The sequence below is a fragment of the Leucopleurus acutus genome (assembly GCF_964270905.1).
Source record: "Leucopleurus acutus genome assembly, chromosome: 18".
In the NCBI taxonomy this organism is placed as follows: domain Eukaryota; kingdom Metazoa; phylum Chordata; class Mammalia; order Artiodactyla; family Delphinidae; genus Leucopleurus; species Leucopleurus acutus.
In genome coordinates, this window is record NC_139160.1 from 15,124,481 (window position 1) to 15,268,659 (window position 144,179).

The 144,179-nt window shown below is 43.7% G+C and overlaps 1 protein-coding gene across 1 annotated transcript; it reads right to left on the reverse strand.

Annotated features, from left to right (window-relative positions):
* Nucleotides 1-17,600: 17,600 nt before the first annotated feature.
* FOXO1 (forkhead box O1) lies at nt 17,601-110,266 on the reverse strand. The gene is made up of 3 exons (XM_082859550.1): nt 109,508-110,266; nt 21,816-23,171; nt 17,601-21,343 (listed from the first exon to the last, which is right to left on the reverse strand). Exons 1-2 carry the CDS (start codon nt 110,159-110,161, stop codon nt 21,834-21,836), a joined length of 1,992 nt encoding a protein of 663 aa, XP_082715676.1. The 5' UTR covers nt 110,162-110,266; the 3' UTR covers nt 17,601-21,343; nt 21,816-21,833.
* Between the last annotated feature and the right edge of the window lie 33,913 nt (nt 110,267-144,179).

The window sequence follows — 144,179 nt, forward strand, 5'->3', positions numbered from 1 at the left end:
TCTTCATCAGGGAAATGGGAATAAAAACACCTTCCTCTCAAGGTCGACGCAGGGGATAAAATGAGACAATGCAGGGAACGCTTTTAGCGCCATGCCTGACGCGTAAGACATGTTAACCAAAAGCAGCTGCTGTGATGGTTCCTAACGCCCAGACTTGCGGAAGATGAAACTGGAGGTGGACCTTGCAGCCTGTTTCACTGGCAAAAAATAAAAATAAAAAAATAAAGCGCCTGGTCTGCTGGACGAGCTGGCAGGGCACATGTCTGATGAACAGATTTTTCCAGGCATGATTCGGTAAATGGCAAAGATGCTTGAAAGAGCTTCAAAGGTCGGCGCCGGCCTCTCGGGGCCCACACAGCCTGTTGACCTCCGGAGGGAGCCTGGTGTGACGGAAAGAGCGTGGACTGGGGCGTCTGCATCCTTGGCCGAGCTGCTTCACCTCGGCCTCCTCCCTTGAAAGTGAAGCTGGGAACATCTACCTCGTGAAGGAGGTTAAAAGAAGGAAGGGTGGGAGCTCACGCTGCCCGGGACTAGACTCTGTACAGGGAGTTCACGGTCACTGTTATTTATTGAAGCCTCACAACCACCCGGAAAAGAACGCATCGTTATCTCATTTTATCAGGGAGGAAAGAAAGGCCCGGCTGGGAGAAGGCACGGGCCCAAGGTTACATACCTGTGTGTGGAGGCGCCGGGACTCGACACTGAGTCTGAGAACAGATCCCAACCCTCCAACCACTCCCGCCTACCGCCTGCCACTCAGCTTCCCGCTCTGGACACAGAAAGGCCCGGGACCGCACTCGTGCCGGGACGCGGTGTTTTTAGGTCTACACGAATCCCCGTGATTTCGTGACCCCTTATCACAGTGACACGAAGGAAGGGGTGGCAGAGGCCTGCCTAATCTCCCTCCCTAGTTCTGCTACCAACTCTCCATGAAGGAGTTAGTTCTAGCGTCTACAGTGGGCCCAAGTCAAAACACTAGGTTCCCGGAAGGTAAAGGGATATGTATTTGGCATCCAGAGGTCAGCTCCTGGAAGGAGACAGATGGTAATTCATCTCTTCAGAAAATTAATCAATGGAAGGGCTGCTGTCAACAGAGCCTCCGGAACTGAATATGCAGAGAGCGTAAGGTTTACTCTTCTCAGTACGTGCTGTCCCATTGCTTGAACTCTTCAAAGCTGCAGCTCTAGTCTCAAGACCCCAGGGTTAACCTAAGTCCAAAAGTCCTGCAGTACCTGATCTACCTCACAGCTGCTAAGCTTTATAGCTGTCGTCAGACCGTTCAAACACAAGCAGAGCCAAACATCCTCCCAGCCAGCACGGCCCTGCTCCAGAGAGCCATGTGTTATGGTTTCCATCACGCCCAGCCATAAAGTCCCACTTGAGCTTGTCATCCCTGGGAGCCAAGTGACTGCTGGCACCTACCTGGGTGACCCCTGCCTCTTCCCTTGAGACACGGCTTCTCAGCAGAATGGCCACAGTCACTGGCTACGATGAGTCACAAGTTCCCCAAATCTCCTGACACCGTGGGGAGCAAAAGGAAAGGGACAGCAAACAGGCCCCGCGGGGGGCTGTCTAGCCATGACATAAGAATCCAGCACATTTCTTCAGAGGAACATTCATGCCCAAATCCACCCCCACTTTGCGGGGGAAGGTGTAGGGGGAAGCTCCAGAGACAGCATTTCCACTGGGAGTGAGAGGAACTAGGCCAAGCCCCACACATCCCCTCCAGACATTCAGCGTACCCACAGAACCTTCCTGACACCCCTAGACCCAGTGACTCTGTCAGGCCAACGAGCTGACTCCCAGAACGTGAAAGAGCCTGACAAGGAGATGATTCTCTCTCTGAGCAGGCAAGGTTCCACGTCACAGCAGCAATCCCTGGTACTATGAGAGTCACAGAGCAGACAGTAGCCAAGGACAAAGACCTGGGGCCAGACCTGCTTCCCAAGTGACCCAGCGTTCACGGAGCAGACCCCCCTGTGCAACGGGAATCTCACCCGCCTCTCTGCACACACTGGCCTCCTGGTCATTCCCCCACTGCGGCCTCAACCTCCACAAAGGCCTTTAAAATACACCATCTGTTCCCTCATCACACCTTTAGCTGCTCTCAGGGCAATGGGGACAGGTTCAGACTGTGTCCCTGATCCCTTCAGCGGGTGAAGTCGCCCCACGCTCGGCCCAGGAGTGTTCTCAACAGCCTCGGCCTGGCTCTGGCCCTCCACCTACTGCCATGAGGGGCCTGGCTCCTGGCCCTCCACCTACTGCCATGAGGGGCCTGGCCTCCGCCATTCCTCTTCGAGGCTGTTGACCTCCAGCCAAAGCTACCCGCTCACTCTTTTCCTGCCCTCTCCCGCCCTGTGCTTTGGCCCAGACTTTTAAAACACCATCCACCTTAGAAGCCTCACCTGCCCAGCCCAAACATGCATATCGAAATTCTCCCAGCCTTTAAGGCCCAGTCAAACACTCCCTGCCCAGGAAGGCAGCCTGATTCCCCATCCACGTCCTCCACCCAGGTCCATACCTCCCACCTGACGGCAGGTAATTCCATCCCTCCACCCCAGGGGGGATGAACTGTTTCTCCTTAAACGTTGGCCCTCTAATTTACTATTCATCAGTGGATCTTCCTACAATAATTACTATGACGATATTCTTTTTTTTTTTTTTTTTTTTTGCGGTACGCGGGCCTCTCACTGCTGTGGCCTCTCCCACTGCGGGAGCACAGGCTCCGGACGCGCAGGCTCAGCGGCCATGGCTCACGGGCCCAGCCGCTCCGCGGCATGTGGAATCTTCCCAGACCGGGGCACGAACCCGTGTCCCCTGCATCGGCAGGTGGACTCCCAACCACTGCGCCACCAGGGAAGCCCCACTGTGACGATATTCTATCAGTAATCTTTATTTCCCTCACTCCTTCCACATTTATTCACTAGGATTTTTCTGTAAAGAAGAGTTGTCCCTCCTCCTCACATATTTATTTATTTCAGTCACTTATATTGTACTTATCAGTATTAACTCAAGGATGCTTACTTTATGTAAAATTAATATTAAATATAATTGTGCTATATATGACATTATGGAATATATGATTATATTAAATTACAGTCATTATAAATTATTTATAATGTATTGTCTATAAATTATATTAAATTATATTAAATATAAATGCTATCGTGATTTATTTTGTTGCTCAAATTGTTCTAGCTTTGGTCAGGGCGAGCTCGTCTGGATTGCTATAATTTGCTTTACTAGATTATAAGCTCTTTGAAGGTAAGAATCATGTCTTACTGGTCTTTCTGTTCCCACAGTCCCAAACGCAACATCATGAATATAGTTGATTCTCAATAATAATACTTAATATTTATATACATTTCAGTTTTTCAAAGGTTTTCAGGTCAATTATCTTGATTCTTACATTGTTAGAAGAACGTATAAATGAATAAGGACCAGACTAATTTATGAATGATTTTTGTGTATATCCCAAAAAGTTACCTAAATTGAACTCACTTAGGAGCTCAGCTTTTATCTGTCTTTCCTTGTTTGAGTCTAGAGTCCGCTGTTAGGCAAAACACTTGATTATTTTAGCTGTGTCCAGCTGTGTCCACTTCTGACTCAGACCAACTCTGTATAGGGCTCTTATGAGTAGATCTTAGGTTGTTTTTGCTCGCATGTTTGTGTTTCAAATCAAGCTGAATTTCCCCTGCCTCTCTGCTCATCTGGACGATGCTAATCTGCTATGGTACACGGGTAGAGAGTACTGAGATACCCGTCTGAAGCGGACAGCATGCCCAGCCATCACACCCTCTTAATATTGTTCTCGATTGTTGGGCAAAAGCTTCTGGAGTATTATACCCAGCCGTGAACATCTGGCCTCATTTTGTAAGACGGCAACTCAGATCCATGTGGACAGCCTTACGTGGAGCATGTTCGTTGCTATCTTCTTGCTAAACTGGCTTGAAATATGCTGCCTCATGGTTGACTTGAAGTGGCTTCAGACGAAAAACATGTTTCCTAGTTATCAAAAGTAACAGGTCTAAAGAAGAATAAGGTGGCATTCTCAGTCTCATTGACCATATCAGAGGAACAGTCATGAAACACTAATGATTCTTTTATTCAAGAAGAGCCAGGAGGTCTTTTGCTCAACCTGCTGACTCTAATCTTCATTCCCCCTGGGCTCACTTCCACCATTTCATGGCTGGGCCTAAAGAAAAGTAATGGGTGACTAGTGAGTACAGGTAACGTGCCCACATGATGTTCATCTACACCAAGACACTTTTGAAAGGGAAAGAGGATACTATTAATAATCACAACTGGGTGACAATCGTAAGTTGAGGCTATCTTGGAGGCACTGGGGTGTATCCTCATTCTATGTAAAACAGAATCCCACCCTTAAAGCAATGGAGACTGGTAAACTTTTACTAAACATATCTGTATCTTCAGGAAAGCCAACAGCAATCCTCAGTGAAGTTTTCAGGGAGAACAGATTGTCTTATAATGGAGTTAAATGTGCAAAGGGATAGAAACTGCTGGGTATGTGGAGGATATTTTTGTGGAAGGGACTCAAAGGCAAGGAAACAGAAGGAGGCACAAGCAGCTGAACACACAAGACATAATCCTGTTCCTCAGATCAAGAAAGAGAATGCAAACCTCTCTGCCTATGAACCAGCTGAAGGGTACATCCCAGCAGAACGGACTGCTATGCAGCATAAACTCATTAGTCTTTCAAACCTTAAACACTTTCTTCTTTCAAGTCAAACCCAATTTTAAGTATTCTGTTTAATAATTTCCTTCAAACATCTAGTCACTTAGATCATTTCCTCTTAAAAGACACGAAGCTATAAAGAAGGAAAAATGGGGGCTCTCACCAGGGAAGGTGTGTTCTCTGGAATGTTTTTCTATATTCATTTGGGAGCAGTTACAGACCTCACCACCTACCCAAGCTGTCTCCAGTTGGTCTCTAGTAGGAAACACCTCTTTGGCAGCAAGTCATGACCCAGTATTATTTTTTCCCATTCTACCAAGGAGGAAATGGAGCCTTTGTAAGGGGCAAATGATGTGTTTAAATTTCTGGCTTGAATCAGTAAGCAGCCAGATTTGGGATTACTCATGCTGTAGCCACGGCCCTTCTCTTTCAACTTTAATGGGAATAGTCAACATCCTATTATGTGACTGTTTGTCCCGAGTTCATATTTTTTCACACAGGGAAAGGCATTTAATGATATAAATCTTTTCAAACCTATAAAGTTAAAGGAGGAGGAAAGTCTTCCACATATCCATAGTGGAGACAGTGGCCTGGAAGATCAGAGATCATTAGATAAGTCTGCTATCTTATGGTAGAAGCCATGAGGATCTATGAGTAATAATTTCCAACTCAGAATATCTGATGAGTGAAATGCATTGAGTGCTTAGGTTAGAACCTGTCCCCAAGCTGCTCAGCATGTAGTGATTATTATTGCTGTTGTTGTAACTATCAATAAGCAACAACTTCAGCCTAATGCCTTGCAGAAAATTTAAATCTAGTGATACAAAGCAGATTAATAACTCTAGAAACACTGGCATTCCCAGAACTACTCAAGATAAAGTCCACATGACATCCATATCATTACTTCAGGGAAGTCTCTTCATTGAAAGTTTCAGCTAGTGAATTTAGAAGAAATGATGGAATATCACCATTTTATGACCCTAATGAAATAATCACAATAACAACGATCGTCAATGGCTGCTAACATCATACAAAAGAGAGAGAGTCAAACACCATATACTTCCAGCCCTATGTATTCACAGAATACTATGAAGTATTCTTGACAAAAATTGAGCCTAAATATGATCACGCCTTTAGATCTATTAGTTTTCAGGACACACAGGGGATGAGAAATATAATAAACGACCCCATGAAGATGCAATCTGTAAAATCTAAGCCGTGGGACACTCTACAAGTGACCCAGTTTCTTCAACAGAGTGCAAAAAAAGTGTGTGTGGGGGGAGATATATATAGCTTAAGAGAGATTCTTAGAAACATATAAAAATAGCAATATATAAATGTTATTTGCATTCCAATGTAAATGTCAAAAACTGTAAGGAAAAATTAGAAAATAATTGAGAAAATTTGAACATCATGCTGACTAGATACTTAATAATATTAAGAACTTTTTTATTCTTTATGTGTAATAATGGTACTGTGGTTATGTTTTTGTTATTGTTTTAGTTCTTGATCCCATGTATACAACGAAGTGATTACAAGAAAACATAAGAGAATACAGGGGACTTCCCTGGTGGCGCAGTGGTTAAGAATCCGCCTGCTAATGCAGGGGACATGGATTCGAGCCCTGGCCTGGGAAGATCCCACACGCCGCGGAGCAACTAAGCCCGTGCGCCACAACTACTGAGCCTGCGCTCTTGAGTCCGCGAGCCACAACTACTGAGCCCGCATGCCACAACTACTGAAGCCCGTGTGCCTAGAGCCCAAGCTCTGCAACAAGAGAAGCCACCGCAATGCGAAGCCCGTGCACCGCAATGAAGAGTAGCCCCCGCTCACTGCAACTAGAGAAAGCTCACACGCAGCAACGAAGACCCAACAACGAAGACCCAGTGCAGCCATAAGTAAATAAATAAATTTATTCAAAAAAAGAAAAAAGAGAATACAGAAGTAGGTAAAGATTTCTTGGTGAACACACAGAAAGCACAAACCATAAAAGAGAAATGAATATAAACTGAACTTAAAAGTACTATTCATCAGGGCTTCCCTGGTGGCGCAGTGGTTGAGAGTCCGCCTGCCGATGCAGGGGACGCGGGTTCATGTCCCGGTCTGGGAAGATCCCACATGCTGCGGAGCGACTGGGCCCGTGAGCCATGGCCGCTGAGCCTGCGCATCTGGAGCCTGTGCTCCGCAACGGGAGAGGCCACAACAGTGACAGGCCCGCGTACCGCAAAAAGAAAAAAAAAAAAAAAAAGTACTATTCATCAAAAAACACTATCAAAAAAATAGGTAGCAGATTGGGAGAAAATACATGCAACACGTATATCTGGATGGATAGATAGATACATAGATAGAACACCTATATCTTTTATTTTAATAAGGTGTCTTTAAACAGTCACACACAAAACAAGGTTATGTATTGATTGGTTGAAACACCTATATCTTGTATCCACAACACATAAAGACCTCCTATAACTCAAAAATAAAAAGACAAACAACCCAATTAAAAAATGGGCAAAATACTTGAATGGACACCTCACAAAAGAAGACACACAAATGGCCAATAAGCACATGAAAAAAGTTTCACCATCACTAATCATCAGGGATAGGAAAATTAAAATCGTAATGAGATACCACTACACACACTAGCATAGCTAAAATTAACAAGATGAAAAATACTATATTTTGGAAAGGATGTGGAACAATCAGAACTCTTCATATGTTGCTGGTGAGAATGTACAATGGAGACAGTCACTCTGGAAAACCATTTGGCATTTCTTACAAAGGAAAATAGAGAATCTGAGAGAGAATACATATACACACTTTGCCACACACCTGAAACTAACACAATATTGTAAATCAACTATACTGGAATAAAAAGAGAAAGAAAAAAACCCAAAACAACAACAAAAAAAGGAAAATATACCTATGACCCTGCAATTCCATTTCTAGATATTTACTCAACAGAAATGAAAATGTATGTCCACGAAAAAAGCCCTGTACAAGAACATTTACAGCAGCTTTGTTCATGCTCGTCAAAAACTGGAAACAGTCCAGATGTCCATGAACAGAAGAACGGATCAACCAACTGGCGTATCTATACAATGAGACACTCCTCAAAAGTAGAAGGGCTCAAGCCACTGATGCAAGCAACAACCTGCTTGAATCTCAAAGTAACACACTGAGTGCCAGAAGCCAGGAGCAGAGAAGTACAGGATATGAGCCCATGTATATGAAATTCTAGAATAGGCAAAAAATAACCGGTAGCAACAGAAATCAGATCAACGGTTGCTTCTTCATGCAGGGCACTGACCGGGAAGGGGCACGAAGGGATGGGGTGATAAAAACATGCTGCTCCTTGATCTGCAGCTGTCCAACTGACTGAGTGGTACACAAGTTCTAAGGATCTGAATGTATGTAAATTATGTGGCCAAAAAATTTTTTTTAACTTAAAAGAATTCTTATCTATATAATTATATATCTATTTTTAACCAAGTGAAATTATATGATATATGGGGTTTTCTTCAAAATAAGCCAGATGCAAGGGTGAGTATACATGGAACAAGTTTGGCCAGGAGTTGATAACTATTCAACCTGGGTGATGAGTCTGTGGAGATTCCTGATACTTTGTATTCTTCCTACTTTTGTTTATGTTTGGAATTTTCCATAATAAAGAGTGAGTGAGAGAAAGAGAAGGGAAGGGGTGAGGGGATGAGGGAGAGAGATGGAGGGAGGGAACGAAGGAGGAAGGGTCCAACCATGAGATCTACCTCAAAGCACTGAGGATGGAGCCAAGCAGGACCCTGTGGGGCTCCTGGGCGTGAAGAAAGCCTTTCTGTGTCCCCCGTTTCTTGTTTGTAGGGAATAGACTCCAGCTTCCATGACCTTCCCTGAGGTCCAGAGGGCAGGTTCAAACAATTGCTAATCAGGGAAGGGAGAGGATGCAGGGACAAGGGAGGGGCAGTCAAGAAACAATAGTGCAGCCTTGGGGCAGGGTCCTGGTTCCGCCTCAAGGGATACACATAAAACTATATCTTTGAGCTCTTCTACAGAACTAAAACCCCCAAGAAATGGAAGATGCTAGCGTTCTTCATTCCACAGAAGATCACAATTTGATAACCTTGAGAAGCTCATCAGGACACCACCTGAAGCCAGATTAAAGGACTGCAGACCCTGCACCCTGACCCTTATCGGCCACCCTGACCTTGAACCATTGCTATAAAACTCCTCACCAAATCCTCCCAGGTCGGGACACACAGTTTTGAGGGGCATGGGCCCGCTGTGCCCCGCTTTGCCTGACAAAGCAATAAAGCTATTCTTTTCTACTTCACCCAAAACTCTTTCTCCGAAATTCAATTCAGCACCGGTGCTCGGAGGCCAAGTTTCTGGCATCGAGGACACCTCCAGACATCAACTTGGCTCAATCATAGACATGCCTGTGATGACCCTGAACTGGTCAAGTTGAATTGGATATGGTTCTTTTTGCAAGAGAGACTTATGTCCTACTTTGGAGGAGATTTTACAAACAAAATAGAAAAAATCCAGGCAACCACAGAGGCGGAGACTTCCAGCGATCTGGAACTGTTCCCTCGTCTGGGGCAGAGCTCAGCCTGAGGACCCCACCCAAATGAAGTGTCAAGGTGTTATCATCACGGGGGGGGGGGGGGGGGGGGGGGGGGGGGCGGCACGGACCCTGCCCCAGGGCCGTGGCTGCTGTTCCTCACCAGGGTTTGGAAGAGAGGCTCTCCACCCTGGAGCACTCTGCCCTGGAGCTGCGCAGGCTTGGCCCAGGGGCAAGGCAGTGTCGGCCCAGCCTGGCTCTCCAGCTCGGTATTGTAAGCTCATCTCAGCCGGGACATCTGGGTCCGGCTTACATTCCTTCGAAAATCTTGCAAGATGAGCTATTTCTCTCCTGCAGCTATTAAAAAATAAAATTAAATTGTTTTTTAAAGAAAGCTTCATTCCCAATGGAAAACAGACCCTACACAGACTGGGTTATTTTCCTCAGACCTGGATGCGCTTAGCGCTGCCCTCTGGTCAGTAGGGATCAAACTGGCTGTGTTTCCAGGTCTGCCTCTTGGCTGAAGCTACTTCAGTGCCACTCCACGGTGTTACTCAGGGATGGATCCTGGTGCTGGCGAGAGGCCAGACCGGGCCTGGATTTGTTAGCACCTCGAGGACGGAAGGCCAGTCTCCTCAACGAGCTTACTCAGTATGCCCTGCAGGTTAGGCAGGTAAAAGCCTCTGATGGATGCTGGAAATTTTAGAGTTTCAGAACCAGATATCAGGCCAGTACTCTACCTGACCCCAGTAGCCTATTTTTAAAGAACACTTCATGACGTCTTTCTGGTAAACCTCACTACACATCTGAAGAGGGCAGGAAACGGAAAGCCTCATGAAGGCAGGGGGCGGGTCTGTCCTGTGCACCACACGGGGCATCCCAGCACAGAGGGCCAGGTACACAGGTTCTCAGGAGACATTTAACTGCTGAATGAATGAATGAATGAACGAACGAATAGCAGTTAATGTCGCAGTATCTCCAGAGACTGGTGGTGGTTCTCAAATTTCAGTGTTCACAAAAATCACCTGCAATGATTAAAATGCAGATTTCTCAGCCATCATACCCCCCCTTCCCCCCATCCCAGATTCCTGAATCCATAGGTCTGAGGAGCAGCCCAGGAATCTGCATTTTTACAAATCTTCCCAAATTATTCTGTTGCCCGCAATTAGTAGTTTACACTTAGAGAAACACTGTGTCTTACTTCAGCAAGTTTCCTCGGGGTCTCTAGACATCTTCCCTAGTCTGTGATCCATACAGAGTGGGTTTCCTCTGGTCATTTTAATTCAAAGGGAGGCTGAGGAACTAACTTCAGCAGATGCTAGGTATGGCCCATGCAAAATGCTACTAAGATCACAAAACCTTTGGAAGAAACAAACCTTTCCTAATAATCCACCCACTTTCCTTAATTATAGTTTTTCTTCCATAAGTCTTAGAACTGCCCTGGAAAATAACATTGGCTCATTTCTCAGAGAAGCACTCAATTCCAACACTTTTTTTGTGCTGGTCACTGACCAGCCCTACAGCTTTCAAACACTGTGTATTTGGAACATTCCCTCTCTGGAATCTAGAAGGTGGCAGGAGGCCTTTCCCTTCCCCACGTGGGCAGGCTCTCTGCAGTGGAAGCCGGCAGCTCCCTTCCCAGGTGGGGACATTTGAGACAGAGTCAGGCTTCATCTCAAGACGATTAGGTCAAAACAGCATCTTTGGGATCCAAAGCTGATACAAACTTCTTTTTGCTGTCAAGAATATTAAGAAAGTCTAATCCCAGAGGGAGTATTATTGTCCATAATAAAGGCTGAATTTTCATTCATTCAAGTGATATCAGTTTCTCTGACACTCAGATCCAGCAGGGGGGACGATGGCTGGGTTTTGAGCCAACTCTTGGAGCAAAGTAAGGTAACTCAGACTCCAAAAGTATTACACAACTGAATGCCCAAGCCTGGAAACATTCCGAAGCCTTTTTTTAGTTACCCAGAAATGACAAAGGAAATTATTTACTCCAGGAAGGTTTGCAGATTGGTGTGGCTAAGGGATCCAAGAATGCATTTTTTTTACATCTTCCTCCCTATTCCTACTCCTGCCAGTAACCAAGTGACAACAGAATTATTGCTAGCCATCTATTTTTTTAATCATGTGATTTTCTTACAGAAGACAAGGACAATTGCTGTTTCCAAAGAAAGGCACATGATAGTTACATGAGATTCCATACAGCTGTTAAATGCCTCCAGCCAGTCCAATCCAGGCTTTTGAAAATTATTCATGCTTTTAATGCAATATCAATCAAGACAAAGAAAAAAAGGAGTCAAAAGGGAACTGGAACATTAAAGATAATACTAATCTAAAATACAGCCCATAGGGCTCTAACAACTGTTGAGATCTCATAAGACACTTTCTTAAGAATAAATGAAATTTTCTATTCAGAGTGTGTTTTATCACAACTTCACACGTACTTCTAAACAGAATTGCCTGACTTCAGGAAATGTCTCCTTTTTACCAAGTCATTGTTTTGGTACATGTGGTGAATTGAGGTAGGAAAAACTGTTATCTTGTAAAGGAGAATGATTACGTTCCTTTCAGAATAACACTGTATTTCAAAAAATATTTGAATATTTCAAATTAATTTCAAAATATTATTTTATAATCAGAATGCAAAACCCACCTATTTTGTCTAATTCCTTTCTGTAGGGGAAAAGTGGAGACAATCCAATGACACAACACCAAGGCAAAAATTACAAATGACAGTGTCTTTCTCCGGCCAGGTTCTGTGAAAACAAGTCAGCAACTATCTCAGGGTGACCAGCTGTGCCTTTTTTTTTTTTTTTTTTTTTTTTTTAAGTGGAGAGCCTAGGACTGTTCCAGGATTGACACAACCTAGCCATTTCTATAGACGTACAACCCTCCGGAGGGTAAGCAGATAAACTGGCATTTCAGTCTTGTTATTGGCAATTTTGGAGGTGGGAACTAAGCAAAGGGGACTGACCCTGGTCCCTGAGCCCGGAGAAGAGGTATACGGAAAGGGAGGATTCAGCAGCCTGCGGGGATGGCTGGCTGGAAGGAAAGCCTATGATCCCATTTCATCATTGGTCACATCCCCTCTCTTGCCTCTGAACTTTCCTTGGTTGAAGAAAGTGAATAGCAGCTCCGGACTTGTCCAAATACCTTGGGCTTCTTGGTCTGCTTTTAACTTGCTGGAATGTAGGCGGACGCAGGCTGGCTCACCCCAGAGGAGTGCCTCTGGCTGTGTCCAGTGGCAAGCACTGACCAGTTGCTTTAGTCTCACTGGGAGCCTGCTGATGACCCCAGTCAGTCAGGCTGGGCTCTGAATTTCTCAGCAGGATGGCTAGAGGGCTGCCTAGGGAGGACTATTGAGGATTATGACGATGGAGCCAGAGCTAAACAAAGACACGTGCCTGCATTTGGAAAAGGAGTCCTGAGAACCATCTAGCCCACCTATGCAAGGAACGGCTGTGATATGAGGGCCTTGAAGGGCAGGAGGAGGCTTTGAGCTGGACCTTGTTGACAAGGAAAGGAGGACAAAGGCATTCCAGACAAAATCTTCCAGCATGTGGAACAGCTGGAAGCATAAAAGGGAATGGTTGTCGGGTGTGACTGGTACATTGGGTGGAAGAGATGAGAATGCGGAAGAAGGTAGGGAAAGACCCTGCACGCCTTAGATTAACCTATGCTATTCAGACACCGGGCTAACAATCCTTTAGAAGAAAAACCCTCCAGCCAGAGACCGCTTCTTCCAGGGGGACTCTTGGTATGTCCACTGTGAAGTGAAGGTTCTAGGAAGTAATTAACTAGAAAACAGTCATTTGCTGATGGGTCGAACATATAATTAACCACCCAAACACTTGACAAGAACAGCTAATAATAATCGTGCTGGGCACAATTAGCCCAAGCCTGTCTTGGCCAAGCCAGAATGTCTGGTCACCACTATTTTGTGAGCCCTTTCTATGTGCCAGGCACTGTGATAGGGACTTAACTCGGGTCATTTGTTTCCCTCAGTAACTCCGGTTGAGCAGCTGTGATTATTTCCATCTGGCAAACCATCATGAGTCCCCAAAGCAGAACTGGCATCCTTTTGTATTCCTTTCCCAGCTCCAGAACCTTCCCCTTCCACCCTCCTGTTTCAAAAACTTCTGTTGGGGAATTCCCTGTCCGTCCAGTGGTTAGGACTCCGCACTTTCACTACCGAGGGCCCGGGTTCGATCCCTGGTCGGAAAACTAAGATCCCGAAAGCCATGCGGCATGGCAAACAACAATAATAAATAATAATAATAAATTTTAAAAATTAAAAACCTCTGTCGATGCTTAGGGCATTCAGCTACTCCCCCGTGTACCTTTCCTAGCCACTGACATCTACCTGCCACTTGGTTCCTCCCCCAGATTAAAGGCTTGGGCACTTGAAGTTGAGACTTCCTCTCCACCCCGGCCCTGCAGTCTCTTTTGTTGGCTCTGAAGTCTAATTTGCACGCCCCATGCAATCTTCAGGCCTCCTCTTCCCCGACCTCTTCCACTCTAGGGCCCCATCCTCACTGCCTGTCAGTCACCGACTGGCGTAACCACACCCTGGACCTTGAGACAACTTCCTGTTCTCTCCCTCTCTCACTGCCATTCCACCTGTTCTCCCGTGTCATCCAAACCGCGAGTCCTTTAATGCCTTCGTTACACCCGTCAGTGGTGCACTGGTCAATGTTTAACCTGCTCCGTGGAGGCAGCACGGAGCTGCATATATAACATATGCCTGCGCATATGTGTATGTTTATTATGAATTTACTGATATAAAGAATATGCAACACACACTCTATAAATAACAAAATACACAACAGCCTTTACTGTAAACTCTATCAGGCCAATTGATTTTTGGCAAACTCTTTCATCTGTAGCCAACATATGGCAGTGAAGGCAATTCAGCCAGGATTTGACAGAGGGACTTGCATCCCAATCCACTAACTCTTTTCTTAATAAATTTGTTTTCTCAATAAATTTAACTGACATGGGGCTTCCCTGGCGGTCCAGTGGTAAGACTCCGCACTCTCACTGCCGAGGGCCCAGGTTCGATCTCTGGTCGGGGAACTAAGATCCCACGAGCTGCGCAGCACGGCCCCCCGCCAAAAAAAAAAAAACAACTGATATGATTTATTGTTAAGCCATTTCCCACCCTCGTTCAAACTATATTTATTAAACTGAAACTCTGCTCAGCTTCAGCACCAGCAGTGGGAGCATCCCCATCCTAAGATACAACCAGGGCAAATATTTACTTCCAGAGCAGACAAGAGCCACGTGTAGTTCACGAGGACATGATGAGTTTTGAGTATTTACTGCCTTTGTTTTTAAATGTAACTTCGTAAGTTTGTCTAAGTTAATTGCAAATAATGGTGCTCTCTGAAATCGGCTCACAGAATTCCTGCACACTTAAGCATCAGCTCCTGTGCAATGGGCGATCGGGCCCCAGCACACCACGAGGCCCCCTCGACCTCAGCCTGGCCCTCTCCTCTCCTCATTCCCTATCTTACAGGTTAGCCTATAAGGGCACATGGAGCTGACGTCCTCCACAGCCTCTGGGTGAACATGAGTAGGGTGAGGTCGAGGTCAAATAGTCTACAAATGTCTCTCAATTTTCTTAATATAGGTCCACTTGTTCTTGGGAAACAAGTATCTCGACTAGTTTGTATTGGGCACATAATGGGTTTACAACTTACTAAGTGCTTCTAGAGTTACCAAGGAGAGGTTATGGACTCTCCTGAGTTTGGGTCTGGTAAAATGTCTACCCACTCCCCTGTGTAAGACACGGAGGCCTGCAAATGGGGATGCGGAAGAACCACGGAAATGAGCCAAGCAGCTCTTCCACTTGCCCTGCGGGGAAATGCTGGCTGTCCAGAAGCCCCACTAAGGAAACGAATCTCCAAGGCCTACCATTACCTATGCTGACACCAACTCCTCAGCTGAGGCTTTTCCCCTGACAGGGGACGTCATCTGCAGACATTACCTCACCCTCCAATCCTCACATCACACCGGTGAGGCACGTAGAAAGTATCCTCAACTTACCTCATCTGTGGGGAAATCACTGCCCACGCATCAGGGAAGCTCACTGCTCTGCAAACCCTCCGAGTGTCCCTGCCACCAGCACAGACTAAGCAGTGGGCATCTCTGGTTTGTTCTCGAACCAGTTTGCAACCAAAGTGCAAAGCGGACCGTCCTGTAACCCAATTCACCAGAGAGAGAAATCTGTGTTAAAATGGCCCACTGTGAGCTCTGTTCTAAGCAGCTAAGATCACCTCACTGGAGCAGCAATTTTAGTAACGTTACAATCCCCAGAGTGGGTTTAGAGAAACTCCAGCAAGTGGGTTACCATCTTAGGCAATTTTAAGTTTTATGGGAACTCTGAAAGTTGCTTGTCGGGGATTGGAGCTCGTGGAAGGAAATGTAAAGAATGACTAACAAGCCCCCCAAAAGTTGCCCTCTTTCTTCCTGGAGGATGTAAATCTCTACTTTCCACCAGTGGCTGCCAGTGCAAACAAGACTTTCACTTTTCGAAGACATGAACGTGATAAAAGTACTAATGGCAAGAAGTTTCAACTTTGCCTTTGAGTTCATGGGCAGTAGGGTTGAAAACAGTATCCTGCTACCAGTCAAGCAGAGAAAAGATGGCCTAAGAAAGTTGGCCTCCATCTCCTTTTCTCCTTAACAGGTGAATGCCTTCTCAAGTGTGCAGCTTCTCCCTCTCACAGCCATGTTGGCGAAGCCTGGGCTCCGCATAGAAAGCCTCCTCTCCCAGCCACCTGCAAAACTCGAAGTTCTCTCTTGAACTTCTAGATGCCCATGCCACTCTGCAGCTTCCTCTGGTCAAAGGATCCAAAGGCCTGCCCTTCACCTGCAGCTCGTACCTCGGCTGTCTCCATCTCACATCCAGATTACCCACCACCACCCAGGATTACCTGCCTTCCTCATTCTTTTGTTTGTTTGTTTTTGCGGTACGCGGGCCTCTCACTGCTGCGGCCTCTCCCGCTGCGGAGAACAGGCTCCGGACGCGCAGGCTCAGCGGCCATGGCTCACGGGCCCAGCCGCTCCGCGGCATGTGGGATCGTCCCGGACCGGGGCACGAACCCGTGTCCCCTGCATCGGCAGGCGGACTCTCAACCACTGCGCCACCAGGGAAGCCCCTTCCTCATTCTTTCATGCCAACACAGACCTCCCTTTCCATTCCACACTAACTTCACTCATTTTCCAGTTACTTAAACTGGAAAACAGCCTAGAGACCATGTATCCATGTGATCACCAGGCTAATTTTCTACACGAAATAATAAATGAGAATAAGGAAACCTAACATGAACACACTGTCATTTTAGAGGTCACGGCCCAGCCTGGCTGCAGGCTCATGACCCATGAGGAACACTTAACAGATGATACAAGGTTCAATGTCTACACGACAGTGACTACTGCCAAGACTGCCACTTAGTGCAATACGTCTCTAGGCACAGCCTGCCACCTACCTAACCACACCAACGGGTGTAAGTTTAACCAGCACCATCACTGTTACAGTAGGTCAGCTCCAACGTGGAGAACGACAGCCAAGGCAGAGTCCTTCAGTGTGGCAGGTCCACAGGTCAAGAGACAATCCGTCCGTCTCTGGTCACAGCAGGGGCCTAGATACTGTCCGAGGAAGGAAGTCTCTCCCTCCATGTTAACCATAGAGCTCCAACCATGGGATCTGCCGCTTCCCACTGTGTTGCTTCCTCTTATCAACTTGTCTTAATGAATGACATCAGGTGCATGATTTTATGTATATGTACAGAGGGTTTTGAAAGGAGCCTGCTGGTTTGAGTTCTGGTGGTACAATCAAGGCGTTTCTCTGCATTTGGACTAGATCACTTTTCAGTGATCTATGCACAAGACCCAGGTCTGGCGGTAGATGCTCTTATCTGTTCCACACTCCGGACTTCTGACTAGCGTTGTCTTGTAAAGCAAGGGTTCCATTGCTGAAAGGAAGTAAGGAAAACACGAAAACTCTGAAAGCTGGACTGATCTTCCAGTGTCTACACAGACAAACATCAGAATGACCTATTTCCTTTTTCCTACTCCAACTCATTTGGATGTCCCCTTGCCTAGCAAAAGAGTCAGAAGCATGGAGAGACGGGACTTAATCCTGGTTTTAATCCTGGATTTAGTAACATCATTAATCTAATCCCAGCTCATTCCTCGGGCACTTTCTGAAAAAAAAAGCAAAGAAAGAAACCTCAACCTGCAGCCACTGAGTGGAGGGCACAACGCCCCTTTCATGTGGCCTTGGAAAGCCACTGCTCCCACCACACCACCCATCCCTGCTCGCTGACCTCCTAGCCAGGGCCCTCCCCAGCCTGCCCTTCAGGTGTTTCTACCTTCAGCCCCACCTACTCCAACACGAGATCTCATATGCCTGGTCATTTCTGTGCCAGATGTAGTGTCAGGCGCTCCACGGATGAAGTGCTTCAGGGTGGTTTGCTACCAGGGAGTCTACTTGCTCTTCAGTTCTTGGGGATGATAGTTTGGTCCCAGAGGGACTGTTTCCACCACCCCCCAAAGAAATACCAGATTTGAATAAACCGTGGCACTGTGGCTGACAAGGTTTGAACTCACGTGAGAGCAAAACATGAAAAAGCGGAAAAACAAACAAAACCCCATAAACCTAATAAAGAGCTTATTCTGCACAACTAGAAAAGAATGACACCAAACCATTTAAACATAGTTTATGTACATTTATGGCTTTATACAGTAACAGCAAAGATTGTTCTTGTGTCTGTAAGTACATCAGCATCATCAGGCACTTCTCAGAGAGTATGGGAACGGGAACGTGGAACCTGGTACTAAACTCGAGTAGCGAAATGTGGGCGGGAGTGACTGCGTCCCGACGGGATGGACGTGGCCGCACCTGGCCATGCTGCCAGGCTGTCAGCCCCCCGCCCCCGTCAGGGAGGAGGCCAAGAGTAATGCTAGGCTGTTCTGTTTGCATAAACCACACTGCAACTTTTACTGAATGGTTACTCCCAAACTAAAACCACAAGAGAAACTTCTTGTTTAAAAGTCAGTTATAAATTAAGAACTCTTAGGAGCTGAATGTAAGAATTTCCAGTTGGGGGTCGGGGAATGGTGGGTGGGAGGGGAGGACTGATAACATATATCCAGCAGCTGAATGGGTCCGAATTGTATATTTGGAGGTAACTGTTTCCATTTTAAGTGTCTCTTCTCCTCTTTTGGGGATGATGTTTCACTGATTTACTGCTCACTGGGGTACAACATTTGCTAATTAATTTAGACTTTGTCAGTTTGTCAAAGCAGAACTTTCCAAGTAACACATCTATGACCTAAATATATTCCATACGTCTATATTACGGAAACAATACTTTATATTTAAAATATCTGAATAGCTCTATAATACAATATGCTTTTAATAACAGTACAAACCAGAGGAAATAAATCAAACAAGGCTGCATAGGTGATATCATTTGCACATTTCACAAAGCAATCATGTACAATAACTGATATACTCATTACTCCAGAAAGTCAGTATTCTTACAGAAAAAGAATTACTAGAGGTCACATAATGTTTGTTTTCAAAACAGACAAGGTGCCTTTCACTGGACTTCACTGTACCCCGGAGAGCTACCCAGGATTCCTGTTAGAATTTCAACACAAAGAAAAATTTGAAGAAAAAAAAAAAAAGATATTTACACAGACTCAAGAGGAAGCAACATCTTTTTAAAAGTCACTCTACGAAGTAGTAAGATTTTAACAGTGATTTGTAGCTACGGTTGCCTCTTCAATGAACAAGGCGGTGGGGAGTCTCACCGTGTGATGCCTGGGAGGCGGGGAGTGGTGGCAGGTGGACCCAGAGGGGAACACGAGTACTCTGGCTCCAGCGAGCTCTAGCACATGTGCAGGAGGCACTGCTCAGAAGAACTAGGGTTTCTATGACCAGACTTATTTTGGAGTGGCCAACAATGAAGATGGCTAGAGAGGCGGCTGTTTTAATGAATTTTCAGAAGCACAGAAGTCACTGTGGGAGCTTACAGGAGAGCCTGTCTCCTGGAGGAGAGCGCCATGAGAACACCTGTGTTCTTGTTAAACACGGAGGAAAAACCAAGCCAACAGAGACGCAACTCACAGGCAAGACACAGCAAGTGTGAAGTGGGCTGGGTTCACAGAAATCAGAGCCTTCTCAAGAAGGCCAGAGGAACGTTTTTGTGCACCTGTTCCTTTTACTGTGCGGATTCTCAGCGTTCCACATGACGTGAACACACCGGTGGATTCAATGGCACGCAAAGCCAATTAACTTGGTCTATCAGTACAGGTAATTGGAAAATATCAATATTACGACATAATGATCACAATTATAATTGGCGTTGCTAAAGGCAGAAGAAACACTCCAATTCTTAACTTACGCTAAGGCTTTTTAAAATAAACTCAAATATACCACTTACAGCTGGTTTGTTGGTTTTCAAATTCATTGCCCCGATTTTTAAGCAAGTTCTATTCCATTTGGTAGCCACCTGCACTCATGAACACAAAACATTCTAAAAATCACTTGAGTGCCACTTAAAAATTCCCCGCTTCGACTTGGCCTTCCACAGGGTGCCAAGTAGCCCAAGGACAGAGGGAAAGAGGGATGAAGCATGAGTGTGGACCTGATTCTTCAAGGCAGAGCTACAGAACCAACCTCCACCTGGACCAGGAAGAGCACAGTAGTACGAGGGAAAACTTTTGCTGAAGCTCAACTCAAAACGGTTAAGTTGCTCAAAACCCCCAGCTTGAGAAAGGAGCACTGTTTTAGAGGTGGATCTCCCCTTCTGATCTACAAATATTACGAGGCCCCCCGCCAGGAGTATTTGCAACAAAGAGCATACAGGCATCCATCAGCAGAGTCAATGCTGTGTGGTATGCTTAATTCACAGGATAGTAGAAGCGGATGGAATCTTTTAAAAACGCATACGTAAAAACATATCAAGTTCTCCTAAACGTGAAACACAAAATGTTCATAACTATACATCACTCTCCTGCCAAGATAGGGACAGAAATGTTGAGTGTGCAAGTACTAATTACAATGATTGAAAGATTAGTCAGAAACATCACCAAGTAGCATCCCAAAGTGTACAAACCAGTTAAGCACGTATAAAATTAGTACTAATCCAGTTAGAAATACAAAATGAAAATTACGGATGCTGCTTCAAATATCTGGGATTCCACAAATTTACAAGCAGACTATGTAACAAAGTAGACTCTAGTTTTAAGAAAACATTACAGTTCAATATCTATTCCAAAAATGATCTCAAGTCCCAACAAAAACATCAAAAATCATTCATCTGGAAATTAGAACCATTTAAGTGTTTGTACAAATTTGCAAATAACAAAATAAACAAACAAAACAAACCAAAAAAATAGAAAAGACTTGTACAAGGCTGGCGTTTAACCTATTTTCTATTCTTTTTTTTTTTTCCAAAAGAGTTCTGATAAGTCCATTAATTCAGCAGACGGACAACAGGCTACTGGTTCTCCTGTGAGTTATGTGGCAACGTGAACAGGTCCAGAGCCGTTCCATGGAGGTGTAGAATGGAGAGCTTGGTTCTTTGTCATTCATCAGTTCAGCAGAACACAGGTCGTACAAACAAAAGTTTAACTTATCAAGGACATGAGACCATCACAGTATTACAAAAAGAGTAGAAACTTTCCTTGGACCAAATGAATATTTAAAAAAACAAAAATGCACACAAATACAATTCTGTAGCTACGGCTTATATACAAAACTTGAAAGCACACCAGGATCCAAAAGTCTTTTCTGCAATTATACGGTGTAGTGAGTTTGGCACTTCATTGTAATGAAATTTCCAATGGCACAGTCCTTATCTACAGCAGCACGTAACCTGCAAACATCGGGCAAACATCCTGTACAGGAAAAGTGTCTTCGCTGCCAAGTCTGACGAAAGGAAAAAAGAAACACTTTTTTTCTTTTTTTTTTTTTAATCAAGAAAACGAAAAGGTAGGGTGAAGGACATCTTTGGACTGCTTCTCTCAGTTCCTGCTGTCAGACAATCTGAAGTACTTTTAAGTGTAGCCTAGGAAAGAAAACACACACACACACACTCATTGAATATACAGCCAAATTAAAATCAATTCAACTCAACATATCAGGGTGACAGACATACTTGCAGGGGGGGGCTGGACTTTCTCAAACAGCTCTGAAATCATTCGGTGGGAGAAAATTCCACTTTAAAAAACCCTTCAGCAATTGATTTGTATCAAATGTATTCACTTATTGAAGAGTTGCTAAAAAGATGCAGCCATCTAGTCTGTCGAAAGAAACTCTCTAAAGCAGTTAGAGGAAAAGCTTCCTTATGTTTAAGCTCCAAAGGAAAATTTATAAGCTGCAAAAGGGGTGGAGAATGAATGATAAAAGGTGCCTCTCGGCAAGGGGCGGCCAGCTGCCATCCAAAACTCCCCGACCATGGAAGATACAAGGCAAGGTACTGGGTTCCTCTCTTCTAAGTCCTGTTTTCAGAAGGTCTTTTGATATCGGGGTGCTCTTACCTGCTCACTCGCTCGCTCTCAGCCTGACACCCAGCTGTGTGTCGTCGTCTTGACACTGTGTGGGAAGCTTTGGTTGGGCAACACATTGTCAAAGTTAAAATCCAACGTATCTCCATCCATGAGGTCGTTCCGGATGATGGACTCCATGTCACAGTCCAAGCGCTCGATAAACATGCCGTCCAAGTCACTTGGGAGCTTCTCCTGGTGGAGAATGCCCATCCTGCCGTAGCCGTTGCAGCTGCTCACGGAGGAGTAGCCCCCCAGGGCATTCATCTGCATGGGGTGGGGCAGAGGCACTTGTAAAGCTGTCTTCACTGGGGCCAAGCGGCTCAGACCCGAGGTGTGGGGCATGGTGTTCACCGCGTGGGGCAAGGCACGCCCGTTAACCGCAGACGTCGACTGAGCGTGTCCAGGGTGGCTGTGGGAGCTGGGGTTCATCATTTTGTTATGAGATGCCTGGCTGCCATAGGCTGGCATGACCGAATTAGGGCCCATCAACACATTCTGGCCAAGGACTCGGCTGCTGGGTTGAGCCACCCCAGGATCAACTGGTGTCATAATGTCATTATGGGGAGGAGAGTCGGAAGTAAGTAACTCCTTCAAGAGTCCCGGTGCACAGTTATACTGACTCATGCCTCCGTAACTCGACTTGCTGTCCTGAAGCGTTTGCATAGGCATCTGGGGCAAAGGGCTCATGCTGGACTGGCCGTACGTGTATTTTTGGTAGTTCGGGCTGGGTGAATTCAGACTGGTGTTTGGCGGCGCAAACGAGTAGCATGGTGTCTGCTGCATCATGGTGCCCGGCGAGGACTGGGTTGAAACAGTTAATGACGTTGGTGATGAGAGAAGGTTGAGATTATCCAAAAGGTTTTCCATGTTCTCAGGACTGCTTATCTCAGACAGACTGGGCAGGGTAGAAGCCATCTTTGCGGCAGACGGTGGGTACACCATGGAATGCACATCCCCGTCTCCAAGATCATCCTGTTCGGTCATAATGGGAGAAAGCCTCCCACTAATAGTACTAGCATTCGAGCTAGTTCGAGGGCGAAATGTACTCCAGTTATCAAAGTCATCATTGCTGTGAGAGCCAGGGCTCGCAGGCCACTTAGGAAACTGAGACCCTGGGCTGTCCCCGGCACCCTCCTGGCCAGACTGGAGGGATGCTTTTTTCTTGGCAGCTCGGCCTCGGCTCTTAGCAAATTTACTGTTGTTGTCCATGGAGGCGGCTCTTCTCCTGGGGGATTTCCCACTCTTGCCTCCCTCTGGATTAAGCATCCACCAGGAACTTTTTCCAGTTCCTTCATTCTGCACTCGAATAAACTTGCTGTGTAGGGACAGATTATGACGAATTGAATTCTGTAAAGCAAAACACCACGTTAGAAATACAATACTCCTCCAATGGGAAAACCCGCTATTCGATACAGACACGTATCACATGGAAGACAAGTCAAGTTTTGAAAGAGTTTACGGTATAGATTTCAACCTGTACAGTCACTACGTGAGAGCTCAAATCAGTAAAGGAAAAACAGTATCGTATCTTAAAAACAGTATCTGTGTCTTAATTTAACGACGGGACAAAGTTAAATGAGCATTATTATAAACACCTTCTTTTACATAGCTCTATTTTGCAGGGAAATTACAGGAACTGGTTTTTAAACCACTTGAATTTGCTATGCAAATAGCACTCCACAGCAAAGTGCTATCAAAACCCCTTTCCACTCCATCACGCCTAGAACTACTGCAAATTCTCTTCGGACGGCACATTTGCCACTTACACAAAGTGAGAAGTTTTATATTACGGGGCCCACGTGGTCACGGAAAGGAGAGAAAAGAAGCAGGATATATTCTTAGTCAAGAATTAAAAGCCTGAAAACTAGTAAGACATAGATTCATTTACATCCTTAAAGTCCATTAGGCAGATATAGGTGAATATAAGGACAACTGGGCTGTTGTTGTTTAATTTTAGAAAGTTGAACTGCCAAAAAAAACGAGAGAGAAAGGAAGGAAGGAAGGAAGAAAAGAAAGGAAGAAAGGAAGAAAGGAAGGAAGGAAGGAAGGAAGGAAGGAAGGAAGGAAGGAAGGAAGGAAGGAAGGAAGGAAGGAAGGAAGGAAGGAAGGAAGAAAGAAAGAAAGAAAGAAAGAAAGAAAGAAAGAGAGAGAGAGAGAGAGAGAGAGAAAGAAAGAAAGAAAGAAAGAAAGAAAGAAAGAAAGAAAGAAAGAAAGAAAGAAAGAAAGAAGGAAGGAAGGAAGGAAAGAGAGAGAGAGAGGGAGGGAGGAAGGAAGGAAGAAAGAGGAGAGAAGAGAAGAGAAGAAAGAAAAGAAAAGAAAAGAAAAGAAAAGAAAAGAAAAGAAAAGAAAAGAAAAGAAAAGAAAAAAGAAAAGAAAGTTTAAATTCAAACGTTGTTCACAACCCTCTCCTCCCAGCAATAACCAGTAGCACGCACCACCTAACTCAGCCTCTGACACCCGTCAGAGGTTACACTCTGGCCAAAAAGCCGGTCTGGGAGGGACAGAGTGGTGGAGAGGACAGAGAGCTGATGTCTTTGATCCACTGAGTACGGCTCCACAACTAAATCGCATGCCCCCTAGGACAGTTAGTGAAGAAAATCAACTGTTTTTGGAGCACTTAGGTGGCTCTGCTGCTCACTGGCTATAAACCTTGGGTAACTGCTTGGTCCCCATGTACCTTATAGCCCCTTTGGGGCGGTTCTATGGATTCCACGAGATAAGGTAGGTCAAATGCTCAGTGGTGTGTGCAACATGGTAAGCGGTCACCAAGAAGGTGTTAGATCCCAACTTGGTTGGGGGATGGGGAGGAGGGGCCCAAGGCACCGCCCATTCTGAGCCCATTTCCCCCCTCCTAGTCACTGGGGTGTCGGTAGGAGCTTACGGGTATCACAAGCACAAACCCACCACTCCACTCGGAACACGCTGCAACGGGTGCCAGAGACGGTCGCAAGCTCCAGCAGAAGCCGTGGAGCCAGGCGGTAAACAAGGAAGCCCGAATGCAATTCCCCTACTGGACACACGGCGAGACTGACAGCACCTGGAGAGCCTCTGGGACATGTGGACAAGGAAAGGGGGGCTTCCGAGGAGGAGGGAGCTTCTCTGATAGATTTTTTTGCCCCAGCACAAGACGGGGCACGCAGCAGACTCCGTCATCAGGGCCCTGATCCCAAGTCCAGGGGCGGGGACCTGGGGACCTGGAGCAGGGCTGTGTGTGCTGTGAGCGTGGCCCCCAGACTTCCCTGGCTTCCTCTGCGGACTGAATGCAAGGCTCAGCCGACCGAGCCCCCCGAACCGCTGCGGCCCCCCTCCCTGACCACGGAAGGCTCTGGCTGGATTTGTGGTCGCCCGGGATGCAGCCACGACACCCACACCCTCACGCCGTCGCCGTGGGACGCAGATGCCTGAATGCCAATCACTGCGCCACAACAAAGCCTTGGCACACAGCAGGGTAGGCCGGGACTCAACACAGACTGTGAGTTCACAATTTTCCTCATTAAAAGGAGGCAGAAAACAAAGGGAAAAAATCTCACTTTCTAAAAGGAGATGCAAAAGCCAGAGTGAGGCCGGACAGTCAAGGCTGAGAAATCCACATTTCAAAACGCCCTCTGACCCTCTGTACTACATTCCACCCAAGGATTGCAACACAGCAGCTATGTGATGAGCCCTTCTGCCAGGCCCAGGCGAGTGTGGGTCAGCCCCGGCCCTGAATGGGGACTTCCAGGCTGGACGCTGGGCAGGTGTGTAAGTGGATGGCAGTGAGGGTTTTCTTCTGTGCCAAGATTCTCCTCTTCCTTCTCACCTACAGATCTATCCCCAACTCAAGACCAGCTTTGAGGACTTTGTGGACATACAAGAACCCTCTAAAAGAGGCCCAGCACTGCAATTCCCCAATGTCCTACTTCATCCCCATAAGATTCCCCAAACCCTATGGGAAGGTTTTACTTACGCGCACGCACGCACATACTGTGTGCTCCCAATATTCCATCATGACTATTTTGTTCTTTGAACACAACAGAAACACAGATAAGCGACGATGAAATCTCTGGAGGAAAGGAAGCTTGACTCCTGCCCCTGTCACATTTAGTAACTGATAAAGGGGGGAAGATCTTCCTAGACAGTGGCTTCCTGGCTGTCTGCACTGCCTGGGGGAGGGGGTGGCACAGCTCTATGATTCACATAATTAGATCAGATCATTTGCAACTGCAATTGGGGGAGATTTTTTTTTTTTATCTTATTTTTGCCTGGAAGCCATTCCTTTCTTTTTGTTTTTTGGGGGTTTTTTTGGCTGCGTTGGGTCTTCGTTGCTGCGCACGGGCTTTCTCTAGTTGCGGTGAGCGGGGGCTCCTCTTCATTGCGGTGCACGGGCCTCTCAATGTGGTGGCTTCTCTTGTTGTGGAGCACGGGCTCTAGGTGCGCAGGCTTCAGTAGTTGTGGCTCGTGGGCTCTAGAGTGCAGGCTCAGTAGTTGTGGCACATGGGTTCAGTAGTTGTGGCTCGTGAGCTCTAGAGCGCAGGCTCAGTAGTTGTGGGATGCAGGCTTCAGTAGTTGTGGCACATGGGCTCAGTAGTTGTGGCTCGCGGGCTCTAGAACACAGGCTCAGCAGTTGTGGCACACGGGCTTAGTTGCTCCGCGGCATGTGGGGTCTTCCCGGACCAGGGCTCGAACACGTGTCCCTGGCATTGGCAGGCGGATTCTTAACCACTGCGCCACCAGGGATGTCCCTGGGGGACATTTCTAACAAGACTGCAGAATCTGTCATGATGAAATCTTTAAAAAGTTCAGGAAGCATTCACTAGCTCGGATGGGACATACGCTAACTTACCACTTAGATTTACCAAAAAAAGGGGGGGGGGTGCGGGGAGTGGATGTAGAACAATCCCTTACTTATCAAAACATTATGCTACATATTTTCCTAAGAGGACATTTCAGGTCGCTCTTTGAGCAACAGAGCTGTCTCCTAACTTTGCCAACAATTAAAAATTTTTTTTCCGAACAGGAAAAGGTTTGCTGTGCAGGGCTTGTTACATAAATTCCTGTTTTTCACACAGCCGGCAGGACATTAAAGAAGCTATGATTTCCAATGGGGAATATCGGAGTGGAGGGTGTTGAAGAGGTAAAGCTTGTAAAAATACATGTCGCTATTAATGATGTTATGTCTGCAAATCTCTGCCGGATGCGGTGGACACAGCCGAGGCAGGGAAATTGCGGTTCCCCGTGACCTGTGCGGAGAGCCACACGCGGACAGCAGTGCTCTGAGCTGTTCAGTTCTTCGACCACGAATAAATATCACGTGAGGAGAGAGACAGGGTGAGAGGACAGGAGACTCGTGCACTGCAAACCACATACCTAAATCCTGAGGTTCTGCATGAGACCATCAGAGAAAAAGACCACTCAACAACCTTCCCCTCCACTAGCTGTAGTCTCCACAGTCCAGGCTTGCCACTCGCTGGTGCCCGGCTGGCTCTCCTCTGCACAAGCCCCTCGGCCGCCTGGCCCTTGACTCTCCCTCGCCTTCTGCGTGCCTGGCCACCCCGAGCAGGGCAGCGAGTTCTTGGGAAGCCTGACCCAATGGAAGTCCGTGGATCGTGTTGGGGGAAGGGGCAGCCTGCACCCGATGTGCCCTGGCTTGCTCAACCTGCTCTGCCAGCTGTTTCAAATGCTCGGGTGTTCATTTTGTTCACTCTACAGACCAGATTCCAAGCTTCTTAAAGGGCAAGGGGCTGGAGTGTGTTTTTATCTCCTAATCTCAAAGCCCCTAACAGATGCTCTACACACACGATACATTCAATGAACGTTTGTTGACTGACATCCCAAAAACATCACAGGGAAGATGTAATGCCTTCCACATCTTTTCTCTATCCATTCGTGCACCAATTCATGCCAAGTAACTTTTATTGGGACTGATTTATGCTGGGTGCAGTGAAGGACGTCAGAAGGAATTAGTCACAGAGTCTGCCCTCCGGGTGTTTTATGATCTACCTGGGAAAGGAACAAGTCCACCTAAATGGCCACTCAGGACAAAAAATGATGTACAAAGGACTGTCCAGGAGCCTCGACTTCTTCCTGCCAAAGGTCACCACCATCCCCAACTTCTGTCTCAGCCCAAGTGTCCTTTCCTTCCGGAAGCATTTCCTGAGAAGCCCATCCCAGCCTGCAGCTAACATAGGACCTGATTTACTCACCACAAGCATGACTCTGCTATGTCTGGCTCCCCACTACCCTGTGAGCTGCATGAGCTCGGGGACCTGGGCTGTCCTCTTGTGTGCTATATCCTCACAGCTCCATCACCAAGTAGACACTCAAGTATCTGTTGAATGGATTAATAGGTCCTACATGTACGGGGTTGTCGTGAAGATTAAATGAGATAACAGATGTCCTTACCTCAATCAATAGGCCCGCTGTTATTATTAAGATAATGGCACCTATAAGATAACATGTCTGTGTTTTAGAGACTCACCCATATTACGAACATTGGTCTCGTTTCTTTGTAATTGTACCTTGTACTGTTCCCACTAAGACGAGGCTTTTACATGTTAGTTACTGGGAAAATAGACCAGTTTTGAGGTCGTAGTTAAGATATTTTCTCTCTGCGCTAGACAGTGTCTGCTGTGGGCAGGTGTTAATGAAGGAATTTAGATACTACAGCTGGTCTGTAAACGCACTTGCCGGGCGCGTTCTCAGAATCCTCAAGGTGGCTGCCGAGCCTTGCGTGCGGGCTCCGCGCTCTGAGTTCAGCTGGCGTGTGACGGGGAAGCAGCGGCAGGTGTTAGAGCAGGGCCACTCCCAAGGCCACAGGCTGGTGTGTCTCCTCGGGGGACTGTTGTGACTGAGCTCTGCGGGCCCACCGCCCTCCTGGCTGCAAGAAGCCACGCTCCAAGGCTGGGCCCCAGAGACGCTGAAGACACAGGGCAGGAACTGCCCCTTCCCTGGACGCCCTTAGCCTGGATGTCTAAAACAATAATCAGACAGCCATCGACGTGCAAGAAGAAATCTTTACACTTTTCACCCACTTTCTCCATTCTTTAGCCATTGAATAAAGATTGTCTGTTCCAGCCTCAAAAAAAATTAAGTAAATAAAAATGAGCAAATGCATTATACAATATAAACAATATGCTGGTACAGTATAAATGAATAAATGTACCATCAAAAAGGGTGTGATTTTTACAAAAACGTTTAGAGAGCACTAGTCTATTACAGTAAACTTCCAGTCTACTAGAAGCCCCAACAAAGAAAACCAAGGGAGCAGACAGAACTAGACCTCCGTCAAGTCTAACGAACTCTTTGGTCCCGCAAGGCCAGGGCTGAAGAAATGGCCTGGGGTCCAGCCCTCGGTTTGCTTCCCTCCTCCCCTGCCCTCCTGAATCCCGCCTTCAGACCTGAGCTCCCACCCGGCTCCATCCAGCCCACCCACGAGTGTACGTGGAGACCACCACCTCTCAGCCACCGCTCTACCCATCACTGCTGCACCCTACTTTCTGCTGGGCATTCTAAGACTACTCTGGTCTTTGTGTTTAACCAAGAATAAAACAAAACCAGCAACTTAAGCTGAATACATCCTGCTCAGGATCCCCTGGCCTTCATACTTTACATGTGGATTTTACCTTACAGTTTACAAACGGCTTTCAATAAATACATCATGTCTCGTTCCACCCTTGCGAGAGCCCTATATAAGGCAGGTATTATTGGCCCCATTTTAAAAATAGGAAAACTGAGGCTCAGAAAATGAATCTCATGCAAAATAACTCTGCATACAACACCACTGCCAGCTGGAGAAACCACTTTTTGGCTTCACCATCATGAAGAAGAATCAAAGGAACATACTTAAGACTGAGGTTACATGTATGCATCTTGAGGGAGCGGAAATAATTCTGTCTATAAACACTAGTTTAGAAAACTCGTGTTCTGCCTCAACGGGTAATAAATTTACAAAATATGGTTTGCTTTTAATTCTAATTGGTTACTCTTTGTGGAAGGAAAGCAGAGCAGCTCAAGTGTGAATTTCAAATGTGAGCACCGCCCAGGGAAAGCCTGTGCAAAGGGGCTGTGAGGACCCACGAGGGAAATGGAAAGGCCCTCAGAGGTCCCACAGCCTAGAACTGCCCGTCGCCCTGGGAGAGGGTGGGTGTGAGCTACAGTCACCAAGCCAAACAAAAAGAGCTCCAAACTAAGGCGCTGGAACACGTGACTAAATGAACTTGTTGTTCTAGAAATTCTAGAAATTCTTTCAAAACGCTAGACACACTAGGTTTTTCCAAAAGCATTTTATCTAATTTCTGTGAACTCTGTCAACGTGCGCTATGGTTTCGTAGGCTCCCAGCATGGACTCACCCCCTCCTCCTGCTTCCTCTGTTTTACACATCCCTTCCTGCAGTTCCAAGAATGAAAACAAACTAAGGAGAAAGCAGGAATAATCTCTGTTCAACAGAGTTCCCGTTAGAGGTGCTAATAAAACAACAACTTCGTAAAATAATGCATTTTGCTTGCAAACAGAAGGAAACATGTGACCTTTTGCCCATGCTTCTTTTTTACAGGTGATGTCGAAAGACGTATGTTACCAACCGACAGCATAAAAATTCAACTTGAGAAAGTGCTGCAGTGGAAGATTTGCTGTGAAGAGCTTGATCTACATGCTTACACGCTAGGCCCTGGCATCCAGCTCTTCTGTAAAGCTGATTTCATTTCCCCGAAACCTGTCCTTCTTGCCTGCACATCAGTGACCCCAAAGGCCACTCTCACCCCCAGTCTGTACTAGGACTCAGGCTTCCCTGGGAACCCCTGTGGACAGAGGACTCAAAGCCTCATAAAACTTGTGAGCTGGAAAACCCTGGGAAGGTCACCCGGCCTAACACCCTCATTTTATATTAGGGAAAATAGAGTTCAGAAAGATTAAAATGCAGGTGAAAGGCTTATGGGTGTTCATTTACAAAAAGCAGAATCACATGGGGCTTTAGTCCTAGAAGAACCAGTGTCAAGGACATGCAATGACCCTCCCCCGACCAAACCAATACTCAGCTACAGATTTCTCCAGCGGCTAGACAGACACACATTTGGCTCGAAGCAGCTCTATCTCTGACTCAAATCATTCCAAAGGAAGGAAAAGATGACTACATTAAATCGGCTTCTACTAAAAAAAGCACATCGGAGACTATGCTCTCATGTAAAACAGAACCAGAAAGACACATGTAAGATCTCATGCGAACCTTCGTGTTTTCAGGAGGCAGTGGGGAGGTGGATCCCAAGGTCAGACTGTGGGACCCCTGAGTCAGCTGGTCTCCCCGGGCCCCAGTCTTGATGTCTGTGACACAATACCAATTGTTACTTGGGATCGTTAGGGGCGGAACGGCATCATCTCCATGGAAAGTGCTCAGCGCATCACCTGGCACAAAGTGAGGGAACAGAGGTTGGCTATTTTGTGATGGGAAGTAAAGAGATGTATAAACAGGAATTTTTTAGCCATCATGAATGGTTACAACCTGATTAAAAAACCATTCATCACAAACTTCCTGTTCAACAGGCAGCCAGCCTTCCTGAGGCTGTTTCCATGTCCTCACAACTGAGCTACAAAACCCTTCTTTGACAGAGAAATTGTTCTCGCCCTTTAAGAGGATTTCAAAGGTAAAAGTCTGGATCTTTTGACTCCCGTGTTCCGTCAGCTGTGGGGGCGACCCCTGTCATAACCTGTGTCCACGAGCTTGTTCAAGGAGCGGGACATACACCAGTCGGCCAGTGAAGAGCTGGTATCCAGGAAGGTAATTACGAGAACAACGCTCTTCCGCGTCTCTTCCCACACAGTGGCCACCCACCGCCGCCTGCTTCACGGACGGCAAACCCTGAAAGAGCCCCCAAGGGGTGGGGGGGATTTAGAGCAGACTGCAGGGCAGAGTGCTGGGTAAAGGGGTGGGTTACAAAGTGAACGGGACCGTGGTATCAGGAAACAAGGCGTGCAGACGGACGCACCCCTGGCCTAGAAGGACGGCCAAGGAGGAAACCTTGTGATGGAGAAACAGACGATGCTCCACAGCTCGCCTGGTCTTTAATAAGCTCTCCTGTTGGCCAAAAGCCTCCATATTTCAGGGTAAATTTTCAGCCAACAATCTCAGACATTTAGGACTTAAGAAAAAATCTTCAGGGATGGAAGAGAAGCTTTACTTAATGATATTAAAAGTATCCCAAGCTTTTGCTTCTCAGAAGGTGGTAATTAAAAAAGAAGCACCATGTTTCCCCATGCTGTGTTCCATAGGAAAACCCTGTATCAGAGAAAGCTACATTTTATGAGAGGAAGGGGTAAGTCCTTAATTTTCAGATGTGAAAACCTATACCATTTCATGCCCTGTGTTTTACACACTATCAGAAACCAGGAACTCCGAAAGACAAAACCCAGAACAACCCAGGTGAGGCTGAAACCTTAGATGCAAGCATCTTCCCTTCTGTTCCAGATCATGAGGCATCTATCTGAATCACTGTCCTTGTACAATCTCCGTGAAAGTTGCTACTGTGGAGCCCTGCTTAGTAAAGTCTGGAAAACAGAAACTACCTCCCACGGCTATACACTTGGGCCTGATGTTGCCATATACTAGCCAGAGAGCTCACTCTCAAGTGAATGTCATCAACCCTGGCTAGGAAGGTCCCCGTAATGGATATACAGAGACTAAATTTCACTTAGCTAAAATTCTTTTAAATGCCTTTTTTAATGAAAAGGATGTGTCGGCTACTAAGGATTTCAAAGCGGAGCTTGTTTCTCCTGGGATTTAGTTCCAGTGCGGCAAGCAGGCATCCCTGGCCACCCTTTAACCCAGTCACTCCTTCCCCAGGGAGGCACAGAGACCGGCGGGCACTGCCAAGCCCACAGCAAGGAGCCACCACTCCCCACCCTGCCCATCAGCTGACCTGAAGGAGCCTATCCTTTGCAAAACTTCTTTTTCATTAACTGCCCAGAATACAGACTCTTTTGTGCTCTTGCCTAATGACTGCCTCAGACACAGAAGGCCCCACCAGCACAGAATATTAAGAGGAAACTCATTTGTTGAAGTGATTCTGCCATTTTCCTAATGAAAATCTTTGTCTATTTTACAGGCCATACCGTTTTTCGAATCTTCAGTGGCTTTAGAAACACACCGCTTTACAATGCAATTAACAACCTTATGTATTTGGCTACCGGAATGAGGAAAAACAAAATAAAAGCCAAAAACAAAGAACACGTTAGGATTTACTCTCTTCTGATGAAGAACCTAAATTAGGCATAAAATGAAACAGAGCATATGTCAATAGTTTGATCCATTTTAAAGTTTTCTAAAGAGAACTAAAGTGAATTTTCAAGTATTTTGTCAGAGTTAGCGATGAGCCCGTTAAACCTGTTCGTGTTAAGTAAATGTTTATTCAAGGTTTGCAACCAAACTGCTTACAAGAGCCACAAAAAGCTTTACGAATGTCAAGGCAATAAGGCTGAAACGTGGACAGATTAGAATCTCTAGGATGAGATCCCACCCATAGGACGTACTATCTATAATTGCTTTTTACCCTAAATATGTTCAGTGTCTGGAAAATCTAGGGAAAGATGAATCCACTGAATGCATAAGCTATTTACCAAAAACTGCTACTCATGGTCAACAGAATTAAAAAGTACAAAGTCTCGGTTTATGTGGGGTGTTTTGGAACCCAAATATGATAAACCCAGATTACAACAACAAATTGCAATAAAATATAACACTCTGAATTACACATTATCTGCAATGTACGGTTTTCTTGGTTATACAGAATCTTGAAACCAGCCCTCTTGCCCATCATTCTGGCTAAGGAACCTAATGCAACAATGATTTGTCAAGTACACACTGTTTTAGGGCTACCCCCAAAAAAATTCTTCAGAGTTTGTCCCAAGTCAAATAGTTACAAATATTCACTGACTGACCCAATATTAGCAAAACCATTTGGGCCCATTTACTTCATGATAAAGCAAAGCGCCCCCCACCGTGGGAGACTGGGCCAGCCAGAGCTGTCCCCAAGCGTCCTGCAGATGTCAGGGATCCACCTCAGTGAACAGACCACAGACACAACAGGTCTGCTGCACAACAGCCCTACTCTCCACACCTTCCTTCCAAACAACAAAGGCTCCGTCAGTACCACCGGGACCCACGCCAGTTCAGGGACTCCAAAAGAACCCCCCCAAAATGTTTCAGAAATGCAGCTTTATTCGGTTACCTAAAAGCCTACATATACATGTCTCTCAAGGCCTTTCAGAATGTGTCCACCTTAAAACCACACCTCCTCACCAGCACAGCCCCTGTCCTGCACACGGGGCCTGCACCTAACTTCTCAAGCAGTATTTGTCCACGGTGCTGTCACGACAACATGGTGCTGTGCTTGTTTGTCACCCATGCTATGAACAGCACTTTCACCTCTGAAAACTGCATCAACTGAACAAGGAAGGAGCCTGAGAACGTCCCCCTCACTCCTGCATAGTCACTGACGCTCCACCAGAAGTAACACATTTATAAAGTGATGCCCACAGGACCTGCAGCCTAAATCAGGTCTCAGGTCAAGCAAGATTAAGGCCAGCTCTGGGAGAATGTGCTTTGCCACGATCACTCCAGGGCTCAGGGGATGCTGGAAGGCTCCAAACTGAGTTTGCCCTGGAACCAGATTTAGACGACCTGGGGACATCTACTATGACTCCTGTGGGTTCCATTATTTTTGAGCTTAGCCCCAGGGTTAGGCTGGTCCACATTCCAGAGCGAGGAGAGGAAGAAAGCCAAGTAGGACAAAAAGGATCCTCAAATCACCTGAGGATCCCCAACTAAGCGATCAGCAAACCGCCCCATCTGGAAAGTTTTCCTTGTATTAAACTTTTTACTCTAATGCTGCAGTTTGAACCCATAACCTCTTTAGAAATATGAACAGCATTGTCAATGCACCGGCTACACACAACACACATTCATTGTTCTGGGTTGAGAAAACAGTGAGAGAGTTTTGTTAAGCTCTATTTTAAATACTAGAGGGAAACTAACAAAGAAAGAATGAATAAAAAACTGTATGAACCATTTCTTAGGATGATTCAAACCCATGGAGAATTAGAACTTCTCACCTGAGCCCACAGTCTGTGATGGTACACGTTAAACTCCTCTTTGCAACTTCACTGCTCACTGTTTTCAGTTTTGTCACTTTGAATTTTGTCCAAAATGGAACTGTGCATAGCAACCATTGTGGCTGGAATCTTGCACATGCTACAAATGTTTTGTATCTCTTCCGAGCTACTGCATTCAAGGATACTCTGAACCACTGCTACAGCTTCCACCACAATATATTAGTATATACATTTGGGGTGCCTTTTCTCCACTTTCTTAAAATGATGCATTTGCCCAAATGGTTCAGTATTAAGGGTCTTCCCAGAAGAGTAAGGGCTTATTTAGATGACGCCCTGTGCCTCACCACCATATAACCCAAAGGAGCACGGTGAAAGCTAAGTGAGAGTGCGTTTGGAAACCACACAGCATATTAAAAATGTGAAAGACAATAACAATTTCAATTTCTAGAAATCCTTGATATTCTAAAACAAAAGCAGGATTTTCTGGAAGAAGTTGTTAACCCTATTACCACAGATACTCAAACAACTACGAGCAGTGAGGTCAGTCTAATTTCAACTCCTCTCGCTTTGTTCTAAACAACAGGTAGTCTCTTCGGTATTAATTTATTTTCTTTCTGTTTTATTACTCGGAAAAGTAACTGAGACAAATTCTGACAACCTAAATAAGGTTGTAAGGAGTATTCAGAATTGTTAGTGGGTGAACAAAGTTTCAAACAATCGTTCTTCACTACAACTCTACCCCCAAAGGTAAGAAGTTTTACATTTTAACCATTTTTAAAGTCCATGATACAACTCTATCAAACAACTGATGAAGACAAGACACCAATATATTGTATAACTGTTTTAATCCTCAAAGTAACTATAAATTAAACTGGAGTAGCATGCAATTTTAGAACAAAATATTTTCTTTTGAAGAGTCTTCAAGGCTGGGTTATTTAGTTTTTTGTTTATTTAAATTATAAAGACACGCGACTGTTCCAAAAGGACCCCAGGGTCAGTCAGGGCTGGAGCAGAACATGTCCCATCAGCACTGCCCCAGCCAGCACCAGAGCACTGTTCTGTTCTTGGGGGATGGAGGGGGGTGGAGGTACCAAGAATCTTGAGTCAGTCATTTTTATTGGGAATACAAACAGAAGATAAACTTTCACCCTAATTTTTATCATGGAAAACTCCATCCAAAAGTAATCAAGAAATCAAGCAAAGCTTAGCTGAAATGGGTCTAACGTAAACTATTTAAATCCAGACAATCTCAGAAATTAATTTATTTCCATTCACGTTTCAATAACATAAATCAGGGTCTTTTAATGGAAAGCAATCAATGTCATTTTCATTCAACAGGTACTTATTGGGCCCCTACTGTATATTGGTACTGTTGAAACAACTAGGTAACCTGAGGCTCTTTTCCTGCCTCCCAGGGTCATATACAGATGGCTGACAACACGAAAATGAAAGGTGGCACATGCTCAAAACAAGAAAGGAAAGACCCTAACCTAGAATTGAGGAAAGGCAAGATTCAGATCGCTGGATAAAAGGGAATTGTCGACGTGAGTGCAGAACACGAATAAAAGGTGATGGGTACACTACATAACGTGTTCTAAAACCCGAGGGCCCTGGATTCAAACCCAAACCTGAGTAATCCTGGGCAAGTGACTTACAATCTAACAGTACTTACCTTACTGAACCACAGTACTGAGTGCTCAGTGTGTACAAAGTGACCAACAAATATTAGTATCAGTACATGCAAAAAAGTTTGTTAAAAGCACTAACAAGACGTGTCTGGAGAAGAAAGAAGGGGTAAGAGTGGCTGGATTTGAGTTCAGACGCAGAAAGAGGGGAAAATAAGGTGGGAGGGGACTTTTAAAAATGAGCTAGGAGCTTGTATTTTATCCGACACGCAACACTCAGGAGAGCGAGAAAAGATCAGAATAAAGTTACGACGTGGAACCTAGAGGAAAGGGCCAACCTGTCTTCCCACGAGACAGCAGGGAAGAATGGAGAGACTGTGTCCTGCTCGGAAAGCAGATATTTTTGATTATCCAAAAATTTAAGTATGTGCGATGTCTGTGTTTTCATGTGCATATAAATGTTTGTTGATAAGCAAAAGCACCTCGGGGAGGTGCTGTCTTCAGTATGGTTCTTCCCCACCCTGAAAGGTGCCCTTTGTTCAAATCACTCCCCCAACAGGAGGCTGCCACAGCTTGTGTGGAGAGGCGGATGACAAGGGTCACCTTGAGGATCTCGCTGAAAATGATGGGGTTTTATATTAAAGCTGCTGCCGGGCTTTTGTCTCATGATTCAAATGCTACTTGGTTGTTTTGAAACTCGTGGTATAATATCTGATTTTTTCATAGTCAGAGGAGGGCAGGAGACTGGGACCAGGACCATTTGTTTTGAAAACAAATTCTAAAATTCGTAAAGTCTGCTGTGTTTTCATACTTTTATCCATCGTTCACAACATTTGGCATACAAATCCCGTTCTTACTTTTAGAAAGGTTTATTTTTGTTTCTTGAGGTCATTGTCTAGGCTCAACCATAACATCTTTCAGGTTGTTTTGAAAGGCTAAAGGGAAATTAAAGGAAATAATGCCCTACAATGTAACCATGGACTGTTCCACATAAACAAGGATAAAGCTACAACAAATCACTCAGTTATTCAGTACCTTAGTAGATGCATATGAGATCCAGGGCCGAGACTGGCCCATGGCTGGACAGCAGTGGTATGAGGATAAACTGAGATGGCATTTTCTCCCCAGTAACCACCCACACACACAACACTCCCTCCAACCACATACACACTTCCATCATCCTGAAAGGCACCACACACGCACACACACAGGAAAGAGGTCTAAATCTTGGGAACTTAATTTTTAACAGCTGACTATCCCATCAGAATTTGATTATAAAAGCATGACTGTGGGTGTAAACCCTACCCTCAGCAGATCCCATCGACCTTTCCTCTTCCACAGCCCAGGAGCCCTGGCCTCTATCTGCTTCCTTTCCTTTCTGCCCCCAAAATAAGTTAGTGCCGTGCAATTTACAACCAGATTTAAGAGTCACAAAGTTACCAGCAAACAAACAATAGCAGGCAGTTCAAACATTTTGTAAAAGGAAGATCTCACAGTCCAATACTTGGTCTGATCACTTTTCTGGAGAAGCGCTGAGGAACACTTGCTGAGAGAAACACCACACCACAGGTTATTAACCTCCCATCCTTTCACAGCGCTTTCTCCCAACCACTGCTCCTACTAGGATCCTTCTGTTCTCCCCACCAAAGCAAACAAAACCACACAAAAGCAGTTCCCTTAATTCAGAGTTTGTATCTTCTGGATAGAAAACACTTTATGTGAACTTTTCATGTACACTCAACTCCTGGAAAAGCTTAGCTTAGGTATGGAAGGAAGGGAGGGAGGAGAATAGAGAAGAGAAGAGAAGAGAAGAGAAGAGAAGAGAAGAGAAGAGAACATCAAGTGCAATGCCCAAGATCAGTTCTGAGAAGCTGCATTTGCTTCCTTAGTTTGAGGTTTCAATGCAAAATAATAAATCATTTCTGCCTGGCTGGAACAATTCACCTCCAAATAAAAGAGTTTTGTTAAGAGGTTCTGCTTCCCCCAAAGCAGAGGGCTGACTGATGAGAGGCATGCAGAACCTGCCCCGCTACCGTAATCAAGCAATCTAATGAGAGCAACAAAAGCAGCAAAGCTGAATATTAAATATTAAACGCGAGCTGGGGGGAGGGGTGTTGACACAGACGGCCTCACTCGGGGAATGTGCCTGGTCCAACACCTGCCAAGAGGAAGCAGTGTGCTGTTCTGGGTCCAAATTTCTTAAGTCCATCCTTGCCAAACAGTGCAGCTGTCACTCAGGCTATAGTTCATGAATCTTTACCTAACAACTCTGACAACCGTTCCTAGAATGCTGATCCTGTTGACTGAGAACCTTCCTGCGTCCCGGTTAAAATCCTACTCCACAAAGGTCCTGCTGAACTGCCGACAATGACATGATGACAGGATTCCCCATGGCCAGCCTCCCACCCCCCCGCCCCAGGGTAGTCTCTATCTCCAACCACTGCCCATGTGGATTCGCCCTCCAGGTCGCCAAAGGTTAGATTTTCCTCTAACCACTGAGGGCTCCTGGAGCACCTCCAAAGTAAATCCAGGACAAGGCGGTACATTATGGCCAAGGAGAGCATCTCCAACATGCACTCCAAAGAATAACGGCTCCCCCTAGGGTGAAAGGAGTTCACTGAGGAAGTATGTTCGGGATATCTGGCCACACCGACTCAAACAGGACTCCCAACTGCAGGATTCTTGGAGCCTCTAATACACTAACTTCATGTTAATGTACAAAAGCAAAGCAAAGCAAAACACAACGCCCTTCACGAACTTAAGATGTTTCGTTCTGTTCTGTGGGTGTGATCCCATGCACCCACCACGTCTCTGACACTTCCTCACAGCCCATACCGTGGAACCAACGTTTAGCAGCACACACTTTGGGAAATGCTGGTCTAATGGCAAGACAGTGGTCAAGAGAGTGAAGACCTAGGTCTGGCTCTATCTTTGTATGTATGACTTTGGACAAATTTTATATCCTGTGTATCTCTGCTTTCTTGCCTATAGAGTGGGAAAAATAACGCTTGTCCTAACTCCGCAGAGGAGTTGTAATGGATACAACCTCTTCAAAAAGCATAAATAGAGTACTGTGCCCTTGTGAGATTTCATGATTACGCCCAGGGTAGAAGGGCAGGCTACCTGAAAGCTGCAGAGCTATCCACACTTCCTACCAAAGAACACACCTGTCCCAGGTACCCTGGAAAGCCCAGGCGCTCTGTGAACCATGAACCATGCCCTCTCACTCTCTGAAGGACGAAGGAGACGCAGACTCTCCAAGCAGGTCAGTTTACTCAGGACGAAGCAGGTCCCGCACAGGCCTCTCGCCCGAGATCTCACAGTAAGAGCCAACATCAGTATCTTCAAAAATACACAAGGCAGAGTTACCAGGGGAGAAGAATGGGCCTACTCTAATTTCATTTCCAAATCTCTCCCACCTCCCTTAATGCTTTTGTGAGAGGAAGGAAGGCAAGCAAGGTACAGGAGGAAGAAGAAAAGGGGAGGAGAGAAGGTAGGAGAAGAGTGTGGTAGGTTGATTTGCTCAGACAGTGGAATGAAAAAACTGACTATGATTCCGGAGACAGCTCCCAGGTCAGGAAAATACTCCAGCTCTGGCCGTGACACCACACACTGTAAGAGCTGTGATGTGAGCAGGGAGACAGTTTTCTAGGGTCATGGAAACAGAGCCTGGAGGAGAGGAACCTGCACACAGGCGCTCCTCATTAGTACAACGTGTAGCAGAACTACTGTAGAACCAGATTGGGGAAAAACAGCAGCTAGGACTGGAAAGTTTACTTATAGACAACATTTGACAATGAATGTCAATTGTCACATCCCCGAAACCTCTAGTGCATGCTATCTGTCGCTAACATAAACGGTGACCTTTATTACCAGTTACATGGGATCTATATGGTCAATCATTTCTTTTACAAGACAACCTCAGTGAATAATAACGATGATGTCTCTCGGTGGTGAAGGTAATGGGGATTTTTAATTTCTAGTTGTACGTTGCCCTTTTTGCTGTTGTTAAAAGAAAGAGCACGTATAACTTTTAAGATCAGAATAAAGCTACTTCCTTGGCGGGGGGACCCAAAAAGGAAAAAAAAATGATGCCTGTTCCTCTTTCATGTGTTCATTCAAAAAACTGATTTCCTACCAAGTGCCAGGACCTGTATCATATAATACACACACACACACACACACACACACACACACATATTTACATAATCAAATAAGATGAAGTTCACAAACTACATCCCGATTTTTTATTTTTTCAGGAAATAGCTCCTTCCTTAATCAGAAGTAGAAAAAACAATAGTTTTATGATAGTTTTACACAAAACCAGTAGAACAGGGTAGCTGAGGACCATGAGCCTGTTGTCGGACAAGCCTGGAGGCTAACCCAGTCCTGGCACTTAGCGAACGTGACCGTGGCTGAGGCACTTCAACTCCCCACGCTTTAACTGCCTCATCTGCAAAATGGGGACAACAGTTGCCACTTTAAAGAGTCTTTATAAGGATTAAAATGAGATAATCACACAAAGCACTTAGGAACACAAAATGTCAAGCAAACGTCTAGCCTCTGACTAAAGGCAAAGCAAACCTCATGTCGCCGCCCTGCACAGATTCAAAGAGAACCAAGTGCTGGTACCTTTTTTAGGCAAAACACATCCCTGGACACTGGGTCTTAATGTTTATCCAACCATTATTAGCAGTAGCAACAAAAGATGCTGCCACTTGAAAATGAAAGTCATCCAGGGCACGATCAAACAAAATAATTTCAGCCAGGAGCTCAAAGACACACCAGTTCAAGACCGCGTCCAAAGCACTTCTGAGCCCTCATCTACACACAGACGTACAAGGGTGATGCAGTTACGGAGAGATGGGCACCAACATTTTAAAACCCAGCAGGAGGGGGTGTCGGAAGAAATAAGAAAAACATACAGAATAAAATCAAATGCTTGGGCACGTCTTTGGAGAATACAGAAGGGAATTCGGGTTTTTCCAGGGCATAAAAAGGTGTCTGGAGTGGACAGAGCACCACTGAAAATCTCAGCTGTGTTTTGTGACTCCTTCCCTCATTGTGGATAAACCCTGAAGAGAAACCGCTTAAAGGCAAAAAAGGTGAACAAAGTGTGAACAAAGTGTGAACAAAGGTGAACAAAGAGTGCAACAGCCTTCACACTTTACTGAAACACATGCCTTCACCTTTGAAAGACAATCATGAGAACTTGCGGAGGGCTGTCTTCATACAGTAGTACAAATTGTGTTTAAATTGGGAAACCAGCTGTTCCTTGATCAGTCATCCTTTTATCATCAACAGAACTTTAATTAGCCCCCATCTGCTTCCTGTTTTATGCCACAAATCTTAACTTTCACCTGTCTGGAACCAAACTGCAATAACTACACCCATAGTAAATAAAAACAATGAACTTCTCATACAACGTGCAATTAATTCTTGTTAAGTTGATACTGGGCTATTCAAAACAGTGCCTGATTCAAATTAACGATTTTCCCATAAATGACAAAGTTCTATACTAAAAATTCGACAGAAACTCTCTCCCACCCACATCTTCTTGCATTTTTTCCATTAAGAAGGTTTTCAAGCTGTCTGGCTTCAATTTCCTGACTTTACGGTTAAGTATGGGGCCACATCAGGTCATGTAATAACAATGGTTAAAACTCAAAAACACCATGCTGACTTTAAAACAGTCGCAGAATGATACCTGCACTGACAACACTCATATAAATGTGAAGGGGCGGGGGGTGACTATATAGGACTTATGGACCCGCCTGTATCAGCCCAGCTGGGGAGGTGGGGCAGGCTTCTCTAAGCAAAGGAGCCCCCAGCAGCCCACCTCTGAATCAGCGACTGCCTCTGGGGAGACAGGAAGGCTTCAAGCAAGATGGGTGACAATCGTTCAAACCGTGTGGTAGCATGTGCGCACCAACTGCACTAGCCTCTGTGCACTTCTAGGTGTTGGGACTATTTCATAAAGCTGTAAGAGAAAGACAAGGGGGGGCAGGGCAGCAGCCAAGAGGGAAGGAGAATCAGCGCCCTAGACCTTCTGACCCCCACCCAGGCGCATGCCCACCTGAGAACTGGGGCAACACTGCACACAGCTTGGAAAAGCTCCCCCAAGTTGTCATGCCGCACCCCCAAGCTCATCCTTCGGGAAGGCTGAGTAGCAGTCCACACGCCTCGAGGGCAGGGACGCCACACTCACTCATCCCGAAACTGCCAGCGCTCACCTACCTAGTCAGGACCTGAGACATGAATATTCCTTGAGTGAGTCAATAGCTATCAGAAGAGGGTTTCTCGCGCTGCTATCTCGTAGCCCAATAACCAAGCACACCCGGTCAATTTCCCTTTCCTGAAGGAGTCTGAAGAGATGGGTGGTTACCACTCCGGACTAATGATCGGCATCTTCTAGGAAGTGTGGTGAAAACTGAAACCCTAAAGCCCTTGGCTCGGAGGCTGGGATTCACAGCACATACGGAGTGTGGCCCAGGGTTCTATATTTTAAAAAGTCATAATACTGAGGGTCACCAGGTTTGGGAACACCTGGACTAGCTTCACATCCAACATTCCTTTCAGTTCTAATATTCTAAGAAAATAACTCAACTGTCTTATTCCATATTGAGTCTGACTCAACAGGAGGAGAGTGAAGTCCCAGAATATTCTTAACAAGTTATCTCATCTGACAGGTAAGTCTGAGAAACACTGTTAGTGGTACTTGGATGGGTCACTAACACCAAATAATATAAGGCAACTTGTTAGTATGATGTTATTTAACAAGTAGTTAAGAAAGGCTGTTTAAAAATATAATTATACGGTTATGGATAAAAGCCAGTTTGTTCTGAGATCAAACTTTAAACCATCATTGTTTTTCAGAAAGAAAAACAGAAGCATCGTTAGGGAATGAGGACGTGTCAGCCTCACCTTTCAATTTCCTGGAATTCTCCTCCCCCGCTTTCCTCTTTAATATATAGTATTTCCTTTGGACACACACACAGCCAACTTCACAATGAAGTCTTTACAAGATCACTGCTCCAGATACCAACAGGCCAGCCAGGGACTCAGTGGGAGGAACACTATTGCAGCTTGACTGCACGCGCTCCCACTGCTCCTGCTTTGGCCAAGAAAGGATAATCATTTCTTATCAAACATTGATATCACCTAAAATTCCTTTACATTTCTGACAAGCCATCTGACTCCAGGGTGGAGGGAGACTTCACATCTGCTCTGGAAATTAACAGTGGAAAGTACTTTCATGGGATCAAAGGTTCTGAACACAGCTGACCATAGGTCAGGTGAGCCTGACCCAGGTTAATGCAGAAGGAAAGGAGAGTGAAACCCCATCCAGCAAAGTGGATCCAGGCAGCCGCCAGTTTTCAAGGGTCAGAAGCAGAATCTAAATGACAAAGATGTCCAGAAAAGTACAAAATTATCCTGGCTAGTATGTCACATAAGGGCTCACGTGGCATCAGACATCTTTGAGGGTGTTTAACTTAGTACATAATTTTAACAAGACCATGTTTGAGACAAGACCAATCCAAAAAGGGGCTACTTCCTTCAGTGTGTGGCCAAGGGAAGTGTGAAGCCCCTCCTTCCGTTCCATGACTGAAGGCCAGTCTTCCATACATGGAGGCATCCACTTCTCCCCTAACGCCAAGGTTACTGTGACATGAAGCTCTTTTAAGAATAAATGTGGGAAAGAACCTCATGCTGAAAACTCTGGACCACAATCCATAAAGCAGTGAAATCAATCTAGAGGGTTGAGGCCAGCATTCTTTTTTATTAACAAAATAGAAAGCTTTTCTATTTTGTAAAACTCTTGTATCACGTTTGTGCACGTGTACACTGAGTCATACTGGAAAATGGATTTCTTACTATGCATCAGGCTGGGGACAAAAATGAGAAAGCCACAGAAACAGAAAGAAATGTATTACTTCCTAGAGGACACGCTTTCCCTCTCTAGGAAAGGCCTAACGACAAAGCCCAATGACACGGAGCACAACTCCATCCCCAGGGTTTCCGGAGATACCCCAAAACCTTCAGGGAGTGCCCACTCTGTGCAGGCAACAGGGGGCCTTCTTCTCAGCGTCCTGTGAGGCAGATGTGACTCACCATCTGGGACAGGGAAGAATACAGGCTGGGAAAGGGTTGTGTACTCTCATGTTGGGCAGTTTTTTTTTTAACCAGGTAACTTCTGGCCAAGTTACTTTCTCGTCAAGAGAAGAAACGTGGTATGCTAAACCTTCACATTTTAGAAGTGTGATTTTAAAGAACTATTACTTAAGTCTCCATCTTTCCTTTGGGTGGGTGCAGAGTCAGCACAACGAAACCATGGCTCGGGCAAGTGAGAAAAATGAATTTAGATTATGTTTACAAGCCAAGGAAAGGAGAAAAGAAGACACGTTGAACAAATCCTCTACTGGAAACATTGCTAAAGTGTTTTTAAACTGAAGATTATACCACCACTTAAGATATTTTTTCTCTACTATTTTGCCCAGCATATTACAAAACTGCATCTAGGACTGAAATAGCAGATTGCCTCAAGAGCAAATGACAATATTTGTACCAGAAATGTTGGCAACCAGCAGCACAGATGGGTTTCTGCACAGCAATCTTCAAAATGGGGCTCCAAGAATAACTCCACCTACTGCACCAATGCTAAATTGCTGAATCCAAAGTCAGAAGGGCTCATTACTGCATATTTTCCCCACCTCCTCCTTCCCAAGTGCACGTGTACCTGCCTGACCTCCTCTGCCTGGGAAGCAGGGCTCAGAACAAAGAAGAAAAAGAGAGAGAGAGAGCAGACTAGAGTGAAAAGGTCCCCAGGCATCAACTGGTAGCCAATGGTCAATTATCCACAAGAGGCAGGAACACAGAAACAATGGAAAAGTCCAGATAAGCCCAACAGTTATTTACATGAGTAGTTTTCATCTTCCCCTTCAAATACAAATTTTAAAGTATTTATCCAAATTTCATCTCCTCTCCAAGGCTGGTACGTACCTTGGTCATTTTTGTTAAAAGAAAGACTCGAGAACTGAGGGGAAAAACTTGTACTAACCGTAGGAATTACTCTCCTGCACGTACAGCACAGCTCAAATCTCCTTCAAGAACTTGAAGAAAACAGCCACCTTTAAACAAAGGAGTTGGCACCTCCACGGCTGCTCTCACCACCGCCTGCCAACTACAACGTGCTGTTCTCCCTCCGTTCCTCTGCAATTTCTACCAAATGGTCTGGAAAAGCAAATTAAACAGAAGTCTTCGCTTAAGGAGACATTAATTATGAAACCCATCCAATTAAAGTGCTGTCTCTGGCATTCACAGTATCCTTTCCCCGTCTTTGAAAATGGCCAGGGGGTTGGCAGTGGAAATGGGTCTTTGCCTCTGTGCTATGTAGGCTGACCTCCAAGCAAACCATAGGGTCCTCCATACAAAAGAGAACAAACATACAAACTTTTTCAGGTTAGGACAGTGCTTTTCAAATTATATAATGCAGAGTACAGAATACTGCATCGTGTTCCACACCCCCACACGTCCTAAGGTACAGGTGGTGTAGGAGGCCTGGAATCTCACAAATTAAACTCAATTAACAAAAGGTTAGGAGTTCAGGCAAACCGAAGTCTACATTTAAATAATTGTTAATTTCATCCTAAAGAAACCAAGAGTGGAGGATTAAGGGAGTGCTACATCTCCCACCTTTCCTCCCCGAATGACTTGTGTGTTCCCAAGACAGGCTCTGGTGGTAATTCCCTGAACTGTACTTCTCAGCATGAAGGTCAGATGTATCTGGAGAAAGGACCTCTACTTTCATTATCACATCTTGATTCAGCTGAAGCTGGATAAGCCAAGTGATGCCATGAGTGAAACAAAGTTGTCTGCCTTCCTTTTCATTTTCCACTGAGTCATCTACAATCCTAGTGAAAAAGAGGGTGTTAATCGCCGCTAGCAGGAGCAAGCAATGTTCACAGAATCCCAAAGTCCAGAAAAAAACACTTCTAAGCTTTGGTATATACCTCTATCCTTATATTTGAGTGAGTGTATCAGGTTTGGAGGGGAATTTATTCCAAGCAGAAAGCCACCTAAAGAAGCCCCCCGCTAAAAAGGAGTCGGGAAGCAATATGCTCGTTTCCCCATTATCCATCGAACCTCCTTACTGGTAGAAGGCACTAGCCTCATTAGAGCAGTCCTCAACCAAACCTTCTCTAGAGAATTCAGACTAAGCAACGAAGGAGCCTTCCTTGGTACAATAAAGGGCAGGTCCTTCACAGTCAACAAGACAGGGATTTAGAAATGACGCTGATGCCAGCAGCCCAAAGGACCGTCAGTCAGGGTAGATCATCACGAAATGACGCCAAGAGTATCCGACACTAAAAGAACCCTGAAACAGTCCCATCTATTCTCATTAATTCTAAACAAGAAGAGACTGGCATGAAATTTACATTTTCTTCCCAATCAAGACCTTCCTCACCAACAACATGGAATTTAAAAAAAAAAAATCACGTAAGCACAGTCAGTATTATTTTTAGAAACAACTTTCATTTCCATTTCAATTTACTTAAAATTCAAAACTTGCTAATAATAGAAAGTATTTCAGTTGTCACTAAAACCGGAAGTTGCTGCAAAATAAAATATGGTATTTCAGAGTCAAACTCAAGAATCCGTGTTGTAAAATATTTGGTCTTTGTTACTCCCTCAGCATTCAATTTGTAAAAAGGAAACATGTTCTAGTCTGGTTAATTAACCAGTAACATAAGTCAAATAATGAACGCTGCTGCTTCCTAAGTAAATCAGAATAGATTAACAGAATCCTTTGAGTTTATTCCGTTTCAGAACACATTTCAAAGCCATCACGGCGACTCTGCCTGGAAGTTAAGAAGGAAGGCATGTGCTTCTGTATGTCAGCAGCAGAGGTGCTCAGGAGTGCCACCGTTCCCGGGTGCTCAGAACAGCGCGGCTGTTCGGATTTGGCAGGAAGAGCCGCCAGACTTCTGGGGCTGATCACCAGGGCATGACTGGACAAGAGCAGAAGCAGCAGGTGTCTGAGGGGTGCCTGGAAACAACAAGGTGAAGACGCAGAGACCAGGAACTTGGAGAGTGACAGAGGTCTTACTCTCTGCCATAATCTGCAAGTCAAGAAGTTTTAGCAAGAGTCTGCAATCTGGTCCTGTGGCAGCCTTCCTATCCCTACTGCTCGTGGCCCCTGCCCAACTCTTCCCAGTAACAGTGGTGTTATTTTACAAGCCTACAGCAAGTCTGAAAATGTAACAGATTCGAAAGCCATCACTTGTCCCAGAATGACTACTCAAGAACAGTGTCAGAGAAGAGGCTCTCTCGGATAAAGAGAAAACCTGTTTTCACAAAACAAGGGATTGGATTAGACTAGTAACATCTAATAACATCTAAGCCAAAGGATGCAAACAAAACACTATGAGAGGAATTTACACCAGAGCATAAATGCCACAAATGGGGAAATCTGCTCCTTGCTGAGACTCCTGGGTCCCTTCTTACATAATAACTCCTGGCTGCTACTGTTGCTGAAAGAGCTTTCTTTCCAAAATGACCATTATCCAAATACCCACCCCTTCCAGAATTAAAGTGACTCAAGTTTGAGAGAAGCATTTGTCTGTCAAGGGTGCAGAATGGAGACAGAGATTGCCTTCAGTCTACATACCTTCATTTAAAAATAATGCTGTTGGGAAAACGGTGCCAGTAGACTTGTTCAACAGAGGGTTGCCACAAACCTTCAACCGGTGAAAACATAGTATCTGTGAAGCTCAGCGTAAAACAAGGCGCACCTGTATCCCAAGTAGGACCCTAACCAGAACTAAAATATAGATACTCAAAACCGGAACTAGGGAAATCTAAAGATGAACCCAAAAGAGCACAAACCCAGAAAATTCAGCAGATAAAGCTGAGTTTTCCATCTCCGCAGCGTAGGTTAATCCCAACAGTCTGAAAGTCTAGATTTGTTACGTTGGCTCAGATTTGCTGTGAATGGAATTGCAATGAGAATGAGGAGACATGCTGAAATGCCAACCCTGTTTAAATAACACACCAAGAACTATATTAATGCCTTCTATGCAGCTTTTTTTTTTTTAAGGAAAATCAAATTACTTTTGAGGAGTGGAGTGGACTTAAATTTAACTAAACATTTTGCCTGGCACGTGGCAGTTCTTCATTTAACGTTCCACTTCACAAGTTGCCCAGAAAAACGCTTTTACTTAATGTCCTCTCCCCTCTTCCTTTTATTCCCTTCTGGTTTTCAAGGTGGTAGGTATTGCTAAAAACACCATGCGTAGGTTCTAGAAGACCTCTGGAGGGCTGCAGCATGACTGATGGGTGCAGGATGAGCAGGGAGGCCAAGAGGACTACAGTCCCAGGCAGAGAGGATGGCCACTCAGGGGGTTCATCAGAAGTCCATCATTTCTGCTCTGCAAACCCACTGAGAATCAAAGAGGCCCTTCTGCCAACAAGTGAGGAGGACGGAGGGGGAGCAACGAGAAATCCAAGAGGGAACGCAGACTTTGGAAGAGGGCAAGCTGGCGGCTGGCTGCTGAGGGATGGCACTGATGGAGACCGTTTCCTAGTAGCTCCCACCTTCCGGACACGGAGCATTATGACTGGGTCAAGCCATGGTCCAGCAGACAGTGGCTCATACGGAGAAGGCAAGCATCACAGAAAGAAGAAATCATCACCAGCACTGAGCTTCGGCCAAACTGGGCGGAACTGCAAACTAGATGGAGGTAAAAGAATTTCGAGCAGCTGAGCCAGAGACAGCCAGGAAGTGGAGGGAGTGATGAAGAGGTCAGTACTGCCAGCCAAAGGCCCGGAACAGGAAGCCTCATCCTTCCCCAGCAGGCCCACAGGTAGGGCACGCAGGATGGCTGCATAGGACAGAGAGCAGAGTGGAGGAGGAGAGAGGAAACCCCCAAAGGGGCGTATAAATGATAAAGTGTAAAACCATTAAAGGACAGTCACTTTATCGTTTTACTACTACTGTTTCCCTGTGATAAGTGTTATATTTGATTGAAAAACTGGATGAAAAAAAAAACGAAGAAAGAGTTTCTTCTCCTTCCTTAGAGGGCAGAAAGAAAGGTACTTCCATCCAACTGTCCCTCCAGTCTCAAGGCCAGTCTGAAGAGATTCAAAGTACATGAGACCCACAAGGGAAGGGGTCTCTAAGATGTCACAGGCTCTCCTCCTGATATTCAGGCCCTGTGTCATCTCCTCCCCTACAGGCACCCAGCTACACTGAGCCCAGGATTCCTCACCCACAGAAACTGTGAAATAAGGGCTGTGTGTTATTTTAAACCCCTAAGTTTGGGAATACTTTGTTAATCAGCAACTGATAACAAAAACATCCTATTTCATTAAAACCTTCAATATAAAAATTGAGGCAGCTGAAACTAGCACCTCCTTAAGTACAAAGCCAATATTCAGCGACTTTTCCCACCTTTGCGTTCAAAGATTCCATTCGGGCCAGGATCATAAAAGAATGACATAGCACAGCCAAGAGTTGACACCATATATTCTTTTCCTGAGGATTTATTTCTAATATGGAAATATATGTATGCGGTACATATTTATTATGTACATACATATTTAATATACGTAATGTATGTATGCGGTACAAAATATATGTATGCGGTACAAAATTCAAAAGATCTGAAAGAAGACCTCACCATTTCAGGTGTCTGCATAAGTGTTACCATAGTAAGTCTACCCTGGAACTCAGGATCTGCCCTCTTTCCTTGCTTGGCTGTTTTCCAGAGCACTTAGCCCCATGACACACTTCTTTCGCTTTACTTATCTAATTACTAGTACCAATTATTGCAGTCTCTCCTGCTGGGGTTGTAAACTCTGCATGGGCATGAATTTTGTGAGTATTGTCTACCGGTGGGTCTCCAGTCCCCAGGATGGTACCTGGCACGTATTAGATATTCAGTACACACTGACCAGGTGAATAATAAAGGGGAACAGTAAGAAAAGTTTCTGCATATCCTTGACATGGCTACTGTCATAGGAATTCATATATGAAACTGAATTTACAATACTTTTCCTCCTGGATTTGTTAACTTTTGATCTCTTCAAGATCTCCAAAAGAAACACGACTTGTACAGAAACATTGAATGCGGCCCTGCTGCATCTCAGACTGAAAACAGCTGAAACTGAAGGCTTTTTCATTCAGTGACTTTTGTGAAATTCTATTGATAAGAGGTTTCAATGCATACTTCACCTTAAGTCAGAATCAACACAGATACATCAAGGTGTGACTGCGTCACCTTCCCAATCACTTTATTGTTTAACCACGTCTTTTACGGAAGAGACTTTAAATTTCCAATTAACAGGAGGCTGTGCACACCGTGGTGTTGCGGGCTGCCGGCTGTTTGTTATTTCCTGGGGGCAGCGCATAACTTAAAACTACAGCAGAGACTATTTGAAATTTTTGGTTGCTGTAGCTCGGTAAATAAGTTAAAACTTTGCAAGTAGATTAAATGAAATAAATCATTAGGCTGAATTCTCACACACTGGCATCTTCACCCATCAACATTCCATAGCTACGTACGCTTCACTCTTCCCAGCTGAGTATATATCATAGTGTGCGATCCCCGTCTCATTTCATCTTCATGCTACTTTCATCTCCGCTTCCAACGGCTCTCAGGTTACTAAGCTACGGACAAACTAATTTAAGAACCTGTGTACCTGCCCTCCATTAAAAAAAAAAAAATTATCAAAACTCAGGACACACGGCCAGTTGCTTCCTGCCCACTGCACAATTTGTTTCGTGAACTAAACCTACAATGCCTTCCCGGGAATTATCTTAAATTTTTAAAAGCAGCAGATCAATTTGTATTTCAAAGATCCAGAACAAAGAACATTCTGTTTTTGAATAGCAGTGAAAGCAGGGAAGAAGCAAGACTAAACCAGAAGAGTGCCCTGATTACTACATTCCTCGGGAACATTTTCTGAATAGCTCCAATTCTACAACTGGAAATGCAGCATCAGGTGACCCCTGCCTTGGATGTAAGCTCCCGAGGGACTAAAGCTCTGACTCTGTCTTTCTGCAGTGCTTAGCACAGTCAGGAAACAAGACTTCTAATAACTGAGAAGAATCCAAGTTACTCCCTCCTTCTTTCCAATTTCAATAGTCGTAATTCCTATTTTCCAATTCCTTGTATTACTTTACTGCTTAACAGGGATGGCAGGCCCCTACTGTCTTGCCATGAAATATTAAAGAAATATACTGGGGGCATTTCTGGGTCTCACATTATTAAACACAATAAAAAGGTACATGGCTTACGATATTACCAATCTAATAAGCAATCATTTCACCACCTACATAGCAGTTATGTTTATAAAACTTAACACTGATAAGATACCAACTATGCCTCAAGAATAGAAGGAGGCATTTTGAATGAGATCATTTAACATCTAAGACTCGGAGAGGTTCTGAACCTTGGATCACACACATAATACAGTCATTAGAAAACAGTTCACTTCCGGGGTCTCAAGCCCCGGTGTACAATCATTCCGAGACGTTACTGTTTTCTACCTAGGTGATATGAAAAAGCTTAGCAAGATAATTATACATGCTGCAAAGAAAATCTATTACCACTGTACAGTGTGCTTTAAAAATATTTCAAGTTCAAATTTGAACTCTGGTAATAAATAATACAAACTAAACTACTGGACATCCCAACCTATAAGCTGGTTCTAACTTACACCACAGGTAAAGAAAAGTGAAGATATAGCTTTCTGTTGTTTGCTATTTTTTCAAACAGCAATTTATTATATAAAGAATCCTCTAGTTTCCAGTAAAATCTACCCCAATATAACAAAAATTCAGGACTCTGGATCCTTCTCTGACATCCTTCTTTGCTCCTTAATTAGATGTTTCATAGACTTTCAAGTGAAACCTAACAATTGGCTCTGAGATCATTTACATTTAGCGAGACATCGTAAGCCGCCCTGTCACCATCATAGAGCACTGCCTAATGAGGTCCTCTTAGACAAAGGCTCACTTGACAACAACCCACAATTAGTTAATACTAAAGTGATCCAAGATTTCCTAATTCCTCTGAATTTGGAAAGGATTTAGGGAACCCTCTTCCCTAAAAATGGGGGGATAAAGAGATAGTATTTCATACAGGGGTGTCTTCTGTTTGAAGGGCCCCCAAGAGAGCTGCACCATTATCAAGTGAGCAGTAATATACATTCAAATACACTCACAAGTTCACCTCCGAGTCCTTGAGCAGTTAATGGACAGCGCACAAAAAGCCCACGCGGTCACCGCTACGCTCTTCTGGAGTTTAAGGAGGCCCGTGAGGGCAGCAGGAGCCAAGCAGAAGGCAAGGCACTCAGCAGAAAGGAGGGTGTCAGCAGTGCAGGGGCAGAAGTGGCCCCGGGTCACAAAGAGCTGGCTGCAGGCAGTGGAAATGGGCTGGTGAGGATCTCCGGGGTGTCAGGATCTAACGCCTTCATTTCGGGGCTGAGGAAACTGAGGCTGTGCTCACAAAGCCAGGAAGCGACAGGAATCAGGCCTGGGTTGCTAGTCCCACCGCTGAGAAGGCAAGATGCGTGGACAATGAATGAAGAGGTTCAAACGGCTTGGTGTGGACCACCTTTCTACGTGTGCACCTCACACTCTCCCCTCCAAGGAAGAGCACAAGAAGAGGGCGGCAAGGGCTTCCCTGATGGTGCAGTGGTTGAGAGTCCGCCTGCCGATGCAGGGGACACGGGTTCGTGCCCCGGTCCGGGAAGATCCCACATGCCGCGGAGCGGCTGGGCCCGTGAGCCATGGCCGCTGAGCCTGCGGGTCCGGAGCCTGTGCTCCAGAGAGCACACAACAGTGAGAGGCCCGCGTACCACAAAAAAAAAAAAGAGGGCGGCAGAAGAGGTGTGCGGCAGGGGGAGGGGCCGTCTGGACCGTACAGTTGGTTACGGGCTTCGATCTTCAGTGGTACCTACGTGAGAGATCTGTAACTGGGTTGTGGTTTTTATACTCTTAAGAAGCCAAGGTCAACTCCTCTCCCCAAATAAAGGAACACTAGCAACTCTGCATTACAAATGGAGAAAACTGAGATGGAGTGATTAAGAGGTTTAATAAATGTCAGACTTTGCTAGAAATGGCAAAAGTGCCCCTTTGGTGCTAAACAGCTATACTTGAGACTTCTGTTCTTTAGGGCCTGGCTCTAAAAATATAAGGTTATATTCTTGAAACAGGCTTTGTAGAAAAGGAAAAAAAACCTCTATTCAATAAGCTTAACCGTTAACTTAGGGCAGTGAGCACCATAAAATCCAGTGCTTCTGCTATTAAATTTGCACAGGAATCACCAGGCATCTTATCAAAATGCAGATTCTGATTCCAGATGCCTAGGGTCAGGCCTGAGATTCTAACAAGCTCCTGGGTGATGCTGATGCCACCAGGCCGGTTTATGGACCGTACTTCAGGCAGCAAGGCCATAAAACAACATGAGGTATGAAAACCACATTTCAAGGCATGTTTATCTCACAACTTGGATCGCTGGCTATAAAACAGTGACATGTGGGTCTTTTTCCTTCTGGTGAGTGACAGGCTCTGCAGAAATGTCAACATAACTTTTTTTTTCTTGGGGGGCGGGTTCCAAGTCCAACAAGTAAACATAAAAGCATTCAGTACACGGCATTGTGATTATTTAATACAACAGAAGTGGCTCCGGGTTTGGGGGGAAAAAATCATAGCCTGTATGTTTGTCAGACAAGAAAGGGAGAGCAAAGGCCGGAGTTAATAGAACCTGATTTAAGTCCTCTTGGGTGGCCAAATGGACCATGTGTTCTTTTGCATGAAAGCTAATCTTCCCCATTTGCACTCAGAATGGGTCCTGTGTTACTTTCCAGGAGTCCTAAGGCTTCTGTTGTGACAACCCACGGGAAAGCCTGGGCTAAGACCGTGGAGCAGGGTTGCTCTAATCCAGGCATACAATCATTTCTCTAACACCTGACACCATTTCCTTCCACGGTCTCACGTGCCTTAGTGGAAATGCAAGCTTTCTGAAGACTATCTTATAGTCTTTGTGGGCTATTCCACATTTGAGGAATCAAATTTTTAAAACCAGCCTTAGGAAGCAATGTGGCTTTGGAGATCTTGGCTCAAAACCCTGACAGTCACTAGTACTTAAGCCTTCTAAGTCTTTTCCTCAACTATAAAATGAGGACAAGAGCCACCGAGGGAGGTTCCCGCGAGCTCAGGTACTCTGAGCTCCCAGCAGCTCGGCAGTCGGCCCAGTGCGGCTCAACGGCAGAAGTATCACCGGTACCATCACGGCCACCTTCTCCAGCTGAGCCGAGCAACCCCAATCCACGCTCTACTAAACATACATGTCACTGGCAGGCTCTGTTCTCAGCGAGCTTACGTTCTCAGCAAGCAACACGTATAGTCACACCGGTTTTTTAAACATCACTGATAATTCCTGATCTCTATGTACTCACCTAAGCACTGCGGTACACAGAGGAGAAAGACTGTCCCCAATGCCATCTCGTCATTAAACCTCCCTGCTTCCCACCACATCCCCTCATCCTCATTCTGTCTGAAGACAGCACAGCACCCCAAAAAGGAGGAAGAGAGCCTGTCCCCTCACCCCATCTCCCCACTATGTGTCCTTCCTGAGCCAACAGCAACTGGTCTCCCCAGCAGCATGTGAGAAAGAATAGACCGCCTTTCCCTGCGAGTTCAGCACTGATCACACAGGAAGGCTACTTACAAAAGCAAAACCCTGGAAGACCACTGTTTACAAATAAGTGCGTGTGATTAATGTTTTAAAGTCCATAGTCTTTCCACATACATTATCTCAATCAATCCCAACAATAACCCTGTGAAGTATTCAGGACTGCTATTTTTATTACCATCATTACAGATAAAGGCTTACAAAGTCTGATAAATGAGACAAGTTCATGGCCACCTCGCCTTTGTACATTCTCTCATTCTCTAAGACAGAGAGATCTCCCCAGGAAGACGGTGGTGAGGACATTCCAGAACCACCTACGTAATTCAGTTACACACATCCTTCTGACGGAGACCACTGGAGCCCATTTTATCAGCCTGAGCTGCGCGCCCGCTCTAAGCTATCAGGATCTGTAAACCACAGCCCACCATCTGTGGGCCCTTAATCATAGCCTAAACAAGGTCTCCTGTGTCGGAATGTAAGTGGCAACGCTGAGTCAAGGTTGAAGCCGAAACCCTACATCTTCCCTCGGTGAGGGAAGGGCCCTGCCCTATGAAGAACCTTCCGTCGAGCTTGGGAAAGTCTCTTCTGCCGAATCAGAGCTGAAAAGAAACAGCCAGCCTCGGCACGTTCACAGGCATCCCGAGCACCGTCTGAGGGCCCGTTCACCAGTGTGAAAGCTGCTCTCTCCCTCCATCTGCCCACACACCCTTTCTCTGGCTGAAAGGGCCTTTTCAAAGGCATCAGAGGTGCTACAAAATCTCCGCTAAGTAATTTAATAATGAGCGTCTGGTACTTCAGTCCCAAACAGAAAGGAATGTGCCCGGGAGCCAGCAGGCAGAGCCACATTCCTCCTGTCACCCTGCTACGGCGGGCGGGCAGGCGGACAGACGGGGCTGGAGCAGCGCTGGGGACACGTATTCTGACAGCACCGCTTTCCCAACATCAAAGGGTCAGGTCGCGTCTTCAATTTGTAACTTGGATTTTTCTCCGTTTCAAATCACAGGCTGACAGAGGTTGAAGACTTGACAGGGTATAAAATCATTGTGTAGTGAGTCAAGAATATGACCAGCAAAAGGAGACAACAGGATCAAAGAGGCCCCCGTTCGGAGAAGGAGACGGAAATCTACCACACAAGTGGCAGAGTATGAAGTAGTGAAGCTGGCTCTTCAAATGGCACAGGGCACAGCGGTGGTGATCCCGCCAAGTACTGTGCACGGAGCAGAGTCACAAACAGGCAAGGGCTGTGGCCTATGGTGATACTTTTCTAGTTTGTCTGGTTTTTTTTGTTTTTAAGGAAGGGCATTCACAAATGATTCCGAGTCATTTCTCCATTTCTTCCCCTAAAAATTCTGGTTGAATTCACAACCATTTCCACTGATACAACATTATTTGCAAGAGGGAACAAAAACAAACTAATGAAATCAGCCAGTCTTGCCCACTAGCACGAAAAAACAAAAATCCTGTAACACCAGAACTTTAAAAGAAAGAGTCAATACTTTCTTGAATGGATTCTTTCAGGAATATTTTTACACAAACGTGGCTCACGTGACCACTAACCACCCAAATTTGAGGAGTGGTTTTTATGGGCTAAGCTGTTCTTGTTTTGCCCTTAAAAATGTCACATCTCTAAACCTGAATATACCCCTGACTCTGTGCTATTCGAAGTGTGGTTTGGAGACCAGCAGCATCGTCTAGGCACTGGTTACAAATGCAGGACCTCAGGCTTCACCCCAGACCTACTGAGTCAGAACCTATGTCTGTATAAGATCCCCGGGTGTGTAAGATTCGTACACATATTGAAGTTTGCTAACCACCATCTCAGAAGATGGTTTCTTATTTAAAAATCATTTAAACCCATTTTAACAGCTCTGCTGAAAACTCTTCCTTATACTGACTTGTAATACGCCCTCCCATAAGCCCATTTACGGATGCTTCCCTGGTAACTAGCATACTCAGGGAAAGAACTCCAATCTTAAGCCTGTTGTGTGAAATACTTTCAAAATAAACTTAAAGTTCTTTTTAACTGTGTGCAATGTTTGAGGGGGAAAAAAAGTCTCTAAATTCACTATAAGCGTTCCATGACACACCGTACTGTCACTATTTCTACCGAGGATCAAAAATGTACACAATAAACAAAAATAAAAGCAGGTACCCACACGATGTCAACAGTATCAACTGAGCAATAAGCATGGCAATGCAAGTGAAGAAGGCACAAAACGTGCCTGCAAGACAGGATTACCTGCCAAACGAGTCCTGCTGGGGAATATTTGCTATACGATTCAGAGTGAGAATGACAACTTTCCTCTCGCTGAAAGAAATGGGATTTTCCCCACACGCCAGACTCTGTCCTCAGCATTTTCAATACAGTATTGAATTTAAGCCGTACCGCAGCCTTGTAAGGTGGGTATGTTTTAGCCTACATTTTATTGATGTTCAACTTACACGTAGCCAAACACTGAAATCTGCTGCGTACAGCTCAGTGAATTTTTACATTTGTACACCCCCGTGTAACCACCCACCACGGTGGTCATGGTCATGGCCAGCACCCCAGCAGGAGGCTCCCGTGCCCCACAAAGTCAGCAGCCCCTTCCCCACAGGTTAACCACTATTCTGACTCCTGGGAGATACACTAGTTTTGCTTGTTTACTGAAATTCATATAAATGAAACTGTGCAGAATGTAGTTCTAGAAGGATCTATCTAGTGTGGATAGGGAAAGGGAATGCCCTGCTGGGGGAACAGAATGAGGGAGGAGAATGCCCTAGAGCATGGAAGGGGGAGCTGCTAGAGGAGTTCATAGGAAAGGAAGTTGGAAAGTAGGTGGGTGGCCTTGAATGCCAATAGAGAGTGTGTGAAGGTGCTTGAAGGGATGAATGATATAATTAATGATATAATTAAAGTGACGTGTCAAGGAATTTGATGTCTCAGCTCACCCAGAGGAGAGTGAAGGAGGAGGAAACTGGAAGCAACAAGCCCAGTGTAGTGATCCAGGTACGAGATGGTAAGGACCACAGGGAAGGGAAGGGAAGGGAGGAGAAACTCCAAAGGGAGCCTGCACTTGCCACTCCACTGTAGGGGCTGCAGCTGATGGGAGGAGTTTTCTCCACAGCTCCAGGACGAGACTACTGAAAGAAGAGTGGTAGGTGCTATTCTAAAAATAAATTAGTCAGGAGGGGAAACCAGTTTTAGAGAGGAAAATAAGTTAAGTTTAAGGCCATTTGGTCACCAGCTGGTTGACAAATGAGACTAAAGCTCAGCAAAAAAAGATGCGAAGATGTCGCGTGGGAGATAAAGAACAAGACAGCAAGAGCTAAACGGTGCCTTTGAATCAAGGCAGCTGAAGCCAGTGAGAAGAGAGGAGACCACCAAGAAACAGCAGGAGGTACAGGACCGTACCTTGGGGGATATTCACAGGAAAGAAGAAAAAAGAGTATGCAAAACAAGGACAGGAATAGGGCAGGAGTAGGATAAAAACCTAAAGATGGTAGAATACGTTTAGCAGCAATTCCTGCAACAGGCACTCAATTTAAAGATCTTTTTCTCATGTATAGCCATTGTAAATGCTGAAATTAGATTCTCCAAGGAAGTGCAAGGTACTTCAGAAGCTTCATTAACTCTTTCTAGCATCTTCAAGGTATTACTTTGCAAATTACTGTCTGGGTATGCTAAACTTAGTAAATTATTGTTTGGGTGAACTAAATAGTAGCCTAGTGCTCTGAAAGAGTTAATGCGGCTTTCAAACTGTCTAATTTACTCCTAAGGTGCTCGTCATATGCGAAACTCTAACTCGATTCACGTATCACCAATGATGATTTAAAGGCAATCCACTAAACTGGGCATTCACATTTCTGTCCAAATTGAAGCTAATAGATTTTTATTTAGACTTCCTAGCCATCATGACAATCAATGTTTAGATGATTAACAACCAATCAACAGTGGTCTTTCATGAAGAAACCTACTACAAATAAAAGCTGAAAAGAGACAGAAAAACTGAAATCAATGTCTGCAGGGTAATGGTGTTTGTAAGCATGAGCCTGAGGTGGGTCTAGTCGAGGTATAAAATTATCCCACAGGCATGGGCCACAGCTCAATCCCCCCCCCGCCACCCCCCCCCACCCCCCCCCCCCCCGTCTTCCTTCTCTGCATTCATCTTCCCCCTTCACCAGATGACAGCTGGTAAATTTGTTTGTTAAAGCCCAGTCTTCAGGAGATATTAAGAGAGAATTCCTAAGGTAAGGTATGTTTCCTTTCTCTAAACAATGACAACAGATAATATGAAAGGAGGAATTTAGCTTTTGATTTAAAGCTAATTTTTAGGGGGCTTTCCTGGTGGTCCAGTGGTAAAGAATCCACCTTCCAATGCAGGGGATGAGGGTCCGATCCCTGGTGGGGGAACTAAGATCCCACATGCCGCGGGGCAACTAAGGCCGCGTGCCTCAATGAGAGAGCCCACGCACCACAACTAGAGAGAAGCCCGTGCGCCACAACAAAGATCCCGTGTGTCACAACAAGGATCCCGTGTTGTCGCAACTAAGACCCAACAAGCAAGCAAGCAAGCAAGCGATAAATAAATAAATAAAATACATAAAAATATTTTTTAAAAAAACAGTACTGGGAGTAAAAGATTTTTTTAAAAAAAGCTTATTTTTATCTGCTCAAGTCACTTCCAGTTATGCTGCCAATAATCGTATTTTACATTATTCCTTGATTAAACTTACTTTATTAATCAAAAGCAAGTTGGCAAGTTTATACATAGCATTAAGCAGTGATTTTTAAAAGATACTGCATAGAAAAGAAAAGGGGAACACTGCTAAAACATTAAGTTTTCTTTCATTAAAGAAATATGGCAAAAGAAATATGGTTCTTTTCCCTATTTTTCAAGTTTTCTTTTATGATTATGTTTTTTAAATTATAAATACAAATTTAAAGTCAAATTACTTCTCATCAAGTCTCCTAGCACATCTGAACAAATCACTCTTCTGAACTGCCCAACACACTAAACATTGACACTTGAGTAAAATATGATTTTGAAATTCCCATTAAAATTCTCAGTGGCTGAATGGCTTTTTTGTCAGACTTTCACTTTTTGGCACACGTTTTCAAAAATGTTAAGAATAACATCTTTGCTTTGCTATATAGAGCAATAACCAGGCATATATTTGTACAAGTACAGCTTAATCATTAATATCTTCATTTGAAAAATACTTTGAAATAGAAGTATCATCAAAGATCCTCAGTTCAGACCTGTTATGTAATCTAAAATTAGTACCAGTAGAAGATCTAACTACATTTTCAAATATTAGAGATTAAAAAGTAAGGTAATTGGAACCCTACAGAGGTACATATATTATTACTAATAATGAAATTATACACACACACACACACACACACACACACACACACACACACATAGCTTTCAGAGCACACAGAAAAATTCACATAGACCTTTGCAAAAAGACAGGCATTCTGGTTTTCTTTTTAGTTAATTTTTAGTTCCATCACGGCAGGAACAAATTAAATACAGTTTCTGTCAAAATTTTTTTTTAACTAAGTGCAAATTAAATAACCAACCTATGCCTTAAGTGTAGGCAGGTTATGCTTCCTCTCCCTAACTCTGAAGATGAATCTGAGCAAAGGAACGGGGACATGAACAACCAAGGGACAGTGAATCTGCACATACTCTCTGGCATTTAAATTGGTCACGTGCAAAAACCTAAGCCTGCTATACACAGAGAAATTTTCAAAAGGAAGAGGTATATGAGATAAATAAAAGCTTTCAAAGGAAATTTGAAAAGCCTTCCTTCTCTTTCTCCCCAGTCTCACTTTTGAGGACAAGAAACAATTTTTAAGTTCAAAGCATAAAACTCATTAATACAGATCCCTTAGGGATTAAATGTGGAGGATGGGGGAAGATGCATAACCAATGCACATGCTATAAATATAAGAGAATAAAATCCATACAAGCAATATAAAAGATTATTTCAAACACCAATGGAGAGATACTTACCTTCAATTGCTAATAGAGCTTTTTTTTTTTTTTTTCCCCCGGTACGCGGGCCTCTCACTGTTGTGGCCTCTCCCGTTGCGGAGCACAGGCTCAGCGGCCATGGCTCACGGGCCCAGCCGCTCCGCGGCATGTGGGATCTTCCCGGACCGGGGCACGAACCCGTGTCCCCTGCATCGGCAGGCGGACTCTCAACCACTGCGCCACCAGGGAAGCCCTAACAGAGCTTTTTTAATGCTCATGTTTTTCTACACAAAATTATTTGAATTGGGGGGGGGGAACTGTTGTTTTAATTTCATCCCAACACAGAGCATTCTATCTAGCAGGCATGGTTTACATAGCCCCTAACACACCACACCTTTGGCTACTAATTGGCAATCATTTTAAGGCTTTTCCAGGATTTGTGAGTAGATTAACAATCTATCCTTTTTAGTTGACAGAAGTAAAGATGGTCCCAAATGCAAAACAAAGCCCAAAACTGCACTACCAAACTCATCTACTTCATAAGCAAAATCTTCTGCACCTCACTCACACTACCATAAAACTGATACAGAGTTCAAGGTCCCAGTGGAGAGGCAATTTTGTGCAGGATGAGTAAGGGATGAAGTGAACACCCACCCGCAAGTACACACCACACACGCTCACCCACTCACTGCCTCAGTCACTCAGCAGCTACACCACTGTTAGGGCCATTTCCCGAGTTTTACCTTAAGGCATTGGCAATAATCCTTCTAGCCTCTGAACTTCTTACTATGCCTATGCCTTTTATTTGCATTTCAGACTTTCCCAGCACGTTCTTGAGGTAATCTGTCACTCCAACACAAGGTAATGAAGAGAAACAAGACATACCTCAAACAAATGTGGCTTTTGGTGGTCGAAGTTTTTAATGCCACTGACCATTAGGTTAAAAAACATTTGTTACCCAGTACAATCCAAACCAGATCAGAACCCTAGCTGGCCAATTAATTTTAAAAAAGGGAAAGTTAAAGTACAGAATTTTTAAAAATTGATATACAGGGCTTAAACATTAAACTTAAAATAAATACATGTACATGTGCTTGAGATAAGGTAAAATCTTTCCTCTGAGACAAGGTCCAGTCTTTCTTATAAACCCACAATGCATTGTCACTGAAGATTTACAACGTTGATTTCTTTAAAGTACAGGCATCTACCCAACCACTGCACGCAGCAATCCCAACTATAGAATTCTTCATGCTTTCCCCCTAATTTTTTACGGGGTCTGACCACACCTAATTTATCAGCAATTTAAGTCTTTCCAAAGTATTCAACTTAGTTTTCCTAAAGATAATTATTTCACATTCATACTGAATGGATTCATTTAACATTTAATTAATTTTTTATTAATTGGGAAAGCACTACAACTGCACAAACATGTCTGAAAAAACACAAATGAGTTCCAAGAAAAACACAACTAAGCCTGTGTACTAGAGGGTAGCATAAGCAGCCAGAGAGGCGTTCAACCAGGAAGGGTATTTCACCGAGGGAGTGGAGAGCCTGTGTTCACATGTGCTGGTGAAGCGCCGGTCAACCAGGAGAGCTGCTCCCGCGGATGCTGATGCCACCACCAAAGTGTACCCTGAACATTTATCTGCCAGATAGGGGTAAAGACAGGGAAGACTACAGGATTTTTTTTTTTCTAACACTTGATTTCTGTTAAATGCGACTGAATTAACTTGAAATGTTTCACTTCCTTAAAAAAACAAAAAAACCGGCCACCCAAGAAGTACTAATATTAACACATTAAGTGTGTTAAGAGTTGAATGTTACTTGTTCCTACAAGTCCACCTTCTGGAAAATCTGAATAACGATATTGTATATGTATGTGCGTGTATGTACATGCTAATTAACGTGCACATATGACCGCGTGTAACCCAATTATCTCATAATTAGCTGGGTGCCAGATAATTTTTTTTAACTCTCCTCGGCTTTGGAATACATGGTATGGTCTTTACGGAGTTCTCTTAGCACAGTTCTTTTCCTTTGTGCTCTCTATATTAGAACTGATTCAGAGGCCTTTAGCCCAGCGTCATACTGGTAGTAGGCAAGGACACCAAGACGCCAGTGTGGATGAAAAGGCGACAGACACACAGTCTATACTGCAGATACTGAGCGGTAACGCCACTTAATCACCACCAGCCTTTCTCTGCTGGAAACTTTCTTCTTTAGAAATGTCATAACAGGCAATGTGGCTCTAAACCAGACAGCTCTGTATTTGCTCACATACTTGCAAATATTACCGTCATCCCTAAAAACTGTCCTATATAGAACAAACAGCCACATCCTACTAGGTTAAGATGTTATTTTTTTTGCAGACAGAAACCTAAAGTGTATTTACTTAACATAATAGAGAGCAAAACAGCTATATGTTAACGCCTTCCTTCTAAAATCCAGCTGGTTCCTATTTGACACAAACTCTTTCTCCTGGTTCTTGAACTGCTTCAGGAATGCAGTTTTTGCTATGAATAATCACATTTATTAAACACCATAGAGACCTGAAGTCTTTGTTTCCAATTGTTTCCAAAATTTAAAAATTGGTATGTATTTCTTGATTTATTAAAAAACAAATAAAACTGGGTAGTAATGTTCTTTGTCATTTGCTCAAAAAAGCGTGATTTTTTAAAAAATGAGATTTAACATTTTTTTTAAAACTTTGAAATGTACACTCTGAGTTTGTAATAGTAAAGGAACTGGCATCCCCAGGAAAAGTAATTATGCTCAGTTATGTCAAAGTCCTTTTAACATGCTTAGGTAGGCAAAATTGGTAACTCAAAATTTCCAACGTGATAATTAATATACATATTGCTTGATAAACTGTAATCCAGTCCTCATTTTTAGTGAGCAAAACCACATACTGTAGAAAAAAAGATACTAAAAGTCAGTCACCAGTACATGACCACAGGAGTAAATGACTAAATAGAAAAATAAAACTCTTAAAATTCACTGAGTGATCATATCATTTTATTCCCTGACCAAGGAATAAGCGGGTATTTCCAGGATAATTCCAATCTGTTCACAGATGCTCAGTCACAAATCCAAGCAGTCCAGGTTACCGTAATTGGCAATTAAAAAATTAATTAACAGCATCATTGTTAGCAATACACATATGAAAAATTCCCTTCTCAATAGCTCCCAGCTCTCAATTACAAATGATGGGGACAAGGTCCCCACTCCAGCATTATCTCCAGGAATCCATCTCCAACTACACTACAGTTCTCAATTACCTTAACATGCCGACCCTGTCCCACCAACATCCCTGTGTTCAGGCTGCTTCCACCCTGAATCTCCTCCCTGACTGGCCCAAAAGTAGCGTCAGCCCGCTGAAATTCTACCCACACTTCTGCACTCATCTTAAGCGTGGGCCATGCTTCTCCTGGTGCTTCCAACCCGATGTGAACTTTCTAGCCCCTGAAACCCCAGTACTCCCTTTTACATTTCTCTCCAGTCACTTGCCCTTAATATCTGTGTACCAGCAGCTATCTAAGCCCTGACTAGTTGTTAGCCTCTTAAGGCAGAAGCTGTATCATCACCGGCTGCACAAGTCGAAGGAATAATACCACTGGTGATCAATGGAGATGCAGGCTGGCAAAAACAACCAACTAGTGTGTGGAAGGATGCCACAAATTACACCAACAGTGGCGCCAACACTAACCGCTAAGAGAGATGCCTCTTAATATCAGCGACGAGTGTTTAAAGCTAGTAAGTATGAACCTAATAATCTAGAAGATGTACATGGACCGAGCAATAAAAATATCGACAAATCTGGGACCAACATAAAAGATATTCTGACACAATGACGTGGTGGAACTTACTGTATGTTCTACCTAACCAAAATATTGTAAAAAACATTTTTTTCCAAATGTTAGATAGCAAGATGAAGCAAATGTAAACACTGAAGATCAAAATAACAGCCGTACTTTGGTGACCAAGGTGGTTTTCAAACACCCCCAGTTGACGTTTTACCAAACTGAGGTTATATCATCCTTCAACACTGAGACTACACCACACCCATCCTGTCACCTGAAGCTATCTAGTCTAAAACAGACGATTTCAAGGCCTAGCAACACTTCAGAAGCAGTACAGCAGCTTCTGTCAGCGGAGGAAAAGGTTTTAAAATGACTGCAAGGCCTCCCTGGTGGCGCAGTGGTTGAGAGTCCGCCTGCCGATGCAGGGGACACGGGTTCGTGCCCCGGTCCGGGAAGATCCCACATCCGCGGAGCGGCTGGGCCCGTGAGCCATGGCCACTGAGCCTGCGCGTCCGGAGCCTGTGCTCCGCAACGGGAGAGGCCACAACAGTGAGAGGTCCGCGTACCGCAAAAAAAAAAAAAAAAAAAAAAAAACTGCACCTCATGCTCTCTATTTTTTGGAAGGGCGGGGAGAGAGGCAGGGTGCCAACAGGGACTGAGGAAGGCTGTGGAAGTGGAAGTCTGCCCCTGGGAGACTCTACTTGGCAGGTGTCCCCTGTTTCTCCATCATCCCCAAGCCACACTTCCACCTGAGGGTCCTGCATCCCTGACAATGCAATTTCCTCGCAGCCACTCCTATTCCCCACTTTCTAAAAAAGCACATCTGATCGCATCCCTGACCCTGCTTAAAACTGGCTTCCTCTTTCCATCAGGTAAAGATCAAGTTCATGTAACACTCTCAGATCTGACCCTGCCTGCCTTTGCAGCCTTACTCCACCCTGCCCTCTCCCTTCAAACTCCCTTTGTACTTGGGCTCCCAAAATGTGTTGTGTCATTTCACGCTTCCCAGAGGCTCTCCATAAAGCCCTCAAGTTTCTCCCAAGAGCTCCCTGTCCCTCCTGCAGGAGATGCAGTGCCTTTATTAACCTAGCAGTTAATAGTAGTTAATAAACATCTTAATAGTAGTTAATAAACATCTTAACCTAGTAGTACGTGGCTTTTTGTTCTATATAGGACTGTTTTTAGGGATGACGGTAATATCTGCAAGTATGTAAGCAAATACAGAGCTCTCTGGTTTAGAGCCACATTGCACTGCTGCCTCCTGCACATCTCCCCTGCGCCATGTCCAGGCTTCTGTTACAGAAGGAGGCACGTGGTGCTGCAACTCCAGAAAAACCGGAAGACACTGACTATGTTGTTTTGTCCTGCACCCTGAGTGCCTAGCAAAATGCCAGAGACAGAGCAAGGAGTCTGAGAGTGTATGACGTCTCAGCAGTGGTGCAACCCTCGGACTACTGTAACATTCCAAATGCCCTGAGGTGAACATCTGTCCATCCTAGTTACTACATGTGAGTGCAGAAAACCCACATTCTTCTTAGAGACACTTTTAGGCTACGCCTTCACTAATTTCCCAGTAAAGTCTTTACTTCATCCATTTGTTCCAAATGTGCTCTACTACATGTCAGGCACTGTACTAGGCACTACAAATGAATGAATGGATGAGAGAGAGAGAATGGGAGGGAGGGAGGAAGGAAGATAGATAAGGCATTGTCTCCACTCTGAGGGAATTGAGAGCCTACTGGGGGAGTCTATAACCGCCCAATACAGCATTCAGTAACTAGTCCACATTTTTTAGTACAATACACATAGATAATAAGTAACTACACATTCGGTGCCTTTATTCTCATCCACTATTTAACCTCCTTTGGCTACTTAAAGTCATTCTGTTGCCCTTGGGTGTTTCCCAAGTTTTATACCCTTATGACACATGGCAACATAAAGCTGCACTGGTGGTGCCAATAAACGAAACGTGCAGTTACAGACAGGGAACGAAATCTCAATTCTAGTCGTGTTAGTAACTACAGAGACAGACTAGCCCAACAACTTCATTTTACAGAACAAAGCAGCCCAAGACAAATTACATCAACTGCCTGGGGTCTTCCAACAGGTTACAGCTAAACCTGACTTAGCATCGAGATCTCCCGTCTCAGCTCCATTCTTTTCCTCTGTCTTGCCCTCACCTGACAGTAACATGTCCCCTGTGATGTGTTAAATTCAGATCACGGTCATATGAAAAGCTGAACTGGTGTTTCTTGGGGCACAGGAAAGAACAAAAGCCAAAGGCAACAAAGTAGCACCACATAATCTCATAACCAAATGCTTCCTCCAGCTGCCAGCATTTTTCGAATTTGTGGTAAATAGAATTGTTGGTCCCAATTGTTCCGGTGTGGTTATTTCCATGGCCCCTTGCTAAAGTGCACTTCTCTCCTCCCTGATTTCAGGCTTGCCCATATGGCTTATTTTGGCCAACAGAGGCTGGAAGTGAACTTGCGCAGTAAGGCTCCCCTTCTTGTGCATCTGACATCATCCTGAGAAGAACGTATCCCTCCCAGCCTGGACCTCAGAGTGAGAAAGAGTGAGCTGCCCTAGGCAACTTCATACATGTGAGCAAGATGTATAAGCGTACATGCTTATACATGTATGGCACTGAGACGTCGAGGTGATTTGTTATGCAGCAAAGCTGGCTGACACAATGTCTCATCTATCCTTCAAGCCAAGAATGCATACTTATGGTTATCTGTCAATACTGCATCTCCTCAGAGTATCTGCCTAAGTAGAAAATATTAGCGTAAGTAGAAACTGACTTATTCTCTTTCACTTCCATTTTGCTAATTTCTTGAGGCCATCTCTTATTTGAATTATCGTCAGAAAAGAACCTGTCTCCAAATTAAAGTGTCATCTCCAAGTGCTTCACTGATTCTTATGGTAGATATAAGTGAGAGAAAAATGTATCCTTTCAGTATAATCTCATGAAATGCCCCCTTCTCCCTTCAAGGCAGTAAGATTTGTCACCATCACCATTAATTTAGTAAAGATAATTTTCAGCTCATGTGATAGAGCCTACAGATAGATGGGAAGGGAATACATGTATCTTTCAGGGCAGGTACTAAAAATTTTTTAAAGGCTGCTTTAAAGCCCTCAGCTGGAATAAATGTTAAAAACACTGATTTTTTTTTTGCTTAATACTTTTAAAGGCCCTCCAAATCAGGGTAACATTAAACAATGACACTCAACGTAAACGCCCTTTAATTTAGGCACTTGCTTATTCCAGCACATACCCCGACATTGTTATTGTTTTTTTGTTTTTGTTATTTATTTGTTTGTTTGTTTTTGGCTGCATTGGGTCTTCATTGCCGTGCACAGGCTTTCTCTAGTTGTGGCGAGCGGGGGCTACTCTTCGTTGCAGTGCGCGGGCTTCTCATTGCAGTGGCTTCTCTTGTTGCGGAGCACAGGTTGTAGGTGCGCAGGCCTCAGTAGTTGTGGCACGAGGGCTCAGTAGTTGTGGCTCACAGGCTCTAGAGTACAGGCTCAGCAGTTGTGGTGCACGGGCTTACTCCCACGCATGCATAGTTACTCCACGGCATGTGGGATCTTCCCAGACCAGGGATGGAACCCGTGTCCCCTGCACTGGCAGGTGGATTCTTAACCACTGTGCCACCAGGGAAGTCTCCCCGATGTTGTTAAAACTACTCCAATTTAATTAATTATCATTTGTAATTTTTAAAGCTCAGTAGACTTGAAATAAAATTATGTTTGGATGACAAAACACATCACGCAACAGAGTCATCTGGAGGGCAGAATACCAAACTGAGAATCTACTGCTTATTTTTCCTTCTGCTTGCCATGACAAGGTTAATTTGTTTCCTTTCTATATTCTTCTTTCTGTCTTATAAAATGGAAAGGATATACTTCCTTTAGAAAGGATGTAATTTCCACTTTATAAATATATATATGTATAAAAGAAAATCCCTCAAGGCCAAGGGTTCTTAACCTGGAGCCTATGTATAGAACTCAAGGGATTTAAGAAACTTAGACTGCCGGGGGGAGACATACATTTTGATATTTACTAACCAATCATTGAAATCTAGCATTTCTTTCAATTATGAAAATAGGCAGCGCAACACAGTATTAGCAGTACCTGTGACTTTGACACCAATGGAAATGGATCTGTCAAAATTCAAAAGATTTTTTTACTTGCGATGAGTAATTACCTCAAAATTACGGTGACTTGCCACTAAATCCTGTTATTTTAATGTATTGATAAAGAAGCGCACGTCTTACCAAGTGACAATTTTGATAACTGTATTAGCTATAACTGGTTTGCTTTGCAATCCCATGCACTGCACCCACCTACCTCACTCCCCAGTCCTTGTGAACGAAGGAGCCCACGGCAGGGAGGAAGACACGCACGCTGGGGAGGGGAGAGGAGATAACAACCTATGTATGTGTCTGTAGCAGTGAAATTAAAAAATGGTAATTACGATGAGGCATCTGTCTATCTGGCACCATCTAAAACCAGCAAGCAGTAATTGTACAACAAGGGGGTGTTTAGTGTGTGAGGTTTAGGACACTGTACCAGAAAACCTAAAGCATCCAAGTTGTAAAGCACTGTAATAAGCAGGTAATCCTAGGCCCAGCGTCCAAGTTTCTGCCCTAACCTGTTCCTTATGATTACGATTTTTAAAACATCACAGTGTCAGCAGGTTCACTGTGAGTCAGACCTGAAATAATAAATGGCTTATTTTCCATCCTGATGGAGGAAATACATCACGGCTCATTGTGGCTCACTTAACTGAGGCTGTTTTTACAGGAAAATATAAAAAGTCATTCTGCCTGACCATTTTTATTTTAATTTTTTTTATTAACAAAGCTCTTTACTACATCCACTTTAAAAAAGAAAAGGCATGTTTTCAATATAAGCTATCAAAACAACGCCCCACAAACATCTAGAAAGAAAAATAACATAAATATCCAGAAAGAAAATTAAGTTTTTGACCAACAAATACCCTGGTGGGCCAAGATAACCAATTAAATGCATTCACTTCATCAAGATGAAGTGCTGCTTATTTAAACTGTCAACCATGTAGTAATGCTGTTAAATGACAGACAAAACCTTTCACCGCCATTTGCCACGGTTGCCAGGTTTCACAAAACTACATCTATTTAGACACAGATACAGACATACATTCCAGAACCCAAAGTCTTAGCTACTGCACCCGCTCAGCTAGAAGTTAAGGGAAAGGTAACATCTTCACCAAAGGTGAATGCTTCTTCAATGACATCTGTAATGCATACAGACTGCAGAACCCATCTTGTCTGTGGATAAAGTAACTACAGTGAGTGAGCGGTATATTCTAGGAACAATGAGTTTGTTCTGTCCTGCCATTTCAACACATTCTACATGACCTTATGGGGTTCTAGAGGTCAATCATGCCACCACTTCAGAATGTAATCTTGCTTGTTACCCAAAATTGTGCTAGAGTAGGTTCAGTATATAAAAAAAAAAAAAAAATTAACAAGATGACACTGCTGCAGCCAATATTAGGTACATACAGTGTGTATTTCAGGATTTGACCAATAAATTGAGAATTACATATCAAGTACTCAGTGTATATAATACATTTGAAGACAAACGAATTCATAGCTCCGCTGACTTATGACATGAAGAGAGAGTTAAGCCATCACAGTTCCATCCCATCTCCTTGAAATGGTGCTGAGAGGTAGAAAAACCTGCTGGGGGTTCCCACTGACTTACCTGCCCGTTCCCGCGTCACCTGTGGCCCTGAACACGGATGGGGAAATGGGGAAGGGAGACATGAAGGCAAACGGCAGAAGCTGCTTGTGTGTCGTTCTTCTCATTCTCAAATATGAATTTTAAAGGCAGAAACTCTACATACAGTCTGTCACAAGCCCTACTGTCGCTCTCCTCCCATCACAACTGTAGTGCTATCTACAGTTTAAAAAAAAAAAAAACCTAAGAACCAGGGGTCTAGCTTTCACCCTGCATCCTGCAGGGATTACCAAGGACAGGATCCGCAGGTTGGTAGAGGGCTGGTGGAAAAAAGGCACTGCACTTGGGCATTCCAATTCTCCCTCTTCTATTTATTAGTTGTCACACCATGGAGACTGACAAAATCTGGCCTCACCACCTCTCCCGCTGGGTCCGATAAAGCTCAAATGGGATAGAGCATGGCAGGCACACAGCACATCACAGACACTCAAATATTAAGAGATCGTGCCGTTTATGAGGGGAAAAAGTGTTACAGGGGTTCCATGAACCTGTGAAATTAAGTATCGGGATGATACCTCAGGTTTTCAACGTTAAAGAAAAAAAACAAAAGGGATTCTTTTTTATTTTATTTTATTTTATTTTGCTGCACCACACAGCTTGTGGGATCTTAGTGCCCCGAGCAGGGATCGAACCCCGGCCCACGGCAGTGAAAGCGTCCTAACCACTGGACTGCCAGGGAATCCCCCAGAAGGGATTCCTGACATATGTGTTTGCGTATGTTACTCATACATACGCACACACAAATACCAGCGCACACGTATACAAGCACAAACGTACCTAACAAGATTTCTTTCAAAAAGAAAGCTGACCCTATGATTTCTGTGGCCAAGAAATCTTAAACTCCCAGGCACAAAATTTCTTGGTTTTGTGGTTGCTGTTTTTTTTTAAGTCAATTCCATGACTGCTATATCAAGCGATCTAGAATTTTAATGGCAACTTTCTAAAGAGGAAATGACCCACAAACTCTGCTTTCCCTTTCCCCATATTTCTTTCATCAGCAACATAGAGGCAAAGAACCAAACGTTTACCAGCCACAATTTTAAGAAACCTACTAAACGATCCCAAGTATTTCAACCTTGGATCTTGGCTAAGAAGAGTACCTAGCGTACATAAACTCTTATTTCCCCATCAGGATTACCACGAGGTCAATGAAACACAGCCAAGTGTAAGAGTCCTCTTCTGTGGCGGGTGGTGGGGTGGTATGTGTGTTGGGGGCAGGGTAGGGGCGGGAATGGCTGTGAGTACAAAGAGAGAGTGAAAAGGTCAGGGGTCTGTCATCTCTCACTTCCTGAGGCATTTAAGGATGTGACACAGTGACATGTGGTTTGCAAGAAGTCTCCTTCCTTTATGATCTGCTTCTCCACCCCATCCCCAATCTAAATCAATTTTTATTTTCAGTTCGGTGTTTAAACAAAGAGAAAAAGTTACCACACACAGAGGGACTTTAAGTCTGAGACTTTAATCACATCAGAGTCTGGAACTTCAAAGTTGCAGTTCCCCCAGCAGCAGCAACTCGGCTCCCATGTGCAATGTGAGTGTTGCTGTACACGCTAGTATCTCTGACTGAAGACCCTGATGTGTGTGTGGGCAGCGTGGCCAAATCACAGACACTGTGAATTTGAATCTCCTGACCCTTCCTTGGTTGAATTTAAGCGGGTGATTATGGGGTGTTAGCATCTGCATTTAAAACAGGTCCCCAAAGAGGAAGCACATTCAGGTCACTTGAACAAACATGCCACACCAGAACCATCTGACTGCCTGCTTGGCAGCCCCGCCTCTTCAGCTGTACAGTCTTCCATCCGGGTCCCATGACCAGGACTGATGGGACAGCTCTCACAGGATTTAAAGTTGGACCCTCATGGCTGGTACCATTAAATGGCTCATTTTTCTAAGAGCCCGAGAAGAGCCTTAACAGACAAAAGGGACAGTAAATCAAGCCCCTCTTTAAAAAGAAAAAATCAGACGGAATAAAAAAAAACTAGCATGTGACCCAGCATCTGAACTACTAGCAGTTACCTTTCCTCTACCAAGCAGCAGAGTGGCTTCCAAAGGTATTTTCCAGCAGTTCTAGTTCCTGATTTCAGTAGCCACTCTGTTTCAGGAATAAGAACATAATTCAGTACAGAGACGAATGTTGGAAAAGTCCCAGAGAACTGACTTGGTGCCAGTAGTTATGTGCAAGTTCACCCAGCCATGCCAGGATGCTTCCCAAAGCCTAAGTGTTTGCTATAGGCTTGATCCCCACGGTCCCCATCTCCTTCAGTGGCTGGAAATTTTGAGGCTAGATACATTTAACTCCCAGGATATGATATGAGCTAAATCTGCTTTAGGAAGGCAACAGCACTGCCGGGAATATGACTCTGTTTCAAAGCATGATCCTGCAAAGTGATGGTACCACACTTGATTCATCTGAAAATGATACCCAGAAAGTAGCCTACGTGAGTCACGGTCACTGGAATTGTAAAAGACCTGAAAATACAGTCAGTCCACCTCATTTTGCAGACAGAACACTACGGAACAGAGGGGACAAATCTTCATGTAGAGGGTTTTGTTACTGAGAATGATGCTAGAAGAATTTTGGTGTTGCAAAGGCCTGGACCCTGCAGAGGAAAAAGAACAAATACAGCAATACGCCTCGTATCTGGTGGTCAGCCTTCCAAAAACCTCAACCATTCAGAAAGCATTTAGACTCTGTGAACAAACATGAACCAGAAAGTCAGGTCAGAAAGAAAATGACGAAAGCAGAGTACTAATCCACAGAGCACAGAGACCCTCTGAGACCCTCCAGCGCCTGCTGGATCTAAACTTCGTATAAAATAAGGTCAGTTACTTAACATATTATGCAGGTTGTCCTGAGATCTTCATTCCTTCCTAGCTAGAAGACCTTTTTTTTTTTTTTTTTTTTTTTTTGCGGTACACGGGCCTCTCACTGTTGTGGCCTCTCCCGTCGCGGAGCACAGGCCCCGGACGCGCAGGCTCAGCGGCCATGGCTCACGGGCCCAGCCGCTCCGCGGCATGTGGGATCTTCCCGGACCGGGGCACGAACCCGTGTCCCCTGCATCGGCAGGCTGACTCTCAACCACTGCGCCACCAGGGAAGCCCTAGAAGACCATTTTTAAGTAGCTGAGAGACCAGTCAATGCACAGTCGAGAAGAGATGCTTCAATAGCCCCAGAAGACATTATGACACAGGTGGGAAGTGGAAAAGGAGATATTCCCAAGGATCACCCCAAGTCACGAAGTAAGGTAGAGAGCATACAGTGAAATCAGAGGTACAGGAAAAGTGCATTCGTGCAACAAACAGTTGCTGGGCATCTACATGTCCTGGGTTCAAAGGAAGAAACAAACAAAACACACAGAAAATGCTTGTCCAAGCGGAGGCAAAGGATGGTGCCAAGGCCCTGAGGCAGGATGATGCTTGGCCTGCAGGGAGGTCAATGTGACCAGAAGAACATGAAGAAGGAAATGAGTTCAGGGAAATGACTGGGGTCAGGCAGGGGGAGGAACCACTGGAAGAACCTTGGCTTTTACACTGAGGGAGCCAGGCAGCCGGGGGAAGGCTGTGAGCAGAGGATCACTCTGGGGCTGCTGGGAAAGGGCTGAAGAGAAGCAAAGGCAGAGCAGGAAACCAGTGAGGAGACCCAGCAAGCAACCAGGTGAGAAATTACACAACTTGGATCAAGGGGATAGCAGCAGAGGAGGTGAGAAGTGGAAGAAAATCTGGATATATTTTGAAAGTAGAGATGACCAAAATTGCTGCACCACATGGCTTGTGAGATCTTAGCTCCCCAACCAGGGATCGAACACCCCTGCAGTGGAAGCGCAGAGCGCTAACCGCTGGACCGCCAGGGAATTCCAGGAGATGGCCAAATTTGCTGACAAATTGCATGTGGGGTGGGTTGGGATGGGAAAGGAAAAAGGTCTTCTGAATTCAAAGGTGCTTTAAAGTTACTTGAAATATTTACTTAAACGGAACACAGATATCTTCAGCAGACCACGCTGAGACAAGAAAACTGCACACACAACATATAATGAAGTCAGAGAGCTCTACAGGGGGCCTAATGTTTGAAGAAACGTCTGAAGGAAGGAAATGGAAGAACCAAACAGGTACTTCTAGAAAGTTCTGCAGAGGAGATGAGTCTTGAGGATGAGACAATGTAGGTTTAATGAGGCGGTTGGGAAAAAGAATTTCAAACGAAGGCTCAGCAGACGGCAAAACGCACGTGGGCAAGGACAAGAAGCCAGTCTATCAGTAAAATCAAGGGTTAGAGCAGCAGAAAGGGCACTTGGTAACGGGAGTCACTGAGTGGGAATTCAGTTCCAGCCAATGGAGACACGGAGCCACAGTACACAAGCCTCGGCAGGCCGGCACCCCTGCTGTCCTAACTTATATTTGGGTGAAGGAACAAGAGAAACACTATCAAATGAGTTGCTCGGCTGGGGGGGAGCGGGGGGAGGGGGGCAGGGACCATGATCTTTCAAATAGGAGAAAAAGAGTCAGGTAACAACGCTGAAGAACAACTAAGAAGAAAGCAAAAACAGAAGCAGTATTTAATTTTTACTTCAGAGTTTCCTACGCAATTAAAACATGGGTATTCTGTGCCATACATGGACACAATAAATGGGAAGCATTCCATGTGAAATTCTCTGGAGAGAATGAAAAGCTCTAGAGGATAAGTTAAGATTACAATGAACAAGAAATGAAGTCTAGTCCTCACACACGCTTGAGGCCACTGAACAAAAAACAACCACTTCAGCCTCATTCTTTCATTGACAAAATAGAAACCAACAGGTGACATGTCTGTCAAAATTACATTATCTGGGGCTTCCCTGGTGCGCGCGCAGTGGTTGAGAATCTGCCTGCCAACGCAGGGGACACAGGATCGATCCCTGGTCCAGGAAGATCCCACATGCCGCGAAGCAACTAAGCCTGTGCACCACAATTACTGAGCCTGCGCTCTAGAGCCAGCGAGCCACAACTACTGAGCCCACATGACACAACTACTGAAGCCCACATGCGTAGAGCCCGTGCTCTGCAACAAGAGAAGCCCACTCAGCGCAATGAAGACCCAACGCAGCCAAAAATAAATAAATAAAATAAATAAATTTATATATTAAAAAAAAATTACATTATCTGCATTTCTAGATATTCCTTCCAGAGTAGTTCAAGATTCAAGAACCTTCAATGTACATGTACAAATACCAATTCATAATAAAATAAACACTCTTCACACTTCCAGTCTCCCAAGAGCTGTGTTCCATGTTACAGGATTAGATTTTGATGGGTGATTTTGCTAATAAACTGGTCGATGAAGCAGAGTGACTATCATTTTATTGAAGAGCTGAGTGACTAAACTGAGAAAGGGGCAGGAGTTAAAACTAAGAGCCGTGGAGACAGACAGACCTGGATTTGATTCCAGATTGTCCTTTTCATTAACTATGTCACCTACCTAAAATAGCTAAGCCTCACTTTCCACTTGGAAGAAGGGGAACAGCAACATTATCTACCTTATATGGATGGAATTAAGAATTAGAATCGCACATAAGATACGTAGTACTCAGAAAAAGGCAGCTATCTTATTAGCTTGTCTGCAACCTAAGCTTGATTTTTATTTCTACTGCCATTCCAGAAGTAGAAAGCTGTACGAAAATGGAGTTCTTCTTACTCCTTAAAATCCTGAAAAAGAGACTGGCGGGTGTCTACATATGTTTGAGCTCCTCAAAAGATATTACTCCTCAAAAGATTAACTATTACTCTTCAGCATTATATAATTATTTGCATAAAGCATTATATATGATTTGTATAATTTCTCCTAATTAATGAGCTTGACATTTCTCTTATGTAATGGCCTATATTCCATTACTTATCCTTCATTTTAAAATAAAAACCTCAAACATCACAACTATGGAAAGAGCTAGACTTACAAATGGGGAGGTGTTTGTTTAAAACAAAACAAAACCTTTGACTGAACTGGCTGAGTCTCAACATGACACCCTGAGATATCACTCCTTGGGGTGCCTGGTCACCTATGGAGTTTCTTTTCTGGCAGAAGGCAAACATGCCTTTCCCAAGTCAAAGATATCTAAACAAAAAATATCCAAACCTTTTGCCAATTCCACATAATTCCACTGTTCCCTGCGCCCATTTCTTCAACTATGAAACAGGGTTACATAGCAGGTGGTTACTTCAGGACTGTTGTGATGATTAAAGAAGATAATACACGCAAAGTGTATGCCTGGCAGACAGAGTGATGGAAAACAAAAAGTTAGCTCTTTGTTGTTATTATTAATATTAATGAAAAATTCTAATCCTGTAAGAATTATTTTCCAGTTTACGCCTATTTTTGCCCATTCCCCAAGAACTCCTAGAGGTAAAAGTTAGCATGGAGGAGGAAGGGTGCTACGTGTCCCGATAGGAGACTGCTCAGGGCACTATCTGCTCGGAGGGTTAGAGTCACAGATCTAAGCCTATGCCAATCATTTCTTATGGCTTCAGTATGCTGATGGTTGACACATTTATACAGTCAAATTCTCAGCTGAGAGTACCACTAAATCAAAACAAAACAACCTAATTTGCACTGATTCACCTTTCCTCTAGTCCTCCAATGGCAGAGTTAAAAAACAATGAACTACAGGTAAAGGGCAAGAGGAACACTGGAAACAGGAAACTGGCTTCTGAAAAATAGCACAACCACTATATTGAAATACATTTTTCCAACTATCAAAAATCTGACCATAAAACACTAATCCACTGGAAGGCCAGTCTACAAACACAGGCTTTTTAAAGCGGCACTGGGAATCATGTGGGACATTAGTTCTTACTGGTGCCGACTTATTAATAAAGCTCTTTTTACTCTATGCATATCTGTGTATCACATGATAACCCAGAAGGCAGACCAGCAAACTTGCCAATGACAAGCAGCAAAATGAGATAAGCAAGAAAATCAACAACAGAATTAAATTACACTGACAGGTTAGAATGCTGAGTTAAAAATCAAGATAAAATTGAGAGTTCAACAGAGATGTAAAAAAAAAGATGTGAGATATGATATCACTTATATGTGGAATCGTAAAAAAATGGTACAAATGAACTTACTTACAAAACACCAAAAAAAAATAAATTAAAATAAAAGGGAATTCCCTGGCGGTCCAGTGGTTGGGACTCCGCACTTTCACTGCCGAGGGCGCAGGTTCAATTCCTGTTAGGGGAACTAAGATCCCACAAGACACGTGGCGTGGGCAAAAAAAATTTTTTTAATAAAAAAAGATTGAGTCACAGATGTAAAAAACAAACGTATGGTTACCAGGGGGGAAAGGGATAAACTGGGCGATTGGGACTAACATATACACACTACCATATACAAAACAGATAACTATTAAGGGCCTACTGCAAAGCACAGGGAACTCTACTCAATACTCTATAATGACCTATTCGGGAAAAGAATCTAAAAGAGAGTGGATATATGTATATGTATAACTGATTCACTTTGCTGTAGAGCAGAAACTTAACACAACATTGTAAATCAACTATACTCCAATAAAAAATTTTTTTAAAAGGATGTGAGAAATTGGAGGAAATGTGTTTGGAGGTAGTCAGAGATATGTTTGCTGACTGCAAGCTTCAGCCGAACTATCAGAGTGATGCAGATCCTGAATAAGCTGTTAAGTCACAGGCTGCAGAACCAAAGTGTAGTTTCCAGATCCCAGGAAATTAAAGTCACATGTGCTCGGAAGAGGCCACGTAATAGCTAGAGGATAGGTGAGCCCTTTATTATCACACTTTAAGAAGCACACTGATAAATGACAGCACATCCCAAAAAGAGAATGGAAGCCAGTTCTGCAAACTTGGGTCAATCAAGTCCCTACCCCTGGAGAAAAACAGGGACTAGGTGACCGTCTGCAGGAGATGCTGAGAGGGGATGTGACCTAGTCTCAACTCTAAAATTTAAAGCACCTGGGAACTGTTGCCATATCACAGCCTGATAGCACTATCAACAAAAAAACAGATCAGTAATGTGATCAAAGCTGTCAGCAAAGAATATTGCTGCAAAAGCAGACCACTCATGAAGCTCCTAAGACCATACAGAAATAATGAACTACAGGAGCGTCCCCAAAACTTACCAGAACCCACAGCAATGCTCTACTTCCTAAAATCTAAAACTTGTACCAGAAAGGGACAACAGCCAAATCTCAGTTACCGGGTATCGCCCCCCCTACCCTACCACCTATAAAATTCTAGCACTGATTCATGCTGTATTATGAGGGTGGTACTCTAAAGGAGGGGGGGTGGGGAAATCACAGTCCCAAGCAACCGTCTCATCGTAAATTAAACGGGGGTTGGCCGGACAAATGGCAGGAGGACACTGTGTATGAGTTTAATACTTTTTAAAGCTTATCAACTCCACTCTAAATTATTTTTCGGAAAATTTTAAAGTGTATGGAATTACCCACTCTCCAAATCTTTTTGTAAACATGAAAAGGAACATATGATTAAAACTTTCAGTGAGACTGTTTCAATAATGGAAATAACTATCTCACTGAGTATGCATAATAGTTTTTCATGTATATAGCAAAGAATATTTCTGGCAATCCATTAGGTAGAAAATCTAATAATACCGATTTCAGCAGTAAAGATTTGTGTGTATATTCTAGGGTCCTTTGCCAACCAATTATAAAACATGGTTTTAAATGCTATTGGAAAAGTAACAAAAAGTCTAGTAATAGATGAAGTTTTCACTGGAAAAATTTAAGTCAGCAGAATTCAGGAAAGCACTATTTACTGTGATAAGGTCAATTGTTAGTAAAGACAAAACTGATTAAAGCTTTAATGCAATAGAATTACCACAGTGAACTAAAAGAAACACAAAATGCAGTAAATTAATCTGGATCCAAGCAAACAAAGGTCAGGGTGGGGAGATAACAGCATTGCCGGGGACGACCATAAATGCGGCATGTTGATAAGCTGTTTATTATGACCTAGAACTAATTTGACATAGCACAGATGCACTCATGATTAAATATAAAATGTGTCACCCGAAAACTCTCACTCAAGGGGTCTCCTTCCTACTTAAACAAAATAAAATAAATATGGTGTCAGCAATTTATACTGCTTATAGTCTCCAATGCTAATGGGTTACTTTTCCAACAAATCCAGCGAATTCTGACTATTACTCAATAAGTACCCACAATTTCCCACCATTAACACTTAGGGGGCTTCCGTGGTGGCACAGTGGTTAAGAATCCACCTGCCAATGCAGGGGACACGGGTTCCATCCCTGGCCTGGGAAGACCCCACATGCCGCGGAGCAACTAAGGCCGTGCAACACAACTACTGAGCCTGCGCTCTAGAGCCCACGAGCCACAACTACTGAAGCCCGCGTGCCTAGAGCCCATGCTCCGCAACAAGAGAAGCCACCGCAATGAGAAGCCCATGCACCGCAATGAAGAGTAGCCCCCGCTCACCACCGCAACTAGAGAAAGCCCGTGTGCAGCAACTAAGACCCAATGCAGCCAAAAATTAATTAATTAATTAGAATAAGAAAACTTAGGACAGAAGAGCAGAAATCCAAATGTAGTAGCCTAATAGAAAATTCTATAAAACAGAGTTTATAATACTTAAATTTCCATTAACTCAGACTCAGTTAAAAAGTCTAATTTTCCACACAGAAGGAGAACGTAGTTATATGATCTTGTGATAATTCTACACAAGGCAACTGCCTCTTTAAAATATTTTAGGTGCAAATTAAAGGAAAATATGGCTCACGATAAGTACACTGTATGGATACCAACCTTCCCCCTACCATTTGAAGACACATCTTCGCATGCACACTGTCAAAACCAATCCAGGACAGAAGAGATTATCATCTCTATTTTAGAGGTGTTGAAACTGAAACACGAGTGTTTAAATGATAAACCTGACCAGGGATCAGGGACCTGGGTGAAAAGTCTTTTCCATCTTTACTACTCTTTCAAAACCTAATCTATTTTAGAAAACACCTGGTTCTATGATATGTTCTAAGGAGACAGAATAATAGAAGAATCCCAGCCAGCAGATATTCTGATTAATAGGATGTATTTTAAACGAATCCCACCCTTAAATCATTGTAAAAACTCCGAATACAGTATTCCCAAGTCTTCCGACAAAGGAACCAAGTAAGATCACTGATTTTAGGTAGTTATGATCGTTTAACATAAGTGACAAAACATTTTACCAAATGGAAAACCTAACACTGTTTCTAAAGCTGTCCTATCAGTGAGAGGTCTCCTGCCCCACACCTGGCAATGTTCTTTGCGTCACAAGGGTTATAAAAATAATTCCTGGGCTTCCCTGGTGGCACAGTGGTTGAGAGTCCGCCTGCCGATGCAGGGGACACGGGTTCGTGGCCCGATCTGGGAGGATCCCACATGCCACGGAGCAGCTGGGCCCATGAGCCATGGCTGCTGAGCCTGCGCTCCGCGGCGGGAGAGGCCACAACAGTGAGAGGCCCGCGTACCGCAATAAAATAATAATAATAATTCCTTGTCAGTTAAGATTCCCAAATTTTCCTGGCTCTACTATATAGAAAGTCCAGAGGTAACTCCTTGCACTTAGTGGACTGTTATACACCCACAGAAATGGTAACTACACTACGTAGGCTACCTAACAAAATTGTAAACTCTACCCATACCTCTCCCCCTTCAAAGCCTGTCCTCAAGGTGACGCTCTCCGTGTGGTCTCAGCTGGGGAAAGATGCCTAGTTTCACTTGCAGGGCCCGTGAGCTTCCCTAAAGCTTGGTACACCAGACTCAGCCTAAGATGACACCAGCCTTGACTCCTTCAAGAGTCCATTTAAGGCTAAAGGGCTACCAGCTACCAACGTGCGCCCAAGGGTGACTTCACTGGCACAGGCCCTTCATGCAAAGAACTTCAACCCGGCCAAAGGATCCAAAACTCCTAAGATTTCACAACCTCTTTCTAAACCAGAGGTGTCACGGTGTCCAGTAAATATTCAGAAATGTATATATACAATTCAGGGACATAAAAATGCCTTCCCAATTTTTCTTTACTCCTCCTCCCTCCTCTTTCATTATTTCTTTAATTTTCCAGATCAAAAGCTTTACTAGGACCCTGCAATGAGCTCTGCTCTTGTCCAGTGCCATCTACAGCCAAGCAATTTTATCAGTACTTCCTCCACCCACCTGGCCTCTCGAAACCAAGCAACAAGGCCACTGCCCATGACGCCCTCCACCTTCCCTGTCCATCTCACACCTATCTTCCCAAAGCCCAGAGGATCATATTCACCCACCTGCTCAAAACCCTTTGACACTCTATAAAATAGCTGCATTCTTCCAAATTGTCAATTGCATGGAAGGTGAAAACTGAGGAACTGTTCAAATCAAAGGAGACTACAGAAGGTAATGCTTAAATGCATGTGTGATCCTGCATTGGATCCCATACCACGAGAAAAAGAAAGCTGCTACTGATGACATTACTGGGAAGCTGACAAAACTGGAACATGGTGGGGTGGGGGGCGGAAAAAGGATAAAAAAGGCTGTATTAATGGTAAATTTCCTGAATGTGATAGCTGTATGACAGATACACACGAGGTTACACCTGTTCTTTGAAAATATACACTGAAACATTAAGGAATAAAGCAACACCACTTATATAAGCTACTCTTTTTTTAAAATTAATTGTTTTTATTGGAGTATAGTTGATTTACAATGTTGTGTTAGTTTCTGCTGTACAGCAAAGTGAGTCAGCTATACATATACATATACACACTCTTTATATATGCTACTCTTGAACTGGGGGGAAAATGAATGTATGTCTACACAAATTTACACACACCCATGCATATACACATAAGAATGCAAGCAAATGTGGCAGATGTTAAAAATTGGTAAATCTGGGTAAAGGGTGTGCAGAAGTTCTTTAAGCTTATCTTTTGAGGGGACACGAGGAAATTTCACAGTGATGGCTATGTTCATTATCTTGACTGTGGTGAAGTTCCACAAGTGCATATGTGTGTCAAAACTCATCGAATGGCACGCTAAATACATGCAGTCAATGAATGTTAGTTCTGCCTCAATAAAGCAGTTTTTTAAAAATACACATTCACAGCCCTTTGAGGGTTTCAGTCTTCGTGGGCTCTCTCACAAAAGCATCTCAACACACCCTGTGCCCGTGGCCCTCTCGTCCCTTTTCTGCACTTTTCATCCTTCCTTGCCACAGTCCTGAAAAACTCACTGTGCTGTCTGAGTTTGTCTTTCTTCCTCTTTTTTGTTCTTTCTATTACGACTTCCTGGAAAAGGGACAGTGGAATTCCGACTCACAAGACCTAGCCTCAAATCTCAGCTGTATCCAGTCGCGTGCTCGGTTGGCAGCCCAGCTCCTCACCTGTGAAGTGGGGATTATGACCACCTACAGTCTAGGTGCAGATGCAACCAGGCCTGGTGGCTGAGGTTCAAGTTGAGTGAGGTGGGAAGTGTGAGAGTGCTCTGTAAGCTGAAATAATACAGAACAGTGTTAAGTGTCATTACCTCCACACATCTAAAGCCTGCAGGCTCAACCTTCTTCCCCAAGTTTTCTCCCAGGCGCCTTCTCTGAAACAGACTCACCTCTCCCCTGAATTCACACAGTACTATAGAGACCACCTACGGTCCACCAGGCTCATCACAGTGTACCCTGTGAATGAGGTAAACCTATCTCAACTCCCCAAGTGTAACAGCCTCATCTTGACGTGTCCTCCTTGCACATCCTAAGAGCTCAATATCTGAATTCAATAACGTACTGAACTACGATGATTAGATCCTAATCACTGAAGGGGCCCAACCAATAAATGGCGCTGAGTAGTTACAACAGTAAGTTCTGAACTGCCTACGACTTCATTCACAACCTGTAGATGTATGAAGTGGCTGGACGTGGGGCGCACCCACCCGTGGCCCTCTTTTTACATACTGAGTTGTGAGCCTTGGCTAAAACCTCAGAGGAGACCACAGATCTAGTTTCCCTACGGCCATCTGGCTCCACGTGGCCCTTCTGGGGTACTGAGTTCTGTAAGAGGAAGTTACAGATGACGGGACTCAGGATGATTAAACAAGCACTAGTGGAGTGAGTACGCTTCATTCTGAAACCAGGGGACCTAGAAGGCAGATGGGAACTGGCGGTCAGGAAGCCTCCAGAAAGAACAAGTAGCCGGGCTCAGGCCTCTCTCAAGCTCCGCACTCATGGAGCTCGTCAACACATGGAGTGACAAGAACTTTTAATTAGTCACATTTAGGATTTTTAACTTACTAATGCCCACGACTTTAAAAACGTGGATCATATCATCTACCTTTCTATCTCCAAAAAATAAGGGAGGGAGGTTTAAAATGTAATTCGCTAAACAAGGAACCCCAGACCTGACAAAATGCTAGGCATTTTGTTCTAGGAATTCAAGTACTATTCATTTCAACAGCAAGAGGAACCAAAACCCCGCGAATCTGATTATATAGAAAATCTGCATGTAGTCTATACACATGCCAGCCAGGGGAATCCTTCACAACAGCCTGGGCCAGTTTTACCTTTGTTCCTACTGAAGAACAAAAATTATCTGTCAACACTAGAAAAACCAAGAAAGGCCTGCCATTTAATGGTTGGTCTGGTAAACAAGAAAAGGGCCTAAAACGATCTATTTATCCCCTCGAAGTATTGTGAAGGCTACCCGCTTTGGCAACACCACTCATTCGTTTTCTTTGTTTAAATCTTCTACGTTTATTAAGTGGGAGGGAAGTTGCCTTGAGATATGACACCAAAATTCCCTCCTGGCACCACTCTGCTGGAACGTGGCTCAGAAGGAGAACAGAAGAATGGAAGAGGCAGTACCTCCAACACAGGTGTGACTTCCGACTCCCAAAGAGGCCTGCTCAAGTAAGGGGGAATTTTCTGCCTGACATAAATATGTTGTAGAGGTGGATAAGCGAGAAAGAATGAATCCATGATGATGAATACAGAAAAATGAAGCGGATACAAAAATAACTACTGCCTAAGTCTTTGCTCCAGAGTTCGCAATCCCGCGGGGCTGAGAGGCCGGGCTGGGGGGTCTTGCTGGAGGTGGGCGTGGCAGCACTGCGGTGGAGAAGGGCTTTCACGCTCCAGCTTCGCAGCAGAACCAAAGTAAACCTAACAACTGGAGGATAAGTTTAGAGCCCCCATTCCCTAAACTATGAATGTGACCTCACACTACATACCAAAATTCACTCAAAGGATCAAAGACCGGGCTTCCCTGGTGGTGCAGTGGTTGAGAGTCCGCCTGCCGATGCAGGGGACACGGGTTCGTGCCCCGGTCCGGGAAGATCCCACATGCCGCGGAGCGGGTGGGCCCGTGAGCCATGGCCGCTGAGCCTGCGCGTCCGGAGCCTGTGCTCCGCAACGGGAGAGGCCACGACAGTGAGAGGTCCGCGTACCGCCAAAAAAAAAAAAAAAAGGTATCAAAGACCTAAAAGTAAGAACTAATGCTATTAAACTCTTGGAAGGCAATGTGAGCGTAAATCTTTGTGACCTTGGACTAGGTAATGGATTCTTAGACATGACAACAAAAGCACAAGCAACAAAAGAAAACCATAGATAAAGTGGACTTCATCAAAATTAAAAACTTGTGTACTTCAAAGAACACTACCGCCATTTCTACATCCATGTTCACAGCAGCATTATTCGCAATAACCAAACACCAGAAGCAATTCAAGTGTCCACTGACGGATAAATTGTATGTATTTGGTACATACACAGAAGGGAATATGAGTCAGCCTCAAAAGGGAAGGAAATTCTGTCCTATATAACCATATCTGTTTGAAAACATTATGCTAAGTGGAAAAACGCCAGTCACAGACAGACAAATATTGTATGAGATGGATGGTGGTGATGGGCACACAACAATATGACGGTACTTAAAGCCACTGAACTAGATACTTAAAAATGATTAGGATGGTAAATTTATGTGGATTTACCACAATTTTAAAAAGTAAAAGAAAAAAAATATCACACCACCACCAAGAAAGTGAAAAGGCAACCCACAGAATGGGATAAATTATTTGCAAATCATATATATGATAAGGGGTTTGTATCTAGCATATATAAAGAACTCTTAAATCTCAATTTAAAAATACATAAATAACACAATTTTTAAATGGGTAAAGAACCTAGGGAGTTCCCCGGTGGTCTAGTGATTAGGATTCGGCACTTTCGCTGTCGTGACCTGGGTTCAATCCCTGGTCGGGGACTGAGATCCCACAAGCCAGGTGGCAAGGCCAAAATAAAAACAAAAACAAAAACCTTTTTTAAAAAATGATAAATAGGGCTTCCCTGGTGGCGCAGTGGTCGAGAATCTGCCTGCCAATGCAGGGGACACGGGTTCGAGCCCTGGTCTGGGAAGATCCCACATGCCGCGGAGCAACTGGGCCCGTGAGCCACAATTACTGAGCCTGCGCGTCTGGAGCCTGTGCTCCGCAACAAGAGAGGCCGCAACAGTGGGAGGCCCGCGCACCGTGATGAAGAGTGGCCCCCGCTCGCCACAACTGGAGAAAGTCCTCTCACAGAAACGAAGACCCAACACAGCCATAAATAAATAAATAAAGCAAACTGTCAACAAGTAAAAATAAAAAAATAAACACTATATTAAAAAATAATAATAAATAAAATGGGTAAAGAATCTGAACAGATATTTCTCCAGAGAAGATATGCAAATGGCCATTAAGATGCTCAACGTCATTAGCCATCAGAAAAATGGAAAACAAAGCCACAATGAGGTACCACTTCATATCCACTGGGATGGTTAAAATAAAAGACAGTAACAAGCATTGCCAAGGATATGGAGAAATTAGAATCCTCATACCCTCCTAGTAGAAATGTAAAATGATGCAGCCACTTTAGAAAAGTCTGGCAGTTCTTCAAAGGCTAAACACAGAGTTACCACATGGCCCACCTATTTCACTCCTAGGTATATATCCAAGCCAAGAGAAATAAAAAGTTATGTCCACACACCAAAAAAATTATACATGAATGATCAGAGCAACATTATTCATAATAGTCAAAAGGTGGAAACAACCTAAATGTCCATCAACTGATAAAACATAGTATATTCATACACAACGGAATACTATTTGGCAATAAAAAGGAATGAAGTACGTATGTACAACATGGATGAACCTTGAAAATGTTATGCTAAGTGAAAGCCAGTCACAAAAGACTGCATATTATATGAATCCATTTATATGAAATGCCCAGAATGGGCAAATCCATAAAGACAGAAGCAGATGAACAGTTAGGAGCCTAGGGCTGGAAGGTAGGGGGCCATGGGGAGTGACTAGCCACGGTTACCTGCTTCTTTTGGGGGTGATGAAAATGTTCCAAAATTGATTGTGGTGGTGGCTGCACAATTCTGTGGATATACTAAAAACACTGAATTATACTCTTTAAATAGGTTAAGTGTATGGTATGTAAATTATATCTCAATAAAGCTATTATGAAAAAATATCAATGTGAACGTCTATCCATTCCTTACCTAAAAGATACCGAGACACAGTAACTCTGAATGGCAAAGGAAAGAATTCACAGTCTCCTTATAATCAGTTATAGGAACTCAAACTACCTCAGCAGCCCCCTGGGTGACACTGGCCCGGGCACACATCATCAGTAGAAATACCTGTTGTATGTATTAAGCCAAGCAACCAGGGTCATAAAAACAAAGTTACAAAGCACTGTACCGAGTAAAGCTCTTACTATTAAGACTGGAAGCTCTTGAACATCGAAGTGTTTGCCCACGTGACAGACAGGTATGACAGGATACCAAGGTTTGGTATTCCATAGCTACGTGATTTTACAGCAAAAGATAAAGAAGCCTCACTTTTCTAATAAAACTGCCCATGACAAAGTCACCTTAGAGTTTTCCCAATGATATCACAAAATCTTGCTTTGTGTTGGGGAAATCTTCAGAAGACTCAGCAATTTCACTGGTTCATGTCTACAAGAGTACATATTTAATTATCTTGCTATATAGGCAATAACAAATCTCACTTAGACATTAACAAAGAAGTCCCATGTTCAATAAACTGAATACAAACCTAAAAAGTTGTAGTAGAACACATATAATTTTTAAGTCACTCTGAGTAATAATTACTAAGAAAAGTGACTTTGGTCTTAATTTTTTTTAAAAAATGTACAATTGCAACATCATTTTAGCATCATTCACTAAAATCTAGGCGTCTAAAACCTAACTCATGACATTTACAAGTCATAACCAACCTTATGGGGCATCTGGCATTGTTCTACATGCTTGAAATGAAATATTAGACATCCGAAATGCTTATTACCAGAAGAGCCTTTCAATCAAGAAATCTTAAGGCCTATTTCCACATTAAATATCCAAAAAAAAGTTAAGAAAAATATTGCTTCCCATTCATTCTGCTTCTTCAATTCTTCCTAGGAAGAAAGAAGATAAGGAGTCTGTAGCTTTACAGAACCATTACATTACAAGCTTCTCTTAATATTAAGAAAAAATTTTAATTGTTTCTAATAAAAAGGCTTTTAACACAGAAGGGCAACTTCTCAAGACTTAACTTACAGTTTAATATTGCGACACATCGGAATGAGGAGGAGGCACTTTATACACTGCCAAGGTTGTTTAAAAAGAAAAAAAGAAATTACCATGGTCAGTTTTGTTTTTACTCAGCTTCATAATTTGCTTGTCAGAACCAGTGAAATTTTTGTTAATCAGGTTTATAATCCTTAAACAAATACCCTGTTAAGACTATAATGAAAATACTTTTACAACAATCCTGGCAGAGAATTTGTGTATAAGAAATGTAGAAGATGTCATGTCTGGGCAATTCCTTGGACTAGATTTCTCACCTCTAACCACTGCCTTCTACAACTGGGCAGGGCTGGTCCCTTCTGCAGGAAGGGCCTCTGGCGGTCAAGAACACCCTGATGAGTGTGATGGCTTCACCGAGTCCTTTGCCTTCCACTGGGGGCCCACCCTGCCCAATCTCAGGGGCTTGAGAGTGGCCCTGGCCTCTGGGATGCGCTGCAGTCTAGCTGGGGGACCCAATACATGCATTTCACAGTCCCACAGTAGCACATGTCTGTGGGAAAAGCTGTGGGGTCAGTTATACCTCTGCCACAACAAATGACACAATCTTGGGCGAGTTCTTCTAACTCTAGGGGTCTCGTGAGGATAATACTTACCTTGAAAGGTTGCTGTGAGAACCAAATAACATCTCACAACAAGCCAAGCACAGTCCCTGCCACCAGGTACAAGCTGAATAAACGACAGTGATTATAAACTGTGACATTTCTTGAACGATGACTGTGCCAGGCACTCTTCTTTAAGCACTTCACACATATTAACTCATACAGTTCTCAAAACAACCCTCAGTCATTATTACCCTGATTTACAGATGAGAAAAATGAGGCAAAGAGGTTATGAATTTCACTCACCAGTCAGGAAGTCTGGATTCAAAAATCAGACAGGAAGATTCCCAATTCAACAGCCATCAGCCCTTCTAGCAGTGGCAGTTGTATGCAACGGCTACTGATGCTAGTGTAAAAGCTTACAACAGGTCCACATGGGGATTTCACCCTTGACCCAGGTGTTCCTATCTGTCACATTTTAACCAACTCAAAAAATGTCAGTCTCATCTTTCTTGCCTTCTATATATACTCCGTTCTATGCTAAAGTAATAATAGCTGGCATTTATAAAAAAAACACTTCCTACATCCCAAACACTGCCCTAGAATAGTTCATATTTTGCTGAATTCTCACAACAACTTATAAGAGAGTTACTATTTACATTTTTCAGATGAGAAAACTAAAGCACAGTGAGGCCCAAGTGACAAAGTTGCTAAGTGCTAAGGGCAGGAGTCAACCCAGGCATGTGACTAGCAAACCCGAGTTCTCATCACTTTAGAATATGGACTTCCTCAGCAACAATTACCTTTATAAGAATAACGGTCACATCTATAGTTCAGATAACCAACTACAGAATTTCAGGAAAATTGTATGTTTAATGTGTAAATTAACTACAGATGAGAATAACATGTTTGAAGCACCACACTTCAGGATCACTTCAAGTTGCAATACACATTTTTACCAACATCTATTACTTAGTTAACAGTGACATGGCTGCCCACTTTTGTGTCTATTTTTTTAATTCTTGGAATTTCTTTTTCTGCCAGCACAGTTCAGCGGCAGAGAAGACTGGAATACTGTGGAGGATTCCATTCCTTCCTAAATTTAGGAACAGCATGGACTGGTTTAGGTTAGGTTAGTACAATGACAGTGAACCAGATAATTTAAGGACCCAGTAATTTAAAAAGCTGCTCTAGAAAAACACGTCAAGCCAGATGAGAACCTCTGGCATCACCATCATCTAACTTACAGAGGAATATTAAAGTGACGCATGAAAATGTAATATGAAGGAATAAAATAAATGTTTCTGTCCTCATCAAGAACAATGTAATAATGTATTATTTTCTAAATGTCTGTTTCATATCCATTTATGTGGGAGGAACTATACTCAGGTGTTGCCAGGGACCAGGAAAGAGAAGGGAAGAATTCTGCCCTAAAGAGCTTGCAGCCCATGGAGAGACAGAAAGCAAGAGACAAATCCATGAGAAAGCGTACCCATCACAGGAATCAAAGGAAAGAGAGAGATCCCATTCAACTGGGAGAGAATCAGGAAAAGCTTCCTAAAGGAGGTGGGCAAAAGAGGCAGCAGGGGAGGAAGGGAGCCCTGCAGAAGGAGTGGGGCACGACCAATGCCCACCCCATAAGCGTGCGAGGACCAGCCTTTGCCATCACACACCCCGGGGGACCTAGGATTTCAGAAGGCAGCAACCGTCCTAAGAAAAGAACTGAAGCAAACTTTATATTCACACCAGGCAGAGGGCAGAAGAAGTTTTGAAGTCACTTAGTAAACAATAAATAACGAAATTCTAGTGCAGGAAAAAGAATAATAGAGGGTAATTTTGCATAGAGCAAGGCTTCTCAACCTCAGCAGTACTGACATCTGAGGCCCAACCACGCTTTGTTGGAGGGCTGTGCTGGGCACTGCTGGGTGTTCAGCAGCAGTCCTGGTCTTTCCCCTCTAGGTGCTAGCAGCAACCCTATCTATCCCCAATTCTGACAACCAAACATCTTTCCCAAATGTCCCCTGGGGGACAAAATCCCTCCCGGTTGAGAACCACTGGCCTAGTCTTTTGTAGGGAATGTAGAAATACAGGCATACCTCGGAGATGTTGCGAGTTCCACTCCAGACCGCCGCGATAAAGCACATACGCAATAGAGTGAGTCACACACATTTTTTGGTTTCCCAGTGCATATAAAAGTTATCTTTACACGATGCTGTAGTCTATGAAGTGTGTAATCGAATTATGTCTAAAAAAGCCATACGTACCTTCATTAAAAAATGCTAACCATCATCTGAGCCCTCAGTGAGTTGTAATCTTTTTGCAATAGTAACATCAGAGATCACAGATCACCGTAACAAATGTAATAATGAAAACATTTGAAATATTGCAAGAATTACCAAAATTACAAAGAGACACAAAGGGAGCAAATGCTGTTGGAAAAATGGCATCAATAGACTTGTTCCACGCATGGTTGCCACAAACTTTCAATTTAAAAAAAAAAAAAAAGCAATATCTGCAAAACACAATAAAATGAAGTGCAATAAAATGAGGTATGTCTGGAGAATTTTTTCCTTTCTCTCTTCTATCTGAAAAATCTCTCCAGATAAAATGGATCGAGGACAGAGGAGACAATCACCTTTGTCTTCTTATGTGGCAACCCCAATCTCTTAGCCCTCACAAAAATCCCAGGATGTATTATTCTCATTTTACTGATGAGGAAACCTATACTTAATGTTAACTTGTCCAAAGTTCTGCTAAGTTCAACAAGCTTGAATGGACTGGTGACAATACTCCAGGTTCTAAACACTACTTCTCCAAAAAGGAGCCCTTTTACTTAGGGAAACAGAAATTCCATTATCTAAATAAAATAAATATTAATAACCCTCTACAAAACCCCACACTAAATAAAATGGCACAAATCCTGTCCATCTATTAGGAACTACCTATTCAGGAAAAATCTAACATGCCACCACTTCACACAAGAAACATACACAAAAGTAGTTGGAAGAAATAATCACTGTAGGTTGACATGATTTTTAAAGGCTGTATGGGAAAGGTAGGGAGGAGGAACAGTATTTGGAAGCAGGACCCAAAGCCAAGCAGTATTTATCTCTGAAGCCCGGGCTATCATTTCCTCCAAACCACAATACTCTCGCCAAGCAACTTCCAAAGCAAAACCAAAGACTTTCTCTCAACAAGGGGAATCCGGGATGATACAGACCGATGAACTATCTAGTAAGGTCCCATCCGGGCAACGGAAACACGGCCAAATGGTAAAGAAGACTGACCAGCACTTAGTAAAGTTTGGGTGACAGCTTAGCTAAGAATTTCACCTCAACGTTGTCCCTTAAATGAGGGCTTAGTAGCCTTCCTGAAGCGTAAGTTCACCCCAAACAAAGTCTTTTCTGTCCAAATGGGTCAGTATTTGTTCTTTCTATTTGTCAACCCCAGAGCACCAACAGGCCAAGTCCATCTCCCTGTGACAGGAAGTACTTTTCCTCCTCCTAAGCAGTGTGTGGACATAGTGACAGAGCTCACAGAACACTCTAGCACCCACTCGCCCATCTGGTGAGGAAAACATGGGGCAAAAACTCCTTTTTGCCACGCTGTGAGCCACGACTGGGTCACTGGGTCACTTCTCCCAACCTCTCATGAATCATCACCATAGATGCACTCCTTCCTCTCCTCAGAGGACAAGAGAATTCACTACCCCAAAGGCTCACTATACCAATGTACTTTTCCATCTTTAGGAGTCTAGTTAACTAACGACAGGTCAGCAAAATTTCTGTCTTCGGATTGTCGGTATGTGCATTAATTGTTTAGATTCTGTTAATTAACTGATTATCTACCCGTTAATTTTACCTTCATATTTCCAACTTTAAATTTCAGTCCTAGTTGTTCCTCCAAGATTCCAAAGAAAATCATTCTCTCTGATGTAGCAAAGTGAAGTGCTTAAGAGTCTGAGATCTACAATAAAAACCCATGGCTTCTTGGTTCCATCACTTACTGTGTGACATTGGGCTGTTTAACTTTATGCCTCAGCTTCCTTGTCTAAAAAATGGGGATAGTAATGATAGCTATCTTATACGTTTATGCAATCACTTGCTTGAATCCAATATTCTCTCTCGAGGAGGAGGAGGAGGGATGGAAAACCCCAAACTGCATTTTCATTTCAAACAATACTTCTAATACAAGTGTTCGTTGCTTAAAATATAAAAAGGCCACAGGGAGATCAGCTCGGTGCTTTGTGACCACCTAGAGGGGTGGGATAAGGAGGGTGGGAGGGAGACACAAGAGGGAAGAGATATGGGAACATATGTATATGTATAACTGATTCACTTTGTTATAAAGCAGAAACTAACACACCATTGTAAAGCAATTCTACTCCAATAAAGATATTTTAAAAAATGTAAAAAGGCAAAATATAAAGAAAAAATAAATTACCCATATTTATACAATCCAAATACAACCCACCAGCTCTTTTCCCGTACTATCCGAAGTTCTTCCAAAACACAAAACGAGTCTCCAGACACCCTCCTCAAACTTGCTGCAGAAGTACTAGGAAAGTTTAGGAAAGAAAGACCCAGTCAGGTGTTTTAGCTTTCTTTGGTTCTATTCTGTTTTTTACCTAAACGTATTTTATATAATCAAGAAGCCCAGAAACAAAAAATGAAAGCCCCAGACTCTCAGCTACTCTGAATTTTAAGCCCAAGTATCTTGGCTAATACTAAAATGTACAACGCGGCCTAACTACATAGCTCCCTACTCTGAGCGCCCCAACCTGCTCTACAGGCACTCCCCAGTGGTATCATGAACCCCATTTTACAGATAAAGAAGCTAACACAGCAGTGATGTGACTTGTCTAAATATGAATTATCAGGTTACCAATCTAGAAACAAAATCCAGGACCCCTAATATTTACTGAAAAATCACAGATCTGGGCTAGGCTCATGAGGGCATTACAAAAAGCAAATGCTAGAGGGAATTCTTATAGCTCTGAAATGACCCCAACATCGATTCTCAAACACCCTGGTGATCTAAGGTCATCCTCCCAGGCGTGTGACAAAAGATACCTAACCATAGATCTAAGCATGTTTTGCAGACACTGGCACCGGCTAGCCAATTATTCCCAACAATCTGTGATTAAAACAGGACTAGTGGGCTTCCCTGGTGGCGCAGTGGTTGAGAGTCCGCCTGCCGATGCAGGGGACATGGGTTCGTGCCCCGGTCTGGGAGGATCCCACATGCCGCAGAGCGGCTGGGCCCGTGAGCCATGGCCGCTGAGCCTGCGCGTCTGGAGCCTGTGCTCCACAACGGGAGAGGTCACAGCAGCGAGAGGCCCGTGTAACGCAAAAAAAAAAAAAAAAACAGGACTAGTGTTCCTCTCCCACCTTGGCTGACCCCAAGTGGAGCCAGGTAAGCAAAGTTTCCATTCGGACTGACAAGGAAGGAGTGGGAACTCTGCTGCCTTGAACAGAAAAGGAGAAGTTACTGGGAGGACCAATGAGAAGGCAGTGATAAGGGTGAGCATCAAATCCAAATCTCTGGACCCAGAGAAGAACTCATGATGTAAAAAGATCTGTACGTGAGGGATGTACCAGGTCACACATACAGTATTGGCTCAGGAGCTTCCTAAGTGGTTTACAGGAACTAAGCATCCTTAGTATTGCAGGCCCCAACCCCATAAAGCCTGGTTTGACTGGGTCAAATCTCTGTAATCAATAGATAAAAGGTCTCTCTATGGAATTACTCACCCAAAACGCAGGGGCGGCATTCTCTCTCCTCATTAAAGCACAAAAAACCAAACAACCCTGAGATTTTAATTGCTTTTACTAATGCAGAGACTTCTCTAGCCTATGGCCTCATGTTCTCTAGGCCAGAAATTAAAATTTAAAACTTCAGAATGTGAAATCAACCAACACCACCCATCTCAATATTAGTAATTTCCACATTTAACACAGATGGAGCAGGAAGGTTGCAGACTTTACTAATCCAGACTATGGCTAAAGACAAAGTTCAAGATTCACCACTGAAAAGCTCGAAGACACACTTCAGCTCAATAAGAAGAGTGGCGACAATACACACCTAGCGTTAACACCGATATGCCTGTGATTACTCACATCTTGCACCTTGGTGTGGTTCTCTCGTCCCAAAAGTCAAATATAGGTTAACTACACATCACTGAATGGGATGGATTTGGTAGTGCAGATTCAGTGGAAATTTACATCTATACATTTGGACTATCCCACATCCAAAAAGCTGTTTCCTTCCTTTCAAAACCCTGCCTACTTACCAGTACAAACTGAAGTTTAAAAAAAAAAAACTTTCAAGACAGGCAAACACATACTAACAGATATTTAGCTTAAAAGGCTAAAATACACTGAGTTCTTCCATTCAGCTAATTCCCCTCAGTTACTCTCCTCCTCGAGGACTTTCTCTTTATGTGCCTTGCTTAATGTGGGACTTGTAGCTTGTTCACCTGAATCACAGGACCACCATCCTAACCAAACACTGGCGAGAGTCCACACAGGCCTCTTGGCCCTGTTCTTTTACCTCTCTTCTATGTCAAAGGGTGACACAGCATCCAAAAGCTAGCACAGGCTTTCTCAAGCCACCCTACCAGCAGCATGCCGTCCCTGGACGAGGGCACTACCAGCCCCGCCGTGTACTCCACTGGTCATTCCCCATCCACAGACAACTGGGTTTGGGGTTCTGTGTTTTGACAACGTACAGAAATCTTAAGTCCCTGGAAGCGTTTATTAAGGAGTTAGGACTGGTTAGCTGGGAAAAGAATAATTATGGGAATTGGCTTCAGGTACTTGAAGGGGAAATTAATTAAGCTAAGTCAATGTAGCTCCAAAATCCAGAAGCAAGCCGGGGGCAGGGAGGAAGGGAATTACACGTGAACACACAGGCTCGATATAGAAATACACTTTTCAGCAGCGTGCGAGGTAGTGATTCCCAGAATCTCCAAGTGGCCAAGCGGAGGTTCCTACACCAAGCAGTTTTAAAATCTGTTCAACTAAAAACTTCATGATTCCTCATACCTTCTCTTACACACAGTTCAGTAAATTTTAAAGGCCTCGAGCCAAAACCCAAGGACTAGGAGATAAATGGGAATGCCAACAATTTAACATAACTCCTATACAGACAACTTGTCAGACAGAAATCTCCTTGTAAATACTTCTTAATGGGATCAGATCTATTAATAATTTAATGACCATTTCCAATGGCAGTCGAAAATACAATGGGGTAGCTGTAATGAAGTAAAACGCACCAGTAACCAGCAACAACCTTTAAAGAAAGATCTCACCTGATTTACATTAATAAGTTGGAGAAATGTATTCAAAACAAATAAATGAGGGGGCTGAAAATGAGAAGGAAAGCAAAGAGGAGATGAAAAAGTAGGGAGCGGGGGTAGGAGATAATCAAAAAGAAGCGCTCTTTTAATACAGGCATTTTGGACGTGTGCCCTCGAAAGCTCAGAAGGCTGCACGGGGCATTCTTCATTCACTGCATAATTGAGAACAGAACAGATCGACTCCCCCTACAGTGTACACTGCTAACTAACCTACCCCGGATATTAACCTTAGATGGGAAATGAGAAAATTAACACAAAAGCAGGCCTATTAATGGGTTATTGGGAGGCAGGGGACACGGATTATGATCTTCTGTTTAAAGCACTTAAAGCAAAAGGTGACTTTTGCAACTTTTAAAAGGAAAACATTGTAAAACTCTGGCTTCAACTTTTCTCTCCACTTCATCAAATTTTAGATACTAAAATTTCATGACAATTCAAAGGGGATAATTTTTGACGGCGGTTTTGACTACATTCAGGAAACAGAATCACACATGTAAACTTTTAGTCAGTAGCAGCAAAACACTCCCCCCTCAGAGAAGGGTGCAAATATGTTCCCCCTTTGCAGTTTTCTTTGCAGTTGACTGCATACTTAGGACTGGTAAAGACATCACAAAAACGTAAGAATTTTAGTTCTTTTTACCAAGTGTACTTAAATGAAAAACAGTTCAAAGACCCTAAAATGTCAAACCAGTGATAAATTTAAATCCAGATCAGAAAAAATAAAACTAGGGATGAGTATAGCATTTTCCGAGTATTCTGCATTAACTACTTTTGTAGGCTCAGACTCCTGATAAAAAGCATGCCAAGTGAACCACGCCCAGCAGAAAAAATTAATACCCTCTTTGTGCGTTCCAATTCCACTTTTTTCCTGTCTTCCTCCACTTCTGTTGAAAAAGCCAAAATGTGTATTCCCCACACTATCACAGGAAACAAAGCAAGGGAATTCCATCTACATTGAAGGATGTCAAATTCCCAAGCACAGCCAAGCAGGATGTCAAAGGTCATGCCTCAGATTTGGCCAAACAAAAATACTACTAATATAATTACAGCCAGGATGAGTAACTATAAATCCAAAAGCTATAACCTGATGAAAGACAGAAGGGACATTAAATTCAAATGTTTTTAAGCCTACAGGGGTATGCTGTCCTAGTGACATTCAAGTTCATCTGCACAGTAAATGTGGTCTAACAAGTCATTATGCTCTTATTGGTGGGCCGTGAGGTGGTGATGTGCCGCTGTGCAGGTCTGCAGAAAGCCGGCTGCTACCTTGTTTCAGGCCTGAGTAACAAGACAGCAGCCCAGGGGAGCAAGGATAGCTCACCAGGAGAGGTGAGCTTTTGTGCAAAAGGCAGGTGGTGGACTTGAACGTTTGCTTAATAAAATTCAATGTCATTGTTTTAAGTGAGTCCCTGAAACAGTCTCAGCAAGCCACCCAGAAATGAGCTGAATGGGGCACGTGATTAAAGGGAGGGGGGTGTCTCCATTTCCAATCCCAGGGGTGTATTCACACAGTTAAGGATCACAAAGAATTTAGTCATGAAAGGAATCCCTCTGAAATGTTTTAAGTTTTCATGTTATCCTCTGACTTCATTAATTCTTCCTTCCAGGACTCTTTTAAGAGAGTTATTTGAAACACAAATGGAGGTGGGGAGTGTAAATGAGGCTTAATTGCAGGCCCTGAGTTGTCAATCGCAGTGGAATCGATCTCAGCTCAAGACTTCCAGGACGGAACGTGTTTTCCCTTTTCTCTTCTTGGCTTTTAAATATAAATACAGGCAGAAATTATGGTTAGTCTAAGAACATAGCCATCAACAGCTTGTCTTTGATTAAAATGTCTCCATAATTTCATCACAAAAGAAATTTAAGCAGGAATTCCTTCTAGGAATACATTCAGCATTTGATATAACCCAAGATCATTTACATTATTCAACGGGAGCACACAGCACAATAATCAGTATTTTTAATTTTTTTCTTAGAAATACAATTTATAAGGCATGCAATCAAAAGGTAAATTCTGAAACTGATTGACTTCAAACATGCACCCTCCCATTGTTCGTGGAGAAAAAACACTCAGCGTAAATATGGGTTGTATCAGTATCAATATTCTCTCCATTTTATTCTCTACCCACCCTTTAGCTCAAAATAAAGCAGTCACACTAAGGAATGCAATGGCACAAACTTTAATATTCAAGCTACTCACTAAATGGCTTGTAACAACCAGGCTGAACAGATTACTTTAAGAATATTTACTTCTGAGTTAGCACAGTGAGAAATTCAGGCTAAAAAGATCATGAAGAAGGGCAGTCTCTGAAAGGATCTCTGAAACGATGGTGACAGACGGCGGTGGGGGGGGGGGGCACTAGCCCTCCAACTCAAGGACCCGCCTAAGCACTGAAGTGTGGGGAGAGTAATTCTTGAAGCTTTTGACAATCATTCTTACAAAATTTTAATGTGACTTCTGCTTTTTAAAAATATGTTCTCAGTATAATTATCAAAGGCGTCAAAATGGCATTTCAAGAAATATAAAGCACCTTAAGGAAGCACCTCAGAAATACTGGAATATAATAATACAGGACTGCTACAAAGCAATGTGGTCACAGCTGGGGAAGTATCCACTACAGAAGCAAAAAAGAGGATGTAAATCGCATCAAAACATGCCTAATTATAGGAATTTTTAACCCTAAAAAAATTTCTTTAGCATTAATTTTTTAATTATCCCACGTATTTCAGAAGATAATAAAAACTGCAATAAAAACCATTATGGTGACCTCTTCTAAAATGTAAAGCCATCAAATACTGTGTTTAAAATCAGTGTTAGATCACAATCTGAAAGGCTGCACGTTAATGCAAATGTATATAGTAAATATAAATCCAGGCCCTGCATAAGTAATTCTATTTCATGAATTCTAAAGGGGTCAAGAAACCCTCTGGGCACACAGGTAACGGAAGAGTGAGTGTATAGGAGGAATTTTTCACATTCAATGTATGCAAATGTCATAATGGGCCACTAAAGAGAAAGTTAAATTCCAAAAGGCTGAAGGAGAGAGACCAATACAGTCACACAGATTACAAAAAGGTCTCTCAGTAGGATGGTCCACAGGAAGCTTTCACATTCATTGCATGTAAATTTCATGATGGCATGCATATCTACCCATCCAGAGAAAAAACGTTTCCATTCAAGTTTAGAGAGATGCAACCAAACCAGTGAGGTACCAGGTACACAAACAACCTCCGTTGATATTTACAACTTCAACAAGTTCCCCTCTGCAACTACCTCCCCTCCGACCCCTTCAGAGCTGGCCCTGCAGAACAGACAGGTGATGTAACGCCTGCCTTAAGGTAGCTGGGTTTCTCCAGTATTCAAATCACAGTTTGGCGGGCTGAAACTTGACAAGGAACACTCACTGGTGTGACAAATTGATGATTCCGCAAATCAAGCATCACAGAATAAAGACGCTATAACATCTCGAATGCACCTATCTTGATGCAACCCTACACTTAACAAGTGAAAAAATTCATGTCAAAATAGGAGTGCAGTAAAATACACTGCCTCGAGAATCTGCCAAAATAAGAGCCTCTAGCTAAACCATATGCAAACCATTTCCTTTGACCTAGCTTCCAAGCAACCAAGCTGTCTGAGGTATGATATATTTACTTATATAGACCATATCCAGATATTTATATGGTTATTTTGTTTTCAACCTTTGAAGGATACACAATATTTACAAGTCTAGGAATTATGTAATTCAGTCATAATTTATCTCTCCAAATTGGACTTGAAATTCAAATGCATTTCTTTTCAGACAGACCCTTTTCACTCTTACCCTCAAACACCACTGCAAAGATACCGCCCCCGCCACCAGTTCTGTGTGCAGGCATTTTCAGCTCGGACAAGATGGGTCTTCCCTCAAGCCACCTGCATGGTGGGCTTCTGAGACATGATACTAGTGGAGGAAAAGCACTGATTTTCTAACTAAAATAGAAAAACTGATTTGGGGGTGGGGGGCAGTGCTAGAAGGCGCTAAGTGCCTCCAGACCTTCCCACAAAACCCAAACTGGTTCTCCTCTCCCTCCTTCCTTCACTAGGCCTCTCTCTTGGCTTGAGTCCTAATAAGACTGAGGGGGCTAATCATGCTCTTTGAGGCTTTTTTACTGCAGGTACAGAACGCAACCACTGAGGTCCCCTCCCCCTTCCTGAAGCCAGGTTCCTTTAGCTACTTTCAAAGTTTTAACTCAGCAAACCAGGCCCCTCACTAGCAATGCAAAGGCAGCTGTGTAACAACTTCGGGATCATGGCTGTAAACAGAAAAACATTTTTTCTCAACCCTGGTTCTTAGCAAATCTCTAATATAACAAAAGGAGAGATTCACAAAACCATGACCCATTTTCTAGATTTGGGAGGAATGGCAACTGAGAAATATCTGTTTGACTTAAACAGAGGAAAAACAAATGGACAGAGGCCACTGGCTCTTGCCACCCTGTCTCTCGTTACAGTTTTGCTTTTAATCAGCTGTTTGCTTTTAAACAGCATCTCCAGAGCTGTTAAGGTCATGGAGTTTAGTATTAGGATCAGCTCTGTAACTTAAGCCACACAAAGAACGACACTGTAATTAACACAAATATCATCTAGGGGGAAAATTAATCAAGGCAGAAAAAGATTTTCTTTTCAGGTCAAAGATCTACACAGAGATTTTCAGAACCAAGTCACACTCAAAAAAGGTGGCAGCCTCGGGATTTCCACGCATGTGGCTAGCAGGGGTGTAAATAAGAGGCGCAGGGCTTGCTGCAGGTAAAAGCACAGCCCAGGACAGTGGGCCACATGCTTCAGAGGTGACATTCTCTGCTCAAAAGACGGCAGTGCCACCCACGATCACTAAGAGTTAAAGAACTCATATGACTTAGTGTCAGCAGGAATGGGGCTACCTTGGAAGAAATGACCTATCCTCCCACAGATCTCTACACTGCTTCTGACTCTCCTCCCAGAGGGAGGTAAAACCGCTCACGTTGAAGAATGAAGATGTTTCACATCTCTCTCTACTTATGGAATGAAAAGACCAAAGACACAGCCTGCAATTTTGACCCTCACTCAATCTACAAACATTAATAGCGGGAAAAAATTAGATTGGCCAATTCCATATTGTTTCCTACCTGCGTTTGACTAGTTTACCCTGACATCATTAGCAGCCACGCAACTGTGATGGCCTGGCGTGCTTTGAAAGCTGTTTCATCCATGTGGAAGGTAACTTGCTCATTTAACAAAACCTCACAGTGGTGAGTTTTGCAGTCTATTTTTGCTTCACTGTCCCCCGCCCCACAGCAGGGTATCTTTTGAATAAAGTGCTACCTGCTACTACTTACCCTAGTAAAATAGTTTCCTACGTTTCTTCAACACCTGTCATTTCTAAAATGGCTAATAAGTTTTAATAAATCTGTATTTCTGCCTTTTGATGTGCCACAGTAGAGTTTTTATCGTTTAAACCTTTTAGTTCACCGAAAGCTAATCCGACTCATTCCAAGCATTCTGAATACATGCAGTTATGTCTATCTGCTTGGCATCAATTTGGGGTTTAGCCTATCCAAATCTAACCTCCTCTGGATCTGCTGAGACATCTCATAATTATAACCTTCTTCATCCTGTACTTGGGTTAGTGGGTAAAGATATAATACAATGAGAAAGCTATCAAGGATAGCTAATATTTAGCTAATACAATATGAGAACTGACATTTAAATTGTAAAGCATCTTTTCAAGTCAATATAACTTTCACTCATAATTGCCCTAAGTATATTTAAAGGTTGCTAACTTCAACTTCAAGATATCTCACTTAAAATAAACCAGTAAGAATTACAATCAATAGTGATCTTTCTTTGTTTGAATCACTCTGCCCCCAGGACACCTGGCGTGAAAGTTGATTTTAAAGAACAAACCAAGCAAAAATCTAAACATTTTATACATGTCTACTATGACAATGTCGCACTGTCAATTACGTAATCTGTTCCCTGCATTACCAAATTCTGTATATCAGTTTTAAATCAAATGCAGCACATTTTCTTTACACTGCATTCCATGCTCTATATTTACACATGAACACGTTTCTGAGAAATTGCATTTAAAAAACTAAAAATATAATCCTATTTTCATAATTTCTTATATTACAAAAACAAACATACAGTCTCATAGAAAAACTTGGTCTATAACACAATATTATTTTCATAATGTATATAAAGTCCAAGTTCAGTCTGACAATAGAAACTCTCCTTCCTACACTTTTCAAACCTTCTCTGTGTGTTGCATACATCCATCACTCAGAGAAACTGTTTCCCCAATTTTCATGCCTTTATGAATGCCAGTCCATCATTCCAAAAATAAATTTTAAAAACTAAGAGGGATTGATGGGAAGATGGATGTGCCAATGGATAAATATATGATAAAGCAAGTATAATAAAATGGCAGAAGTAGAAACTAAGTGGTAGGTATATGGGTGTTCAGGGGAGAATTCTTCCAACTCTGCTGAATGTTTGAAATATTTTATAATGAAATCTTGGGAGAATAACATCCCATTTTCAAGGCCCACCTAAATGGCCAACCCAGAACTCCATTTTTCTCGAAGGCACTTAACCATGCTACCATGTATCATAGTTATTATGTGTCACATCTAATCTCCCTACAGGATCCACACTTGAATCATTTTTCTATCATTCAAATGCATCTAATACAACTTATACACAATAATCATTCAACAAATGGGAAAGAAATACTTTGACTATAGACTGAAAATAATCACTGTTCTTTAGTAATACTACTAATAAAATTATCCTCAAGTATTACAGAAAATGTGATCTTTTTTACTGAAGTATAATTGATGTACAATATCATGTAAGTTATAACCTACAGGCATACAATACAGTGATTCACAATTTTTAAAGGTTATACTCCATTTATACTTATTATAAAATATTGGCTATATTCCCGATGTCAGAATGTAAGCATCTTGAACACAGAGGAAGCTGAAACAGAAAAGATCCATGTCTCAAGAAAAAATTTTTTCCACCCATGTATTTACAACATAACTGAGCTACCAAAAACATGCAGATGTTAAAGTTAAATTAAAATACGCAGGGCTTCCCTGGTGGCGCAGTGGTTGAGAGTCCGCCTGCCGATGCAGGGGACACGGGTTCATGCCCCGGTCTGGGAAGATCCCACATGCTGCAGAGCGGCTGGGCCCGTGACCCATGGCCGCTGAGCCTGCGCGTCCGGAGCCTGTGCTCCGCAACGGGAGAGGCCACGGCAGTGAGAGGCCCGCGTACAGCAAGAATAAAATACGCAGCAGCAGGAATTAAGCGGTTACCAGGCATTCACTCAGAGAATCGAAAATGCCTTCAGACACAAGCCAAGGTTGAAAGTTGATGGAACTGACTTGAACCTTGCAGACCAAGCAAAATTTATGGAAACTCCAGTAGACGCACAGGAAGCTCCAAGTCCTGGGGATAGGATGGACGGGGCCTGATATAAGAGTTAACCCGGGGAGTGGTCAGAAGCTGGGAAGTGAAAGTCTCAAGAGACCCTGAGAAAGAAGAGCTAACAGACTTGGGGACACTAACACCATGAGAAGAAAGTGCTGAAGGGGACATCCAGGAGTGAAAATGGGGGAAAGGGCTAAAGACCATTAAGCGAATCAGGGAACTCAAGATGGGAACCTCATCCGAGAGGAATAAGAAATATAGTATGCTTGGGTTTAGACATGTCGAATTGGAGGTGAAAGTGGGACATCTACAGCCTTAAGGTAACTGGAGACTTGGACAATAAAGGGGTAAGTTATCCAGGAAAGAATCAAAATAAGTCTACACCTAGTCCTAGGCGTACTTACAATTGAGCATAGAAGGAAAAATGAACCAACTGGAGGAGAAGCCAGAATGCGGGCAAGGATCAGGACAATGTAACTGAGCCCAAGGTAATAAAGGATTTCTACTGAGAGGTCAAGAGAAAACTGAGAAAAGGGAAGAACTTAGACCATAAAGAGTGCAGCTTCGGCAATCATCAGAAACCCAGACTTGGGGGCTACAGAAGCTCATCACGCAGCTCTGTCATTTTTCTTTTCTATAAGGAATATGGCCCGAAAAAAAGGACACAAGTTGAATTTATGTCCTTATTTAAGTAATGCATTAAGGTGAAAATTCACTAAATAAACTGAAAAACGGTTGCAGATCTAGCTTTTCAATTTTATGTGGCCCAATATCAAAACTAGCTTGCTTTTCTTTTTTTTTGGTTATATCAAAGCTATATGAGGATGGATAAAAGAGCCAGGGGGGAAGGGGGAAGGAAGGCAAGATTCATTATTTGCACTGCTTAATCCACAAGTCAATAAACCATAGGCAGACTGAGTGGAGTAAACTGGGATGCCAGTGAAAACAAAGTTCTCCTGAAAGGTTGAACCATATGAAATCAATAATGTTCAATTATTCATTTGCATGTTTCTTATGTTCTATAGAAGACCCCAATAAAAAAAAAAGTAGTAATACTCTGCAAAGAAGTTCTGTGCCACTGACTTGAGTGTTGTTGGTCCTTATCAAGAATTAGCAAAAAGGGGGACTCCTTCTACACCTTACTGTGCACTGTATACACTGTACATTCGTACACAGCATATCCGTTGGAATACAAGCCTTTACCCCTCAGACAGCAAAATAAACACCTTCAAGTTCATCTGGTCTTCTCTGGTTCACAACTGAGGAACAACTACATCAACTTCAGAATATTGTGTGCACCAAGAAAAGGTGGTCATCTGACCCAAGGGGCGGGTGCAAGTCTCTGCAACTTGTCACTATGAAGGCCAAGGCAAGTCCTGAGGTGCAGAGAGGCAGGGCTGAACCCACTCTGCTCATTCCATGCAGAGCACAAGTGCAAACTCCTTTGCTCTCTCGCATCACCATGGGGTTTACACTGCCTTGCTAAGAGGATTCCAGGAAGCCCCAAAGTGATGGCACACGAAGACAAAAAAAACTGGCAGAGTCAATTCCCATGATGCCAGGGTACTGGGTAGTTTCCAAGGGCAGAGCGTTCCAGAAAAATGCAAATAGTCAGGGCTTCCCAAAGAAATTCCAGGCCAATACAGACAGATGTTCTCTTAGAAAGTCACACAGAATTGCAGTTTAGAAGCTTGGATGAAGAGGTTAGAGCGCAAGGGCGAGCAAAAAGTTGGCACCCTATTAGGGATTCTAACCAACCACTGAGTATTCGCTCCTCCCTCTCCATTTCATACATCCACTTAGAAGACCCCTGTGCAGCTCATGATAGCTGGCGATATTTGTGTCCATCGCCAACGTGATCGCCTTTCAGTAATGGGGGGACGGGGGTGCCTCAACAAACTTTAACCTTTTTTGAAGTTTACATGAGAATTAAAAATGCCTTCTTTCCAGTATTCAAATGTCTGCCACTTTAAAAAAGAAAAACAAAGCTGAGTATCATTCAAAAATAGAAGCCACCCCTCCTGCCACATCTCCCCAAGGATGTGCCACAAGACCGAAAGTAAAATCAAAATAAAGTTCCTATGAGGAGCAACTAAGGTATTCATATTTGACAACTATTTGGGAATTTCTGAACAAAATATCTCAGCCATGAGACATGGTCACATCAGTCCCACATAACTTTCAGCCTTAGAGCATACTTCGCTGTATTATGCCCTTTCCCAATTCTCTTTCCTCATGCTCCTTTCCCCAAATACATATATTGAGATTTTCACCCAACTGTAAGAAAGGCTTTAAGTAAGGTGATTTCAGTAATCCTCACCAGGATTCTGTCAAACGTGACAGTGCAGCAAGAAAGCAGCCATCATCCCTGCCGTGGAACCTCTGTGGCTAAATTACTCACCTGCAGGTTGCAAACCCTAATAATAGAATAGATATGAATTTTTAAATACGAGGAAATGCACTCTCAGTTCACAGACAAAATTAAAGAAACCTTATTCCAAAATAAAGAATATCTGTGATATCTCATAATAAAACAATTTAAAGTTTTAACAAGTGTTAAGTTCTACTGTTGAAGCATTCTTTTAATCTACATTGTGTTCCAAATAATTTCAAAGCAAAACACAAAAGTCAACTCAAAACAACTATTAAAAAAACAAAACACAGAGCCAGAGCTCACAATATTACTTCCCAAGCTCTAGAAAGCTTTCTATATAGGGGGGGAAAAAAATAACAGGTCACGGAAATGAAGTTTCACTATGTATAAATACTGTACATGGTTTAAAAGATCCCGGGATTTCCAAAAGTCTCAACTTCCACTTTGTGTGTAACCTTATGACAGTTCTAACCAACTGCAAAGCAGATTTAACATACCATTCCTACAAATACAAAATGCATACCCCACAAATACTACCAGTGTTGAAGGAACTAAAAGGTTTTGAACTTTTCAACAGCTTTCCAACCATTTTGTCCCATGCAAATGACTTTCAAATTCTCAGGCAGGCCCCAGGAAGTAAAGCACAAGAAACTATATTTACTTAAAGATTCAGTCTAATTCCCTGTAGTAAATCACAGGAAATAATTTAGTTCCAAAGCAGCCTCTCCTCAGTCCTCAAACAGTTAAGTTTTGGTCGATTTGCATTTTAGAACTGAATTTTTTTAAGCTAAAAGTCATAGTAAAATTTCTCCTTTTTATGAATGTTTAAAACAAGCAAGTTTTTCAGATCTGAGAGTGAAACTTAGTTTTAACAAGTAACTCATTTTTATGAAAACTCCAACCAGAAGACTAGCTGTGAGTTAGAAACACTTCAGGTTGTTTCTTTTCTTCTTAAAATACCCTTTTACTCAAAGTGAAAATGTGCTTGCTGTAATCTGACTTCCACCAACTGACTCTGATTGCACCTGAAATATTTCCTCACTTGAGAATGGCAGCCTGCTCTCTCCCAAAGCTCCACTAGGTTTCCACTGGGAGCTGCTACCTGGCCTCCAATTCTGGACAGACAATTCTCACTAACATTTAATAGATCTTCTAGCTCTGACCAGTAAATTTTTTTTAAAAACTTACAATTGCATTTGGGGAAAAAATTAGAACAAGTAAAGAACCTAATAAAAATGGCCGGGGGGGGTGATTTGGCCTTAGAATCTGTTTTTATAAAAAGCACTAAAGCTTCAACGTTTAAGTTATAGTCCTACAATAGTTTAAGAATACCTTGACTTAAGGCCATTTGAGAGGCAAAACTAAAAATAATCCCCAAACTCTGCCTTTCCCTATCTTTAAAGAACGCCACTCCAGCAAGCTGAAGCAGGCTGTATCCATTCCCAAGGACATGAGAAAAGGTGTAAGTACATACTGTACCTTGAATGCCCAACAACAACAAAAAAAAATGGCTTTTTTAACAGCAAATGCTTTGTAACAGCTCAAGTAGGACTGATAAATAAACAAGTCAGTCAAATACTTAAATTCAAATGTTAAAGTAAAATTGGATTTGGCAGGCAACCCCTATTTTCTGACTTAAAAGAATATATACCTAGCTTAAAGTAAAGAGGCACCTTACCTTTTTGAAGCACTTGGTAAAATTGCACGTAATGCCTAGTAATGAGGTTATAAGTGATGCCTTTACTCTAAAATACGCTTTGGAAAAAATAAGATCCTGACTCCTTCTCCAGGAACTTTAATACGATGTGATTAACTTAACCTTTTTTACACACATTAACCACAAAGATAACAGTGTATGTAAAACCACCTTGGTGTAACAAGTGCTTAGCAAAGGAAAATCTGTATTATGCTGTACAGTCCGGATGAGGGGTAAGGAAGGAGTTTAGCTCAACTAGAGAACCTTCGCATCGATCCTTCCACCTGTGACAGTGAGAAACTGGCAGCTTCTGGCAGCCGCAGGGCGAACGCACGGCCGGTAAGCCTCCGCACCGCCAGCCCCGAGTCTGACCTCCCGAGGGTCCCAGGGCCTTCTCCACCTCGGGGTAGGGACGTGCCTGCCCACACAGAGTCTCTCCTCGGGTCTGTCTGCCTGTCTCTCTCAGAAAGGCAAAAAGTGCGAGGCACCTCCTCTACAGGCCTCCATGCAGGCAGAAGTTCCCTACGGTTCCCTAGATTCGAACCTCCACTCCAACTCCCCCAAAACACTAGTGTCAAAGCCCCCCGCCTTGCCCCTCGGATCCGTAGCTCCGTGCTCGAAGGCACCGAGGTGGCAAAGCAAGAGATTATACACGCCCCCGGCCCTGGTCATCCGGGGGAGCCTCTCCTCGCCTAATTAAAGGCCTTGAACCTTGGGCGAGGCCAAGTTTGGGGGTACCTCCCGGCGCAGATAAGAGCTGGCCGCGCGGCGCCGAGGCCGGGCCCGGAGGCACGCAAGGCCAGGGCGCGCTGGCCCTTTAAAGGCACTCGCTTCCTGCGCCCGCGGCCCCTCCCTCGCCGTCGCCAGCTCCCGCCCCCGCCGAGGGTCACACTTGAACTTTAGCTCGCCCCGCGCGGCCGGGCGCCGGCGCTCCGCAGGCGGTGGCCGCCCCTTCGCACGTGTCGGAGGCGCTACCTCGGGATGGGCGCTCCCGGCCCCCCGCACTCGAGGCCACTTCGAATAAAATCGAAACAAAACAAAATGCACACCGGCCTCCAAAATCTGCGTGGCCATCCCCGACGGGCCTCCCGGCTCGCGCCCTGCCTGTCCCCTCCACCTGCAGCCCGGTCCCCTGGCGGCGGGGCTCTGAGGCCCCTCGCCACGCTCTCCCCAGCCCAGAGCGGCGGAAACGGCTCCGCGGGGCGTCCCGGGGCTAGGAGGACGCGCGCCGCGGGGGCGGAGGGGAGCCGCCCTCACCCCCGAGGTCCTGGAAGAAAAGCAGCAGCTGCACGAGTCCGCGCGGGCCGTGGCGGAGCAGCTCCCAGTGAACCCCCCTTTCCTTCCACTGGCGAACTTTTCTGCCCGCTCGGAGGTCCACTTCTTGGCGTACTTTTTTCACTCCCTTAGGTCTCAACGAGCCCATTCCCCGTCCCGCTCCAACTCTCACTAGAGCGCGCGCAGAGACACTTATTCCGGTCCCCCGACGAGTCCGGGTCAAGCCCACAACCCACCCCTGCCGCTTCTCGCCCGCTCCCTTCACGCGCTGCCCGCGTGCTCTGCACTTTCAGGCCAAGCAAACTTGCCCAGCCGCCCCCTCATCTGCCCCACCGCGACCTCAGGAGGAGGCAGGCAGGCTGCCCGAGCCCCCCTCCCGCTCCGGCCGTTAGCCCCGAGGCCACTCACCTTCCAGCCAGCCGAGCTGTTGCTGTCGCCCTTATCCTTGAAGTAGGGAACGCTCTTGACCATCCACTCGTAGATCTGCGACAGCGTGAGCCGCTTCTCGGCCGAGCTCTCGATGGCCTTAGTGATGAGGTCGGCGTAGGACAGGTTGCCCCACGCGTTGCGGCGGGACGAGCTGCTCTTGCGCGGCTGCCCCGCTAGCGGCCCGGCGGCGGCGGCGGCGGGAGGCACGGGCGGGTGCTGCGACAGCGGCCCGGGCGGCGGGGGCTGCGGCGGCGCCGGGTGCAGGCAGCCCGCCTCCGGGCCCTGGAAGTCCCCGCACAGCCCCCCGGTGGCGGCAGCTGCGGCCGCCGCCGCCGCCACCGCGGCCGCCGCCGCGGCTGCCGCCACGGAGCCGGGCGCCTGCTGGAAGTCCCCGCTCTCCTCCAGCAGGCTCAGGTTGCTCATGAAGTCGGCGCTGACAGCCGACGCCGAGGCCGAGGGCAGGCCCGCGGCGGCGTCGGGGTTCGCGGCCGCGCCGCCCGACGGCGCCGGGCTGGAGGTGGCCGAGTTGGACTGGCTAAACTCCGGCCTGGGTAGCGGCCAGGTGCACGAGCGCGGCCGGGGCAGCGGCTCGAAGTCCGGGTCGATCTCCACCACCTGGGGCGCTTCGGCCATGGTGACCCCGGCCCCTCCCCCAGCCGCGGGACTGCCAAGAAGTGAGAGAGTGCAGCACCGGGGGCCGAGGAGAGAGAGCGAGAAGAGCCGGTCCGAGATTTGCCGGGGCCGGGCGCGGGGGGCGGGGGGGGGTTGATGTCGGTGCCACGAGCGGACGGAAACCGGGAGGAAGGCGCGGCGGCAGAGTGGAAGCGCGAGCCCAGAACTTAACTTCACAGGTCCATCAACATCTAGGCTCCTCCGGGTCCGCTGCACGGACGGGACGGCAGGCCAGAGTCACCAGGCCCCGGCAGCGCCGGCGTCGCGCTCCTGCTGACACGGCCCGTGGAACGAAGGACGGACGGACGCCGCGGACCGTTCACTCTCCCGGGCTGCGCGACCGTGGCGCTGCTGCCTGTTGAATGTGGCGGCGACGGCGGCAGCTGCAGCAACTACGCTGCCGCCCGACTTACTGGATCTGCCGCCGTCCCCCGCCCGCGGCGGCGCGCGCGCCGGCCCGCCCCTGACTGACAGCCCGAGAGGCCAATGAGCGCGCGGCGGCTCCGCCCAGGCAGCCAGTGGACGCCGGCCTGGGCGGGGCCCGGTTTTCCACCGGGAGGCCGCAGTGGGTTGGTGGGGGGTAGTGGGGTGTTTTTCTCTCCCACACACACACGCACACACACTCTCGCTCTCTCACTCTTTTTTTTAAGCTCTCTGTTATTATTTTCTGGTAATTCTCGAGTGTTTCTGTGAGTCTCTCGCCCTCCCAGTGTTTTGATTGCTAGGAGGAAAACCAACGTGGAGGCGACGGCGACACTTTGTTTACTACTGAGGAGCAGAGAGTACTCGGGAAGCCCGAGTGGAACGAGTCGCTCGCTTCGCCTCGACCTCCGCTCGGGGCCCAAACCCGGGCCGGGCGGGGGCCGGGGACGCTCAGCGCTCCGGGGGCGCTGGGTGGGCGGGCGGGCGGAGGCGGCCTCGCTGCATTCTGCTCAATCGCCCCCTCTCGACTCTGCCCACGATTTCTTTGCAGAGAAACGTGGGGAAGTCGGTGGGTTTTGTTTTTGTTTTGTTTTGTTTTGTTTTCCCTGCGACGTGTCGAGTCCTCCGGCCCCGGCGCGAGCCGCACACGCCCCCCGGGGCAGGGGCTCTGACGGTCAAGTCCGCGCGGACGACGCAGTCGCTGCAGCTTCCGCGCCGAGAACCCACCTGTCCGCACCCGCGGGCTGAGCCTCTGCGGTTGGATGTAGACGGGGTCCAGTTGTCCAGCCCAGCAGCCACCAGCCGGGTTCACTACATTCTTGACTTAACTAGAAATGAGGGAAGGGAGCTCGGCGTGGGCCGAAGATGGTCCTACCTCACACGCACCCTCGGGCCCAAAGGCATCCGCATCCTCGTGCCCTCTTCCCTTGGGCGGGAATCTCAGACCCTCCACTGAGTCAGTCCGGGGCGACGGGGAAGGGGTCAGAGGAGAGCATTTAGTGAGAGCCTTGTCACTTTATTACTTACCCTAATTAAGTTTAACTGTTTGCTTGCCATTTCTTTGCTATTTAGAATGGAAGTGCTGAGGTGTTGAGAAGTGAAAATGGAAAAAGGGAGAGGACCAAAGCCTTGGGGTGCAGCCCTGCCCCACTCCCAGATGTTCCTTTAGGCCGCTTGCCCCGTGCGTCCATCAACCCACCCCACCTTTCCCCATCTGGGCTCCAGGTCCAGGACGTCCTGCCGAGATCAGTGGGGCAAAAGGTAGGAAGACAATGGCCCTTGTGTCTCAGGGAGCAGAAGAAACAGTCGTCAAGTTTTGTTTTCTTTTGCATTTTTTTTTTTTAGGAGGAATATGGAAGGCATTTCCTTTCAGAGGGATGGGATCACTTAAGATAGAAGATTGACCGTAGGGTTTTAAATATCTTGTCCAAAATGACAGCTCCCAATTCCAAAAAAAAAAAAAAAAAATCCCTGTTTCTGACAGGTGGTTCTTCAGTTGAAAAAGTGGCATCTAAAGAAAATGAGGCCTCGTTTACAAAAGTTTGAAAAGACTGAAAGATTTATTCCTCCTTGACATTCTCACTCGTCCAAACTCCTATTTCTTCATAATCCGCTTATCACAACAGCTTCCCAGTGATAAGGGGGGTGGGTGGAGGTTGTGAGCCTGATAGATGGAAGCTAGGGTTGGTTCCCACCCTCGTTTTGCGGTCTCTGCGTTTACTATCAAATTTGGACTGTTCGGGCCTCGTCGGCCCGCCGCTAGGGGACCTCAGTAACCCAGACGAGCTGAAAGGAAGGCCGTAATGTAGAACTACTGCTTCCCTCAACCTTTGCCACTGCACTCTGCAGGGGCAGCCCCCGTTCGAACGGCCGCACCCTTCGAATAGGCGGTGCCCTAGTGGGTCATTCTTGGCAAAGGAAGCCAGCTGGCAAATTTGGCCTTGCCTTCATTTCAATTCCGGTTTTTCAGGGCCTCAGTTGGAGGAAAGTATTTGGTTAAGAGGGTTTTCTTACAAACTTTCTCCCCAGATCCTTGAAATCTTCTGAGCTATCCTGCCTAATTGTTTCTGTAAGTGACATATTTGCTTTTGTTTGGTCTTTTTTAAAAATTTGACTTGAAGCAGGCCCAGAGTACCTACAAGCACCAATGTCCCTGACACGTGGTTCCAAAAAATTAAAAATGTATATTTAAAGGTTCTTATAGCTGCCTAAAATACCTTGGTATGTATCAATCTACTCATACAAGCTGGTGGACATTTGGCTTGTTTCTACTCTTCAGTGGTCACAAACCCTTCTTCTGTAGTGAATAACCTTATATAACTCATTTTGCATATGTGCAAGTATGTCTATAGGAGGAATTTCCAGAAAAGAGATCACTGGGTCAGCAGTTAAATGCATTTGTAATTTTGAGACACTGCCGAATTGCCCTCCCTAAGGGTTGTATCAAGCTGAACTTTCTTTTCAGCTAGACCTAGAGAATGATAAAGTTGAAAGTAAACCTGGAGATCATCCTGGTGGTCCCTTTAATTTATAGGTAAGGAAAACGAGGCACAGAGAAGCTAACCGATTTGCCCGAGTTCACACAAATAACAGTGGTGCTGTTAGAACTAGAGCTTCAATTTCTTGCTTTCCCATCCATAATCTTCTCAACACACAGATAGAAAATTATAAATACCCTGTAATCCCAATATGCGATAACCACGATAAAACTGTGGTGTATTTCTCTCCAGCCAATCCCACAGATTTTAGTAATTTTACTTAGATTAACTCCACTGAGCTGGAAGTTTTGATTTAAAAGATTTTTTAAAAGCAGACACACAAAAAAATGATAGTGATAGTAAGATAATAAAAAAGATTACAAAAGAAGTGGTTTGGGGTTTTTTTAGTCAAAAAATGTAAATGTTTTCTTTGAAGGATGGCAAAGGATTTAGGTTGGCACTAGTTCTGCTTAAGAGAAAAAGGTTTATTTCTTTTCTCCTTCAGTATTTTTTTTGTGGTAGCTGTTTGCTTAGAAGGGTTTTTCTAATGATTCTCACTGATTAGTAAGTAAGTGTGAGTCATTATCATCGGTTCATGTGGCCAAATTGGGAAGAAAAATGTTTCATGTCAGGTAAGCACAATTAAAATGAAAAAGGAAGTTTATCCTCACAAAGCCCATCTCACAAACCAATGTGGTATTCTTTCCTCTGCCTCTTTTCAGGGTAATTATTACATCATCCTTGACAGGAAGACTGAGGGATGGTTCCCTTTGATCAATTCCAAGGTAGAAATTTCTATATTTACCCCTCACCACCAACACACTGATCTCTGGTTTAAATTCTTATCAAAAAATAGGTAATTTAAGTCCAAGTTAATGAGTAAAAAAGCCTGGATGCTTATTCTTCAGTCACAGCACTTAACTTCATACTTCACCTTCCCTTCCCCAGAACTGCCCATTTCCAATATTTTGTCTAAATCATTAGGAGGTATTGCTATCAACTTAAAACAGGCTTTCTTCAATTTGCCCATAGAAGATAATGATATGAAACAACACAGCTTCAGCTTCTTAAACCAGTGTCCTGAAACCTGGCCTATTAAGTGGTAGTTATAGCAATATCAGAAGTAGCCATTTATTTTTCTCGAGGGGTAATTTCCTTCGGATTTTGTCATTCATTCAGCAAATACTTGTAGAGCACCTCCTATGTACAGGCCAGGTGCCAGGCATCACACGGTACACTGGTTTTTCTTTTTTCTTTTTTCTTTTTCAGAGTACATTGTTTTGATGGCCAATTCCTTGAGGTCATAAATAGTTTATTTTCCTTTATATGATATTTGATGTCAGAATTAAGACTATGTCACTCAAAAAAAAAAAAAGACTATGTCACTCTTTAAATAATCAGGAATGCATACTGACAATATTTCTTTGAAGGAATTACACACAAAAAAGTATTTGATAGATACAAGGAATGCTAAGTCAGAAAAGAATTGACGTATTATCATAGTCACCATTTTGAAGACAAATAATAAGATGAGGTAGAAAAGCTGAATAAATGAACATCCGTAGGTGTTGGGAGTATGAGCTCTGGCCACCAGGCTTTGGAATTGGGAGGATCTTGCTCCAAATGGACAAAAGACATGGGATATGTCAGATTATTTGTCTATCACAAATAAAGATGATGCTTACTAATCTGTAACTGGAGAGAAGCATCGGGCAAATCATAAACCAGAGATCCAACATTTTCTATTGTGCTATGAAGATGTGTGTTAGCTTCGATAAACTCTATTCCTTTGCTTTAAGTGTTAATGAGAGACTACCTGTGGGTCCCTACAACAATACTAAAAATATATTTGGAGATAATCTAAATGACCAACAATAGAGAATGGTTAAATGCCTGTAAGGTAGAATCATATATAGTCATTTGAAATAAAGTGGACCAAGCATACATAATGGCATTGCGACAATGCTGGGGATACAATATTTAAAAGGTTGGAGGTACCACTGTCGGCTAAAAAATTCTGGCAGTGGTTATATCTGGGTGGTGGATTTATAGGTGATCGTTACAGGTCTCACACAAACCCCTCCTTTTACAGGTAAGAAAACAGACAATGAGAAGTTAAGTGATTTGCCCGAGGCCGCACAGTTAGTGAAGAACTGGGCCAGGATTCAGACCTCCTAGCATTCAGGCCAAAACTCTTTCTTGTATAGCATTGCTTTTCACTTTACCTTTCTAACTGGAGGTTTTCAGACTATTTAATGAAATTCAGCCTATTTTAAACACTAGGTCTTTAACTAACTTTGAGACAATAAAATTACTCTCCCAAACTCCAAACAGCCTGCACATTACAATTAAAATTTTTTCTAACATTAAGGACTGAGAGTTGCCATAAAAATTAATGGATGGCACATGAAATCCCAAATTCTTTGAATATCACAAATCTGAATTGTGCACTTATGCTTGAAACACAATGTGTTTTCACTATTTTATTTCTGTTTCATGTCATATTAAAGCTCTTAACATGCTTCCCAAAAAAGGGGGGACATATGTATTAAATAAGAAAAAGCTGCCATGTAGATCACAGATGGTAGTACATTTTTGGCAGAAAGGAAGTTTAACAAGACGTTCTACTTATTTACTTGGAAAACTAACATGTATGAATGTTCAAGTTAAGTGGTAAGAATTAATTGCTGGTTTACTATAATCAGTTTTTTCCAATCAAATTGCCCTATTTCCATAACATTACAGTAGAGAAAGGGCATCAAATGTGATTGTAACCCCCTGGGAGTCCACGACAGTAATGAAAGAATGAAGGGAGAAGAAACAGCATTTTATAGTAACTAACCATGTTGCTTGTCATTTGTTGATAAAAATCAATAACAAGAGGTAATGACTGTATAGTCAGAGTACATGTGTTTTTAATATGACATGTATAGTCACTGACTGTGTCAGTTATGGTATAAAAACAGGAGGTAAGAGTTTATCAAATTTCAGATTTGGCTGACTCAACACAGCCCACCCATATGCAAAGTCTGCTATGCCAGAAAGTAAACATAGATAAATAGTGAGTATTTCTCTGGAATACCAGGTTTTTATTTTGTGGTAAATAGAGCTTTTAAAACACATTGAAGTAGTCTATATTCTAAGGTTTAACATTTTAAAATGAAACTTCCAATTAGCTGATCACTGATATCATGCTGGAGGAAAAAACTGATTTGTCTCATATGATGCCGTTATATACTTTAAATAATTTTGTGTTTGAACAACAAACTGAAAACAGAACATTTGACAGCTACATTGCATGCCTGCACTCCAGAAGATTACAACCTGGAAAAACTCTTCCCACAATCTGAGACTAGGCTTGGTGAGATCTCGCCTTCCTCTGTTTCAGATTTATATATCATCTGAAACAAGATGATATGTATATTGATAAATATAAATATATACCTCTCGTTTCAAAATGTTTTCATTTCTAAGCCATAAATCACTTTTTCTCCGAAGCAGAATACACACATTTTCTTTAGGCCCCAGTGTTAATAAAAACTACCATTTTTCAACAGTAGTTATGGACTAAGCACTATATAGCTATTATCTGAATCAGTCCTCAAAGCCAACCAATAATGTAGGAATTATCATGACTCATATTTTACAGAAATTGAAACTGAGGTACAGAGAGCTAAGAAACTTACTTAATGTTGTACTTTAGAAGCTTATCTAATTGTAATCAGACTTGACCCTACTGTTATCAAAATACAGAGCTCATCTCCTGGTTAACAGACCTTCTGCCTCCGTAAAATGTTGGGATTTTTCTAGAGCCCTAGAAATTAACCAGAGGTTAATTTGATGATTCAGTTTTTTTCCAGAAAATTGACGTTGGAACATTTTGGGAGGTGGAGGGATCTTTGTCAGCAATCAGCTCTGCCTGAAACCAGTTTAGTTTATGTTAATGAAGGAAGCCTAGAGATAGAATATAAATGACAATAATAATGCTGACGTTTGCATTTGTATAACACAAATGATGTCGGGGATTTCAAGCCATTAGCACTTGCTTATCTGAACAGACGGCCTCAGACCATCTACAGTAAGAGCAACCTGCCCTTCCGGAAAGGTTGGCTCATCTGGAACTCTTTCCGAAGCTCTCCTTATCTTCAATAAAGCACATCAAACCAAGTTCACCAGCTCTACTGAGCTCTGTCCCCACCAGAGAAAGTGGTTAGCTTCGGATCTGTATCTAAAAGCCATCCCTCCTATGAGTTTCAGAAGCTCAGATTTAGCTTAGAACTAGTGAACATATATTTTACAATTCACATGAGAGACCTTACGTTATTCCAATACTACTTGAATCCAGCTCTGTTGCTGAACGTGCTGGGGATTGATCCAAGCCATAGGTTTACTTTCATGAGACAGTGAGCAAAATTAAGAGCAAAACAAACAAAACCCTTGTGTTCCTCTCCACCTCAAAGTGACTTGGAAAGTGCCCTCTCCACCACCAGGTGAGCATAAAATATCAGGAATATTTGTAAAGCACCTTTAGAAACACTTACTTTGGGAAGGGGATGGGATCCTATCTTAATGCCTCCAGTTTTCATAAAAAGCATGAATAAAACACCCTTCAGCTAAGAGTTTAGGCTGTGTTCTCCTATCTTCAGCTTCCCATCACAGAGACATATTGGCAGCCTCTACGACCCACAGACTACAGTCGGAAGACCCACAGACTATTAGTCAGAAGAGCTTATCTGTGGCTACCTTCCTTTCAGTCAGTTTAAATTGCCAATGAATCACGAAAGGAAAATCACCCCTCCATGCTTTCCCATCCTCAGGAGATGTCCTAGTTTTAATTAGCCAGTGCATCCAGTTGTGAGAGTCAGCAGATAATCATAATTTTGTATGATAAGTAAAATCAGTATAATAATCCAAATATATTATCTCTTTTCTTCAATAGTTGTATATTTGATACTTGATTTGATGTTTTACTTTTTATTGTAGACACAGACCGACAAGGCCTGGGGAAGTAGGGTGGAGAAAGGAGCAGAATGCCTCCGCCTGGATAGGAAAGCAAATCACGTGTGTCCCTCGCTCATCTCCAGCCAAGGCTATAGTGTGAGTAGAAAGCTCTGGAAACACAGTGGCTCTCTTATAGATCACAGCAGCTGTTTTATCAAGTGTGCTGTGATGTTGGCCCTACCTGCAAAATATGATAAAATGAAATCACCAATGGCTCTTCCAAGAAAAGCAGAAAATCAACAAAGCACTATCAACTGAAGTTCTTTTATTCCCTAGGTAGTGTTCAATTTATTCTGCATTTTGAAATTTTATCTTGATATTACTTGCCACCTACATACCTCAAAGAGGTATTGTTAGGATTAAAATAATGTCTTAAAGTGCTTTGAAACAGGGATGAAATGTTTGTTCTTTGACATCGGTACAACCTCGTGGGTAGGTCTTTGTTACTATACGAATGACTTCAGCTTAGGTAAACACATGATTTCTAAATCACTGATATTTATTCTAAATCCTGCTATGGCTCCTTCATGTTCACATGTTTTGCACATCGGTTTCCCAAATCCAACTTATTCTTTGTGGATTCAGAGATAGTATGTATAACATCCATGGTATATCACAGCAAGAATTTAGGAAAAGTCTCCAATCTCAGGGATTTTTGTTACTTATCCATGCCCTACAGCTGAGTTTTAAAAGGAAAATTTCATGGAAATGATTTGAGAATTCTGAACCATTGATGCACCTTTTTATATGGCCTGATATACCAAAACATTGCTACAAAGGCTTTAAAAATCCTCTTACATTATGCTTGATAGTCTCAGCAGGCAATTAAAAAGCGGTTAAAAATAAAGTTAGCTGACTCATTTTGGTAGTTTAGCTGATGATGATTCTGGCAGCTTCATTTAACAGATAATGTTATCATAGAAAGCAGCACAACTTTAACAATAGAGCAAATTTCTCTAAAACAATTGCAGAAGAGAATTGATACAGTGTATTCTTTGGTTTTCTGTGGCTCTTCTGGGGGGGGGCAAAATTCTTAAAAATCTAAACCCACTCAAACACCACAGCATGTTTTGTAAGAGTTAGATGTCTCCAAGAAACATAACAACTGGAGACAAGTGACTTCCTCATGAAAACAGAATAGTCCTACAACATTAGCGCTCTCAAAAAAAAAAAAAAGAAGAAGAAAGAAAACAAAAACATACAGAACAGAAACAAGAAAAAGTATTCTACTTAAAGGGAATTGGAATATAATGGCTTCTGGGTCCCAAATTTTTTTTTCTGGGTCTGATTTTTTTTTAAGACTATTGAAATACTTATTTAGAAACTAGCTTCTAAATGCTTGATTAACTACCTGTTAAGACAATTGATTAAGGTTAGCTTCAGTAATTTTAAAGCATTCCTTTAGATAAACTACCTTTCAAACTTGAACCATGAACTATTTTTATTTAGGAAGTCATGTGAAGCGTAATTCATGATGTTTTTTCCAATCTTCTCAGGTTTAATGCCTTATGTATGAGAGAGAATAAAGTGATTTTGATAGTTAAAAAAAAAGAAATATTTAGGAATAAGGCAGTAGCTTAATTTTAACGTTCACTTTTATAATTAAAAAGAATTCATGTCTGTTCATGTAGACAAATTATTTTAACAAGAAACACCACCTGTATTATCAGATTCTGCAGTTGTTCCTAGATTAGTTATTCTTGGCAACGGTACTGTAAAACTGTGTCACTGTGTGTGTGTGTGTGTGTGTGCACGAACGTGCAAGCCTGAGGGCGTACATGCCCACGTTCCTATGTGTACACACCAGGATTCTATTAAAAGATCGTAAATGCCACCTTATTTTCACAATCCAATTAAAACATACAACAAATTTAGTCACTGATAAACAAAAATTGATGAGAACCATGGAAACCTCTTAAATTAGGAATCAGGAAGACCTGAAATTAAGAAACAAAAGTTGCTAAAATTACACAGTCAAGGTAAGAATTTGTAATGTAAATGTTACCCCCAAACACTTAAAGGTGTGAAAGTTTTTTTATTAGGAAGGACCTTCATAGCTGCATTTGCTGATCAATTCTCAAACTGGTCATAATGGAAATATTATTTTTAAATGGGTCGTGATGTAGAAATTATTAAGGTGGTCATAATGGATAAAGTACTCTCTCTTGTTTCCCAGAGAGATTCAAAGGCCTTTCTTGAGTTGGACCCAGGTGAGGGGACATCTGTGTTCCTTAGTCCACACTCACTTCCATCTGCTGCCCTGCACCGCGTTCTTCTCTTAGGCAGCTGAGAACGACAGCAGGAGAGGAGAGCTAGGGGAAATTTTAAAATCGTGATATCCTATGCAATTTAAAATCCTAAGTGTGCTGTGATACCCATACATGGCACTCCCACTGGTATCTACCAGTCATCACCCTGCTTCCAAGCTCACAACTTTTCCCTTTAAATAGTACCTGTTGCAATCTTAGATTGAGTTAGTGCATCTAGATTTTGGGGGTTTGAAGAACCTGACTGTTATGGGCTACATTGCATCCACCCCTCCAAATTCATACTTTGAAGCCCCCAGAACCTCAGAATGTGAGTGCGTTTGGAGAAAAGGCCTTTAAAGAGGTGATTAAGTTAAAATGAGGCCATTAGCATGGTCCCTAATCCCATCTGACTAGTGTCCTTATAAAAAGGGGAAATGTGAACACACAGAGAAACACTAGGGGTGTGTGAGCACACACAGAGGAGAGATGATGTGAGGACATAGCAAAGAAGGAGGCTGCCTGCCAGCCAAGGAGAGAGGCCTTAGGAGAAACCAATCCTGCTGACACCTTAATCTTGGACTTCTAGCCTCCAAAACTATGAGAAAATTAATTTCTGTTGTTTAAGCCAACTGGTCTGTGGTATTTTGTCATGGCAGCCCTAGAAAACTAATCCACTGGCTAAAGGATCAGTTACGTTTTTTCAAAGGTTAGGGTAGATTTTTAACATTCTGGTGAGGGACTAAAGGGCCCTAACCCAAAAATGTAGTTAAGCAAATAAAGCACTATCTTGAGAGCAAAGTCTCAACAAAATCCATGCTGCTAAATGTATGGTTTATGAACAAGAAGCATGGTCAGCATTAGAGGAAAACATGCATCTAGAACTTACTATGTTCCAAGCACTGTACCATATAAACTCATTGCATCTTCACAAACCCTGTGGGGGAGGCGCTCTTTGACAGAAGAGGGAATGGGGGCCCGTAGAGGTTGAGCAACTTGCACAAGGTCACCTAGCTAACAAGGATACCTACCCAACAGTCTGCTCCAGAGTCTTTGCTCTTAAACAGTAACCCATGTGGCTTCTTTAGTAAGTAGATCTAATACTTGTTACCCCTCCGTCACCAACCCAACAGAGGGCAGTGAAATGTGGTGAGAGGATCACTAGCCTGGAAGGTTGAAGGACCTAAATTCAGATTCAAACTCTTACTCCTTATTCCTCCAGGCAGTTTCCTTATCTGAATAATGGGAATGATAATACTTACTGCTGTGAGGCTCCACTGAGATATATGAAAGTGCCTGCAGGTGGGATTAGACCCAGGCAGTGCAGACTTGTTTACAAGGTCTGAGATTCCTTCTAAAGATAATTCAGAGGGGCTCTCTGCTGAGTGGCAACCCACCATCCACCATGGCTTTTCCGTTCCATCACAGGCTTATTTCCGCTTCCAGTTAGTCTTACATCTGTAGTGCATATGAGGGCTCGACCATCCCCACACACGCTTGCATTCCTCTCAGCTCACACTACTGTACAGGTCCACTACCCTTGCCCTCAGTAAACCATCACGTGGACAAGTAAGAATGGCAGGGAAACCACGGCCTCACTCTCCCTTCCCTACCCTGGAGGTCTTCTCTCCCACCTTCACTAGGCTTCTGGAGAGCCCTTAGAAATACCACACTTAGGAAAAACAGCCTTTGGATGAAAGGCAATTTTGTGTGCGGCTCGTTGAATGGGAAGGCCAGCCTGTTGAATAAGGCGAGGGTAGACCTCTGGTGGTCCTCTCAGGATCCTACAGAACCCGCATGAGGTCCCACCCTCCCACACCCAGCTACTCAAAGTGCATTCAAGCTCCCACCACTACCCCACAACCCCTCCAGGCCCATGTGGCTGAAGGCACCCTAATGCCAGACCAGCCTTTCCTGAGACAAGCCTCAGATGTCGCGATTGGATCCGGTCCACCCAGGTTGTAAATACTGGCCATCCAGATAACCTCTGTGGCTCCCTTGCAGGCCTTCCGCAGCCTGGGCCTTTTGGAATCACAGCTGATAATGTGAATTGTCAGTCGGTGGTCACCCCCAGCTCTCAGACTTGGTCTCATGCGCATCGTCCATGCCTCTGCCGTCCACCTGTTTGGGCTGATGACAACATTTCATTATTTCCCTTCCTCGTCATAAGGTTAGCCCGGGCCTCTCGATGGGGAGGGAAACACTCTTCGGAGAACCTGCTTTTGAAATCGACACTCCCCACACACGCTTGCATTCCTCTCAGCTCACATTACTGCAGCTGCTCCCATGTCTGGATCTAAACCCTCATCTCGTGCCCCGCGCAGCTGAATTACCTTGCCCAGGGAGCTTTTAACATCTTGGCAGGGACAGAGCACAAGCCTACCCCACTGGAGACTAGCTGGGCTGGGCCCTGTATTTGATAGCCATCTCAACATATTCAGAGCCATAGGAATTTTTTCCCCCTCTGCTGCTGGTTTCTTTCCATACTACTAAACTTTGCAAAATAAATGACAAGATGCCGCAGGCTAGGCTAAATTCTGTGCACAATCTCTAGCTGTGCAGCATAGCCAAGGGGACATGCACGGGCTTGCTTTTTCCTCTCATGGAAATAAACAATCCAAGAAGCAGAGCACTCACTTTTTTTTAAAATTTAATTAATTAATTTATTTATTTATTTTTGGCTGCGTTGGGTCTTCGCTGCTGCTCGCGGGCTTTCTCTAGTTGCAGCGAGTGGGGGCTACTCTCCGTTGCAGTGCACGGGCTTCTCTTTGCGGTGGCTTCTCTTGTTGTGGAGCACGGGCTCTAGGCACGCGGGCTTCAGTAGTTGCAGCACACAGGCTCAGTAGCTGTAGTTCAAGGGCTCTAGAGTGCAGGCTCAGTAGTTGTGGCGCACGGACTTAGTTGCTCTGTGGCACGTGGGATCTTCCCGGACCAGGGATCGAACCCGGATTCTTAACCACTGCACCACCAGGAAGCCCCAGAGCACTCACATTTTTTAGGACCAGATGTTCATTCACCTCATGACGTGGGTTGTCCCTGCCAGTAAAGAGCAGGGAGCCCAGTGGTCCAGACTGACCAGATCAGTGTGGCACCCGACACCCGAGAATGTCATCTAGCTGTTCCCCACGGTATATTCTTGCCACACCTCAAGTGAATGGCCAAAGGGTCCAAGCCCAAACTACCATCTAACTGAAAGCTATTACAATCTAGGATTTTAAAGTTACGTATCCTAGACCATCACAAGGCATAGTAGACCACATGCAGTTGAGTTTTGCCATTTCTTTCCGTTTGAGGGATCCCCATACGTAATTGTCCACAGTTGTTATGGGGCATCAGAGAGCCAGCATGAAGTCTTGTGTCCAGAAGTTCACTGATTCCAAACATATTACACAACTGTCACGTTAGTTTTTACACAGAAAATGATTCTCTGCAAACTTAGCCAAGATGACTTATTAGCTTTGATCTTCTAATTGAACTGTGTTTCTCTCCCTTGCCATCTTCCTCCATCATTTTCCAATTAACCTGATGGGGCAAAAGATAAGTTGCCAAAAAACCCGTTTTCACTCTGATAAAAGTGTTTTTTAATAACGTTTAACAGCAATGTTTTAGTGCCCCCTACTGGTATGTGACATTAGTGGTCCATTTGCAAAAAAGGTTCACTTAACCTTTTAGAGAAAAGATAATAAAAGATAACTCAGAAAAGAAAAAAAGAGTCTTTTATGAGCCTTTAAAATTTGTCTAATTTTTATACTGTATAAATACTTAAGAGTAACAGATACTCCACCATTTTTATTGTTCATTGTATAGGCATATTTTAACATTAAACATCTTGATTAATTTATATGTTTCACTCTATCCAGTATTTAGTTGGGGTGAAAAAAACTTTATCAGTTTCATTTTGGGAACCGGATCATTTTTATTTAATAAGTAAATATACTCGTTAAGAGAGAATTTCCATTAGATCTTCATACCCTCTCTGAGGCTGCTTATTAGTCTAAAATAGAACCTTTGTTTCACTTCAGAAAAAGGGAGGAAGTAGGCTTTGGGAATGGATCCATCTTTAAAGGAAATTTATGCTTTGGATTTTCATGAACAATGGATAATAATTATGGAGGCAGATTGCTGAATAGCCGTTATGATAAAATCCAAAATCCCAGTAAGGAGAAAGGACAAACACTCCATGCCATAAGAGATCAGGAGACGGAAGAACTACTAGACAGGGCAGGAAGTAAGGCAAAGAGGTGGAGAGGGTGGGTAAGAGTTGGAACCGGAGTGATGATTAATTAAATGTGGAGAAAGATTTTTGTCCCTGATAAAGCAAGCCCTGTTTTAGATAGTAAAATAATTTTGGAACAACGATTTGCACTTAGAAACCATTTTTTTCTCATTGTATTTGGGTAGAATGTGCAGCCAACTAGGGCAAAGGGAGCCCATATGGCCTAGAGCTCTCTGTCTACTCCTAGCCAGCACTAAAGGGGAGAAAATGTAAGTGGGCGTCCAAGAGCGTTCCACAGCCAACTGGAGCCTGGTCTGTGCTGAAAGGTCCCAAGGGCCCAAGAGGGGAAGATATGCAGTGATTCGGGGTTTCCACTTCAGTCAGTGATGGGCGAGCCTGTTTTTGAAAGCCAGAGGGAAACTAGAGATAGCTTCATGTCAAATATGGGCCAACTGAAACCTTTTCACTCATAATCTTGTGCCAGGTTTGAAAGATTAGCCCTGACAGTGAAAACCACTCTCAAAGTATTAGATCCTCACAAAGAGCAAAGCTTCGCAGGAAATTTAAATTTCCCGAAATACTCTCCTCAAGGATTTTCTAAGCTGTTTTCAATCCTTTAGACTTGACCTTCTACTCAGACTTTTTTCCCTTATCCTACTTTTCATTTTAAAATTCATTGGAGGAGCATTTAAGATACATTTGTCATATAACTTTTTTTTTTGTTTGTTTGTTTGTTTGTTTGTTTGCGGTACGCGGGCCTCTCACTGTTGTGGCCTTTTCCATTGCGGAGCACAGGCTCCGGACGCGCAGGCTCAGCGGCCATGGCTCACGGGCCCAGCCGCTCCGCGGCACGTGGGATCTTCTCGGACCGGGGCACGAACCCGTGTCCCCTGCATCGGCGGGCGGACTCTCAACCACTGCGCCACCAGGGAAGCCCCTGTCATATAACTTTTACTTCTGTCACTTATTTCCACCTCTTGCTTTTAAAATCTGTTAAGTGAGAAGTGAACATTTCATCAAGGCATATACTTAAAATGTCCAAAACCATGGAATGTCTCAGTATGTTCTGCCAAAATCTTAATTCTAGGTATTTTAGCTTCAATTTTAATACCTGCCATTATTAGTCATACTGTAGGGGAAGAAAAGCTGCCTTAACTGACAGTTCTTCTAAAACCAAACCTACCCATTATAATTTCGCAGGAACTAGACAACTTGAAAGCTGTCTCCGGGGCCTATTTCTCATAAGGTCAGAAGCACATTATAAATTTAACTCAGCTTTACATCTCAGCTCACGCTCTAGGGGAAGGGAAGGGACAGGACAAATTTTTATTGTTTTAATAACCAAGCCTATTAAAATACAGATTATTATGAAAGAGTTCATATTCACCTCCATTCCATAGCTAGACTAAAATACCTAGCCCAAAAAAAGAATAAAAACAGACGGTCACCTACAAACACATTATGGCTTATCCACTCTTGAATGGGGATGTGGGGCTTCTTGTTTTGAAATCACAACCCCTACAGGTAGGTAAAGTTGGAAACCCTGATATAAAAAGCAGTTGCCCTGATTTTCTTTATGCTGAGTTCTTACCACTAACTTAGAGAAAACCTAGGATTGCATAGTTTTTCAACAAGATACTCACTGATGCTTCCTTACACAATGTTTATGAATAAGAACCAACATTTAGTTCCTGCTAATTATGTGTCTCAGGCGCTGTGTTAAGCACTATATTGTACAACATAGCACAACCCTATAGGCTAGGAACTGAGTTTTACAATCGCTGTCAGATGGGGAAACTGAGGCACAGAGGCAGTAAGTAATTGATGCACAGTGGCACATCTAGTCATGGAGCCAGGCTACCCGTGTCAGTGATCTAAGTGTTGTTTGCTGCACGGACACTGGGCCACACTGCCCCGTGGGAGCAAGCGGGGAGTCCGGGGCTCGCGCTGCAGCGAGTGCCTGGGAGGAGGCCTCCCAGCAGCCAAGTGCTGAGCTGTGTCTTTCAGGGATGGTAAGGAGTTTCCCAATCAGAGAAGGAGTGGTGGTGCTCTAAATAGGGAGAAGAGCAAATGGGAAGGTACAAAGGGGTAAAGTTTGCCGTTTAATCGGTGCAGGGCTATGGAGGGCTTTTCGGGGGTAGGTAGGGGTGGGGAGAGGCTTTTTAAAAAGAAGATGATCGGGCTTCCCTGGTGGCGCAGTGGTTGAGAGTCCGCCTGCCGTTCCAGGGGACTCGCGTTCGTGCCGCGGTCCGGGAAGATCCCACATGCCGCGGAGCGGCTGGGCCCGTGAGCCATGGCCGCTGAGCCTGCGCGTCCGGAGCCTGTGCTCCGCCACGGGAGAGGCCACAACAGTGAGAGGCCCGCGTATCGCAAAAAAAAAAAAAAGAAAAGAAAAAAGAAGATGATCATTATCAACACTGTGTTTTAAAACAAGATCACCCTGGAAAAATTGTGTGATCTATTTTTAGCTCTTTTAATCATGCACATAGAAGCGAATTCAACCCCATTGTTCTTGGGGAAGACAGGAAAGTGATGCTTCAGAAGATGCAAAGTGCTCCACTATTATCTTCTCATAAGACTATGTTCCGTATATTATGTTTTCATTAGCGGAACACCTCCTCCCCGAACCTGGATTTAGCCCACTCTATGCTTATACATTATGAAATGATCTTACAAATGTGCTGAGCAGATGTTTGCAAGGATGGTGGAACTCAGGGAGAGATCTGGGCGTTTGATCCCTTCTCCACCTGTAACTGGATGGAGAGCGGGAAAGGGGACTGGGCGGCTCAGCATGGATGAGGCTGAGCTCTCTGTCCCTCAAGTGAGGGGAATCAAGAAAACTGACCTGAGCTTGGGGAGATCTTTAGGACAAGAAAGTAGGTTTTCATATATTGGGATAGTTTAAGAAAACCTTGTCATTCTGTTATATTTTCATCAAACATTTATTGAATTTCAACTCTGCCAGCTAGCATGCTAAACCTTGTTCACTGAAAATGAACAAGGCACATTTTGGGAACTTTGGCAACTTTGCTTAAAAAAAAAAAAAAGCAACCTCTTAGCTCTGCTCTTCATGCCACTGATTTGGTAGTTATGGGTAAGGCCAAGAAGTGTCCTAAATATTGCTTATTGAAAACCACCACAATAGGTGATGGGTTGGGGGAATGCCCTGACTGTCCAGTGGTCAGGACTCGGGGTTTTCTCTGCTGTGGGCCCAGGGTTCGATCCCTGGTTGGGGAACTAAGATCCCACAAGCTGCATGGTACAGCCAAAAAAAAAAAAAAAAATGTGGGAATCCCAAAGAATTTAAGAATTAAAAACAAATGATGAGAAACGGGTACCATGACTCAATTTCTGTCTTAAAAAAAATATGTACCCTGGACATGTCTGTCGGGTAGACAGTGGTTTCCAGACCCAACTTCTCCTCCCAGATGGAACTGACCTGCCTACAGCCCGTAGCTCAGGGAAGCTGTCCTGGACTGGTTGGGGCAGTGTTGACCAGGATTGAATAAAAAGGATCAGAGGTTCTGATCCCAGGGCCAGCCATCCACAGACAGGATCATGAGGTGGCCTAAGAGGATGGTTCTGGCCAATATGGACTATGGTTATTACTAAGCCAGCCAGATGGGCTCCTTCCAAGTTTAAGTATACAGGGTTGAGACAAAGTTGGCTCGTTGGTAGGGAGAGGAGGCCAGGGCAGCAGTAGCAAGAACATGTAGACCATAAGAAGCGGGCAGACAGGGGCTTCCCTTCCCTGGTGGTGCAGTGGTTAAGAATCTGCCTGCCAATGCAGGGGACATGGGTTCGAGCCCTGGTCCAGGAAGATCCCACAGGCCGCGGAGTAACTAAGCCCGTGCGCCACAACTACTGAGCCTGCGCTCTACAGCCTGCGAGCCACAACTACTGAGCCCTCATGCCACACCTACTGAAGCCCACATGCCTAGAACCCATGCTCCACAGCAAGAGAAGCCACTGCAATGAGAAGCCCACGCACTGCAACAAAGAGTAGCCCCTGCTCACCACAACTAGAGAAAGTCCACGTGAGGCAACGAAGACCCAATGCAGGAAAGAAAGGAAGGAAGCAAGGAAGAAAGAAGGACCAGGCAGAGGAGCTGGCTCCTAGAAGGGCCTCTGATCCAGGGTAAGTCCATGTGGACTTATCACAAATCCTTTTTCTCTTAACGGGGTTTGAGTGAGTGAGTCTTTGCTTCTGAAGTAACTAGTGCCTAGAAACCATCCCAGGAGTAGTGCAGAAGATGGATTGGCAGAAAGACAGATTTTTGGCAACTCTGCATTTGATTAAATATTTTATTGCTCTCCTTTCAAATTATTAGTCCAATTGTTTTACATTAGATGCTGTCACTTGTCATTTTCCTCAGGCATTTTCTTTTCACTTTGTACTCCAGACATGGCTGACATTGTGTTCCTTAAACTTTACATCTAATGGGTCCTCTATAAGTGTTACATCTAGAAAGCATGGTGTGCTTAAAGACAACAGTCTACTCCTCCTAAGATTTTTGACCAACAGGAAATTCAGGTTTCATAAACATAGTAGAACTCCAGTTTGGAGAATTAAGATGATTAAATGTTTGTAAACACTTAACATTGTTTCTGAATGTTAATTGAAGTCTTTGTTGACTGCCTACCATGTATAGGCTCAATGTTCTGCTCACTCCTTTTTTTTTTTTAGAAACTGTTTATTTTCCATCAACCTATTTCCATTTTAAGAGTTTGTGGAAGAACAGTTTAAGACCACTCAGTGGTTGTTCCTACCCACTCAGTGGCCTGAGCAGTGGGAGCTGCAGACCAGTCTTCAGTGGCAGGCTGAACACTCCAGTCTCCAGTGGGGAACTGCTGAATAGGCACAGAGGGCACCTGCACACCTTCGGACCAGTCCGCCGCCTCAGGCTGAGGAGCAGTGAATTCAGGAGGTGGGGCGGTCCATTCACCCTGAAACTCCTCCTTGGTCACAGCCTTCTCAGCTGCCGCCTGCTCTTCCTTTTCAATCTCTTCAGGATCTCTGTAGAAGTAGAGATCACGCATGACCTCCCATGGGTGTTCACGGGAGATGGTGCCACGCATGCGCAGGACTTCCCGGGCAAGCATCCACCACATCAGACCCACTGAGTGAGCTCCCTTTTTAGGATCTTACATCAGGATACATCAAGTTAGTCTGAAAACAGAAAGGCCAAGTAATGCCTGAGAGGTCCAGGAGTAAGAAATAATGGAGAAAAGCAGAAGAAAACACAGGCCATTTTTTAAATGTTTTTTCATCTCTCCTTAAAGCTTTCATGTATTAAAATCATACATTTGTAGCAAGTATTACTATCAAACTCCACTCATTGGGCCAGAGACCCTTGTGATGTTAGTGAAAAACTTGCCCCTCATGTAGCACACCACCTACACTTGTGAGTTCAACTCCTTTTTTTTTTTAAGTCAATAAATTTTTATTTGAGGAATTTCACATGCTATGATTCCTTCCACTGCCAATCCTGCAAAGTTTGATTCTTAATCTTCCAGATAGCCCTTTTAAAAAGAACTTTTGCTCAAGCCACTGTTGTTGAATCACTTAGTCCACAATTCTTTTAGATGGGTTTCTTTGATCTATACTTAAATGTGGACATACTTCAAAAATTACCCAGCTGTAATCTTTGGAAAGCAATTTCTTCAAGCAATTTACTTTTTTAAATAAGTTTTATTTATTTATTTATTTTTGGCTGTGTTGGGTCTTCGTTGCTGCGTGCAGGCTTTCTCTAGTTGGGGCGAGTGGGGGCTACTCTTCATTGCGGTGCACGGGCTTCTCATTGCGGTGGCTTCTCTTGTTGCGGAGCACGGGCTCTAGGCAGGCGGGCTTCAGTAGTTGTGGCGCATGGGCTTCAGTAGTTGTGGCTTGTGGGCTCTAGAGCGCAGGCTCAGTAGTTGTGGCGCACGGGCTTAGTTACTCCGCGGCCTGTGGGATCTTCCCGGACCAGGGCTCAAACCCGTGTCCCCTGCATTGGCAGGTGGATTCTTTTTTTTTTTCCTGTTTATTTATTTTTTTATTTTCTTTAATTTTAAAAAAAAATTTATTTTGCATTTTTTTTACATCTTTATTGGAGTATAATTGCAGATGGATTCTTAACCACTACGCCACCAGGGAAGTCCCAAGCAATTTACTTTAAGGCCCTAGAAGTTAAATTGTAGGGAGTACATTGCTATTTTGGCAAATGATCTAAAATATATTATTCCTTAATCGTTTCTAATACTGAAAAGTCTTGTTACACCAATTTTCACTCATGAGCCTAACAAAAACTGTCTCAGGTCTCACTGGCACCACTGCAATAAAATTACTGCGATGGAAGCATAACCTGTGTCTCCACGTAGCTGCTCTGCTCATGCCTTTTATCGCATTTACTCCTCAAGCAAACTTGTGGAACAAATATGCTCACACCCATTTTACAGATGAGGGAACTACAACTCAACAATATTGAGTGACTTGCCCAAAGTCTCTCAGATAGGATATGGGGAAGTTAGGGCTATGAATTGAATATAGGTGGTGATTTTCCTGTTACACCTGACTTTTAAGTTAAACTGTTCCATCCACAGCTTTCAAAGGGACAGCCTAGCATGCTAATTAACCTTACTCCACCCATCCTCCACAATCCCTAAATAGACCCAGAAAGGGCACCTAACCCGAAGTGGCCAATCCATAGTGTGGTCAGGGGCTGATGATGTGGATTAAGATTAAGACTCTGCCCAAACTGAGACAAATGGATCCATTAGCTTTTATCCTTCTTAAGAATGCAAACTAAGAGACAAAGATATTATTGTGAGCCAGTGGTGGACCTTTTCACTAAGAGGTTATGACGTTGAGTTGAGAGGCCCCAGTAAATGCAATGTAAGCAAAGAGGAGCAATGATGAAAGCAGCTAGACTTTCCCGGTCTCATCCCTTTGCAAGGTGGATTTAATTTTCCGGCTCTAAAGTCCAAAAGAAGAATATTTGTTGTATCCTTAAACCCCCACCAGACACACACGCATATTACTCTTACTATATCTCTATAGTGAGTAGATACAAATAGAGACATCTAGCCCTCTGCATGTAGTGGACATGAATAGATAATAGATGGGTAAATAGATGAATGATGGATGGATGGATGGATAGATAGACAGACTAATGTAAGAATAGAGTAGAACAGACCAGAAATAGTCTTATTGACAAGTCCAAGAATCTCTTGACATTATGCTGTCTTGAAGAAAGATACATCCACTTTTATCACAGGACCTTTATGATACTGGAGGCCTTCCAAACTTGCACACAATTAATTTCCAACTCTTACTCCTTTGAAGCAATAGAGTCAACATTTCCTTCCTACTCCAACTTTTTAAAAATTGTTAGATGCTGTCTTAGTCCGTTCGGGCTGCTGTAACAGAAATACCATAGACTGAGTACCTTATAAACAACAGAAATTTATTCTCACAGCTCAGGAGCCTGGAAGTCCGAGATCAGGGTGCCTTTTCCACGTCGTAGACTGCTGACTTCTTGCTATTTCCTCACACGGCAGAGAGCAAAGGACAAGCTCTTTTGTGGCTCTTTTACGAGAACTAATCCCATTCATGGGGGCTCCACCCTCATGACTTTGTCTAATCCCAATCACCTGCCAAAAGCCCTGCCTCCTAATAGCATCCCAGCAGCGTAGGGTTTCAACGTATGAATTTAGGGGGACACTGACATTCAATCCGTAACAGATTGTGTTGCATATGATACATGGTACCAGACAGTGGACTTGCTACTGGCTGGGGGAGAGTTAGGAACTCGGAAGACCCAAAGGGGCATTAATGAAAGGACGTTTACATTCTAACTTAAAATACAGAGAGACAGGGTCAACCTTTCACCCTATACTTGCCCCCAGCAGGTCCTGGGGACAATATTGGTCATCAAGTCTTGACAGATCCTCAGCTCTAGGAACACCAATTCCATATTTGCTCCTGTAACCAAATCAGCCTCTTGGTCTTCTTTGCCCAAATCAGAGTAGGTCCCTAGGGCTGCTCTGAATAGCTGCACAAGTAGTAGGTTGAGCCACATAACACAGTCACTATTTGACTATTCTTGACCTACGTAAACAGCAGTTCCATGTAGTTCAACCCGATACTTACTGACAGAAATATACTTCCAGTGTTTTTCAACAGGGACAATATTGACATTTGGGGCAGGACTGTCCTGTGTATTACAAGATGTTTAGCATTCCTGGCCTCCAGTCACCAAACACCCGTAGCACCACCCTCCCCTAAGAGTCATGGTGACAACCAAAAAGCAAAAACTGTCTTTCCGACACACATTTTCAGGTATCCTCTGAGTGGGGCAGTAACATTCCATAATGAGTTTATATAGGGTTGTAAGTAAATGTCTTGAGATTTTCATATATCACCAGCAAGTAAAAGAGAGAGAGATGACAGATGGTAAAGTGATTTTCCAAAAGCAGAGGACACAGTGTCAGAACCAGAAACCATCAGATTCAGATTGGTTTGCAATTAAACCACCAAAAAGTCAGCCCATGTTTCCAAAATTCATGTATAGATTTGGAGGAGTGTCAAGTGTTCAACCTACATAGTACCTAGCACAAAACAGGCACTCAATAAATGTATGGGACAATTGGAAGGATACCTAATCTGATTGGGTTCAAATATACTGATCACTGATTAGCACTGTCTTATAGCTAATTGTTTGTATACCTGTCTCTCACTCAAGACTGAAGCTGCTATAGCCAGGGGTCATAACTGATTTACCTTTCTCTCCTGCAGTGGTTTTGTAAATAGCAGGGAATATATTGAACATAGTAAAGGTCAAAATCAATGGAATATGATGAAAGGTATAAGTGGACACACTATCTACTAAAGCGTTGGTCCCCTGGCTCCTGGCTGTCTTTCAGAATCAACTTGGGGAGAGAGGATTGTTAAAACCTCAGATTCCCAAGACTCACCCCAGAGTCTCTGAAATCAGAATCTTAGCAGTATTTGTATTTTTATCAGTCTCCCCAGCTGGCTCCAATATGCCTGCCTGGGGCCAATTTTGAAGACCTGGGTTTACAGAACCAACATCTACAGCAGTGTTTCTCATACTTGCAAGATGATAGAATTTGTTATACAAATGTCCAGGTCCCTGCCTTGGAGACCCTGATCAGAAAGTCTGGGGTGGGTCCCAGGAGTCTGTGTTTTTAATAAGCATCCCAGGTGATTCTTCACTTGATCTTAGCCAAAAGGCCGAGAAGCGATGCCAGGTGATTCTTATAACCAATCAGCATTACTAGTTAAAGGAAGGCCCGCTGAACCTAGTCCCCAGGCTCAAGGCTAGATGCCCACTTGAGGTGTTGTGGTTGGTTGCTGTGCAGCATATTATAGCAGGAGCTGTTGGAGGATGTGCTTACCAAAAGGTTAAGTAAACTGAGGAAGACTTGGCCTACAAGAAGTAATATAACCAACATAGGAGAGAGGTATCCTTAAGAAAACGTAACAAGAGACCCCAGGATGATAGCTGTTCACTATGTGCAGAGGGCAACCAGTCCAGAGCAGGTGAAAAGCTCCCAGGTAAGACTTCTTCAAGAAGGTGAAATTGATGGCGCCGTTGCATGTCAGTATCTTGAGTGGAGAGGAAGCAGCCTCACAACAGGAGATCAGCTCGGTGCTCTGTGACCACCTGGAGGGGTGGGACAGGGAGGGTGGGAGGGAGACGCAGGAGGGAGGAGATATGGGGATGTATGTTTACGTATAGCTGATTCACTTTGTTATAAAGCAGAAACTAACACACCATTGTAAAGCAATTATACTCCAATAAAGATGTTTTTAAAAAAAGGGATGTAGATATTTAGAAGGTTTTTATTTAATCTTTCTATTGGAAGTAAAGTACCTATTTTTAATTATTTATTTTATATATATATATATATATATTTTTTTTTTTTGGCGGTACGCGGGCCCCTCACTGTTGTGGCCTCTCCCTTTGCAGAGCACAGGCTCAGGACGCGCAGGCTCAGCGGCCATGGCTCAACGGGCCCAGCCGCTCCGCGGCATGTGGGATCTTCCCGGACCAGGGCACGAACCTGTGTCCCCTGCCTCGGCAGGCGGACTCTCAACCACTGCGCCACCAGGGAAGCCCCTCTTTTTTAAATTTTTAACATCTTTATTGGAGTATAATTGCTTTACAAGGGTGTGTTAGTTTCTGCTTTATAACAAGGTGAATCAGTTATACATATACATATGTTCCCATATCCCCTCCCTCTTGCGTCTCCCTCCCTCCCACCCTCCCTATCCCACCCCTCTAGATGGTCACAAAGCACCAAGCTGATCTCCCTGTACTGTGCGGCTGCTTCCTACTAGCTATTTTACGTTTGGTAGTGTATATATGTCCATGCCACTCTCTCACTTTGTCCCAGCTTACCCTTCCCCATCCCCGTTTCCTCAAGTCCATTCTCTAGTAGGTCTGTGTCTTTATTCCCATCTTGCTCCTAGGTTCTTCATGACCGTTTTTTTTTTTTAGATTCCATATATATGTGTTAGAATAGCATATTTGTTTTTCTGACTTACTTCACTCTGTATGACAGACTCTAGGTCCATCCACCTCACTACAAATAGCTCAATTTCTTTTCTTTTTATGGCTGAGTAATATTCCATACCTCTTACTAGTACATCTTATCTTCAGTTCAAAACTTCTGTTTTACCTTCTGTGGAACAAATCTCCAGTTTTTGCCAGAGTAGGGGCAGGTGATATAGGCACCTAGCTGCTGCTTTTTTTTTATTGAAGTATAGTTGATTAGCAATATTATATTAGTTTCAGGTGTGTAGCATCGTGAGTCAATTTGACACATTGTGCTCCATTTAAAGTTATTACAGAACAATGGGAATATTTCTCTGTGCTGTATAATATATCTTGTTGCTTATTTATTTCATACATTGTACCTAGCTGCTTCCTAATAGATTTTCAATCAGTCTTTCTTATTTTGTTATACCCATCACCTTCTGCCTTCACTTGCAGAGGAATGTGGTGTAATCAATTACTGATCTTGCTGGGGGCGGGGGAGTTCTATAGAGTAAAACAGGTTGTTCCCATTTTCTTGGTCTGCTAATCCCTTATCACTCACCCATTGTCTATCCAGCCTCCAAAATCTTTTCACCTTTTCTCTATTCTTTCCAACTTTACGTGCTTATGACTTAAAAAAGAAATCACTTTCCTGTCATTTTAGTGAGGGTTCAGGAGGGAAGGTAGATGGCAAGAGTTCAATCTGTTATCTTTAGACAGAAACTCTGGTATAGATTGCAATTATGACAAATGTCAAAACTTTTTTATTATGGAAAGCTTCAAATGTATACAAAATACAGAGGATGTTAATAAACCCCTCATATTACTCATCGCCCAGTTTCAACAATTACCAATTTGTGGTCAACGTTGTTTCGTCCATATCCCTTCCTATTTGCCCCTCCTCCTGGATTCTTTTGAAGCAAATCCCTGACATCATATCACTTCGTTTGTAAATCAATAATGGATTTGAAGTGCTTGAGTAACTGCCTCTAGAGAATGAATTTCTGATGAGGGTACTTCAAATGTTAACTAATCCCCTCTGGAGTGTGGGTTCCTAATTAGTGTACTTCAAATGTGAACAGCCTCTGGGATATGGATTCAAGTTAATTTATACATCACACTGTTTTGTTTTAAATTTTTATTTGAGTTTAGTTGATTTACAATATTGTGTTTGTTTCAGGTGTACTACATCACATTGTTAATACTAAAGTATTTTAAAGTAAATCACCCTACAGACAACCTAACGCTGTGGAACTCAAAGTCTAGAATTCATAGGTTTTGTTATCCGACCAGAGGGGAGATACAATATTAGAAAACAGAGGTTATTCGTGGAGAAAGATGGAGAACTTGAGATAATATTGGACACACAACAAGAAATAGAGACGTTGTTTAATATGATGAGGGCCCAGAGAGAGGTCAGGCTAGGTATTCATATTTAATAGCTGTTCTTACAGAAACGAGAATTGAGAGCATGTGCACAAGTGGTTTGTTCAAATGAGAGGCAGAAAGATGAGAATGGCCTGAGCTGGGGGATGGGAGAGGAAAAGGCGATCGATACCAGTTTGACAGGAAGGGAGTTGGGTGGTGACACTTTCAATTTACAATACTTCATTACAGAGAGCGTGGTATACACATTTGTATATGCTGTACTCTAAGGACAGGGCTCTTAACCACCTGGTTGTGAACTCTTTTTTTGTTTGGCTTCACCACACAGCTTGTGGGATTTTAGTTCCATAATCAGGGATTGAATTTGGGCCCTCAGCAGTGAGAGCAGAGTCCTAACCACTGGACTGGCAGGGAATTCCCTGGTTGTGAACTCTTGAAGAAACCTCTGGGGAATTCCCTGGAGGTCCAGTTGTTAGGACTCGGTGCTCTCACTGTCGGGGCCCCGGGTTCGATCCCCAGTTGCGGAACTAAGATCCCCAACAAGCCTCTCAGGGTGGCCAAAAAAAAAGAAACCTGTGGACTTCCTTTCAGAGTGATGTTTTTAAATGCATAAAATAAAATATATAGGACTATGAAGGAAGACAGTTATGTTGAAATACAGTTATCAAAATATTTTTAATGTTCTATAAGGAGTTACTCTTTTTCGACACATTAAATAACAAGATCTAGTGGCAGGTCTAATAATTACTGTAACTTTGAAGCGGTAATGAGTGTAAATTATATTTTGAGATATCTGCAACAACTCTAATGTGATATGAAAATAGCTGTGACTTCTATGGGTGACAGAGTCTTAATACTACTATTACTACTGTGTTTTGTTGTATACATTCATAATTGAAGGAAATGCTAATTTTCAGTTAGAGGCGAATGGAAATAAGGAAGTAATTTTTTCCCCCTAAGTTCACAGACACTCCCCAGCCCTGAATTCTATCTACCTATATACCTCCTCCCCCAGTGAGACCCTAGACGCCAGGTTAAGACCCCGTGGTGGGTGGTCAGTTGAATTACTTTATTAATTCAACAGCTATTTATTGCATGTCAATCTGTGCTAGACATGGAGATACAAGGATAACTAAGCTTCAAGGAGCTCACAGTGAAGATGGGGAGACTGACACACAAATAGATGATGGCTATTCAGTATGGCAGGTGCAATGATAGGGGAAAGCCTGGTGTATAAGGAGGGGCAGAGGAGGCCTCTGCAAGCAGTTATGCACGAAATAAGTGAGTGACTTGAGGTCAAAGTGAACTTGGATCCGAGCCTGTGCTCCACAATGGAGGATCTGTAGGCTGAGCTGTGAAAAACCTCAGGATAAGCTGTATCCACCACACGGAGCCCAACATGCCAGTCAAGCCTCTGTACCAGCCATGCCTACCTCCTTTTCCAGCCCCTTCTTGAGGCACTCTCCTGATCACTCTCTCTTAGTCTCCAAGTCTTAAACACACCATTTTCTTTCCTGCCTCAAGGCCACCGTATGTGCTGCAGCTTCTTCTCCTCACTCCCAACACCACACACACACACACACACACACACACACACACACACAGCTTATGCCTATTCATCCTTTAGTTCACAACTTAAACATCACTTCTTTGTGACTCTCCCCTATGTGCACAATACAGTATTTAACTAGCCCTCTCTTTTTTTAAAAAATGTTTAAATTGAAGTATAGCTGATTTACAACGTCGTGTTAGTTTCAGCAAAGTGATTCAGTTATACATATATGTATATATTCTTTTTCAGATTCTTTGCCCCAATAGGTTATGACAAAATATTGAGTAGAGTTCCCTGTGCTATACAATAGGTCCTTATTAGTTATCTATTTTATATATAGTAGTGTGTATATGTTAATCCCAAACTCCTAATTTATCCTTTCCCCTCTTTCCCCTTTGGTAACCATTAGTTTGTTTTCTGTGTCTGTGGGTTTATTTCTGTTTTACATGTCAGTTTATTTGTATCATTTTTATAGTTTTAGATTCCACATGTAAGCGATAGCATACGATATTTGTCTTTGGCTTACCTCACTTAATATGATAATCTCTAGGTCCAACCATATTGCTGCAAAAGGCATTATTTCATTCTTTTCTATGGCTGAGTAATATTGCATTGTGTGTGTGTGTATGTGTGTTTATTGATATATATATATATACATACATATATATACACCACATCTTCTTTATCCATTCATCTGTTGATGGACATTTAGGTTGCTTCCATGTCTTGGCTATTGTAAATACTGCTGCAATGAACATTGGGGTGCATGTATCTTTTCGAATTATGGTTTTCTCTGGATATATGCCCAGGAGTGGGGTTGCTGGATCATATGGTAGTTCTATTTTTACTCTTTTAAGGAACCTCCATACTGTTCTCCATAGCGGTTGTACCAATTTACATTCCCACCAACAGTGTAGGAGGGTTCCCTTTTCTCTACATCCTCTCCAGCATTTATTTGTAGACTTTTTGATGATGGCCATTCTGACCAGTGTGAGGTGATACCTCATTGTAGTTTTGGTTTGCATTTCTCTAATAATTAGCAGTGTTGAGCATCTAACCAGCCATCCCTGATGGACATTTAAGTTGTCTCTAGTTTTTCATAATTACCAGCAATGAAGTCTCACACACACATATGCACACACACACCTTTTTATACTTGTACCTACATCTCTGATAGATCCATTTCTAGAAGTGAAATTGCTAAGACAAATGCACATTTAATGTTTCAATCAGTACTACCGATAGCTCTCAAAAAGGTGCCGTAGAGGGGCTTCCCTGGTGGCGCAGTGGTTGAGAGTCCGCCTGCCGAGGCAGGGGACACAAGTTCGTGCCCCGGTCTGGGAAGATCCCACATGCCGCGGAGCGGCTGGGCCCGTTGAGCCATGGCCGCTGAGTCTGCGCGTCCGGAGCCTGTGATCCGCAACGGGAGAGGCCACAACAGTGACAGGCCCGCGTACCGCAAAAAAAAAAAAAAAAAAAAGGTGCCCTAGAGAACCTGCTTTCTCACATTCTTAACAATATTGGATCTTACTAAGCTTTTCAATATTTGTTAATATTTTCATAAGATGGCTGCAGTCTCATTGCTAACTTTGCATATCTTTGATTATTAATGAGATTGAACATTTTATCATTCTATTATTTAAGATAAGATGTAATTAGTTTGACATTATAGATAGAAGGATAGAGACTGAAAAAAAAAGAAAATTAAAATTTCTGCTAAAGAATAAAGGAACATCTTAGGAAGGAAAAGCACCTTCTCAGCTTTGATATAAATGGTATTCATGCCTAACGCACATCTTGCTGCAAACGGAGCGTTTTAAACCATGTTTAAAGTTAACCCATATATAATTGGCTGCTCTGCTTCAGAATTATTACTGGAGATGCTGTGTGATCCTATATTGGTAAATTTTCTGATACATAAGCTTTATAATCATCAAATAATAAGCTTCCCCTTTGTGTGCACATCTTGGTTTCTATGTTTTTTGTTTCATTTCGGGTTTTTTTTTTTTGGCCACAGCACGTGGCTTGTGGGATCTTAGTTCCCTGACCAGGGATCGAACCTGGGCCCTCAGCAGTAATTTAATTGATAGGATTGTATTAATGTCAATTTACGAATTTTGGTCGTTGAACTATGGTTGTGTAAGTTAACGTTAGGGGGTGCTGGGTGAAGGGTATACATAGACTTATTATTTTTGTAACTTTTCTGTAAGTCTAAAATTATTTCAAAAATAAAAACGTTAATTAAAAATAAAATAAACTTCATCTGAAGTGTGATTTTCATAATACACATTAAAAACCACATCCTCCTGGTCATAGCTATGCTGAGGATTTGAATATTATTCAGAATTTCCCCTAATACTGAACTGCTCTTCACTGAAACCATGTGGTTTCACAGAATGCTGAAATGTTTTAAAAACAATTTGCATTCTCTTTCTCTTCTTTCATCTTTGAGTTTATGGAGCTCCCTGTTGTTCATTCAGAAAATAATTCTTACCAGCTTAAGCTACCAATTAATGTAAAAGAAGGAAGGGTCCCTGATCTGAATCTGGGGTTCTCAGCTCTGTCATAAATGAACTATGAAATCACTGGCAACTTACTCCCTCTGGGCCTCTATTTTCCACACCTATGAAATGAGTGAATTAGTAAAAGATATTTGGCTTTCTCAGTTGGGGAATTCTGTGCTTCATATTCATAATTCCTGACTCCTACTAGCTTGACGTCCACCTCCAAGTTAGGCTAAAAGTTTTGGTGTAGAAGTGACCAAAGACTGTAAATGCCAGTTTGTAGCTCAATACATCAAGGCATTAACCAATGTGGCAGAGGTAATTGGGTTCTTAATTTTTTGTTTTGTTTTGTTTTGTTTTTGCGGTACGCGGGCCTCTCACTGTTGTGGCCTCTCTCGTTGCGGAGCACAGGCTCCGGACGCGCAGGCTCAGCGGCCATGGCTCACGGGCCCAGCCGCTCCGCGGCATGTGGGATCTTCCTGGACCGGGGCACGAACCCGTGTCCCCTGCATCGGCAGGAGGACTCTCAACCACTGCGCCACCAGGGAAGTCCCGGGCTCTTAATTTTTAATATCTCAAAGTTTAACAAAGATCTTAATCTCATTTAAATCTCTTGATTTTACACATTAATGAATAGCAGTGAGTTATTTTCACATGGTGAAATTCAATCCATCTAAATCAGAAGCTTCATTCTAGGACCATATTTCAAATTCCTTTCCCACGGAAGCATCGTTTGGCAGCCACAAGTATGGCACACCTGACTCTTTCCTCCCCTTTCTTTTCCTGATCCCTCTTGCTGATGGTATAGGGAATAGAGATTGACTCAAAGTCAGACAATGGTGGCCTAAACCACCAATCTGTGGATTATTACAAGCTGACCTAGAGCCTAAAAGAATACTTTTCTTTTTTTTCTTAATTTTATTGAAGTATAGTTGATTTACAATGTTGTATTAATTTCTGCTGTATGGCAAGGTGACTCAGTTATCACAGGATATTGAATATAGTTCCCTGTACTATACAGTAGGACCTTGTTGTTTATCCATCCTATATGTACTAGTTTGCATCTGCTAATCTCAAACTCCCAATCCTTCCCTCCCCCACCCCCCTTCCCGTTGGCAACCACAAGTCTGTTCTCTGTGTCTGTGAGTCTGTTTCTATTTCGTAGATATGTTCATTTGTTTCATATTTTAGATTCCACATATAAGTGATATCATATGGTATTTGTCTTTCTCTTTCTGACTTACCTTGCTTAGAATGATAATGTCTAGGTCCATCCATGTTGCTGCAAATGGCATTAGTTCGTTCTTTTTAATGGCTGAGTAATATTCCATTATATCTATCTATCTATATATTTATAGAGATATATATATTCCACATCTTTATCCATTCATCTGTCGATGGACATTTAGGTTGCTTCCATGTCTTGGCTATTGTTCATAGTGCTGCCATGAACACTGGGATGCATGTATCTTTTTTTAAAAATAAATTTATTTATGTATTTATATGGCTGCGTTGGGTCTTCATTGCTGCGTGCAGGCTTTCTCTAGTTGTGGCAAGCAGGGGCTACTCTTCATTGCAGTACACAGGCTTCTCATTGAGGTGGCTTCTCTTGTGTGGAGCACAGGCTCTAGGTGTGTGGGCTTCAGTAGTTGTGGCACGTGGGCTCAGCAGTTGTGGCTTGTGGGCTCTAGAGCGCAGGCTCAGTAGTTGTGGCACACGGGCTTAGTTGCTCCGCGGCATGTGGGATCTTCCCAGACCAGGGCTCGAACCCATGTTCCCTGCATTGGCAGGTGGATTCTTAACCACTCTGCCAGCAGGGAAGTCCCCATGTATCTTTTTGAATTATGGTTTTCTCCAGATATATGTCCAGGAGTGGGATTGCTAGATAAAAGAACAATTTTCTTTTTGCCCATAATGACACTGGAAAAATGACTTCTCTTCTCAGTGCTGTTTCTCACTTACCATCCCATTAAAAATTCTTTTTTCATTGTGGCCACTTTGACATTTGCCCCACTGAGCTTTCTGCCTTTAATTTTTTCCCAAATAGCCCTACTGAATTAGCCCCCCAAAACTCTGAGTTATTATTGTTATTCCACTCTTTAATGATTTTTCATCTAAACATTAACTACCACTTCAAAGTTCCTATGTTTGCGATGATCCCATTAGAATATTTTATTGAACCCAAATGAAGAAATTCCTTTTCCCTTTACTCCAGCGTATCCATATAATTGCTCTCAAATCTCTTCTTGAGGGGTACTGGAAAAAAAAAACTTGGTTTTTGGAGTTGTTGATCTAGGGTTTAAATCCTGGCTGTACCACTTATTTGCAACATTGGGAAATTTATTAAATTCCTGTAAATGGGAATAATACATACCTTAGAGAATATTCCAGACTTCAGTGAGGTAATATGTGTGAAGCACACAGCACCAGGCCAGTCAGCCGAGAGGAACCCACCACCGCAGTGGTGCCTGTGACCATCTCAGCCACGATGCTGATGACAGTAATTACTCTAGACTGGCACACATGGAGCAACCACCTCTACTGCCCTCGGCCACCGAGCTACACCCTTCCAGCTTTCCTGCACCTTGGCTAACACGTGCTTCTTCCCGAATGGTAGGTGGTCCTCTATTTGGCTTGAGAACAGAGCATTCTTATTTCAAATGGTTGGAGTATCTTCATTATACACATAGACCATGGGACCTAGAATCTAAGGATAGTAGATTCTTTAGAATCAAGTGTGTAGATGGACAAAGAAAGGATGTTTTTAATGTCATGGTCTCAACTGTGAAGGTATGATAGTCCTTCAAAACTATGGCCAGATTCTGCATATCTTCCAGTTATACACCCACTTCCATTCATTCCTTAAAATATCATGAAATGTTGTTACATACAAAGGGATATCTGTAATATAATTTTTATTTATTTATTTATTTATGGCTGTGTTGGATCTTTGTTGCTGCGCGCAGGCTTTCTCTAGTTGCGGCTAGCGGGGGCTACTCTGTCGTGGTGAGCAGGCTTCTCACTGTGGTGGCTTCTCCTGTTGTGGAGCACGGGCTCTAGGCATGCGGGCTTCAGTAGTTGTGGCTCGCGGGCTCAGTAGTTGTGGCTTGCGAGCTCTAGAGAGCAGGCTCAGTAGTTGTGGCGCACGGGCTTAGTTGCTCTGTGGCATGTGGGGTCTTCCCGGACCAGGGATTGAACCCATGTCCCCTGCATTGGCAGGCAGATTCTTAACCACTGTGCCACCAGGGAAGTCCCTGTAATATAATTTTTAAAGCATGATAATAAAATGATCACCTGTGAACCTACCATCCAACTTGGGAAATAGAATGTTAGTGCCGTTTAGGCTCCCTGGATGTCCCTCCTCAACGCCACAGCCCGTCTCCCTTGGCTCCCTGAGTTACAGTATTGTGTTTATCATTCCTGTGATCTGTGTTATAATCACATTTATTGCTCTGCAATATATTCAGAATTGTAAATGGGAGTCTATTGCATGTATTCTTCTGCAACTTATTTTTCACTCAACAGCTGAAATTTGTCTGTATTGATGTGTATAGCTCTATTTTAATCAATTTTGCTTCTGTTTAGAGTTCCACTGCCTGAATAAACCACAATTTATTTATTAGTTCTCCA

Bases quoted from the DNA above. Each gene is read 5' to 3' on its own strand.
- FOXO1 (XM_082859550.1), bottom strand. From the start codon at position 110,161: ATGGCCGAAGCGCCCCAGGTGGTGGAGATCGACCCGGACTTCGAGCCG. The intron at 23,172-109,507 runs GTGAGTGGCCTC...TTTGCTTTACAG, and splicing joins ACAGCTCGGCTGGCTGGAAG to AATTCAATTCGTCATAATCT.